The 143,361-nt window shown below is 41.7% G+C and overlaps 4 protein-coding genes across 5 annotated transcripts; 1 reads left to right on the forward strand and 3 right to left on the reverse strand.

Annotated features, from left to right (window-relative positions):
* Positions 1-20,902: 20,902 nt before the first annotated feature.
* Positions 20,903-39,302, reverse strand: LOC121538213 (TBC1 domain family member 25-like). Of its 2 annotated transcripts, XM_041846033.2 has the most exons (7): positions 39,131-39,302; positions 34,619-34,728; positions 32,075-32,229; positions 30,240-30,364; positions 29,880-30,071; positions 29,084-29,359; positions 20,903-23,509 (listed from the first exon to the last, which is right to left on the reverse strand). In XM_041846033.2, exons 1-7 carry the CDS (start codon positions 39,194-39,196, stop codon positions 21,755-21,757), a joined length of 2,679 nt encoding a protein of 892 aa, XP_041701967.1. In that variant the 5' UTR covers positions 39,197-39,302; the 3' UTR covers positions 20,903-21,754. The 2 variants fall into 2 exon arrangements, with proteins under 2 accessions (XP_041701967.1, XP_041701968.1); XM_041846034.1 differs by lacking the exon at positions 34,619-34,728.
* A 10,608-nt stretch (positions 39,303-49,910) lies between these two features.
* LOC121538212 (5'-nucleotidase domain-containing protein 2) lies at positions 49,911-75,503 on the reverse strand. The gene is given in 15 exon segments (XM_041846031.2): positions 49,911-51,410; positions 51,563-51,627; positions 51,967-52,107; positions 52,307-52,393; positions 58,099-58,180; positions 58,331-58,432; positions 59,577-59,679; positions 60,385-60,445; positions 72,831-72,959; positions 73,702-73,764; positions 73,766-73,796; positions 73,917-73,972; positions 74,109-74,183; positions 74,299-74,483; positions 75,018-75,503. Coding segments are annotated over 15 exon segments (1,794 nt in total). The 5' UTR covers positions 75,370-75,503; the 3' UTR covers positions 49,911-51,148.
* A 2,290-nt stretch (positions 75,504-77,793) lies between these two features.
* On the reverse strand, positions 77,794-85,097 carry LOC121538211 (coiled-coil domain-containing protein 22). The gene is made up of 15 exons (XM_041846030.2): positions 84,725-85,097; positions 84,053-84,230; positions 83,220-83,352; positions 82,916-83,022; positions 82,331-82,415; positions 81,941-82,110; positions 81,611-81,823; positions 81,280-81,471; positions 80,900-81,136; positions 80,716-80,817; positions 80,491-80,598; positions 80,260-80,355; positions 80,072-80,131; positions 79,853-79,927; positions 77,794-79,702 (listed from the first exon to the last, which is right to left on the reverse strand). Exons 1-15 carry the CDS (start codon positions 84,772-84,774, stop codon positions 79,589-79,591), a joined length of 1,920 nt encoding a protein of 639 aa, XP_041701964.1. The 5' UTR covers positions 84,775-85,097; the 3' UTR covers positions 77,794-79,588.
* Positions 85,098-97,862: 12,765 nt separating this feature from the next.
* On the forward strand, positions 97,863-121,245 carry LOC121538210 (sodium-coupled neutral amino acid transporter 3). Its single transcript, XM_041846028.2, has 16 exons — positions 97,863-98,060; positions 102,414-102,552; positions 103,800-103,875; positions 104,001-104,116; positions 104,999-105,072; positions 105,404-105,496; positions 106,049-106,130; positions 114,996-115,078; positions 115,322-115,380; positions 116,624-116,752; positions 117,089-117,168; positions 117,343-117,443; positions 117,643-117,767; positions 118,680-118,824; positions 119,229-119,332; positions 119,577-121,245. The coding sequence occupies exons 2-16, from the start codon at positions 102,494-102,496 to the stop codon at positions 119,679-119,681; spliced, it is 1,431 nt and encodes a 476-aa protein (XP_041701962.1). The 5' UTR covers positions 97,863-98,060; positions 102,414-102,493; the 3' UTR covers positions 119,682-121,245.
* The last annotated feature ends 22,116 nt before the right edge of the window (positions 121,246-143,361 follow it).

A 143,361-nucleotide genomic window follows, 5' to 3' on the forward strand; every position in this document is an offset into this window, starting at 1 on the left:
CTGACTCTCCAAATATGGTCAAACAAAATCGTAATGGAATGGAGAAAAGCGTCTGCTAAATGGCATATTATTTAATATATATTACTTAATTTTGTTGAGGCCACATCTGTCTAAACTCTGGTCCCTGTCCGTTTAGAGTTGAAGATGTCTGTCGTACCTTTCTTGAGACCAAATCATACAGTGTGTGAAATAGGGGGGAGGGTGGAAGGGGTTTCCAAAAGCAGGAATACAGTAATGGCAAAGTAAAAAACAAACAATAATGAATAATAGTAGATATATCCACAACTCAATAGGGAAATCAACAAAGCGTGATAAGGTAATTCAAAATCAAAGGTAAATGGAGAGGCGGGGTAGGTCTCCTCTCATCGCTTCAACTCTGATCAAAGTCCGCTTCAGCACGAGTTGTCTAGTTACCTCAACGGTGTCGGGAACACTGCGCACTGCCAACTCCAGTAGTACCTAAACACATAGATATATCTCTGAACCCACTGAAGGGCCATACACCTTGAGGCTCTTTGTTAAGGGTTGAAGATGTCTGTAGTACCTTTCTAGAGACCAAATCATACAGTGTGTGAAAGAGGGGGAGTGTTACCTCGGCTACAGTTTCTGTGCAAGGAGGAGGGGGTTTCCAAAGCTCTGGTTGAAGAAGAGTTCACTGATGGTGTCCTAATTGGTGGTGTTATTATTGGTGTTATAAAAATGAACTGATTCAAGAACTGAAAAAATATTAGTTGTGTTAACATTTCAAACAGTATTATAAAGATGAACTGATTCAAAGGAACGAGTGGCACTGAAGATATAGCGTCCAATCCCTCGTCCCAGTCACAGGGTGAGCGTGGAGCACTTAGGGCAATTGTAGAACTGCCATAACCCTCTGTAGAATGTCAACTCCCAGGCTGCATCTGAGGACCCCTTCCGACCAATAAAACCTGCGGCGCCAGTGGTTGGAGGAGCTGATGTGGGGGTGGTTGGAGGAGCTGAGGTGGTGGTTGGAGGAGCTGAGGTGGTGGTGGTTGGAGGAGCTGAGGTGGTGGTTGGAGGAGCTGAGGTTGGGGTGGTGGTTGGAGGAGCTGAGGTGGTGGTTGGAGGAGGTTGGGGTGGTGGTTGGAGGAGCTGAGGTGGTGGTTGGGAGGAGCTGAGGTTGGGGTGGTGGTTGGAGGAGCTGAGGTGGTGGTTGGAGGAGCTGAGGTTGGGGTGGTGGTTGGAGGAGCTGAGGTGGTGGTTGGGAGGAGCTGAGGTTGGGGTGGTGGTTGGAGGAGCTGAGGTGGTGGCTTGAGAGGTGATGGTTGTTAAAGCAGGTGCGAACAAATCCCTTACTGCTGTCAGATTGGCCCTCTGCATTGCCAGGGAACCCGAGACGAACAACTGCAGAGGTGACTGCCGTTGTTCAGTCCTCAGCCCATGGTGGTTCCACTGACTGGCAAACACAGCAAGATCTCTGTTCACCCGTTGCAGGAACACAAAGTGCAGTGCCCACAAGTGCACCTCATTCTTGATGTCTTTTTATTATTATTATGTCGATGATCTGTTCCGTCTCCAAGAAGGTGAACAGGTCATGGTAAACGTTGGCATGCCAGACGTGACATCTGAGATGTCCCACCACAGCCGCTCTATCCTCTGGTTGTCCTCCTTCCCCTGAGGGAACTTCCTCTCTTACCACCCCTGAATTGCTCCATGAAGGCACAGATATGGTCGTTTTCACCCTCCCCGGTCACATCTCACCCGAGCTGGTACTCCGTAGCTGGTGATGGCTGCTTCGAATGACTCCATGACTGTGGCACTCCTGTTGTTGTCGGAGGCCTTCAAAAACACCAAAGGTCTGCTGTAGCCATCCACAGCACCATGGATAACAACCTTCCACCTAAAAAACAAGATACATTTGTTTTACAACAGGTTGCAACAACAACTTTTTTATCCCCCTCTTATAGTGACACCATTCTGTTTTTTATTACTGATAACATTATTACAGTTACAGTGCCTTGATATGAGGTAGTCATTCAAAAATCATGTTAAACACTGTTATTGCAAACAGTGTGAGTCCATGCAACTTATTATGTGACTTGTTAAGCAAATATTTACTCCCTAATTAATATTTGGCTTGCCATAACATAGAGATTGAATACTTATTGACTCAAGACATTTCAGCTTTTCATTTTTAATTAATTTGTTAAAAAAAATCTGAAAACATAATTCCACTTTGACATTATGGGGTATTGTGTGTAGGCCAGTGACAATTTAATCCATTTTAAATTCAGGTTGTAACAAAACAAAATGTGGAAAAAGTCAAGAGGTGTGAATATTTTCTGAAGCTACTGTATACCCGGGAATAGGGCCACAATTCTTTCATGACCATATAAACCATTCGTTTTTTACGATGTTAAGATTGTAAAAATGTATAGTGTTCAGGAGGCCTAAGAGTATGCACTTACCGGATCAGCTTGATGTGCCACAAATAATTTGGGCCTGCAACTCTGTTCTGTCTCCGGTGTAGAGGCTGCTGCATGGCTCTCCTCACAACTCCCTGGGGGTTGACACGGATCAGACTTTGTCTGACCCTCTCCAGCTGGACTCGAACACCGTCGCCTCTTAAGCATGCCCTTACAGACTCTGCACCAAGTTCTTCATTCTGCCCTATCATTTGATCCTCTCATCCAGTTGAGCATCTGACAACAGTGAGTAGGACCTGAAGAGCTGAAAATGACTACATACAAAAAGACAAATCAGGAATGTGATGAAATCTTGAGAGGATGTACAGTCGTGGTCAAAAGTTTTGAGAACGACACAAATACTAATTTTCACAATGTCTGCTGCCTCAGTTTTGATGATGGCAATTTGCATATACTCCAGAATGTCATGAAGAGTGATCAGATGAATTGCATTTGCCATGAAAATGAACTTAATCCCCCCAAAACATTTCCACTGCATTTCAGCCCTGCCACAAAAGGACCAGCTGCCATCATGTCAGTGATTCTCTCGTTAACACAGGTGAGAGTGTTGACGAGGACAAGGCTGGAGATCCCTCTGTCATGCTGATTGAGTTAGAATAACAGACTGGAAGCTTTAAAGGGAGGGTGGTGCTTGAAATCATTGTTCTTCCTCTGTTAACCATGGTTACCTGCAAGGAAACACGTGCCATCATCATTGCTTTGCACAAAAAGGGCTTCACAGGCAAGGATATTGCTGCTAGTAAGATTGCACCTAAATCAACCATTTATCGGATCATCAAGAACTTCAAGGAGAGAGGTTCAATTGTTGTGAAGAAGGCGTCAGGGTGCCCAAGAAAGTCCAGCAAGCGCCAGGACCGTCTCCTAAAGTTGATTCAGCTGCGGGATCGGGGCACCACCAGTGCAGAGCTTGCTCAGGAATGGCAGCAGGCAGGTGTGAGTGCATCTGCATGCACAGTGAGGCAAATATTTTTGCAGGATGGCCTGGTGTCAAGAAGGGCAGCAAATAAGCCATCAGGGACAGACTGATATTCTGCAAAAGGTACAGGGATTGGACTGCTGAGGACTGGAGTAAAGTCATTTACTCTGATGAATCCCCTTTCTGATTGTTTGGGGCATCCGGGAAACACCTTGTCTGGAGAAGACAAGGTGAGCGCTACCATCAGTCCTGTGTCATGCCAACAGTAAAGCATCCTGAGACCATTCATGTGTGGGGTTGCTTCTCAGCCAAGGGAGTGGGCTCACTCACATATTTTCCTAAGAACACAGACATTAATAAAGAATGGTACCAACACATCCTCAGAGAGGATTACACATTTCTCACCTTTGTAATAGCAGGCTGTCTGTGATTTGAACCCAGGACCTCTTGCACCCAAAGCAATACGCATACCCTAGACCATGTGTCAAATTCATTCCACGGAGGGCGAGTGTCTGTTGGTTTTCGCTCCACCGTTGTACTTGATTGATTAAGGTCACTAATTAGTAAGGAACTCCCACACCTGGTTGTCTCGGTCTTAATTGAAAGGAAAAACCAAAAACCCACAGACACTCGGCCCTCCATGGAATGAGTTTGACACCCCTGCCCTTTTGATCTGAAAATATAGGTTAAAACTACTGTTAGCTTTGCGAGTGATTCAGTCAAAAGCAGCTCGGTAAATTGATGTACAGGTTTTTTCTTAGACTGCTCCAGTATAAAAGGCGCGTCCGGGATTTGAACCCAGGACGTCTCACACCCTAAGTGAGAATCATATCCCTAAACCAATGAGCCCATTTCGGCTTTTTATCTGAAAATAATTGTTAAAACTACTGTTGACTGTATGTGTTTCAGGGATTTGATATACCATTTTTTTTGTAAGACTGCTCCTGTATAAAGGGCTCTGCATTGGATTTGAACCCGTTACCTCTCACACCAAACGCAAGAATCATACCCTTAGACCAATGACTCATATGCAGTAGCGGTGCGGAGGTAAAATCACTGGGGAAGCCAAGCCCCCATCCCCCCACAGAAAGTTACCGCAAGTCGCAAAGAAAACAGGAGCTACCTCCACTATTCCAGCACCATTTCAACTTCAACATCATCAAATCATCTGTGCTTAGTCTAATACAGTGACAACTAAAAGATACCAAAAACAATTTATTCCAATCAACGTAAGCTAAATATGATGTGGCTGTCCATGGTTCAGATTTTTGTGTGCGTGTGTGTGTTTGTGTGTGCGCATTCGTGCAAGCAGAAAAACATGTTGACTCACTCTACTTGTAGAGAAACACCAATGCCATCCTCCTCTCTTTCATGTTGACAAAACGGTCTATTACTCTGTCATACAGTACAGGCTTTTAATTTTTGTTGTCTTAGGCCACCTGGCTGAAATGCTTGCTCGCTAGCCTGACTTCCATTCAGGGCAACGTTAGCTAGTTAACATTAGCCTTCTCAGTGGTGAACCGTCATTAAGGGGCCCCACCTGTTTAGCTACAAATATAAATATATCTATATACTGTACCTGTCAAAAGTTTGGACACACCTACTCATTCAAGGGTTTTTATTTATTTTTACTATTTTCTACATTGTAGAATAATAGTGAAGACATCAAAACTATGAACTAACACATATGGAATCAAGTAGTAACCAAAAAAGTGTTAAACAAATCAAAACATGTTTTATATTTGAGATTCTTCAAATAGCCATCCTTTGCCTTGATGACAGCTTTGCAAACTCTTGGCATTCTCTAAACCTGCTGGCACATAATAACAGCAGAATTGGCAGAAAATACCCTAACATTCGTTTTTTATGTTCATCCAAGTTTTTCTTGCTCAGAGATGTCAAGATCCTCTGTCCAACTTTCATCACTCAAACTCTCGTGTCGGATTTATCTATAGTTATGCACATGCGCAAAGAGGATTTATTTACAATTATGAACCTGGTTCGAGCCCTGAATGATGATTGGCTGAAAGCTTTGGTGTATCAGACCATATACCACGGGTATGACAAACATTACTTTTTACTGTTGTAATTACGTTGGTAACTAGTTCATAATAGCAATAAGGCACCCACAGCGTTTGCCGTATATGGCCAATATACCACAGCTAACGGCTGTATCCAGGCACGCTTAAGAACAGCCCTTAGCCGTGGTATATTGGCCATATACCATACCCCCTTATGCAAATGTTCTGGCGAGTTTAATAAGGGCAAATTATCTTTTCTCTTGCCACATATTCAAATTCCTGTATTACTTCATGTCATAGCTTGCAATAATTATTATTTTGAGGAAACCTGAATTTTGCTTCTAGATGGTGGGTGCTGTTGAGTCGCTGAAGGTAACCCGAAGTGGACTTGTGATGTTTGGTTGTGTTTCTTCAGATCAAAGTGATCAGGCGCTCCGTGTGACGCAACTTGGTGAAAGACCTGTATCTTGCTTTGCGCTTAGGTACAGGGCACCATTGAAGGGAGTGATTTATGGGGTAGCGTTAAGTGTGGAGGTGGAGAATTTAAATTGACGATTCCTGGTGTTTGTGACGCTCAACGTTTGGTGCAACGCAGATCCGGTGGGGAGCGTGGTGAAACAGAGATGACACAGTCTGTTCTTTTGAGCTTTGATTCAGTCTTTACCTGACAAAGTAATGTTAGGATCAGTGGCGACCCGTCATTCAGGGCAGGTGGGGCAGAGCCTGTTGCTGCCTGTTTTGGATGTGATTTTGGCATTAATACGTGTCACATATCAGTTTGAACACAATGTAAAAATATATATATGTAATTGAGTGAATAAAGCCGCGTACAAACATGGTCTCTTTTTTGCTTTCTTGAGTAAGGCAGCTCCAAAATTCAGTGCTTTCTGTGGTGGTGGGGCAGCCAGCGGAAAATACGGAGCGTAGGGGTTGGTAATGTCAAATCAAATCAAATCAAATCAAATGTTATTGGTCACATGCGCCGAATACAACAGGTGCAGACATTGCAGTGAAATGCTTACTTACAGCCCTTAACCAACAGTGCATTTATTTTAAACAAAAAAAGTAAGAATAAAACAACAACAAAAAAAGTGTTGAGAAAAAAAGAGCAGAAGTAAAATAAAGTGACAGTAGGGAGGCTATATATACAGTAAAATAAAGTGACAGTAGGGAGGCTATATATACAGGGGGTACCGTTGCAGAGTCAATGTGCGGGGGCACCGGCTAGTTGAGGTAGTTGAGGTAATATGTACATGTGGGTAGAGTTAAAGTGACTATGCATAAATACTTAACAGAGTAGCAGCAGCGTAAAAAGGATGGGGTGGGGGGGCAGTGCAAATAGTCCGGGTAGCCATGATTAGCTGTTCAGGAGTCTTATGGCTTGGGGGTAGAAGCTGTTGAGAAGTCTTTTGGACCTAGACTTGGCACTCCGGTACCGCTTGCCGTGCGGTAGCAGAGAGAACAGTCTATGACTAGGGTGGCTGGAGTCTTTGACAATTTTGAGGGCCTTCCTCTGACACCGCCTGGTATAGAGGTCCTGGATGGCAGGGAGCTTTGCCCCAGTGATGTACTGGGCCGTACGTTCTCTAGTAATGTTCTCTAGTTGCGCCGTGATTGGCTCAGTGTCCTGTCACTCATGGGGACACTACGTCACCGCAAAATCTACGGGGAGAGCTCGAAAATTCAAGCCCCTTGGGTGCTGCCATAGAGTTACATTAGAAATGCCCATCCAAGAAGGCTCAAGGTCATTGGCCACAGATAAAATGACATCAAATCATGTTATATCTACAGTAGCTTTGAATGGTCAACATCATACTTTCAAAATCTTAGCTAGCAAGCTAGCAGTCATCATCATGAATCAAGTCGACAATCTACTGGCAAATCCTTTTCAATCGTTGTCATATGAAGAAAAATTATAAAGAGAAATTATAGATAAAACGTATCGGTGCTCATCGGCCATTGGACATAAACATTACACAACAAGTTGGAAATCGCAAATTCAACAATGAGTGGTTTGGAAGGAATCAGTGGCTAAATGCAAGCATTGCAAAGCCTGCTATTCAGTGGAGTGGATGTGTGATCCAAGTCTGGGTTTAAGGGTCTCTTTTCCAAGCTTAAAAGGATAAACATTCAACATTGGACATGCTGTCAATCCAGCATGACTTCTGCCGCGTTCAAAACAACTGGAAACTCGGAACAGGGAAATTTCAGACTTCAGTGAGTTCAAGACAACTGGGAACTGATTAAATATGATTGGGAAAATACGTTTTGAATGGTCATCCAACTTGGAATTCCAAGTCGGGAACTCGGGCCTCTTTCTAGAGCTCCGACCTGAAGATCACTAACGTTATGAATCAAACTTGTTTTTTTCAGAGTTCCCAGTTGTCTTGATAGCACCATAAATCCAGAGAATGCCAGACTTTGATGACAAAGTTTGATGACTAAATTTGCCCACGAATGACCACCGCACCACCTTCCTGTTCAAGTGAGCACAGCATAACAAAGTGTATTGTATGCTGCTACATAAATTATGTAATATGCCAGGGAAATGTATACTGTAGCTAAGAAAGTAATACTAAGTGTATGTTGTGTAGTAAGCTGTTAGTAGCCCATATGTTTCACCCTAAAAATGTGGTCCCTTATATGGCCCCTTTATTTATCCTACGGTTCTGACTTGGTGTACAGGGAGAATACTGTAAGAACGGCCCATGTTCTGAATTCTGTCGCTGTACATTTCAAAAGTGCTGAACAAATATTTATATTGACTACGTCTGTCCTAGCTCGCACATTAATGCCTTAATTGAAATTACAGATTGCCTCTTATCCGCTTGTCGTCCCCTTATGCCATAGTTTGTACATCTAATTGTCAGTAGAAACCACATTTGTTCAAGCAAGTCAGCCATATCAGCTATGTTTTAGTAAATTAGGCTGAATGAACTGTTTCGCTGCCAGACAAGGTTCCGCTGATAGCCATGTGTAGTAAGGTGTTGAGATGCTTTTGGGACTCTGCTGTTGGGACAGCTTTATGTAGGCCCTAACAGTTTGTGGGCACCGTTTGTCACCGTTATAGTCCAATTAATGTATTGTTTAGTGATGTGTTGTGTTGTGTAGTGGCTTTGCTGGCATGCATCTAAAAATATGTTGGGGAGTTTGCCCCACCAAGATTTACATGCTAAAATCGGCACTGATTAGGATATATGAGTTATGCTGTTAGAGCTTTTGTGTCGAATACACTACGGTGTTATAGGCGTCACGTTTATGGGCATGTCGCAGCAGTGTGATGTGGGAAGTGTGTAGGAGGACATGGAACAGAGGAATGTGTCGTTTCATTGTGTGTGTAAGAGTGCCCATGTTGCTGGGGATCGGAGGTGTCCGGTGCGAGAGAGGCAGGTTGAGGTGGCCAGGGTCAGAGTAGTGCAGAAGATTTTGTATGCTGAGGCAGTGAAGAAAGTAGAGGAGGGATTCTAAGAGGATTCCTGTGAATAGTAGATCTGTGCCAGAACAGAGGGATAAGCCAATGAGTGTTATATGTTTCAGTACGGTTGGCTTCTTGGCGTTCATAGCAATGGTTATCACACGTAAGCCACAGAAAATAGATGTTGTGGCGGCAGCTGCAGAGAAGTACTTAGGAGTTCGAGATTTCAAATCAAATCAAATCAAATTGTATTGGTCACATGCGCCGAATACAACAGGTGCAGACATTACAGTGAAATGCTTACTTACAGCCCTTAACCAACAGTGCATTTATTTTAAACAAAAAAAGTAAAAATAAAACAACAACAAAAAAAGTGTTGAGAAAAAAAAGAGCAGAAGTAAAATAAAGTGACAGTAGGGAGGCTATATATACAGGGGGGGTACCGTTGCAGAGTCAATGTGCGGGGGCACCGGCTAGTTGAGGTAGTTGAGGTAATATGTACATGTGGGTAGAGTTAAAGTGACTATGCATAAATACTTAACAGAGTAGCAGCAGCGTAAAAAGGATGGGGTGGGGGGGCAGTGCAAATAGTCCGGGTAGCCATGATTAGCTGTTCAGGAGTCTTATGGCTTGGGGGTAGAAGCTGTTGAGAAGTCTTTTGGACCTAGACTTGGCACTCCGGTACCGCTTGCCGTGTGGTAGCAGAGAGAACAGTCTATGACTAGGGTGGCTGGAGTCTTTGACAATTTTGAGGGCCTTCCTCTGACACCGCCTGGTATAGAGGTCCTGGATGGCAGGAAACTTTGCCCCAGTGATGTACTGGGCCGTACGCACTACCCTCTGTAGTGCCTTGCGGTCGGAGGCCAAGCAGTTGCCATACCAGGCGGTGATGCAACCAGTCAGGATGCTCTCGATGGTGCAGCTGTAGAATTTTTGAGGATCTGAGGACCCATGCCAAATCTTTTTAGTCTCCTGAGGGGGAATAGGCTTTGTCGTGCCCTCTTCACGACTGTCTTGGTGTGTTTGGACCATGATAGTTCGTTGGTGATGTGGACACCAAGGAACTTGAAGCTCTCAACCTGTTCCACTACAGCCCCGTCGATGAGAATGGGGCGTGCTCAGTCCTCTTTTTTTTCCTGTAGTCCACAATCATCTCCTTTGTCTTGGTCACGTTGAGGGAGAGGTTGTTGTCCTGGCACCACACGGCCAGATCTCTGACCTCCTCCCCTAGGCTGTCTCATCGTTGTCGGTGATCAGGCCTACCACTGTTGTGTCGTCGGCAAACTTAATGATGGTGTTGGAGTCGTGCCTGGCCATGCAGTCATGGGTGAACAGAGAGTACAGGAGGGGACTGAGCACGCACCCCTGAGGGGCCCCCGTGTTGAGGATCAGTGTGGCAGATGTGTTGTTACCTACCCTTACCACCTGGGGGCGGCCCGTCAGGAAGTCCAGGATCCAGTTGCAGAGGGAGGTGTTTAGTCCCAGGATCCTTAGCTTAGTGATGAGCTTAGAGGGGACTATGGTGTTGAATGCTGAGCTGTAGTCAATGAATAGCATTCTCACGTAGGTGTTCCTCTTGTCCAGGTGGGATAGGGCAGTGTGGAGTGCGATAGAGATTGCATCATCTGTGGATCTGTTGGGGCGGTATGCAAATTGGAGTGGGTCTAGGGTTTCTGGGATAATGCTGTTGATGTGAGCCATGACCAGCCTTTCAAAGCACTTCATGGCTACAGACGTCAGTGCTACGGGTCGGTAGTCATTTAGGCAGGTTATCTTAGAGTCCTTGGGCACGGGGACTATGGTGGTCTGCTTGAAACATGTTGGTATAACAGACTCAGTCAGGGACATGTTGAAAATGTCAGTGAAGACACTTGCCAGTTGGTCAGCACATGCTCGGAGTACACGTCCTGGTAATCCGTCTGGCCCTGCGGCCTTGTGAATGTTGACCTGCTTAAAAGTCTTACTCACATCGGCTACGGAGAGCGTGATCACATAGTCATCCGGAACAGCTGGTGCTCTCATGCATGCTTCAGTGTTGCTTGCCTCGGGCGAGCATAGAAGTGGTTTAGCTCGTCTGCTAGGCTTGTGTCACTGGGCAGCTCGCGGCTGTGCTTCCCTTTGTAGTCTGTAATAGTTTTCAAGCCCTGCCACATCCGGCGAGCATCAGAGCCAGTGTAGTATGATTCAATCTTAGACCTGTATTGACTCTTTGCCTGTTTGATGGTTCGTCGGAGGTCATAGCGGGATTTCTTATAAGCGTCCGGGTTAGAGTCCCGTTCCTTGAAAGCGGCAGCTCTACCCTTTAGCTCAGTGCGGATGTTTCCTGTAATCCATGGCTTCTGGTTGGGGTATGTACGTACGGTCACTGTGGGGACGACATCATCGATGCACTTATTGATGAAGCCAGTGACTGATGTGGTGTACTCCTCAATGCTGTCTGAAGAATCCCGGAACATGTTCCAGTCTGTGCTAGCAAAACAGTCCTGTAGCTTAGCATCTGCGTCATCTGACCACTTTTTTATTAACCGAGTCACTGGTGCTTCCTGCTTTAGTTTTTGCTTATAAGCAGGAATCAGGAGGATATAGTTATGGTGAGATTTGCCAAATGGAGGGCGAGGGAGAGCTTTGTATGCGTCTCTGTGTGTGGAGTAAAGGTGGTCTAGAGTTTTTTTCCCTCTGGTTGCACATTTAACATGCTGGTAGAAATTAGGTAGAACGGATTTAAGTTTCCCTGCATTAAAGTCCCCGGATTTGACTTCAGAAGAGTTACAGGGTGTGTTGAGTGGAAGTGTCCCGTCCTCTCAGGTCGTTGGCCTGGGGTAGGATCAGATAGGGTTAAAGTAGTGGAATAAGGTGGTGGGTTTTAATGAGTGTAGGGTTAGTTGGTAGGGTAATTAAAACTATATTCCCCATTTCCCATGTTGTATCACAAAGTGTAATGGATTTATACTATAGTTCAGCTGGGGGCGGTAATGCAACATATTGGATGCCAACCGCAGTTAAACTCCACCGAAGAAGAAGATTAAGTGAAACCATTCAATTCTATGTGAAGACTCAATAGGCATTTGAAGCCAATGAAGTCTGGTTTTAGCTTGCTAAAATGGCATCTCATGGAGACATAACATGCTCAGTTTGGGGCCGATTCAGACTGGAGTTATGCACTGGTAAATGGAACTTAATTCCCTTTTTATGCACTTTTCTCTCTATGCGTGTTCTGAGCTTGAACTTAGGCATGAGGTAACATGTTTCAGCCAGCTATTCTTTCGGGGTGGAGATCACATAAATCGAGAAGTGTGGCAGAAGTGTGTCTACAGATCCGCTGTATTCTGACCTTGACTTAATTCCCTAATAAGTCCACCACCTTTACGAGCGATTAAACGATGAATAAGGTCGAGCAACCTGTCGGTTCCAAGTGGAACAACATCTACTTTATGTTTTCAATAGAAATTTCAATAGAAATTACACCATTCTCCATGCACTGTAATTTACAAATTGATAAGAGCTATTGATAAGAGCTAAGGAAATGAGTCAGCCGTTTGGATAAGGGGATTGTAAATATAAATGACACTTGATTTAGATCTATTATACCTTATGATCGCTGGAGACAAATGTGAAACCAGTCATATGGCAGCAAATTGAAGCATATCAACATATCAACTTTTGTCACGGATTCTGCCGAGGCTGCCCGTCCTCCTTGCTCGGGCAGGTTTCGGCGTTCGTCGTCACCGGAGTACTAGCTGCTGCCGATATATGTTCTATGTTTCTATGTTCTACCTGTTGTGTCAGATTGTTTCACACCTGTTGCCCATCTTGTGATTACTCCGCCCCTATTTAACCCTGTGGCTCCCATTGTGTTCTGTGCGTGTTTGTTGCTTGTACTCGTATGTCATTGGTGAGCGGATTTATTCCTCCCTGCGTGGAGGCTTCTTGTTTCTTTACAAGCTTTAGTAAAGTTACGTTTTTCCCTTGAGTTCTGTGTCCTGCGCCTGACTTCAGTCTACCGCATACACCGACATCGTGACAACTTTCCCACAGTGACGTTTATGAAATGTTGTGCCATTTGGATTAGATAAAAGTTAAATTAAAAAAATAATAAACTAAGGAAGAATTTTTCAATTCTCTCATTGGGCGCACAGACAAGACAAATTGTAGGCTATTACATGGGACACAACATTACTGTAACTTCTAGATAAATACATTAGCTACAGTTGAAGTCGGAAGTTTAAATACACCTTGACCAAATACATTTAAACTCTGTTTTTCACAATTCCTGATATTTAATCCTAGTAAAAATTCCCTGTCTTAGGTCAGTTAGGATCACCACTTTATTTTAAGAATGTGAAATGTCAGAATAATAGTAGAGAGAATGATTTATTTCAGCTTTTATTTCTATCATCACATTCCCAGTGGGTCAGAAGTTTACATACACTCAATTAGTATTTGGTAGCATTGCCTTTAAATTGTTTAACTTGGGTCAAACGTTTTGGGTAGCCTTCCACAAGCTTCCCACAATAAGTTGGGTGAATTTTGGCCCATTCCTCCTGACAGAGCTGGTGTAACTGAGTCAGGTTTGTAGGCCTCCTTGCTCGCACACGCTTTTTCAGTTCTGCCCACACATTTTCTATAGGATTGAGGTCAGGGCTTTGTGATGGCCACTCCAATACCTTAACTTTATTGTCCTTAAGCCATTATGCCACAACTTTGGAAGTATGCTTGGGGTCATTGTCCATTTGGAAGACCCATTTGCGACCAAGCTTTAACTTCCTGACTGATGTCTTGAGATGTTGCTTCAATATATCCACATAATTTTCATTCCTCATGATGCCATCTATTTTGTGAAGTGCACCAGTCCCTCCTGCAGCAAAGCACCCCCACAGCATGATGCTGCCACCCCCGTGCTTCACGGTTGGGATGGTGTTCTTCGGCTTTCAAGCGACCCCCTTTTTCCTCCAAACATAACGATGATCATTATGGCCAAACAGTTCTATTTTTGTTTCATCAGACCAGAGGACATTTCTCCAAAAAGTACAATCTTTGTCCCCATGTGCAGTTGCAAACCGTAGTCTGGCTTTTTTATGGCGGTTTTGGAGCAGTGGCTTCTTTCTTGCTGAGCGGCCTTTCAGGTTATGTCAATATAGGACTCGTTTTACTGTGGATATAGATACTTTTGTACCTGTTTCCTCCAGCATCTTCACAGGGTCCTTTGCTGTTGTTCTGGGATTGATTTGCACTTTTCGCACCAAAGTACGTTCATCTCTAGGAGACAGAACGCGTCTCCTTCCTGAGCGGTATGACGGCTGCGTGGTCCCATGGTGTTTATACTTGCGTACTATTGTTTGTACAGATGAACGTGGTACCTTCAGGTGTTTGGAAATTGCTCCCAAGGATGAACCAGACTTGTGGAGGTCTACAATTTTTTTTCTGAGGTCTTGGCTGATTTCTTTGGATTTTCCCATGATGTCAAGCAAAGAGGCACTGAGTTTGAAGGTAGGCCTTGAAATACATCCACAGGTACACCTCCAATTGACTCAAATGATGCCAATTAACCTATCAGAAGCTTCTAAAGCCATGACATCATTGTCTGGAATTTTCCAAGCTGTTTAAAGCCACAGTCAACTTAGTGTATGTTAACTTCTGACCCACTGGAATTGTGATACAGTGAATTATAAGTGAAATAATCTGTCTGTAAACAATTGTTGGAAAAATTACTTGTGTCATGCACAAAGTAGATGTCCTAACCGACTTGCCAAAACTATAGTTTGTTAAAAATAAATTTGTGGAGTGGGTGAAAAACGAGTTTTAATGACTCCAACCTAAGTGTATGTAAACTTCCGACTTCAACTGTATATTATTGCAAGTACAATATTTAATGTATTTATTTTCGAAATTTGGATCACATGTAGTCATATCTAATAGATTGTAAGGATGTAAGGATGAAGACATATTTAAGCTCTAAATAATCATCCACCCAAAAGTCAACATGCATTGATAATAGCCAATGATAGAGGGCGACATCAACCATTTATGAGCATGTAGTGCCTTTTGCTTCCAAAAAAATTGAAGAAGGTTGTCTCCCACAATGCTTTGGTTCCGACTTCAGGTTTCAGTTGGTGAGGAGCAAATGCAGAAATTTCCAGTTGACTGCAGTCGAAAATTCATGACCTTTAATCACATGGTTGTTGTAAAGGTTATGCAGTCGACATGCAAGTCGGACAATTTGTATACCCATAATGCAACACACTTTGAAAGGTGGTGACCAAAGTTGGCCAATGTCTTGACAAAAGTGATCCGCTTGAACGCACCCATTTGGGCTTGTTCGACATTGCAGGTGATTGCTGACTGACTGATCTACAAAAACTATTGCATCATAACTACTCATTATTATTTGTAGATCAGTCAGCCATAATATACCCATGACACATTAAGGTGTGATTTCTCGAACACGGCCATTTACTCCTTAAACCTGCTTGGTCTGAAGTCTCGCGATGTTGCACCTCTGGGTTTAGAAACTCTGTGGTATGAGTTTGAGCTTGTCCAGGAACTGACGTTGCAGGCTAGATCAGTGCTGCCCCCTCTCAGTGAGGATCACAAATTGAGGGCCGACAGTGGTACTGCAGGCTGCGGATATAATCAAAATTATCCTGATATCTTCTTTCTGTGTGCGATTATAAAATAATCGGTTTAAGGCCATACATCTAGTGTAATAGAAGCAAGTATTGGTACCACGATTGTCTTGGTTTTATTTACATGAATAAGACTGCTAAATAGTTAGTTAAGTAGTTAACCAATAGCTACCCGGACTATCAGCGTTGACCCTTTTTGCACTAACTCTTTTAACACATCACATGCGCTGCTGTTACTGTTTATTGTCTATCCCTACCTATATGTACACATCTACCTCAATTACCTCGTACCCCTGCACATCGACTCAGTATTGCCAATACTGAGTCGATGTGCAGGGGTACGAGGTAATTGATTGATTATTGGTACACCGTTTATATAGCCAAGTTATCGTTACTCATTGTGTATTTATTCCTCGTGTTATTATTTTTCTCTTTTTTTCTCTGCATTGTTGGGAAAGGCCCGTAAGTACGCATTTCACTGTAAGTCTACACCTGTTGTGTACGAAGCATATGACAAATACAATTTAATTTGAATATTGACAACGAAGATTCCAACTTTCCCATTCACTCCTTTCTGAAAACAACAGGCTGCACTCCCGCGGTTGGCCTTGAACTTCTTGGCTTCAATGAGAGGGGCAGTCGTTCTCCCCTGCTTCTTGGTAGCGAACAGTGTATCACAGTCTTTGGCGATATGATTGGTTTTCGCTACCAGAAATGTCCTCGAATGACCGTTGTCAGGGGAGGCTCCTCGTGCTGTTCTCACTCTAGCGGTTATGTCACCCCTTGCACAGTGCGCACGCGAGAACCTTCTAGTCACGATTAAATTGTTATCAACAATACCTTTAAAGTCAATTGGTAAAAAATATGTATACTTAGCTCTGAATCTTTATGGTACTTCCTTTCTTTGTCATATTTGTATTGGGTGGTCTTCAATTTTTGTTGAAGTGCAACTATTCTCCTGCAAAATGACCCATCAAACTGTCCAATATTTAACGAATAAGTCCTTTTAGCCTGGAAACTATGTTATGTCCACAACTTATCCCCCCACAAAACACTTCTGTGGAACAACAATGATATTGTTATTAAAAATAAGTCTTAATTATTCCCTAAATTTTGGGAATAAGGGAATATACTATTTTAGAAAGTTCTTAGAAACAGAACTTCCCAATACATAAATAATTAAATTCTAAATGCAAAGAAATACCTTTAGGACTTTCTCAATTAATTAAATCTCACTTGTGTTTTGGAGAACACCTTAAGATTTCATTAATAAGACCTATGTATTTACTATGAAATTATTCAAATGAAAAGAAAGCTACTGAATTAATTTTGAACTTCTTTATACAGTACTATCTGGTAAATTCTTCATACACAAACACAAATATTTGAAATCTGTGCCTAAATGCAATGTTTTTCTACTTGAACTTGAATATTTATAAAAATATCTAAATGACAAACAATATATTCTTACATTATAATTTTTTTAAACAAATGTAATCCTTTAAAATTAGTATCTGCAAATGGAATAAAAAACTTGTGCGTAGTGAGGTTTCTTTTATTTATTTAATTTGTATAGATTCAAAAATATATTTATATTGTTTGTTTTTCATTGTATTTTCCACTGATAAAAAAATAAATTCTACTTCTAGTCACGTCCCTGTACATGGATGGAAAATCAATGATAGAAGCACACCTCTGCCGATAAAATGTGCATATCATTTGGAGCGAATATTAGATAATTCACTTGAAAATCAATATACAAGTGGATGAAAATCTAGCTATTGTCTTCATATAGTGGAAGGAAATATAGGTCTATGGTTCTGGAAACATTTGTCTGACCCTTTCTCTCTGTTAGTATGTGTGATCTAGTGCAAGCTTGTTCCAAGTAGAACCGTTTTGGGGGTTAATTATGCATTAGTCAGTCATAATGACTGTTTACTGTTTTGTGCATCTATCAAGTAAGAAATAAACAAGTAAAATATTGAGTTTATTTATTGTACAAATATGCATATTACTAGCATTCAGTCCAGCAAGTTTATTCAAGGGGTAAATGTTTAAACAGGTTTTATAACACTATCATACAAAAACAAAGAATCATAATTATCATATCACTCAAAATCACAAGGACACCAAATAACTATTGATCCTTGTTAAAGGCCTGGTCCAGTTAAAATCTTTCTACAACCTCAGACGAAATTAACATTACCAAAGTGTTAGAAATATGGTCAATGCTGTCAGGAAAAATATGACTTACAAATGCAGGAGTTCAGCACATTGTAATAGATATTGCTCTCAGAAGGGAGAATCAAACACTTGATAATGTAATTGCTTTGCAATTTCTCTCATCATAAAAGAAGATGCTTTCTCCCACATAGGACTAATGCAGATGGGCATCATGATTATGTTTTCTGGTTAGTTAAAATATTCAGTTCGGGCATACTTATTATAATACATGACACCATCTACACCTGGTATATTAATAAGATATAAAATCCAAATGACAGACAATACAGTCACTTAAGTGTTTATGAAAATGTGTCCATGTCTTCTTTCAACATGTGATCATTCACAATAGGCATGGGGGTATTATGAGATTATGATCTATTTCAAAATGTGTCCAGCATGCCTGCAACAAGTCCACTCTGATATTGGATTTCACACAGAAATTACTAATAGACATTATAAACTGGGTAGTTTGGGTCCTGGATGCTGGTTGGCTGAAACAGCATTTCAGCCGTGTGTACATCAGACAATATACCACGGTATGATGGAAAAATACTTGTTTACTGTTCTATTTATGTTGGTAACCAGTTTATAATAGCAATAAGGCACCTCAGGGGTTTGTGGTATATGGTCAATATACCACACCTCCTCTGGCCTTATTGCTTAAATATACTTGGACACCATCTCAACCCATTTTCTGGCCTGTCTTTCACGTGTCTTCTCTACACCTACAGCTAGATGTAAAACTTCACATGATGAAGGCATTTTGTGCTGGGTATTGGCATTTAAACTGGATTTCAACCCCCATTCTCATTGCCCTTGTCTGATACATAGCACTTACAGTACCTGGTAAAATAAGGGTTAAAGTACTCCTACAAAATGTCTCAAAAGGACCCTGTGGTTTTGTTAGGTCCCACAAAGGCATACATTTGCCTTGTGATAACCAACCTTAATGGCTATGCACAAGCTGTTCAATATGAAGATAATTTAGCCTTTTTGATGGAGTAAATAAAGATGAGCATCAAGCTCACACAAAAACAAACATAAATCAATGCTATCAGTACACAATAACTTTTGGAGATAGAGGCACTTTCACCAAATGTCCATTGCTACTGCACCTGATACCAGGGTAATATTCAGTAGGCAAACGTTGCGGAACATTGCAGATAGAATTGTAATGAAAAGATTTGACGTGACTCAAGACTTTGAAAGAGATCGAAATATACAGTACCAGTCAACAGTTTGGACACACCTACTCATTCAAGGGTTTTTCTTTATTTTTACTATTTTCTACATTGTAGAATAATAGTGAAGACATCAAAACTATGAAATAACACATATGGAATCATGTAGTAACCAAAAAAACGGTTAAACCCTTTGCCTTGATGACAGCTTTGCACTCTTGGCATTCTCTCAACCAGCTTCATCTGGAATGCTTTTCCAACAGTCTTGAAGGAGTTCCCACATATGCTGAGCACTTGTTGGCTGCTTTTCCTTCACTCTGCGGTCCAACTCATCCCAAACCATCTCAATTGGGTTCAGGTCGGGTGATTGTGGAGGCCAGGTCATCTGATGCAGCACTCCATCACTCTCCTTCTTGGTAAAATAGCCCTTACACAGTCTGGAAGTGTGTTGGGTCATTGTCCTGTTGAAAAACAAATGATAGTCCCACAAAGCGCAAACCAGATGGGATGGCGTATCGCTGCAGAATGCTGTGGTAGCCATGCTGGTTAAGTGCGCCTTGAATTCTAAATAAATCACTGACAGTGTCACCAGCAAAGCACCCCCACACCATCACACCTCCTCCTCCATGCTTCACGGTGGGAACCACACATGCAGAGATAATCCGTTCACATACTCTGCATCTCACAAAGACATGGCGGTTGGAACCAAAACTCTCAAATTTGGACTCATCAGACCAAAGGACAGATTTCCACCGGTCTAATGTCCATTGCTCGTGTTTCTTGGCCCAAGCAAGTCTCTTCTTCTTATTAGTGTCCTTTAGTAGTGGTTTCTTTGCAGCAATTAGACCATGAAGTCCTGATTCAAACAGTCTCTTCTGAACAGTTGATGTTGAGATGTGTCTGTTACTTGAAATCTGTGAAGCATTTATTTGGGCTGCAATTTCTGAGGCTGGTAACTCTAATGAACTAATCCTCTGCAGCAGAGGTAACTCTGAGTCTTCCTTTCGTGTGGCGGTCCTCATGAGAGCCAGTTTCATCATAGCGCTTGGTTTTTGCGACTGCAGTTGAAGAAACTTTCAAAGTTCTTGACATTTTCCGTATTGACTGACCTTCATGTCTTAAAGTAATGGACTGTCGTTTCTCTTTGCTTATTTGAGCTGTTCTTGCCATAATATGGACTTGGTTTTTTACCAAATAGGGCTATCTTCTGTATACCACCCCTGGTTGAGAGAATGCCAAGAGCGTGCAAAGCTGTCATCAAGGCAAAGGGTGGCTATACTTTTTTGGTTACTACATGATTCCATATGTGTTATTTCATAGTTTTGATGTCTTCACTATTATTCTACAATGTAGAAAATAGTAAAAAATAATGAAAAACCCTGGAATGAGTAGGTGTGTCCAAACTTTTGACTGGTACTGTATATATATATTTTTTAAATCTATTCCTGAAGTGTACTTTTTGGAAATCAGGATTTTCCATGAAACCAACGTTATTCTACATGTTAGAGGCATTTTTGTTCTACATAATATATTTATATCTGGACGTTCCACAATGTTGTGCCCTGCTGAAAGCGGCCGATATCATTCACAGCTAAATGTTTCGCTTCAGAGTACAGCTTGACCAATCAATCTAATAACTGACAGGAAATTTTAAAAATCTAGACTTACTATAACATAATACTTATTATTCATGTTTACACATATTTATAACCATTCTCCTACAGCCATGATAAATCCTACTCTAATGAAATATTTTAGCACCATATAGTAGCCATCTGCGCATTGTGCAATGTAACCGTCGCCTACGATCACAGCGCCATACATGATCAGGACAAATGCATCATTTGTGCAATGTGATATATTAAACAGTTTGATCGACTGAATGATCAATTGATTCATTAAACCCCTGAATAGCAAAACATACCCCTTAATATACCGTTCAGTTCATAGCAGTTATGTGCGATATAAAGCAAACAAAGTCAATTAAGAGAGCAAATGCAGAAACTAGCCATGAAACTACAGTACTGAAACCCAATAACTTTTCTTTGCCGTTCAGATTCCTATACAGCACACCATACTTCATAGTTTATTTGGAAAGAACTTCATCTCACCTTGATACTTAAAATGTGACCTTGCAACACAAAATAATATACAGTACTGAAATTATTTTGATAGAAAAGGTAAAGATAACCGAGGTGATCAACACAATGCAATTATAAATATGCAATTATGACTCATGAATATAACATTTACAAAACTCAGTTGTTATGTCCTCATAATCACTATGATGGGATGTGTGCGGTCAAATACAGGCATATTTTACATATTCTCAAGAAGAGGGCATTTAAGGGAATCACAAGACTCATTCATATACATGTTGTTCATATTTTTCTATAGTTCCAATGGCCAGTGCCCACCGCTCCCTCCAACTGTAGCCAAGTCAGGGAATAAAGGGGCAGGGCTTCAACCAGTAACCACACACACTGCCGTTAGCGCAGTCAAGACTAGCAACGTGGCAGTGTTGGTTCTTAGCAGTGTGATCACACAACTACAGCGCTTTGGTCAAGAAGACACAGTTGTGGCTTATCCAATATAAGGTTCTGTGGGCAACACGCGATAAACGTGTCCAGCCCTGGGCCCTAATATGAAGTTAAAAAGGTGTTTGAAACATTTTATTATCCCTGTAACTAAAAGAGAAGGCAAAAATAGAACATTGTGAAACAGTGAAAACTTGATGGAAGCGTGCATAGCAAGGCAAGAGTAAGCATGAGGATTTGTTGATTAGAGGAAATGGAGAGAAGAGCAATATTGACAGCATACACAGGGAAAACTATCAGTAGTAACCTTCCAGTCAAGTCTGGTATGGGTGGAGAACTAAATGAGATGAGCAACGATAATGGGACAAACAGCTAGAGTAGGCCACCATTAGTCATTGTAGTGTGTTGGGGATATAGTGACAGAAGTCAAGAAGGAGAGAGGGAGAGGTGAAGAAGGGGAAGGTATGGTGTCAGCCAGGTTATAGGTGGAGTTTGGGGAGGATGGTTGTGGGGATGACAAAGGGGTAAAAAGAGGCCTGGTGGCCGAGGGGGGCGGGGAGTGCAGAGCAGCAGTGACTGTGGTGGGCGAATCAGAGCTGACCTCGTCCCCTTCCTCCGAATCCCATACCTCACTCTGCAGGTAGTCCGCAAACAAGGCCTTGGCGCGCTGCAGCACCCTGCCCAGATTGTGTCTACGAACAAGGCGGTCAAAGTGCATAGCCAGCTCGTTGTAATCAAAGCTGTTCTTTATAATGTGGTCTCGATGCTCCAGCAGGATCGACAGGCACAGGAACAACATGAAAGGATTTCCTTTGCCAAACTCTTGAGGAGGTGGCAGGGAACAAGGTTTGATGGTGGTATTCTCTGGTTTGGTTGAATTTGGAGTGTGGGGCGCGGTGCTGGAGGCTCTGCTGCAAGGAGATTGGAGGTTACTAGAAAAGGACTTGTTCACCGTTCCGACGGGCAGCGAAGGAAGAGCTCTCCCGAAGGACAAAATAGGCGAGGAGAGCAACGCTCGAGACAACAGCGGAGAGGAAACCAAGGACCTCCCTGTGGGGGTAGCGGGTGAGTTGGCTCCGGTTCCATTCGGCACCGAGGCAAAGGAAGCAAACCCTCTTGTGGCTTTCTCTGGCGACTCAACCCTTCCGTTGGGTAAAATGGGAGAGGTGAACTTTGGTGACGGGGTGTCTGGGGAGGCACCTCTCCAACTCGAGGGGGAGGGAGTGGACCCTGGAGACAGAGAGGAACCATTCTTCCAGCTTGGCAGGCCAGGGGGAAACGAGGAGGCCGGAGAGGCTATTTGTCCATTTGGGGAGCTCCTCTCCTCTGTATCTGGGTTGGAGGACTTGTCAACGTCCGTTATAAGATGCGCTCTCTCCCCTGGGTGCGAGGAGGCTTCCATCTCAACAGGACCCTCTGGTGGGGCTCTCTCCTCGAAATCTAAGCTGTCCTTGTTCCGTGCACTGTAGTATTTGAACTCATCAAAACTGGTCTGCTTCTCGAAGGAAGGAACAGGCACATTGTTGTGCGCCTGCTCCTTTCCTACGTAAGGCATGTCAAAGTTCCCCTCACCCTCTCTTCTGGCTCCTCTGTCCTCCCTCTTTCCTTCCTCCATTTTGATCCTTCTCCCCCCATCTGCCTCCTCTCTTGAGGGCCTCAACATGTGTCGTCTCCGCTGCTTCTCTTTCTGCTCCCCTTCTTCACCAGCATCCCCTGTAATGGCGGGCCTCTTTTCAACACCACTCTCACATGTCACTATGGTCTGGTCTGTTTCTAGCGGCGGCCCAAGAAGCTCCACTTCTGTTTCAGGAGGGTCAGGGGGCAGGGAGCTCCAGGTGACCTCCAGCATCCTCAGGGCATCGTCGAAGGCAAACTCCCGTTTGAGTTCCAAGAGCAGCCAGCGGTAACAGAAGAACAGGTCATCAGCTCCGCGGGACACCAAATAACAGTAGAACTCGGGGTCGGAGTACTGCAGTAGCAGCTTCAGATGCTGGAACTTGACGGACATGAATTGGCCATCCGGGCAGAAGTTGCCCTCTAGGCGTTTCATGATGCCACAGAAACAGATGAATGCATGTGCCTCATTGTCCATGACGGCAAGTATCGGAGAAGCAATATCACTCATGCCTTGGCAGTACGACACCTACGAAACAAAGAGTTCAGAATAAATTAAACACAGCAAAAATATACAGGGCACCAGACTAACATTTCTCCCTGGTGCCACTAACGTTTTCAGTTGGTGGCACCAGCCCATGATTTCGGCGTCACGCAATAGAAAAAATGTGTAATCATTCACAGTCCTTTATTAAGAGGTGTAATAGACTACTGAGATGATATTCAAGAAACAAGTCGTTTCATCTAAACATGTGCATGCAGGAATGCATGATTCAAGATATTTTGATGTGCAACCTAATCCAGTGATTGTCAAATCTTGGGTTGACAATTAGGCTATTGTTGTTCTATTTTACTGTTAAAATAGGGCTTCAGAATTGTATTTTGTTCAATAGAGATACATTTGCCTACATCTTTATATGCATTAATATCATAGGCTAATTTATTTGGGGCTAATTCACCACCTGAGTAAGTGGAAACTCAAAACACATTAGCTACAGTGAGGGAAAAAAGTATTTGATCCCCTGCTGATTTTGTACATTTGCCCACTGACAAATAAATTATCAGTCTATAATTTTAATGGTAGGTTTATTTGAACGTGAGAGACCGAATAACAACAACAAAATCCAGAGAAACGCATGTCAAAAATGTTATAAATTGATTTGCATTTTAATGAGGGAAATAAGTATTTGACCCCCTCTCAATCAGAAAGATTTCTGGCTCCCAGGTATCTTTTATACAGGTAATGAGCTGAGATTAGGAGTACACTCTTAAAGGGAGTGCTCCTAATCTCAGTTTGTTACCTGTATAAAAGACACCTGTCCACAGAAGCAATCAATCAATCAGATTCCAAACTCTCCACCATGGCCAAGACCAAAGAGCTCTCCAAGATGTCAGGGACAAGATTGTAGACCTACACAAGGCTGGAATGGGCTACAAGACCATCGCCAAGCAGCTTGGTGAGAAGGTGACAACAGTTGGTGCGATTATTCGCAATTGGAAGAAACACAAAAGAACTGTCAATCTCCCTCGGCCTGGGGCTCCATGCAAGATCTCACCTCGTGGAGTTGCAATGATCATGAAAACGGTGAGGAATCAGCCCAGAACTACACGGGAGGATCTTGTTAATGATCTCAAGGCAGCTGGGACCATAGTCACCAAGAAAACAATTGGTAACACACTACGCCGTGAAGGACTGAAATCCTGCAGCGCCCGCAAGGTCCCCCTGCTCAAGAAAGCACATATACAGGGCCATCTGAAGTTTGCCAATGAACATCTGAATGATTCAGAGGAGAACTGGGTGAAAGTGTTGTGGTCAGATGAGACCAAAATCACGCTCTTTGGCATCAACTCAACTCGCCGTGTTTGGAAGAGGAGGAATGCTGCCTATGACCCCAAGAACACCATCCCCACCGTCAAACATGGAGGTGGAAACATTATGCTTTGGGGGTGTTTTTCTGCTAAGGGGACAGGACAACTTCACCGCATCAAAGGGACGATGGACGGGGCCATGTACCGTCAAATCTTGGGTGAGAACCTCCTTCCCTCAGCCAGGGTATTGAAAATGGGTATTCCAGCATGACAATGACCCAAAACACACGGCCAAGGCAGCAAAGGAGTGGCTCAAGAAGAAGCACATTAAGGTCCTGGAGTGGCCTAGCCAGTCTCCAGACCTTAATCCCATAGGAAATCTGTGGAGGGAGCTGAAGGTTCGAGTTGCCAAACGTCAGCCTCGAAACCTTAATGACTTGGAGAAGATCTGCAAAGAGGAGTGGGACAAAATCCCTCCTGAGATGTGTGCAAACCGGGTGGCCAACTACAAGAAACGTCTGACCTCTGTGATTGCCAACAAGGGTTTTGCCACCAAGTACTAAGTCATGTTTTGCAGAGGGGTCAAATACTTATTTCCCTCATTAAAATGCAAATCAATTTATAACATTTTTGACATGCGTTTCTCTGGATGTTTTTGTTGTTATTCTGTCTCTCACTGTTCAAATAAACCTACCATTAATATTATAGACTGATCATGTCTTTATCAGTGGGAAAACGTACAAAATCAGCAGGGGATCAAATACTTTTTTCCCCTCACTGTAGATCACTAACTCTAAACATAATACCCACTGCTGGTAGCCATGTATTAAGGGATTACTTGGGATGGGGGTCACTTTTATTTTCTTGCTTTGGGGAGGATTTTTTTTATGGGCACAGGGGAGGGTAGTGCATTTTTCCCCCGGTTTCCATTTGCCGTTTTTACTATATAATTTCTTCCATCCTAGCCAAATTTCCTCATCTGCTTTGCCTCCCCTCAAGGTGCTTTGGTACTTTCCTTATGCACTACACTTTTCGGCATGCTAATTATACCACAGTCTACCAGTCGATCGTTATTTGTCATTTAACTTTTAAAATGCATGGCATTTTACAGTGGGGAAAAAAAGTATTTAGTCAGCCACCAATTGTGCAAGTTCTCCCACTTAAAAAGATGAGAGAGGCCTATAATTTTCATCATAGGTACACGTCAACTATGACAGACAAAATGAGGAAACAAAACCCAGAAAATCACATTGTAGGATTTTTAATGAATTTATTTGCAAATTATGGTGGAAAATAAGTATTTGGTCAATAACAAAAGTTTCTCAATACTTTGTTATATACCCTTTGTTGGCAATGACACAGGTCAAACGTTTTCTGTAAGTCTTCACAAGGTTTTCACACACTGTTGCTGGTATTTTGGCCCATTCCTCCATGCAGATCTCCTCTAGAGCAGTGATGTTTTGGGGCTGTCGCTGGGCATCGCAGTGCTAGCTGTGCCACTAGAGATCCTGGTTCGAATCCAGGCTCTGTCGTAGCCGGCCGCGATCGGGAGACCCATGGGGCGGCGCACAATTGGCCCAGCGTCGTCCAGGGTAGGGGAGGGAATGGCTGGCAGGGATGTAGCTCAGTTGGTAGAACATGGCGTTTGCAACGCCAGGGTTGTGGGTTTGATTCCCACAGGGGGCCAGTATGAAAAAAAATAACAAATTATGCACTCACTAACTGTAAGTCGCTCTGGATAAGAGCGTCTGCTAAATGACTAAAATGTAAATGTAATGCCCTTGCTGATGGAAGGAGGTTTTCACTCAAAATCTCACGATACATGGCCCCATTCATTATTTTCTTTACACGGATCAGCCGTCCTGGTACCTTTGCAGAAAAACAGCCCCAAAGCATGATGTTTCCACCCCCATGCTTCATAGTAGGTATGGTGTTCTTTGGATGCAACTCAGCATTCTTTGTCCTCCAAACACAACGAGTTGAGTTTTTACCAAAAAGTTCTATTTTGGTTTCATCTGACCATATGACATTCTCCCAATCCTCTTCTGGATCATCCAAATGCACTCTAGCAAACTTCAGACGGGCCTGGACATGTACTGGCTTAAGCAGGGGGACACGTCTGGCACTGCAGGATTTGAGTCCCTGGCGGCGTAGTGTGTTACTGATGGTAGGCTTTGTTACTTTGGTCCAAGCTCTCTGCAGGTCATTCACTAGGTCCCCCTGTGTGGTTCTGGGATTTTTGCTCACCGTTCTTGTGATCATTTTGACCCCACGGGGTGAGATCTTGCGTGGAGCCCCAGATCGAGAGAGATTATCAGTGGTCTTGTATGTCTTCCATTTCCTAATAATTGCTCCCACAGTTGATTTCTTCAAACCAAGCTGCTTACCTATTGCAGATTCAGTCTTCCCAGCCTGGTGCAGGTCTACAATTTTGTTTCTGGTGTCCTTTGACAGCTCTTTGGTCTTGGCCATAGTGGAGTTTGGAGTGTGACTGTTTGAGGTTGTGGGCAGGTGTCTTTTATACTGATAACAAGTTCAAACAGATGCCATTAATACAGGTAACGAGTGGAGGACAGAGGAGCCTCTTAAAGAAGAAGTTACAGGTCTGTGAGAGCCAGAAATACTTATTTTCCACCATAATTTGCAAATAAATTCATTAAAAATCCTACAATGTGATTTTCCTGGAGAAAAAAAATCTCAATTTGTCTGTCATAGTTGACGTGTACCTATGAAGAAAATTACAGGCCTCTCTCATCTTTTTAAGTGGGAGAACTTGCACAATTGGTGGCTGACTAAATACTTTTTTCCCCCACTGTATATGCAGCATAAACACAACCAGTCAATGTTTTCATCTGATTAGAAAAGTCTCCTGTAGGCTACTTGCGCACGTTCGTCCACGCTAATATAATTCCAGCATCCAAACAGTGCAATGTGCACCGGCCATTTGATGAATGGAAAAAGACGTTACAAAACATCAAAAGGTTTAATGACATTAGGAGATTGTCAAGCTAAGCCTTCGATACAAGATAGGGAGGGATGCATTTACTCTTTTTCGAGAATGACAGTATTTGATTGTGGTGTTGAAAATGCAAACCATGATGTTGAAGTGCCATATTCTTTACTTATTGGTTGTGCGGTGCAGTGGCACAGAAACCGGTTGGTGGAAGATTTGTTGAATATATTTTATATCATAAACGTAGCATGTAAATGTTGAAAATCTGATGCCCTCCTAGCTGATCATTGTCTGCAGCCGGCTCTGACCGTAGTGTAATGAAACGGGCAGGGAGAGTGAGCTCGTCCGTGGTGGTCGGCGAACCCTCAACCTTCTGGCCCATAACCCTGCATGGCATCGACTGTGCCACAAAAGCATGCTGAATCCCCCCCTTGAACGATCCCTAATCTAATAGTAAATTCAATGTCCTAAAAAAAACTTCACAATGAGGCCTGCAATGGCTGATGCGCTTTTAGCTCGCTACGTATCTCAAAGTCATTTCAAATATCTTGGTTGTAAAATAGATATTGTACCTACAGAAAGCTGATAATCTCCTCTCTTCAACAGTGACAATAGTAATTGAAATGGTATAGCCTACAATCAGAACAAATGTTTTTCTCCCAGAGTATGGGGGAGAGGGAGTGCGTGGCTCGCTAATCACAGCAGAAGGCCCCAGCGAAACAGGCACAGGGCAGAGACTTTCATTACAGGAATCATGAGGATAATGCACATTACTGTTTGACCAAATCATGGTTTTAGTAGCTTAAAAAAATAGGATGTTTGGAGTGAGGTGAGCATGTAGAATGTGCAGATCGCATCAATGCGACCAATTAAAAATATAACTCGCACAGCCAAGTCAAAGGGTCACAAGATGCGACTAAATGGTCGCAGTCTGGAGCCCTGACATATGATCTCCAACAACTGGGCTTACATATCACTGCAGGCAGACTGAGTTTACTAATCATAACTCAATAGCAAATAAACAGAATCTAAGATGCCAAACAGGGGAGAGGGGAGAAAGGAGGGGAGAGGAGATGAGATGAGATGAGGAGGGAAGAGGAGAGGAGATGAGGAGGGAAGAGATGAGATGAGGAGTGAAGAGATGAGATGAGGAGGGAAGAGGAGAGGAGAGGAGAGGAGAGGAGATGAGGAGGGAAGAGGAGAGGAGAGGAGGGGAGAGGAGAGTAGAGAAGAGGAGTTGAGCATATCCTTCGTTCACTGCATTTATAATACCACACCCTTTAGCATGTCTGCATGTCAAGGAAATTAAAAAGAATGCAAACAAAATATAGATCCCCACACCTGTGGATGTGTAATGGCAAAGGTGGTAAGCAGGTCGGTGAGAGCAGTGAGGTGGGGGCTGTCCTCTGAGCCGGCGTAATAGGGATGGGCCCGGTCGGTCCTCAGGACGTCCTTCAGTACGTTGCCCCTGATGAACTCCAGGTCCTCTGGACTGGCCCTTGCTGACCACTCCCCCTTCAGCTGGTCATACTCCCTAGTCTTGCTCTTCATGTAGTCCATTCTCTCCTGACCGGTCAGCCCATCGGGGTACACGTTCAGGAGGTATCGCCAGACAACCTGGGCACAGAGGAAAGGGTTTTTGACATACAGGATATAGCTAAAATCTCTGCGTTCATATAACACAGAAATATATAAATATAGCTCTCCTACCTCCAAATGGCATTTCTTTGTGCTATTTTTTCTTGTTCCACATTGAATGACCTACATAGATAGTCTGTTTACACTCCAAAATACAACAAGGATACACCCAAATGCTCTATTCCCACATCTAATCCACATTTTAGGAAATTATTAACATCCAAAGAGCATAAGTAAACACTTCCCGTCAATGTTTTGGAGAACATATGCCCTTCTCAATCGCAACTCAAATGTTGCATAAATCTCCCATTGACATCAATGCAAGGTTTAGGGGAAAGTCTAAGTTACACACACTCAAGTTAGGATTCGGCCCTATGTGATTTGATCTGATATTTCAGCAATTTCAAATTAGATTTGTGAAACTGTCTGGTATTGAGGGTTAAAAAAGCTGTCCGGTAGCAGACTTGCTGTTGGAATCGCTCAGTGAATGTCCAATTACCTTGCGTAGAGAGGGCTCCACCCCACCATGATAGATGCGCAGCCTCAGTTCCTCTGGCCGGGACAGCTGGCCCTGGCCATTGAGGTAACTGTGGAACTCGGCATCACTCAGAGGGGGCTTGAAAGGCTTCACCTCCTCCCCGTACGACCAGCTCAAGGCCTGCTGTACTCTGGACAGCGTTCGACCCATCATCTGAACAGAGACAGACAGCGAGAGTTTAAACCCCAGGTGGGTCATTGGAAGCAACACTAACCTAGTGAACATATTTAGCATTAGCAGAAGGACCTGACTCAAGGCAGCACTGACTGGATGGTAAAAAATATGGCTGACAGTGTGAAGAGCGAGAGTGTCGTCAGTAACCTGGGACAGCAGGGACTGGGTGAAGGGAAGGGCGGCAGCCGCCAAGGACCTCCTATCCCCAGGAAGCTGGTCAGAACCAATCACATCTTTGGGGCTTATTATGTCCCATTCTTCCATAACGGGACCTTAAGGGAATAAGAAAGTGGGAAAACGAGGTGATCGATCAATGAATGTATGAAGGAGAGGCCCACAAATATATTACAAAAAAAGTTAAAAATGGGGAAGAGATGCTTGGTACAAACTACACTGAACAATTTCAAAGATTTTACTGTGTTACCGTTCATATATAAATCAGTCAATTGAAATAAGTTCATTAGGCCCTAATCTATGGATTTCACGACTGGGAATACAGATATGCATCTGTTGGTCACAGATCACTTTAAAAAAACGTAGGTGCGTGGATCAGAAAAAGTCAGCAGCGCGACATCTCCTTCGCATAGAGTTGATCAGGTTGTTGATTGTGGCCTGTGGAATGTTGTCCGACTCCTCTTCAATGGCTGTAAGAAGTTGCTGGATATTGGTGGGAATTGGAACACACTATTGTACACGTCGATCCAGAGCATCCCAAACATGCTCAATGGGTGGTGACGTTTATTTATTTCATTTTCAGCTTCTGGGAATTGTGTACAGTTCCTTGCGACATGGGGCCATGCATTATCATGCTGAAACACGAGGTGATGGCGGTGGATGAATGTCACGAAAATAGGCCTCAGGATCTCGTCACGGTATCTCTGTGCATTACAATTGCCAACGATAAAATGCAATTGTGTTCGTTGTCTGTAGCTTATGCCATTGCATACCATAACCCCACCACCACGGGGCACTCTGTTCACATCAGCAAACCACTCACCCACACGACATCGTCCTCACCAGGGTCTTGCGCTGACTGCAGTTCGGTGTTTTAACCGGAATCAGTGGGCAAATGCTCGATGGCCACTGGCTTGCTGGAGAAGTATGCTCTTCACGGATGAATCCCGGTTTCAACTGTACCAGGCAGATGGCAGGCAGACGGATGAGCTTCCCTGAGATGAGCTTCCCCGAGACAGTTTCTGACAGTTTGTGCAGAACTTCTTCGGTTGTGCAAACCCACAGTTTCATTAGCTGTCCGGGTGGCTGGTTTCAGACAATCCCGCAGGTGAAGAAGCCGGATGTGGAGGTCCTGGGCTGGTGTGGTTACACGTGGTCTACGGTTGTGAGGCCGGTTGGACGTACTGCCAAATTCTCTAAAACGACATTGGAGGTGGCTTATTGACATTCAATGTTCTGGCAACAGTTCTGGTGGACATTCCTGCGGTCAGCATGCTAATTGCACGCTCCCTCAAAACTTGAGACATCTGTAGCGTTGTGTGAGAAAACTGCAGATTTTAGAGTGGCCTTTAATTGTCCCCAGCACAAGGTGCACCTGTGTAATGATCATGCTGTTTAATCAGTTTCTTGATATTCCACACCTGTCAACTGGATGGATTATCTTGGCAAAGGACAAATGCTCACTAATAGGGATGTAAACACATTTGTGCCCAAAATTTGAGAGAAATAAGCTTTTTGTGTGTATGGAACATTTCTGAAATCTTTTATTTCAGCTGATGAAACGTGGGACCAACACTTCACATGTTGCGTTTATATTTTTGTTCAGTATAATTTAACACATATCCCCCCAAAATATACAGATCAATAAGGCTAATACTGAATCACACACACAAACCAAATCAACGACTGTACCAGTTCTTAAAGTGGTGACCCAAAGGAACACAAACAGAGACTGACATAAACAGAGATTGGCTTTCACTAAATGACCTAAATGGATATACAAGTGAACGTTTGACAAGTCTGCTTACTGTCTTCGGAGAGATGAATGTCCATCTTGAGCTGTAGATAAGGTTTAGCAGCACTGACAAAAGCAGCATCTAAATCCCAGTCAGAAAGGAGAGAGAGATACACTTCCACACCTCCACGGTCCCGGGAGAGGTAACTTATCCCAAAGTTGCGTTTGCTAATTAGGAAACAAGAAAAAAAAATATGATTTAAAAAAAGCTGATATCTATTCTAGAAAGCATGGCAATCCAAGGCATTCCTTATACAGTGCATTTGGAAAATATTCAGACCCCTTGACTTTTTCCCCATTTTGTTACATTACAGCCTTATTCTAAAATAGATTAAATAAAAATGTGTCCTCAATCTACACACAATACCCCATAATCACAAAACAAAAACAGCTTTAAATAAATAAAAACACTGAAATATCACATTTACATAAGTATTCAGACCCTTTCCTCAGTACTTTGTTGAAGGACCTTTGGCAGCGATTACAGCCTTGAGTCTTCTTGGGTATGACGCTACAAGCTTGGCACACCTGTATTTGGGGAGTTTCTCCCATTCTTCTCTGCAGATCCTCTCAAACTCTGTCAGGTTGGATGGGGAGCGTTGCTGCACAGCTATTTTCAGGTCTCTCCAGAGATGTTCGATCGGGTTCAAGTCGTTGTCCTGTTGGAAGGTGAACCTTCGCCCCAGTCTGAGGTCCTGAGCACTCTGGAGCAGATTTTCATCAAGGATCTCTGTACTTTGCTCTGTTCATCTTTCCCTTGATCCTGACTAGTCTCCCAGTCCCTGCCGCTGAAAAACATCCCCACAGCATGATGCTGCCACCACCATGCTTCACCGTAGGGATGGCGCCAGGTTTCCTCCAGACGTGACACTTGGCATTCTGGCCAAAGAGTTCATTAGACCAGAGAATCTTGTTCTGAGTCCTTTAGTTACCCTTTGGCAAACTCCAAGCGGGCTGTCATGTGCCTTTTACTGAGGAGTGGCTTCCGTCTGGCCACTCTACTATAAAGGCCTGATTGGTGGAGTGCTGCAGAGATGGTTATCCTTCTGGAAGGTTCTCCCATCTCCACAGAGGAACACTGGAGCGCTGTCAGAGTGACCATCGGGTTCTTGGTCACCTCCCTTACCAAGGCCAGGTGGCTAGCTCTTGGAAGAGTCTTGGTGGTTCCAAACTTCTTCCATTTTACGAATAATGGAGGCCACAGGTGGTTTACCACAGGTGGACTCCAATCAAGTTGTAGAAACATCAAGGATGATCAATGGAAACAGGATGCACCTGAGCTCAATTTCGAGGGTCTGAATACTTATGTAAATAAGGCATCCGTTTTTGTTTTTTTTATACATTTTCACAAACAAAACAACTTTTCGCTTTGTCATTATGGGCTAAAAATTAATTTAATCCATTTTAGAATAAGTCTGTAACGTAACAAAATGTGGAAAAAGGGAAGGGGTCTAAATACTTTCCAAATGCACTGTATGTCCCACTCCATCATTTCTTTAAACTTTACTGTAGGCAAAGCTCTCTCTCAAAACAATACTTTCTAATATCGTCTGCAGAATGGCGAAGGTGCATAAAGACGCTGAATTCAGATATGCTTTCATTGTTTTAGCATTATCCATGAAGTTTTTTTTAACTACGGCACGCAACATGGTTCAATGCGCCAATAAATCAGCACAATCTACTATTGCGGCTTTTCAAATTGCCGGCGTCTTGGAGCTAAAATTGGGATCATGTATACTGTGCTAATGCTAGGGCTGGCATAATTACCGTATAACCAAAGGTTATGGATGAAGACCGTAAAATAACACTTTTACCAACAAAAAAAACAGCCCGGCATTTGCGCGGTTGAGTCCATTTCTGCGATTACATGGTCTCTTAACACCTTGCTTGCTGAAACAAGCAAGGTGTTGAACAAGCAATGAATAGAATGGGCTTGTAAGCTCTAACCCTGGCAATTTGACTGGTAAACTCATGGGTACACTCGCAATGGCTGCCTGGTATTGTGATGCCATAATTTCCATGGTAATGTAGAATGTTCATTCAAATAAGGAATTAGAATACTGTAAGTTAATAGGACCTCTAATATTCAAATGATGTTAACTGATGTGGCTCATGCAATGGTATGTCTTTTTTGTAATATCAGTTGAGTTGAATCAACAAATCACAGCACATATTGATGGTTTTTACTTCCTGCTTTTACTTCCTGCCTTGTTCCTATGGGTACACTCGCAATGGCCGCCAGTCCACCCATTATGCCATCATTGACTTGAATGGTGACGCTAACTCTATTTCTATGGCAGCACATGCAGTCCGGAGCGGAGGAAAGGAGAAAATGTGCGTCAAAAAAAAAAATTAATGTGGCTGGCCAATTACAGTCATCCAAAATTCCAACACAAAAAAAAGAGTAACTGAGAGCAATGTACAATAGGGCAAACTTAGAAAACAAGGCATTTGTCATAAGTGCATGGGGCCTGCCACTTTTATGCACCTCCGCTATTCTGCTTTCCATGTCAATCAACAACACTGTAGACGTTATGATGTTGATGATGCTTCTCACCCATTTAACTCGAAAGCTCGGATGAGGATGTGCTGTAGCACCTCTAGTGACGTTATCTGAGGATCCACAGCAAACGAGCGGAACTCCACTGGCAGCATCCCCTCACACTTCTGAGGAAGGTGAGAAACAATCATGTAATTGTAACCATTCATTGAGGTACATTGTAGGCCTATTTTATAACATACAGTCGTGGTCAAAAGTTTTGAGAATGACACAAATACTAATTTTCACAAAGTCTGCTGCCTCAGTTTTGATGATGGCAATTTGCATATACTCCAGAATGTCATGAAGAGTGATCAGATGAATTGCAAAGTCCCTCTTTGCCATGAAAATGAACTTAATCCCAAAAAAACATTTCCACTTCATATCAGCCCTGCCACAAAAGGACCAGCTGCCATGTCAGTGATTCTCTCATTAACACAGGTGAGTGTTGACGAGGACAAGGCTGGAGATCACTCTGTCATGCTGATTGAGTTAGAATAACAGACTGGAAGCTTTAAAAAGGAGGGTGGTGCTTGAAATCATTGTTCTTCCTCTGTTAACCATGGTTACCTGCAAGGAAACACGTGCCGTCATCATTGCTTTGCACAAAAAGGGCTTCACAGGCAAGGATATTGCTGCTAGTAAGATTGCACTTAAATCAACCATTTATTGGATCATCAAGAACTTCAAGGAGAGAGGTTCAATTGTTGTGAAGAAGGCATCACGGCGCCCAAGAAAGTCCAGCAAGCGCCAGGATCGTCTTCTAAAGTTGATTCAGCTGCGGGATCGGGGCACCACCAGTGCAGAGCTTGCTCAGGAATGGCAGCAGGCAGGTGTGAGTGCATCTGCATGCACAGTGAGGCGAAGACTTTGAGGATGGCCTGGTGTCAAGACAGGCAGCAAAGAAGCCACTTCTCTCCAGGAAAAACATCAGAGACAGACTGATATTCTGCAAAAGGTACAGGGATTGGACTTCTGAGGACTGGGGTAAAGGCATTTTCTCTGATGAATCCCCTTTCCAATTGTTTGGCGCATCCGGGAAATACCTTGTCCGGAGAAGACAAGGTGAGTGCTACCATCAGTCCTGTGTCATGCCAACAGTAAAGCATCCTGAGACCATTCATGTGTGGAGTTGCTCCTCAGCCAAGGGAGTGGGCTCACTCACATTTCTTCATTCGGAAAGTATTCAGACCCCTTGACTTTTTCCACTTTGTTACGTTACAGCCTTATTCTAAAATTGATTAAATTATTTTTTCCCCCTCAATCTACACACAACACCCCATAATGACGAAGTGAAAACAGTTTTTTAGCAAATGTATAAAAATTAAAAAAACAGAAATACCTTATTTACATAAGTATTCAGACCCTTTGCTATGAGACTCGAAATTGAGCTCAGGTGCATCCTGTTTCCATTGATCATCCTTGAGATGTTTCTACAACTTGATTGGAGTCCACCTGTGGTAAGCCACCTGTGGCCTCCAACATTAATGGAAGAAGTTTGGAACCACCAAGACTCTTCCTAGAGCTGGCCACGCGGCCAAACTGAGCAATCAGGGGAGAAGGGCCTTGTTGGTCACTGACAGTGCTCCAGTTCCTCTGTGGAGATGGGAGAACCTTCGAGAAGGACAACCATCTCTGCAGCACTCCACCAATCAGGCCTTTATGGTAGAGTGGACAGACGGAAGCAACTCCTCAGTAAAAAGGCACATGACAGCCCGCATGGAATTTGCCAAAAGGCACCTAAAGGACTCTCAGACCATGAGAAACAAGATTCTCTGGTCTGAGGAAACCAAGATTGAACTCTTTAGCCTGAATGCCAAGCGTCACGTCTGGAGGAAACCTGGCACCATCCCTACGGTGAAGCGTGGTGGCAGCATCATGCTGTGGGGATGTTTTTCAGCGGCAGGGACTGGGAAACTAGTCAGGATCGAGGGAAAGATGAACGGAATAAAGTACAGAGAGATGAAAACCTGCTCCAGAGCACTCAGGACCTCAGACTGGGGCGAAGGTTCACCTTCCAACAGGACAACGACCATAAGCACACAGCCAAGACAATGCAGGAGTGGCTTCAGGACAAGTCTGTGAATGTCCTTGAGTGGCCCATGCAGAGCCCGGACTTGAATCCAATCGAACATCACTGGAGAGACCAGAAAATAGCTGTGCAGCGACGCTCCCCATCCAACCTGACAGAGCTTGAGAGGATATGCAGAGAAGAATGGGAGAAACTACCCAAATACAGGTGTGCCAAGCTTGTAGCATCATATCCAAGAAGACTCCAGGCTGTAATCGCTGCTAAAGATGCTTCAAAGTACTGCGTAAAGGGTCTGAATACTTATGTAAATGTAATATTTCCGTAAAATAAATATATATATATATATGCAAAAATTTATAAAAACCTGTTTTTGCTTTGTCATTATGGGGTATTGTGTGTAGATTGATGAGGAAAAAAATATATTTAATCAATTTTAGAATAAGGCTGTAACGTAACAAAATGTGGAAAAAGTGAAGGGGTCTGAATACTTTCCGAATGCACTGTTTTCACCTGTATTTACCCACCAAAGATTAAACGCTAATTAGCTGCTAATGTGGCTATCATAAAGAACTACAAATGCCATGATCTGGACGAGACTGCCGAATCGAGACAAAGGTAAGAATCTCTCGATTAACTATCTAATGTTAGCTAAACGTAGTAATGAATAAATTGGCTACATTTCTTTAAATTGACAATTTTGTGAACTGTCTTGTGCAAGTTTTAAATTTAGACAATACCTGTTAGCAAAGGTGTCAGCTAGAGATGATGTGCAGGAGCTTGCAGGGATTTTTAGTTTTGCATGATGTCTACTTTGATGCTAATTAGCATTTGAATCTGAGACTAAATAAAGCCAAGCATACTGATAAAAGTCACCTTGTCCGAGAGACACCAGGATAAGCCTACACGAAACACAGCTCTTATTTTAAGTGTTTCTAAAATCTCCTATGGGAAATGGATAGTGGGAAATGATTGGAACCATTTCCTTGTTTGACTGCTAGGTTTCATGACACCGCCACTGTGGGGCTCTATATCGTGGAGTTTAGTTTAGTCAGCTATCTGTCACCAGGGGAGTGTTCATTGCAACTTGCATTGGAAACAGTTTACCGTTTAAGAACCAAACAGAAGCAAACAGAGCAAACGAAAAGGTGAGGGAGTCCGGGACCTACCTGAATTGGTCTAATAATAGTAACTCTCGTTTTCGTTGCAAAACGGTTTCAGTTTGGAGTAAATCGGCTTGCATTTTGCAACAAGACAAAACGTTTTGCAACTGAAACCGAATAATGAATAAACCCTCTAAAGCCCTCAAACTCAACTCTGGACCTCGAAGCCAGTTCCAGTCCTCGTTTTCATTGTCCCCCTCTAATCAGGGTTCTGATTTAGACCTGGCACACCAAGTGGGTGCAATTAATTATCAGGGAGAACAGAAAATCAGCAGGCTCCGGACCTCGTAGGGTAAGAGTTGAGTACTCCTGCTCTAAAGAATACACCCCTGGGTTGTAATCATTATGCCGAATCTGTTGCAAAACCTATCTGAATGTGTCCAATAGAAACTCTCGTTTGCATTTGGTAAATGGTTTGTTGCAAAACTTTCGCAACTGGCGAAACTTTTTGAAACAGAATCAGCGTAATGAATACACCCCTGGAGTGGTGATGTTTACTAAATGACTCACTTGTACTAAAAACCATCTAGCTAACTTCATATCACCCAGCCACGTCACTGTGGGGTTCTGTCTGTGAATCGCTGAATTCATTATTTGGAATAACACAATTAACCTACTAGCTAACTGTCAAGACTTGTTAAGATCAGTTGACTTACAATCTTGCTTTCTATGCTTTTCCGAGTGCATGATCACAACGCATCACATCAGCAGGTAAACCCATTGTCAATCCCCGAATCTCCCTAATCTGTTAGCTAGATTTATTTTTCTTAAATCAATTATTGACTTTTTGTAGTCAGAAGATCCAAGAGGGTTGGTTACGGTAGAATAATGCCGCGTTCAAAACAACTTGGAAATCTGACATTTTCAAATTCCGATTTCAGCGTGTTTTTTTACCCCTGGGAACTCGGGGAAAAAACGAGCTCCACAGGAATGGTCATACAATTATGAATTCCAAGTCAGAAACGTGTGCATCGTTCTTGACCTCCGACTTTCGACCTGAAGATCACTGACGTCAAGATTTGACCCCCCTCCTCCTTGTCTTGAAAACACCATACTGTACACTTTTCTCATTAGATGTTAGCAACAGCAGGCTCAATGCTAAAAACAAAAAACAAAGCACTGGTCTGGACTGGGCAGATGAAGTGAATTAGCAGTTCCAACATCAAGAAGGCACGCTACAAGCTACAGCAAATGTCATGTGAAATGGCTCAAATACGTCGGCCACAGTGATGACAATAGCTAGCTAGCTATCTATCTGGAAATGTGATACCTGTCAAAATACGCCAGGGTAGCCCAGCTAGCTAGCCGCTGCTATTCCATCATTCACATCTTCCTCACCTTGACTTTGACACGCACTACGCCCCTCTCCTCCTCAGTTGCCATGTTTAGGAGTTCACTGGACATAAGACCGTTGTATTCACTTTATATTTTTCTTATATTATAGCCATTTGTAAAACGAGAAGAGACCGATTGCGGCGACTCATTTTCTCCGTCGCCGCTTTGTCCAGACCTGTAAATCTGCAAGAATAAGATAAATCTATTTCCTGTTTGACTGGAATGAGCTATCAAAATAAAAGCGCTTCTCAAACATTTGCAGGACTTCACTGAAGCTCATTTACCAATTTATCAATGCTTATTTCCGTTATGTTTTGAATAACAAGAAACAGAAAACAGATATAATGTACAGATTTACTAAACCATTTGTCAAAAAATACCTTTCTTGGTAACAAATGAGGACTTTTAATATTGCAAAAAATGATTGAAGTTTCAGCATTTACGAATGGAAATCAGGATATGACGCTTATATACATTACATCATTTAGTGATGCTTCTGAATCTTTTTTTGTTTTGCATGCAGAGGAATGCTATAATCACCAGTATTTTACATCGGTATGACAATTAGCTGGAATCTACAAATTATATGGTCACGGTTAGTGTGACATGGTTGCAATCAATTCCATTTTAAATTAGGAGATTGGAAAACAATAATTGAAAACAGCAATTTCTTTTTAATGAGGGTTTTCCAATTCTTGAATTCACCTTGCATACATACTTCACCCCTTCCTTAGAGAGTGCTGTGTGTTCTATCCATAAACTTTTACGAAAGCGCTGAGTCACTACAACACAACACCTTTTGTTAAAAGAGTCATGCTTGATTTATGGTGGCATTTGGGCATGGTATTTTGGAAAAAATAGATGTTCCAGATGTTTTATTTTATTTAAATTTATTTTTGGTACATCTTCCCATTCTACATCAACTAAATTGAACAAAAATACACTACATGGCCAAAAGTGCTTGTCGAACATCTCATTCCAAAATCATGGGCATTAATATGGAGTTGGTCCCCCCTTTGCTGCTATAACAGCCTCCACTCTTCTGGGAAGGCTTTCCACTAGATGTTGGAACATTGCTGCTGGGACTTGCTTCCATTCAGCCACAAGAGCATTAGTGAGGTCGGGTACTGATGTTAGACAATTAGGCCTGGCTCGCAGTCGGCGTTCCAATTCATCACAATGGTGTTCGATGGGGTTGAGGTCAGGGCTCTGTGCAGGCCAGTCAACTTCTTCCACAACGACCTTGTCAAACCATTTCTGTATGGACCTCGCTTTGTGCACGGGGCATTGTCATGCTGAAACAGGAAAGGGCCTTCCCCAAACTGTTGCCACAAAGTTGTAAGCACTGAATCGTCTAGAATGTCACTGTATGCTGTAGCGTTAAGATTTCCCTTCACTGGAACTAAGGGGCCTAGCCCGAACCATGAAAAACAGCCCCAGACCATTATTCCTCCTCCACCAAACTTTACAGTTGGCACTATGCATTGGGGCAGGTAGCCTTCTCCTAGCATCCGCCAAACCCATATTAGTCCGTCAGACTGCCAGATGGTGAAGCGTGATTAATCACTCCAGAGAACGCGTTTCCACTGCTCCAGAGTCCAATGGCGGTGAGCTTTACATCACTACAGCCAACGCTTGGCATTGCGCATGGTGATCTTAGTCTTGTGTGTGACTGCTCGGCCATGGAAACCCATTTCATGAAGCTCCCGACTAACAGTTATTGTGCTGAAGTTACTTCCAGAGGCAGTTTGGAACTCGGTAGTGAGTGTTGCAACCGAGGACAGACTATTTTAATGCGCTACGCGCTTCAGCACTCGGCAGTCCCGTTCTGTGAGCTTGTGTGGCCTACCACTTCGCGGTTGAGCCGTTGTTGCTCCTAGACGTTTCCACTTCACAATAACAGCCCTTACAGTTGACCAGGGCAGCTCTAGCAGGGCAGAAATTTGACGAACAGACTTGTTGGAAAGGTGGCATTCTATGACGGTGCCACGTTGAAAGTCACTGAGCTCTTCAGTACGGCCATTCGAATACTAATGTTTGTCTATGGAGATTGCATGGCTGTGCATTCGATTTTATACACCTGTCAGCAACGGTGTGGCTGAAATAGCCGAATCCACTAATTTGAAGGGATGTCCACAAGTGTATAAACGTAACATGTAAAGTGTTGGTCCCATGTTTCATGAGCTGAAATAAAAGATCATACACACAAAAAGCTTTTTCCTCTCAAATTTTGTGCACAAATTTGTTTACATCCCTGTTAGTGTGCATCTCTCCTTTGCCAAGATAATCCATCCACCTGACAGTTGTGACATATCAAGAAGCTGATTAAATGGCATGATCATTACACAAGTGCACTTTGTGCTGGGGACAATAAAAGGCCACTCTAAAATGTGAAGTTTTGTCACACAACACAATGCCACAGATGTCTCAAGTTGAGGGAGCGTACAATTGGCATGCTGACTGCATCAATGTCCACCAGAGCTGTTGCCAGAGAATTTAATGTTCATTTCGCTACCATAAGCTGCCTCCAACATCGTTTTAGAGAATTTGGCAGTACGTCCAACCGGCCTCACAACCGCAGACCACGTGTATGGTGTTGTGTGGGCAAGTGGTTTGCTGATGTCAACGTTGTAAACAGAGTGCCCCATAGTGGCGGTTGGGTTATGGTATGGGCAGGCATAAGCTACGGACAAAGAACACAATTGCATTTTATCTATGTCAATTTGAATGCACAGAGATACCGTGACGAGATCCTGAGGCCCATTGTCGTGCCATTCATCTGCCACCATCACCTCATGTTTCAGCATGATAATGGACTGCCTGCCCCATGTTGCAAGGATCTGTACACAATTCCTGGAAGCTGAAAATGTCCCCTTTTTTACATGGCCTGCGTACTCACCAGACATGTCACCCATTAAGTATGTTTGGGATGCTCTGGATTGACGTGTACGACAGCGTGTTCCAGTTCCCCCCAATATTCAGCAACTTCGCACAGCCATTGAAAAGGAGTAGGACAACATTCTGCAGGCCACAATCAACAGCCTTATCAACTCTATGCGAAGGAGATGTGTTGCTCTGCATGAGGCAAATGGTGGTTACACCAGATACTGACTGTTTTTCTGATCCATGCCCCTACGTTTTTTTAAAGGTATCTGTGACCAACAGATGCATATCTGAATTCCCAGCCATGTGAAATCCATATATTAGGGCCTAATGAATTTATTTCAATTGACTGTTTTCTGTATATGAACTGTAACTCAGTAAAATATTTGAAATTGTTGCATGTTGAGTTTATATTTTTGTTCAGTATAATATGGCAGTTTAATGACTTTAAATACTTTTTACCATTATGATAACATTGTGCCACGAGTAGGCGTAGTAACATCAATGATGGTAACACCTGTCATGTTGTATAATGATAGGAGACAGGCGCAGGAATACATAATAGGGGTTTTATTTTACTCCAGCCAACACAAGGTACGTCATGAAAAAACGACGGGAACGAAGTCCAAAACAAACACATATTTATAACAAAGGGATGAATCCCAAACAAAAAAGCGAGGCGTAAACCTCTAAATAATACACGGGACGAGACCCGTAATAACAAGTGCCCAATCCCACGGTATGTAATCCAAAGTACTCACGAGACGTACTCACGAGACCAACGGACATGGGACAATTATCGACAAGGACAATGGGGAACAGAGGGCACATAAATTATTTACACATATCAGGGGGAATGGGAACCAGGTGTGCGTAATGAGACAAGACAGTCAAGATGGTGGTAATGATCTAGTGGTAATGATCTAGTTCAGTGACACCAAGAAGGCCGGTGACGTAGACCTCCGGAGCTGGTGAACGGAATGAGCAGCAGTACTGGGGGGATCCGTGAAAACACCAATGCCAAATTTGAGATACTTGAGGATTTTCATTAAATGGAAGCCACAGATCAAATGCTCAATATAAAACTATAAAACCAGTTATTATGCTGTTAGTATATATTAATTAACGTACGACTTGATACACATTTGGATGTTTTATCATTTTTGTTAGTCATACTTCACGATTCTTCTTTTTAGTCACTTCGCGAAGCAGACTCGACAGACCGGGCTTTGGCAAGTCAATGGGAGACATCCTTCGTCCTTAGTTGTTCATTTTCGCGAATTCTAAAGGCAAAACATAGGCTGTTAGCTGGCTAGCAACTAGCAGCCCATATGAAGTCTAAATAGGCTGTATTAGTCCATGGACCAGCAGGCCAAATTTCACATATTTGTCCACTTTGGGGTGGCAAAGTCTAATAATATGATTTTCATTAAGGTCCATGTCTGTGAGTTATATTTTGGTATGATAGCCACGTGTCGGAGTTGGATAAATGTGGTTATCACTGTATTATATGTTATGACTCCTATGTGGTTAGTTGGGCTAACAGGATTGAGGGTATGAAATGTAATTTTGTATTATCAGGGAACAATCTTCTCCAACTATGGCAATTTGATATGTTATTAACTTCATAATACAACACATTAAGGTTTGAAACAATAGGAACGGTAATGACCTCTCTATTTGCCCACCTTGGGGGGGGTTAAAGGTCATACATGTATGCATTTTGGGGTATATAGAGCCAGAATGGACAGTATTGGGATGTGCTCTATTATCACATGGTACCCTAGATGATAACTACTCCAAAGTTCATACAGAACAAGGAAACCTGCCACCATACATTGCACCCTATATGAAATCCCATAGGAATGTGTTACGTTGAGCAAAGAGGTACAGGTAAGCCATTTTTGCAAAATGCCTTCATAATGAGTACACCAAACTTTACATAAAGCTAGGAAAAGTCTAAACGATGATGCCTAGCTATTGCTGATTCAACCAACATATTTTCCCAAATGCCCGCCAGCCTGTTCCATTGGTATTAAAATGATTGGTCTGACATTGCCACAACTCTTTCAGTAATTGGTGGAATATGCCCAATTATCATTTTAAAATGTAGATCAAATTAGCCAGGTTTGCAAAATAAAAATATAATTGTTGTAATACAGTATATTAGCAAAATTGTTCAAAACATTTGGGAAAAATACTATAAATATAACCGTTTTTGGTCAGTATTTTCATCCCTAATTTCTATATTTTATATTCAAACAATTAAAAATGTATCTATAATATCCCTAAAGGGATCTTTCACTGGCTTGTAGTGATTATAATGACATACAATATTTCCATACTGCTAAATATAAAATCTATGTCTTGAATCCTGTCAGATACACTGCATTCCAACATAACATTCTAACAAACTGCCTAATGATGGCATCAACTTACATAGGCGGATGAAGTATTAAAGCCTTAGGTTTACAGCCTTTATAGATTATGTCTAGTTACACTATTTATGGAAAAATTGTATATTGTAGTAGGCCTATAGGGCCTACTGAAATATGTGTTGGTTAGTGGCTGCTGAGGGTTGTCGTTGTCGAGGCCATATGCAAAGGTCCAATTGCTAAAAGGCTCGATTTCTTCTAATCAGAAATTGCAGTTTCTATAAAATTTGATTAAATAACATATTCAATAACTTGTAAGGTTAGAGAGCATAAAGTTGGATGAATGGGTGCCTCTAGGGCAATTCAAAAGGCTGATTGAGGACCTTTTTACTGAAGAATGTGTTTTTTCTATGATTGTGTTTTGCTTTTCATGTATTGATGTGAATATTGATGTGTATGGTGTATATTGATGTGTTTGATGTGTATGGCTCCTCTGTGAAAGAGACCTCCCACTGGGCAAAAACTGTATAGTTGAATCACCGTTGTTTCCACATCATTTCAACCCCAAAGATCTATGTGATGATGACGTTGAATCAACGTGGAAAACTAATTGGATTTGCAAAAAGTAATCAACGCAAGGGCATGTTGTCTTTTTTCACCCAACTTTTAACCTAAATCCAATGACACAGTGAATGTTTATTTTATTTCACGTTGAACAATTCATGTTACTTGACAATTCAACCATATGTAAATCCCAAACTAGACGTTGAACTGACATTGGTGCCCAGTGGGCATGGTCTCAGCATGACTCCATGTTAAAATAAAGGTTAAATAAAATAATTTAAAGATCATGGTCAGAATAGATTTATAATCACAAATGTTCCTTTTTAGAGATCATTTGGGTTTACCTAAATATTTGTGTTAACTTGCTGGGACAACTCAACAAGACAGAGCATACCTTTCATCTTAGCATGCTGAGTATTACTATACAACAGACTATTACAGGTGGCAACTATAAAACCAGATTAGGATCTCAAATTTCCCTAAAACAAATATGTAGTTTTGCTATTTGTAACATTCTTGTTTCATTAGATATGATGGCAAAAATGTACCAAATTCCATGGTTTTTCAGATGATCCACCCAAATTAATGTTCCATTGTTGTTTGATAGTCATTTTCAATGAGCATGTGAACATTCCAACTTTTCTCAACATCCTTTAAATCAACCTGCGAACATCATATTGCATAGACTCACATACAACAAGATATATAAAGGTGTGTAAAAGATAGAAAGCTACTTTTTTGGAGAGACTATCAGGGGCTTGTGGGGAAAAATGTAATACCATCAAACCTTTGCCACCCCAAAGATACATTTTTCCGCTGGCTCATGGACTATATTGCTTATGTCATAAAGTAGGAGTAGTGATGGACATTCCCGAGGCTTTTCGGTGAGCTGGATCTTTTGGCTCTCTTCAGCTAAAAGAGACGTTCATTTTGCTCCTAAACGGCTCTTCTTTCAGTAGTGCTTAAACATTTATGGGGAAAGAAACATGAAAAATAGCACATTTCTGATGTAAAGCCTAGAAAGTTGCCTACCATTATCTCAGATCGTAAAATGTGAGCTCAAATCAAAAAAAATTTACTGACTAAATTACATTGCTTGCAAAATAAATTTAAAAAAAAAATTATTTCACATTGCAGAAATCAGCATGGACCAGAATGAGGCTCTCACCTCACTACCTATTGTTCCTGCAGTGACGAATTATCAATTCACAGGCTAATGTTTTTATAATTTATCTACAGATAATCGGTGTATGGAGCTCAAAAAGCAGTGGTAGCACTACGCAAATCCGGAAGCCAAATTAACGTCTCTTGTGCGATTAGGTTCCCAACTCTCACCAAAAAATATAGGCTTAGTGGGACTATCATTTGTTTTTCAACAGGACAATGACCCAACACACCTCAAGGCTGTGTAAGGGCTATTTGACCAAGAAGGAGAGTGATGGAGTGCTGCATCAGATGACCCGGCCTCCACAATCCCCCGACCTCAACCCAATTGAGATGGCTTGGGATGAGTTGGACCGCAGAGTGAAGGAAAAACAGCCAACAAGTGCTCAGCATGTGGGAACTCCTTCAAGACTGTTGGAAAAGCATTCCAGGTGAAGCTAGTTGAGAGAATGCCAAGAGTGTGCAAAGCTGTCATCAAGGCAAAGGGTGGCTACTTTGAAGAATCTCAAATATTAAATACATTTTGATTTGTTTAACACTTTTTTGGTTACTACATGTGTAATTTCATAGTTTTGATGTCTACACTATTATTCTACAATGTAGAAAATAGTAAAAATAAAGCAAAACCCTTGAATGAGTAGGTGTCCAAACTTTTGACTGGTACTATATATTTATCTTTTGTCTATCTGTGTTTCAAAATGTTCCTTAAATTCGCAAAAGGCTGTATGAATCTCACCGGAGAAAGCATCCAAGCGAGCGAAACAGCTCCACTCTGTCTCTGTATGTGTAGGCCACATATCTAATGCGGTCTGGTCCAAAAGAGTACGAGATTGTTGCCGCCCGTAGCATTGAATGCAAGGGAAGCCTGTGAGCATTTGGCCTCCCTTGATAAAAAAAACTGATTTACGTACAGAATAATTCGAAATGCTCTGAGACCAGGTTGCTTGGACAGGCCACCAAAATCGGGGACATCTCATCCTAGCCTAGTGGCACCGCTTTTAGTGTTTAGGCTGCATTACATTTTTTTTTATTCTCCCCAATTAGCCCTCAGAAAGAAAAAAGCAACTATGACATTTAATTGATGCTGATATTTCAATAATCAAATGCTCTATCTATTCAGCACAATCATCCTCAAAGAAATTAGGATACAATGTGGTGTTTTTGGTCTGACTAACAGTAACGTCATACTATACAATTACATTCTGCATGTTATGTAATATACTAATGAATCATTAAGTGATCTTGCAAGGCATTGATTCAGCTTTGATCTAGACATTTATAATAAACAAACATTCTGAGAAGTGTCAGAGCGTTGCTCCGGTGCTCTCTGGCAGCACTACACCCCTGGATAGCTATCTTGCTAACTACATAGCTTCACTTAGCCTACCAGTACACGGCTGGCTTCCGTGATTATTATTAGCACTGTCCACGGCAGCATGCTGGCACTAATCATTAGTGAGAAAGAGTGGAAAATACTCCCAATCCCTTGCTGAATGAAAATCGCAAACAATTCCCGTTTCATTCACAAACTCAGGGCTAGATTACATCTGTATCGCCAAAGTTCAACACTATAGCATGATTGAAATTTAAAGGCAATGTTCCTGTGTTCGTGGAGGCTGCATTCACAGTAAACACTGCATATGTCGGCTCAATCGGAAATTCACTTTACGTTTCAAGCGCGCTATAGCTTCAGCGAGATGGATTGAATCGAGCCCACAGGCGTTTTCAAATCTGCGCATCATCAGCCGTCTCCAGTTGCGATTTTAGCACGTAAATCTTAGTGGGGCAAACACTTATTCAATTTTTTTAGATGCATGCCAGCAAAGCCACTATACGACACTAAACAATACATTATTTGCACTATAACGGTGACAAACAGTGCCCACAAACTGTTAGGGCCTACACAAAGCTGTCCCAACACCTTACCACCGCTACACCTGGCTATCAGCGGAGTCTTGTCTGGCAGCGAAACAGATCATTCAGCCTCATTTACTGCCTTAAAAAAAAAACATAGCCGATATGGCTGACTTTCTTAAACAAGTGTGGTTTCTACTGACAATTGAGATGTACAAACTATGGCACAAGGGGACGACGAGCGGATAAGAGTTAATCCGTGATTTCGATTAAGACATTAATGAGCGAGCTAGGACGGACGTAGTCAATATAACTATTTGTTCAGCACTTTTGAAATGTACAGCGACAGAATTCAGAATACGGGCCGTTCTTACAGTATTCTCCATGTACACCAAGTCAGAATCGTAGGATAAATAAAGAGGGCATAAGGAGACAATTAAAGTTCTTACAATATTCGATGATTACATTTATCTAAAACAGGCTATAGGCTACATGTGCATCACCAAGTCAGAACAGTAGGCGAAGTTATTAGGGTGAGGCACATGGGCTACTAACAGCTTACTACACAACATACACTTAGTATTACTTTCTTAGCTATAGTATACATATCTCCCTGGCATATTACATCATTTATGAAGCAGCATACAACAATTTTTTTGGAATCACCTTTTTGTGCTGTGTTCACTTGAACAGGAAGGTGGCGCGGCGGTCCTTCTCCGGCAAATTTTGTCATCAAAGTCTGGCATTCTCTGGATTTATGGCGCTTTCAAGACAAATGGGAACTCTGAAAAATACAAGGTCGAATCATGATGACGTCAGGATCTTCAGGTCGGAGCTCTAGAAAGAGGCCCAAGTTCCCGACTTGCAATTCTGAGTTGGATGACCGTTCAAAATGTATTTTCCCAGTCGGAGCTTGTTTTTTTCAGAGTTCCCAGTTGTCTTAAACACACTGAAGTCAGATTTCCCAGTTCCGAGTTTCCAGTTGTTTTGAGCGCAGCAGAAGTCATGCTGGATTGACAGCATGGCCAGTGTTGAATGATTATCGTTTTAAGCTTGGAAAAGACACCCTTAAACCCAGACACCCACTCCACTGAATATCAGGCTAGTGATTGCTTTGCAATGCTTGCAGTTAGCCACTGATTCCTTCCAAACCACTCATTGTTGAATTTCCAACTTGTTGTGTAATGTTTATGTCCAATGGCCGATGAGCACCGATACGTTTTATCTATAATTTCTCTTTATTATGAAAAAGCATTTGCCGTAGATTGTCAATTTTTTTGTGTGTCATTTAGCAGATGCTGTTATCCAGAGTGACTTACAGTTAGTGAGTGCATACATTTTTCATACTGGCCCCCAGTGGGAATCGAACCCACAACCCTGGCATTGCAAGCGCCATGCTCTACCAACTGAGCTACAGGAGGCCCATTCATGATAGATGATGATGACTGCTAGCTAAGATTTTGAAAGTATGATGTTGACATTATCAGTCCAATCAAAGCTACTGTAGATATAACGTGATTTGACGTCATTTTATCTGTGGCCAATGACCTTGAGCTTTCTTTTTATTTTTTTTTTTTTTTTTTTTACATTTTAGTCATTTAGCAGACGCTTTTATCCAGAGCGACTTACAGTTAGTGAGTTCATACATTTTGGATGGACACTTCTAATATAACTATGGCAGCACCCAAGGGGCTTCAATGTTCGAGCTCTACCCTTAGATTTGGTGGTGACATAGTGTCCCCATGAGTGACAGAACACTGAGCCAATCACGGTGCAACTAGAGAACATTACCCAATCACGGCGCAACTAGAGAACATTACCAACCCCTACGCTCTGTATTTTCCGCTCACCACAGAAAGCACTGAGCTAGGCTGAAACACCTGCATTTTGTAGCTGCCTTACTCAAGAAAACAAAAAAGAGACCATGTTTGTATGCGGCTCTATTAACTCAATGATAATTTTTTTATTTTTTTACATTGTTTCAAAACTGATACGTGACACGTTTTAATGTCAAAATAACATGCAAAACAGGCAACAAAAAACACAGGCTCTGCCCCACCTACCCTGAATGACGGGTCGCCACTGGCTGTCCCACAGAGACCAATGGACTGACAGCCAGGAGCCAATATATAAACCATTGTCAGCTAAATTACACTTTTATTTTGTATCACTCAACTCTCATTTATGAGTCTCGTTTATGATAGGGAGATACCCTATTTGTATTGTTGATGTGTTTCTGCAGTCATGGTTGGATAAGTACTTATAACTCATATTTATTACCTGGAAGTGACACAAATGGCTAATTAAGCTTACATCTATACATTTCAAGCTATATTAAGCAAGAAAATAAAATGTCATATTTTATTTGGGACTTAAAAGTTTGGCAGTATAAAGGACTTGCATTAGCCTATGTTTTATTATTGATAAACAAAAACATGTATGATGTGTAACTATGTCATTTTAAAGTGTTAATTCATGGTTGCAAAAATGCCACCCTGATTCAAGAATTACCCAAAATATATTTCTAGCGACTGCACCAACTTAGCTTGCCCTGAACCTCTGGCAACAATCATCATCATACTGCAATGTGAATGGTCATACTCACATACAGTAACAGCCAAGACTATACGCCAATTCATTTAAGATCCATTACTCATAACTCAAACTGATGAGGTCATAAGATCTGTCATTACATGACATCAGTCTGTTACAGTGAAGTTAAATTAAGTACATGGTTAAAATGAGAAGAGAGAAAAAAGAGTAATCAAGTAACAGATATCCAAACCATGTACCAACAGTTAATGTTAAAATTGTTTTTGATTACAAGTTGCAACCTCAACTTAAACTAACCTAAAAAGTAACAAAAGGCTTAACCCATCAAATGTCCTTGCCAACCAAGTGATATTGAGTAACTTGAATAGCCAGATATTTTCCTGTAGGCTGGTTCAGAGGGGTTGGGTTAAATACAGAAGACACATTTCAGTTGAATGCATTCAGTTGTGCATCTGACTAGCTATCCCTCTTTCCCTTCCTTTTCACTTTCCCTACTGGCATCCAACAACCCAGCAGGTGGCACTCATGATCTGTGCACCATTCCCCAACTCTCCTTCCTCTCAGCATAGCCTCAGTTCCTGCCTCTTTATATTCAGTTTGAGGTTTGGGAGACCTCGGAGCGGCCCTCTCAGCGGATGTGAGCCATCTCCTCCAGAAAGGGAGTCTTCATGCAACCAGTGCAAAGCTGGTCCATCCACAGGGGCGCCTCGTGCTGCAGGGGGGTGCGACGAGGGTAGAAGGTGTAGGAGAGGTCGTATTTGAGCAGACAGCTGATGGACGCCATGTAGAGGTCAGAGAAGCGACACAGGCGACGGGAGAAGAAGGTGGGGTTGTGGCAGGTGCGGAAAATGCTGCCAAAGTGAGGGTTGAACAGGTTCTTGGTCACAGCTCTGTGAGGGGGAAAATGGAAGAGGGTAGAAGGAAGTTCATAGGTCTGTACGAAGCGTGTCAAGTCAAAATGACACTGAATCCTTAAGGTCTGACTAGCTGTCCGACGGTCTTGATAAATTAAGTATAATTGATCTACTATAACTACACTCACCGAAGCTCTTCTCTCTCCTTCAACCAATCCTGTAGAACTTCCTTTGACTCTGAATCTCGATGTATCTGCACAGGTTCAATAAAAAATGTTTTACTTGAATACTTTCATCTCAACATTCAAGAAGTACATGGTGTCAAGTGTCTCCTTTCTTAATTGCATGGCTGATGGTTAGCAAAATCATAATATTAGCTTGTTGTAGTCATGTTTTTTGTGTGGGTACAATTGATTGGGAATACATCCCATAAAGGCAATATTCTTCAAATAAATCTCTCTCATTCAGTGTCCATCCAAAGTCTCTACACAATCCCAGCTCCCTCATGGTAAATGCAACATATGTAGCTCAACCTATTGCTTTGACCTCACAGTTTGCTGAGTTCTATGTTGTAAAACACCCTATAGTGTACCTGCATGCGTTCCAGCAGACCGGTGAGTGCCTGCAGCCAGGTGAGGCTCTGGGCATACTGCTCCGTGTTCACCACCCTGGTCTCCACCTCCAGCTCTGGTACTATGGCCCCCGTCCGCCAGCCGTGACGCAGCATCAGGTCCTGCAGGAGAGCATGAGTAGTCAGCGCAGTTCAACGACTAGCCACAGCATTCCACAAGTTATTACATTGTAAGCACAACATTGCGAGGCACAGTCCTTAAAACAAATGAATGTGTGCATTTCCTGTGTTCTGAAATCACATTCACACTGCCTGTATCAGTAACCAAAAGTTCAGACTAACTAAATATAGTATGACTCACTGCCAAGTCACTGTACAGATGATCTCCAAAGTAGAGCACCTTGGATCCCCTCCATCCTGTGAGCCTGAGAAAGTCAAACAAGTTGCCCTACAACAAGGAGACAGGAAAGATGATTAAAGGTCCAATGCAGCCGTTTTGATCTCCATATCAAATCATTTCTGGGTAACAATTAAGTAGCTTACTGTGATTGTTTTAAATTAAAATGGTCAAAAAGAAACAAAACTAGCTTTTTAGCAAAGAGCAATTTCTCAAGCAAGAATTTAGATAGGAATGTCTGGGAGTGGTCAGAGTGGGGTTGGGAAAATGGAAGAAAAAACACGTATTGGCAGAGAGGTTTGGAACTCTTTCTTATTGGTCTATAAACTAATTTATCGCCCACCCGGCAAGCCAAAACTCCATCCCACCAAAAACAGGCTGAAATTTCAGGCGGTCTTTTCAAACAGCTCTTACACTAAAGGGCATTATCATCATTTTCACAATTTCATAGTATTATTCCAACCTCATAGTGTAGACATATACAGTGGGGAAAAAAAGTATTTAGTCAGCCACCAATTGTGCAAGTTCTCCCACTTAAAAAGATGAGAGAGGCCTGTAATTTTCATCATAGGTACACGTCAACTATGACAGACAAATTGAGATATTTTTTTCTCCAGAAAATCACATTGTAGGATTTTTAATGACTTTATTTGCAAATTATGGTGGAAAATAAGTATTTGGTCCCCTACAAACAAGCAAGATTTCTGGCTCTCACAGACCTGTAACTTCTTCTTTAAGAGGCTCCTCTGTCCTCCACTCGTTACCTGTATTAATGGCACCTGTTTGAACTTGTTATCAGTATAAAAGACACCTGTCCACAACCTCAAACAGTCACACTCCAAACTCCACTATGGCCAAGACCAAAGAGCTGTCAAAGGACACCAGAAACAAAATTGTAGACCTGCACCAGGCTGGGAAGACTGAATCTGCAATAGGTAAGCAGCTTGGTTTGAAGAAATCAACTGTGGGAGCAATTATTAGGAAATGGAAGACATACAAGACCACTGATAATCTCCCTCGATCTGGGGCTCCACGCAAGATCTCACCCCGTGGGGTCAAAATGATCACAAGAGCAGTGAGCAAAAATCCCAGAACCACACGGGGGGACCTAGTGAATGACCTGCAGAGAGCTGGGACCAAAGTAACAAAGCCTACCATCAGTAACACACTACGCCGCCAGGGACTCAAATCCTGCAGTGCCAGACGTGTCCCCCTGCTTAAGCCAGTACATGTCCAGGCCCGTCTGAAGTTTGCTAGAGTGCATTTGGATGATCCAGAAGAGGATTGGGAGAATGTCATATGGTCAGATGAAACCAAAATATAACTTTTTGGTAAAAACTCAACTTGTCGTGTTTGGAGGACAAAGAATGCTGAGTTGCATCCAAAGAACACCATACCTACTGTGAAGCATGGGGGTGGAAACATCATGCTTTGGGGCTGTTTTTCTGCAAAGGGACCAGGACGACTGATCCGTGTAAAGGAAAGCATGAATGGGGCCATGTATCGTGAAATTTTGAGTGAAAACCTCCTTCCATCAGCAAGGGCATTGAAGATGAAACGTGACTGGGTCTTTCAGCATGACAATGATCCCAAACACACCGCCCGGGCAACGAAGGAGTGGCTTCGTAAGAAGCATTTCAAGGTCCTGGAGTGGCCTAGCCAGTCTCCAGATCTCAACCCCATAGAAAATCTTTGGAGGGAGTTGAAAGTCCGTGTTGCCCAGCGACAGCTCCAAAACATCACTGCTCTAGAGGAGATCTGCATGGAGGAATGGGCCAAAATACCAGCAACAGTGTGTGAAAACCTTGTGAAGACTTACAGAAAACGTTTGACCTGTGTCATTGCCAACAAAGGGTATATAACAAAGTATTGAGAAACTTTTGTTATTGACCAAATACTTATTTTCCACCATCATTTGTAAATAAATTCATAAGAAATCCTACAATGTGATTTTCTGGGAAAAAAATTCTCATTTTGTCTGTCATAGTTGACGTGTACCTATGATGAAAATTACAGGCCTCTCTCCTCTTTTTAAGTGGGAGAACTTGCACAATTGGTGGCTGACTAAATACTTTTTTCCCCCACTGTACACTGAGTGTGCAAAACATTAAAGGACACCTGCTCTATCGATGACAGACTGACCAGGTGAATCCAGCTGAAAGCTATGATCCCTTATTGATGTCACTTGTTAAATCAACTTTATCAGTGTAGATGAAGGGGAGGAGACAGGTTAAAGAAGGATTTTTTAGCCTTGAGACCATAGAGACATGGATTGTGTATGTGTGCCATTCAGAGGGTGAATGGGCAAGACAAAATATTTAAGTGCCTTTGAACGGGGTATGGTAGATGGTGCCAGGCGCACTGGTTTGTGCTGTGTTATTCATGCTTAACAGTTACCTGTGTGTATCAAGAATGGTCCACCACCCAAAGGACATCCAGCCAACTTCACACAACTGTGGGAAGCATTAGTCAACATGTGCCAGCATCCCTGTGGAACGCTTTCGACACCTTGTAGAGTCCATGCCCCAACGAATTGAGGCTGTTCTGAGGGCAAAAGGGTGGATGGGGGTGGAACTCAATATTAGGAAGGTGTCCTTTATGTTTTGTACACTCAGTGTATATGAAACACACATTTTCGACTGCACTGGGCCTTTAAGTTTTAATGCTTGAAGTAAAAACTGAGGAAATAAGGCAAAAAAAGGACTGTGGATTGGCAGAACTATAACATGACTAATTACAATTCATATAAATATGTGGTCAAGGACGTGGTCTTCCACCAAATTCTGCTGAGGCCTTAGCAGCAGACAACTATTGGCCTTGACTATGGGTCCATCTGCCAATGATGTTGGCAGTGCTCTTAGGGTGAGAGGAAAAGTACTGCATGGTTAGCATGTCCTACTGTGGCAATTAGGGTTGCAAAGCTACCAGTAATTTACCAAAGTTAACAGAATTAACAGGTAATCTATGTCAATCTATGGTAACTTTAATAATTTATACTTGAATAAAAATGTATTAATATATAGTATAAATTTTTTATATTTGTGTCCATATTGTCCATGCGTTTCTAGCGAATAGACTATATGGTTCAACAGAAAAAAAGCTTAATTCATGGGGAAAAAAACATCTAAATCAGCAATGGCATTATTTTCAATGAACTCTGCAACTCTTTCAACTATTGACTTTTTTTCCCCAACTGCCACCAGTTTGGTGCAAAAACATTTACAACAAAGACATAGTAAAATAAATGTGTGTAAAAAAATATAAAAGGATATTTAATGCTGAAACCCTCATATTAAAACACCAGTGGTATTCACTAAGTTGATGGTTTATATTTAGGATAATGTTTTACAGCTTTGTCATTCAAATGTTTAGTTTAAAATCATCTTATTTGATTATTTTATATTTACATGTGACAAGGCCACACAGAGGGCCAGAGATAATAGGAAGTACCCAAAAATGCCACACTAGATATCATCTGATACAATAAAATAAAAACTTAAGTCACCAAAATTCTGGTAGTTTACAGGTAAACTTCGTAATTTTCCAGTAATATACCCTCCATTTGCAACCCTAAAGGCAATACTTGTCACAGCATCAAAATATAAACCACTTTTCACCAAACCTGATCTATTTTCAGCTACAACAGGGAACTAACTTCAAGGACAAGACTAACATCTTTGCGTAGGATTCAAAGGCCATCTTTGTAAGACCAGCCTAACTCAGACTAGGGACATTTGATTCAGGTTGACTAAATAGTAACTTGTGACGTGTGGAACTTTAGTTCAATAGGCTTACAACACCAAGGTTGTGGGTTCGATTCCCATGGGGGACCAGTACGCAAAAGTATGTAAATGTATGCACTCACTACTGTAAGTTGCGATGGATAAGAGCATCAGCTAAATGACTAAAATGTAAAAATGTAATGATAGTCAAATCATGTGTCATTCACTTCCCACAGTAAAAGGAACAAATGCGACTGACATTGTGAATCTCACAAATTACCACAATCTGGAACGCAAGCAGTCAATGCTGGTAAGTCCTGCAACTGAGTTAGTCACTTTGCAACATAATAGACAAGTTCATAATTTACAAGCTGGCAAAGAACTTTGGCCCACACGCTAACGTATCATTTTAGTTATATATACACACAGTGCATTCGGAAAATATTCAGACTCCATTACTTTTTCCACATTTTGTTATGTTACAGCCTTATTCTAAAATTGATTAAATAGTTTTTTTCCCCTCATCAATCTACACACAATACCCCATAATGGCAAAACGAAAACAGGTTTTTAGAAATGTTTGCAAATGTATATAAAATAAAACACAGAAATACCTTATTTACATAAGATTTCAGACTCTTTGCTATGAGACTCGAAATTGAGCTCAGGTGCATCCCTGTTTCCATTGATCATCCTTGACATGTTTCTACAACTTGATTGGAGTCCACCTGTGGTAAATTCAATTGATTGGACATGATTTGGAAAGGCACACACCTGTCTATATAAGGTCCCACATTTGACAGTGCATGTCAGAGCAAAAACCAAGCCATGAGGTCGAAGGAATTGTCCGTAAAGTGCCGAAACAGGATTGTGTCGAGGCACAGATCTGGGGAAGGGTACCAAAAACTTTCTGCAGCATTGAAGGTCCCCAGGAATACAGTGGCCTCCATCATTCTTAAATGGAAGAAGTTTGGAACCACCAAGACTCTTCCTAGAGCTGGCCGCCCGGCCAAACTGAGCAATCGGGGGAGAAGGGCCTTAGTCAGGGAGGTGACCAAGAACCCGATGGTCACTCCGACAGAGCTCCAGAGTTCCTCTGTGGAGATTGGAGAACCTTCCAGAAGGACAACCATCTCTGCAGCACTCCACCAATAAGGCCTTTATGGCCAGATGGAAGCCACTCCTCAGTAAAAAGCACATGACAGCCCGCTTGGAGTTTGCCAAAAGGCATCTAAAGACACTCAGACCATGAGAAACAAGATTCTCTGGTCTGATGAAACCAAGATTGAACTCTTTGGCCTGAATGCCAAGCGTCACGTCTGGAGGAAACCTGGCACCATCCCTACGGTGAAGCATGGTGGCAGCATCATGCTGTGGGGATGTTTTTCAGCGGCAGGGACTGGGAGACTAGTCAGGATCGAGGGAAAGATGAACGGAGCAAAGTACAGAGAGATCCTTGATGAAAACCTGCTCCAGAGCACTCAGGACCTCAGACTTGGGCGAAGGTTCACCTTCCAACAGGACAACGACCCTAAGCACACAGCCAAGACAACGCAGGAGTGGCTTCGGGACAAATCTCTGAATGTCCTTGAGTGGCCCAGCCAGAGCCCGGACTTGAACCCGATCTAACATCTCAGGAGGGACCTGGAAATAGCTGTGCAGCGACGCTCCCCATCCAACCTGACCGAGCTTGAGAGGATCTGCAGAGAAGAATGGGAGAAACTCTCCAAATACAGGTGTGCCAAGCTTGTAGCATCATTCCCGATAAGACTCTATGCTGTAATTGCTGCCAAAGGTGCTTCAACAAAGTACTGAGTAAAGGGTCTGAATACTTATGTAAATGTCATATTTCGGGGGGGTTCTTTATAAATGTGTTATTATGGGGTATTGTGTGTAGACTGTGGGAAAAAATCGATTTAATTCATTTTAGAATAAGGCTGTAACGTAACAAAATGTGGAAAAAGTCAAGGGGTCTGAATACTTTCTGAATGCACTGTATACAGTAATACTTCTGGGTAATGTCTCCGCTCCTACCTGTTTGTAGATCTGGCCCTTATCCAAGCTCTTGATCTTGTCCCACTGAAGGTCCCCGTTGCCATCCAAACGTCTGAAAGGTCTGCAAGTAGCACATTTTATCAGGTCACACAATGACCTGAACAGTATGTAGAGTGCTCTTGTTTTCTGTACATTTGTGTGAAGAACAAGGATGTAGAATTTCGACACTTCTTGGTTGGGAGTATAAAGATATGCCGAATATCAGACTTACTTGCCACAGTTATTGAAGAAGTGTGGTTTATCAGCTTGAACAATGACAAGGTCAAAGAAGTCCCTCCAGTCCTTTCCTACCATGTATTTCATCCCTTTGTCTCTAAATAATGAGGAAAACAGCTGGTTAGTCAACAACCACGAAATGTACAGCTACTGTTGAGAGCTGAAAGTGCCCACAGACGGCATGTCCATAAGGCCCGTTTTTTTACAAATAAAAGCAAAGCTTCCCCTAAAGTCAATTGAATTGCCAAAATTATATAACCTAATTAAGCTACTCCTTTGTATACAAATAAATAAAACCATTCAAAATAGGCTACTATACCAGAAAGCATGATTTGGCCACAGAGAATCATTAGATTATTATTTTATTTTTTAATAGATGATTGTCAAGTTGCAACTGTCAGTGAAAGGTAGAGAGCCCCAGCCAGGCACATCGCAGTATTTCAAAATACAATCGTGAGAAAACGATTGGCTATATTGCTGTAAAGAGAAGACAAAAATCCTCTAATCTATCTTTTAGTTATCAAAATTCTCAACTTAATTGAGCAACCAGTATAGCCTATTTTATTGGCACCAGCGGAGAGTATGCATATTCACTCTTTACCATTGTTGGATCAGTGCCACATGAAAGTTTGTTTTTGGACAATTTCCTCCTCCAGGTTAGATGGACATCATATTGTATTTGTGTCTCCCCTTCTCATAGGCCTATTATATGGATCAGGCAACGTTGTTTTTATTGATCTGCTTGTCAGTGTCAGCAGAGTAGGTTACCCTGTAATTTGTTGTATTTAAACATATTCTGCTAATGTCTCCAGTCATATAAAGTGTAGTAGAATTGCATGAAATGTGTTCATAAAAAAGGCCAAATTCTTCCCGTGCAAAGAAAGGATAAGATATGTATCTGCTATAGCCTACAGCCTAGGTCTGCTCTACGCCACAACGCGCTCAGCCATGCATTGAACAGTATTTTTTGCAAACAGAGATTGAGTTATATTATTAGCCTAAATTATGACTATCCAATCTACTCGTCACATTACAAATAGTAGGCTATCTTACATAAGTCTGCAAATGCGATGATCCATTAAATGCTTTATTATAAAGGTGCATTTTTATGGTGAACATTAGCTTCCCCAAACAACTTGAAACTCACGCCGCCGCCTATGCCAGAAACCAAATCAGTAACCTGTATGTGTATCTCTGATTTATTTAACTGTCAGTTTGATTTGGTTGATGGTGACACTCACACAAAGCTAAATGGGCTGTTGGTTATAAGGAAGAGCTTCTTGCCATGGCTGGCCAGACGGTGCAGAACTGCGTATGTCTCATGTCCTCTGAGAATATATTTCTCTGTGGGAGGAAAATGAGAACAGAGGGTCAATTCAGACTGGAATATCCCCTTCCCCTGAGTATTTCGCAAGTATGTAAATATTCCACTTCCGTCAGAACATGTTGTCCCTTGGAGGAAACTGGCAGCTTTGTCCATTGGGAAACAGGCATGTATCATTTAAGGCATTTCAAGTAATTGTGCGACTGTGGGACAGCAGAGTATAAAGAGACATATTATAATGTCCTGAAATGTTCCTGATAAACCTTAACTCTGTAAACACATCTTTAAACAAAACTTAATTAAGATTATAAATTGTCAAGTGTACTGTCATTTTTATATACACTTAAAAGTATGTTAATATTTTTGCACTTTAAAGTATGTTAGCAACATTTTATCAATTATCTTGACTTCCCCTTGGCCATGGTTTTGGAAGAAAGTGATTTAAAATACTTGATGAAAATGTGTACTGCTTTATTATCTTATCATAACCCCAAAACTATTATCTGCAGGGCAGTTAAATTGCTCTACTGTTTAGGTTTTCAAATAGAGAATATGAACAGTGAATCAAGACAACACTGCTTTTTATATAGGGGATATTCACAATGTTCAGTTTTTAAAAACCTGCAAACTGGGCGTGGGTGAGATGGGGAGCATCCCATACAAACATATTTGGGATTGAATATCTAGAAGCGAAGATGAAAAGAACCCACAATTGTATATCTCACCCAAGTCTTGCATTATCCACTTGTACATGTAGCCTTTGATATGCACCATTCCAATGGCATCCTGAGGAAAATAAAAGAGTGTGGATAAACTCAACTTTCATTGAGAATGTTTGTCTACAGTTGTCTTGCTCAAGGTCTAAAGACATTTCTGACTTGACTTCTGAACACTTTTGAGGGCTTACTACTCCCATCTAAAAAGGACATTTAACCAGCCACATTTTTTTCCAACATGGTTCTCCTCTCTTGGTAGAGATCCATTGAATGTTTCCGGAGTGTGCTGTAAAGATCTAGCATCCCTATAACTGGGAAGTAGACAGTATCGAGTCAACTGCTGCTGCGCTCAGGACTGATTTCTGAGATTTCATGTCTACAACTTCATCGGCAAGCTGTAAAACTATCGTAAATAAAGCACAAGCTACATGCTGTTTATCAGTGCCCAAAACCACTAGCTAGCTAAGTTCCATCTGTGTTTGTCAATGAAGCTAGCTAGTAGCTAGCAGGCACAATGAGCAGCAGGCCACGTTAGCTAAATCAGCTTATCAAGTCACTGGTGAGTGGCAAAGAGCTTCGGTGCTGTTTTGTTTTGAACTTTCTCACGATCTATTACCGGAGTGAGAGTCTGTCTGGCAGTGTTTCATAGCAAATCATGTTACAAAACAGGTCGCGGTGGGACACATGGGGGCCATACTTGCGAACATTAGAAAAGTGCATCAGTCAATTAAAATCGTTGACGTCGTTGCACGTGATTAAATGCTGTTCCCATTACAGTCCCTTGCAAAAGTATTCATCCCCCTTGGCTTTTTCCCTATTTTGTTGCATTACAACCTGTAATTTAAATTGATTTTTATTTGGATTTCATGTAATGGACATACACAAAATAGTCCAAATTAGTGAAGTGAAAAAAATAACTTGTTTCAAAAAAAATCTAAAAAATATGTATATGTATTCACTCCCTTTGCTATGAAGCCCCTAAATAAGATCTGGTGCAACCAATTACCTTCAGAAGTCACATAATTAGTTAAATAAAGTCCACCTGTGTGCAATCTAAGTGTCACATGATCTTAGCAATATATATATATATATATATATATATATATATATATATATATATATATATATATATATATATATATATATATATATATATACACACACACACACAGTGGGGAGAACAAGTATTTGATACACTGCCGATTTTGCAGGTTTTCCTACTTACAAAGCATGTAGAGGTCTGTAATTTTTATCATAGGTACACTTCAACTGTGAGAGACGGAATCTAAAAGAAAAATCCAGAAAATCACATGGTATGATTTTTAAGTAATTAATTTGCATTTTATTGCATGACATAGGTATTTGATACATCAGAAAAGCAGAACTTAATATTTGGTACAGAAACCTTTGTTTGCAATTACAGAGATCATACATTTCCTGTAGGTCTTGACCAGGTTTGCACATACTGCAGCAGGGATTTTGGCCCACTCCTCCATACAGACCTTCTCCAGATCCTTCAGGTTTTGGGGGCTGTCGCTAGGGCAATACAGACTTTCAGCTCCCCTCCAAATATTTTCTATTGGGTTCAGGTCTGGAGACTGGCTAGGCCACTCCAGGACCTTGAGATGCTTCTTACGGAGCCACTCCTTAGTTGCCCTGGCTGTGTGTTTCGGTCGTTGTCATGCTGGAAGACCCAGCCACGACCCATCTTCAATGCTCTTATTGAGGGAAGGAGGTTGTTGGCCAAGATCTCGCGATACATGGCCCCATCCATCCTCCCCCTCAATACGGTGCAGTCGTCCTGTCCCCCTTTGCAGAAAAGCATCCCCAAAGAATGATGTTTCCACCTCCATGCTTCACGGTTGGGATGGTGTTCTTGGGGTTGTACTCATCCTTCTTCTTCCTCCAAACACGGCGAGTGGAGTTTAGACCAAAAAGCTCTATTTTTGTCTCATCAGACCACATGACCTTCTCCCATTCCTCCTCTGGATCATCCAGATGGTCATTGGCAAACTTCAGACGGGCCTGGACTTGCGCTGGCTTGAGCAGGGGGACCTTGCGTGTGCTGCAGGATTTCAATCCATGACAGCGTAGTGTGTTACTAATGGTTTTCTTTGAGACTGTGGTCCCAGCTCTCTTCAGGTCATTGACCAGGTCCTGCCGTGTAGTTCTGGGCTGATCCCTCACCTTCCTCATGATCATTGATGCCCCACGAGGTGAGATCTTGCATGGAGCCCCAGACCGAGGGTGATTGACCGTCATCTTGAACTTCTTCCATTTTCTAATAATTGCGCCAACAGTTGTTGCCTTCTCACCAAGCTACTTGCCTATTGTCCTGTAGCCCATCCCAGCCTTGTGCAGGTCTACAATTTTATCCCTGATGTCCTTACACAGCTCTCTGGTCTTGGCCATTGTGGAGAGGTTGGAGTCTGTTTGATTGAGTGTGTGGACAGGTGTCTTTTATACAGGTAACGAGTTCAAACAGGTGCAGTTAATACAGGTAATGAGTGGAGAACAGGAGGGCTTCTTAAAGAAAAACGTACAGGTCTGTGAGACGGAATTCTTACTGGTTGGTAGGTGATCAAATACTTATGTCATGCAATAAAATGCAAATTAATTACTTAAAAATCATACAATGTGATTTTCTGGATTTTTGTTTTAGATTCTGTCTCTCACAGTTGAAGTGTACCTATGATCAAAATTACAGACCTCTACATGCTTTGTAAGTAGGAAAACCTGCAAAATTGGCAGTGTATCAAATACTTGTTCTCCCCACTGTGTGTATATACAGTGAGGGAAAAAAGTATTTGATCCCCTGCTGATTTTGTACGTTTTCCCACTGACAAATAAATGATCAGTCTATAATTTTAATGGTAGGTTTATTTGAACAGTGAGAGACAGAATAACAAAACAAAAATCCAGAAAAACGCATGTCAAAAAATGTTATCAATTGATTTGCATTTTAATGAGGGAAATAAGTATTTGACCCCTCTCAATCAGAAAGATTTCTGGCTCCCAGGTGTCTTATATACAGGTAACGAGCTGAGATTAGGAGCACACTCTTAAAGGGAGTGCTCCTAATCTCAGTTTGTTACCTGTATAAAAGACACCTGCCCACTGAAGCAATCAATCAATCAGATTCCAAACTCTCCACCATGGCCAAGACCAAAGAGCTCTCCAAGGATGTCAGGGACAAGATTGTAGACCTACACAAGGATGGAATGGGCTACAAGACCAACGCCAAGCAGCTTGGTGAGAAGGTGACAACAGTTGATGCGATTATTCGTAAATGGAAGAAACACAAATGACCTGTCAATCTCCCTTGGCCTGGGGCTCCATGCAAGATCTCACCTCGTGGAGTTGCAATGATCATGAGAACGGTGAGGAATCAGCCCAGAACTACACGGGAGGATCTTGTCAATGATCTCAAGGCAGCTGGGACCATAGTCACCAAGAAAACTATTGGTAACACACTACGCCGTGAAGGACTGAAATATTGCAGCGCCCGCAAGGTCCCCCTGCTCAAGAAAGCACATATACAGGGCCGTCTGAAGTTTGCCAATGAACATCTGAATGATTCAGAGGAGAACTGGGTGAAAGTGTTGTGTCAGATGAGACCAAAATGGAGCTCTTTGGCATCAACTCAACTCGCCGTGTTTGGAGGAGGAGGAATGCTGCCTATGACCCCAAGAACACTATCTCCACCGTCAAACATGGAGGTGGAAACATTATGCTTTGGGGGTGTTTTTCTGCTAAGGGGACAGGACAACTTCACCGCATCAAAGGGACGATGTACGGGGCCATGTACCGTCAAATCTTGGGTGAGAACCTCCTTCCGTCAGCCAGGGCATTGAAAATGGGTCGTGGATAGGTATTCCAGCATTGAAATGACCCAAAACACACGGCCAAGGCAACAAAGGAGTGGCTCAAGAAGAAGCACATTAAGGTCCTGGAGTGGCCTACCCAGTCTCCAAACCTTAATCCCATAGAAAATCTGTGGAGGGAGCTGAAGGTTCGAGTTGCCAAACATCAGCCTCGAAACCTTAATGACTTGGAGAAGATCTGCAAAGAGGAGTGGGACAAAATCCCTCCTGAGATGTGTGCATACCTGGTGGCCAACTACAAGAAACGTCTGACCTCTGTGATTGCCAACAAGGGTTTTGCTACCAAGTACTAAGTCATGTTTTGCAGAGGGGTCAAATACTTATTTCCCTCATTAAAATGCAAATCAATTTATAACATTTTTGACATGCGTTTTTCTGGATTTTTTTGTTGTTATTCTGTCTCTCACTGTTCAAATAAACCTACCATTAAAATTATAGACTGATCATGTCTTTGTTAGTGGGCAAACGTGCAAAATCAGCAGGGGATCAAATACTTTTTTCCCCTCACTGTGTGTATATATATATATATATACAGTGGGGAAAAAAAGTATTTAGTCAGCCACCAATTGTGCAAGTTCTCCCACTTAAAAAGATGAGAGAGGCCTGTAATTTTCATCATAGGTACACGTCAACTATGACAGACAAATTAGAAAAAAAATCCAGAAAATCACACTGTAGGATTTTTGATGAATTTATTTGCAAATTATGGTGGAAAATAAGTATTTGGTCACCTACAAACAAGCAAGATTTCTGTCTCTCACAGACCTGTAACTTCTTCTTTAAGAGGCTCCTCTGTCCTCCACTCGTTACCTGTATTAATAGCACCTGTTTGAACTTGTTATCAGTATAAAAGACACCTGTCCACAACCTCAAACAGTCACACTCCAAACTCCACTATGGCCAAGACCAAAGAGCTGTCAAAGGACACCAAAAACAAAATTGTAGACCTGCACCAGGCTGGGAAGACTGAATCTGCAATAGGTGAGCAGCTTGGTTTGAAGAAATCAACTGTGGGGAGCAATTATTAGGAAATGGAAGACATACAAGTCCACTGATAATCTCCCTCGATCTGGGGCTCCACGCAAGATCTCACCCCGTGGGGTCAAAATTATCACAAGAACGGTGAGCAAAAATCCCAGAACCACACAGGGGGACCTAGTGAATGACCTGCAGAGAGCTGGGACCAAAGTAACAAAGCCTACCATCAGTAACACACTACGCCGCCAGGGACTCAAATCCTGCAGTTCCAGACGTGTCCCCTGCTTAAGCCAGTACATGTCCAGGCCCGTCTGAAGTTTGCTAGAGTGCATTTGGATGATCCAGAAGAGGATTGGGAGAATGTCATATGGTCAGATGAAACCAAAATAGAACTTTTTGGTAAAAACTCAACTCGTCGTGTTTGGAGGACAAAGAATGCTGAGTTGCATCCAAAGAACACCATACCTACTGTGAAGCATGGGGGTGTAAACACCATGCTTTGGGGCTGTTTTTTCTGCAAAGGGACCAGGACGACTGATCCGTGTAAAGGAAAGAATGAATGGGGCCATGTATCGTGAGATTTTGAGTGAAAACCTCCTTCCATCAGCAAGGGCATTGAAGATGAAACGTGGCTGGGTCTTTCAGCATGACAATGATCCCAAACACACTGCCCGGGCAACGAAGGAGTGGCTTCGTAGAAGCATTTCAAGGTCCTGGAGTGGCCTAGCCAGTCTCCAGAGCTCAACCCCATAGAAAATCTTTGAGGGAGTTGAAAGTCCGTGTTGCCCAGTGACAGCCCCAAAACATCACTGCTCTAGAGGAGATCTGCATGGAGGAATGGGCCAAAATAGTGTGTGAAAACCTTGTGAAGACTTACAGAAAAGCGTTTGACCTGTTTCATTGCCAACAAAGGTTATATAACAAAGTATTGAGAAACTTTTGTTATTGACCAAATACTTATTTTCCACCATAATTTGCAAATAAATTCATAAAAAATCCTACAATGTGATTTTCTGGAATTTTTTTTCTCATTTTGTCTGTCATAGTTGACGTGTACCTATGATAAAAATTAAAGGCCTCTCTCATCTTTTTAAGTGGGAGAACTTGCACAATTGGTGGCTGACTAAATACTTTTTTTCCCCACTGTATATATATACATACACATACACACACACACAGTGAGGGAAAAAAGTATTTGGTCCCCTGCTGATTTTGTACGTTTGCCCACTGACAAAGACATGATCAGTCTATAATTTTAATGGTAGGTTTATTTGAACAGTGAGAGACAGAATAACAACAAAAACATCCAGAAAAACGCATGTCAAAAATTTTATAAATTGATTTGCATTTTAATTAGGGAAATAAGTATTTGACCCCTCTGCAAAACATGACTTAGTACTTGGTAGCAAAACCCTTGTTGGCAATCACAGAGGTCAGACGTTTCTTGTAGTTGGCCACCAGGTATGCACACATCTCAGGAGGGATTTTGTCCCACTCCTCTTTGCAGATCTTCTCCAAGTCATTAAGGTTTCGAGGCTGATGTTTGGCAACTCGAACCTTCAGCTCCCTCCACAGATTTTCTATGGGATTAAGGTCTGGAGACTGGCTAGGCCACTCCAGGACCTTAATGTGCTTCTTCATGAGCCACTCCTTTGTTGCCTTGGCCATGTGTTTTGGGTCATTGTCATGCTGGAATACCCATCCACGACCCATTTTCAATGCCCTGGCTGAGGGAAGGAGGTTCTCACCCAAGATTTGACGGTACATGTCCCCGTCCATTGTCCCTTTGATGTGGTGAAGTTGTCCTGTCCCCTTAGCAGAAAAACAACCCCAAAGCATAATGTTTCCACCTCCATGTTTGACGGTGGGGATGGTGTTCTTGGGGTCATAGGCAGCATTCCTCCTCCTCCAAACACGGCAAGTTGAGTTGATGCCAAAGAGCTCGATTTTGGTCTCATCTGACCACAACACTTTCACCCAGTTCTCCTCTGAATCATTCAGATGTTCATTGGCAAACTTCAGATGGGCCTGTATATGTGCTTACTTGAGCAAGGGGACCTTGCGGGCGCTGCAGGATTTCAGTCCTTCATGGCGTAGTGTGTTACCAATAGTTTTCTTGGTGACTATGGTCCCAGCTGCCTTGAGATCATTGACAAGATCCTCCCGTGTAGTTCTGGGCTGATTCCTCACCGTTCTCATGATTATTGCAACTCCACGAGATGAGATCTTGCATGGAGCCCCAGGCCGAGGGAGATTAACAATTATTTTGTGTTTCTTCCACTTGCGAATAATCGCACCAACTGTTGTCACCTTCTCACCAAGCTGCTTGGCGATGGTCTTGTAGCCCATTCCAGCCTTGTGTAGGTCTACAATCTTGTCCCTGACATCCTTGGAGAGCTATTTGGTCTTGGCCATGGTGGAGAGTTTGGAATCGGATTGATTGATTGCTTCTGTGGACAGGTGTCTTTTATACAGGTAACAAACTGAGATTAGGAGCACTCCCTTTAAGAGTATGCTCCTAATCTCAGCTCGTTACCTGTATAAAAGACACCTGGGAGCCAGAAATCTTTCTGATTGAGAGGGGGTCAAATACTTATTTCCCTCATTAAAATGCAAATAAATTTATAACATTTTTGACATGCGTTTTTTTGGATTTTTTTGTTGTTATTCTGTCTCTCACTGTTCAAATAAACCTACCATTAAAATGATAGACTGATCATTTCTTTGTCAGTGGGCAAACGTACAAAATCATCAGGGGATAAAATATTTTTTCCCCATACCACAAACACACACACACACACACACACACTTCTGAAAGGCCCCAGAGTCTACAACACCACTAAGCAAGGGGCACCACCAAGCAAGCGGCACCATGAAGACCAAAGAGCTCTCCAAAAAGGTCAGGGACAAAGTTGCGGAGAAGTACAGATCAGGTTTGGGTTATAAAAAAATATCAGAAACTTTGAACATCCCACGGAGCACCATTAAATCCATTATTAAAAAATGGAAAGAATATGGCACCACAACAAACCTGTCCAGAGAGGGCCACCCACCAAAACTCACAGACCAGGCAAGGAGGGCATTAATCAGAGAGGCAACAAAGAGACCAAAGATAACCCTGAAGGAGCTGCAAAGCTCCACAGCGGAGATTGGAGTATCTGTCCATAGGAACACTTTAAGCCGTACACTCCACAGAGCTGGGCTTTATGGAAGAGTGGCCAGAAAAAAGCCATTGCTTAAAGAAAAAAATAAGCAAACACGTTTGGTGTTCGCCAAAAGCCATGTGGGAGACTCCCCAAACATATGGAAGAAGGTACTCTGGTCAGATGAGACTGTAATTGAGCTTTTTGGCCATCAAGGAAAACTCTATGTCTGGCGCAAATCTAACACCTGTCATCACCCCGAGAACACCGTCCCCACAGTGAAGCATAGTAGTGGCAGCATCATGCTGTGGGGATGTATTTCCATCGGCAGGGACTGGGAAACTGGCCAGAATTGAAGGAATGATGGATGGCGCTAAATACAGGAAAATTCTTGAGGGAAACCTGTTTCAGTCTTCCAGAGATTTGAGACTGGGACGGAGGTTCACCTTCCAGCAGGACAATGACCCTAAGCATACTGCTAAAGCAACACTCGAGTGATTTAACGCGAAACATTTAAATGTCTTGGGATGGCCTAGTCAAAGCCCAGACCTCAATCCAATTGAGAATCTGTGGTATGACTTAAAGATTGCTGTACACCAGCGGAACCCATCCAACTTGAAGGAGCTGGAGCAGTTTTGCCTTGAAGAATGGGCAAAAATCCCAGTGGCTAGATGTGCCAAGCTTATAGAGACATACCCTAAGAGACTTGCAGCTGTAATTGCTGCAAAAGGTGGCTCTACAAAGTATTGACTTTGGGGGGGTTGAATAGTTATGCACGCTCAAGTTCTGCTTTTTTGTCTTATTTCTTGTTTGTTACACAAAAAATTTTATTTTGCATCTTCAAAGGGGTAGGCATGTTGTGTAAATCAAATGATACAAACCCCCAAAAAATCCATTTTAATTACAGGTTGCAAGGCAACAAAATAGGAAAAATGCCAAGGGGGGTGAATACTTTCGCAAGCCACTGTACATAACCTGGCACATTTAGCCCTATGCTAACCTGAGCAGGTGGCAGTGATTATTTTCTTGTAACAAATTCTGCATCAGCCTATCAAAGATCTTAAACTTTATATCCATCAACCAATGGCATTTCTTAAAATAGGTCAACTTGGCCACCGGAGGGCTATTTTAAACCTCAAAATTCAAGGTTTACTTTTGTTCTGCTTGGTCCTTCTCAAGTGTAGAGTGCCAATATGCATGATGCATCGTTGATTAGACAAAATTCAAAAGGCACATTTTCGTATATATGACAAAATCCCACATTTCTGCTAGTCTGTTTCACTGTGGTTTTAGAGTCAAAGTGGTTGACTAAAACCACAGCGCACATTAACCGTGGGTTCGAGCCCCCCTCGCGTCAAGCATTTTTGTTAAGGAAAATACTGTTCACTGCTGGTCCTCGATGCTCGATTCAAATAACTGATGTGACAAAGTGGATGATTATAAAAATGCATATAAAACATTGTACATGCAAAGTGTAGCCTACACGTCTATGCAATTTGGTGGCCAAATTGACCTATTTTAAGAAATGCCATTGGTTGGTGGATATAAAGTCTAAGATCTTTGATAGGCTGATGCAGAAATTGATGATACAAATATTGTGGGGGCTGTTTTGGTAGACTTCAGTGTGGCTTTTTACATTATCGATCATAGTCTGCTGCTGGAAAAATGTGTTATGGCTTTACATCCCCTGCTATATTGTGGATAAAGAGTTACCTGTCTAACAGAACACAGAGGGTGTTCTTTAATGGAAGCCTCTCCAACATAATCCAGGTAGAATCAGGAATTCCCCAGGGCAGCTGTCTAGGCCCCTTACTTTTTTAAATCTTTACTAACAACATGCCACTGGCTTTGGGTAAAGCCAGTGTGTCTATGTATGCGGATGATAACACTATACACATCAGCCACTACAGTGACTGAAATGACTGCAACACTTAAAGAGCTGCAATTAGTTTCAGAATGGGTGGCATGGAATAAGTTATTCCTAAATATTTCAAAAACTAAAAGCATTGTATTTGGGACAATTGTATCATTGTATCATAAACCCTAAACCTCAACTAAATCTTGTAATAAATAAAGTGGGAATTGAGCAAGTTGAGGTGACTAAACTGCTTGGAGTAACCCTGGATTGTAAACTGTCATGGTCAAAACATATTGATACAACAGTAGCTAAGATGGGGAGAAGTCTGTCCATAATAAAGTGCTACTCTACCTTCTTAACAGCACTATCAACAAGGCAGGTCCTGCAGGCTCTAGTTTTGTTGCACCTGGACTACTGTTAAGTCGTGTGGTCAGGTGCCACAAAGAGGGACTTAGGAAAATTGCAATTGGCTCAGAACAGGGCAGCACGGCTGGCCCTTGGATGTACACAGAGAGCAAACATTAATAATATGCATGTCAATCTCTCCTGGCTCAAGTTGAGGAGAGATTGACTTCATCACTACTTGTATTTGTGAGAAGTATTGACATGTTGAAAGCACCGAGCTGTCTGTTTAAACAACTAGCACACAGCTCAGACACCCATGCATACCCCACAAGACATGCCAGAGGTCTCTTCACTTTCCCCGAGTCCAGAACAGACTATGGGAGGCGCACAGTACTACATAGAACCATGACTACATGGAACTCTATTCCACATCAGGTAACTGATGCAAAACATACAAATACACCTTATGGAGCAGCGGGGACTGTGAAGCAACACAAACATAGGCACAGACACATGCATACACATGGATTTTGTGTTGTAGATATGTGGTAGTAGAGTAGGGGCCTGAGGGCACACAGTGTGTTGTGAAATCTGTTATGAATGTATTGTAATGTTTTTAAAATTGTATAACTGCCTTAATTTTGCCAGACCCCAGGAAGAGTAGCTGCTGCCTTAAATATATTCATAATCATCATTCACAAGGTTTTGGCTGCATTTCTCAACACACTAACACAATAAATGTAATTCTACATTTCAAAGGGGAAAACAACTCATGTAAAATTCGAACCCTTGCCACAATCTGCGACCATTACGTGGAGCTAAGCACTCTACACAGAAAGCTATTTGACCAGTCAGTCAAACACACATGATCTAGTTGCTTTGATTATCAGAACGTACCATTAGACTTCTGTTAAGGACGCTTTCATAGGTAAGTGCAATTGTGTCTATGATTTTAATTGACTAATGCGAATTTTGAGAGTTCAACTTAAACTTTTTATAATGTTCGCAAGTATGGCCCCATGATGATCACAAATGGCTTTTGATTTTTGGAATGTTGACAAGTGTCAGTTGGGATGCAAGTGCGCATCGTCTCAATTCTCATTTTGCCCAAAACAGTGGAAGACTCGAGTGATCACTATCAAACACATCAGCAAGAGGCCACTCGATAAAGGGCTTATGGGCCAAGTATTGTCTTATCGTCGCTGTCTGATGAAAACGTCACCTCCAAAACAGAAACTTTTCAGGAAATTTGAAAAATTTGAAAACTCTGAAGCTATTTTGAATAAATGTTCTTCTTCCTAGAGTCATGAAATGTTCAGCATACATTGAGGAGTAAATGCTTTGAATAAATGTAAAAATAAAGGCTAAAATTTTATCAGACAGCGACGATATGTAAACAAGTCTGAGGCACTGAGTAATGTGGGCAGGTCTGTCTTACTGCCTGTTGGTTCTGCCACACAGTTGAATAGAGCGCAATCAGAGCAGCTTTTTCTCCATGCATGACAATTCTCCCTAGGTTTTACCATCCCGTGTTAGTCGACATGATCGACATCAAAATACAACCCTCAAAATATCCAATGAATCTAGGAATGTAACAGCTTCCCTAAATCTCTGTTTTGGAAAATAGTGACTATGACCAAATTAATGCTATTTACACTTTTTTTGTACTTTTTTACACTAGAGTCAATGTTTATGACTAATATCAATGCAACATATGCAATTTTCAACCAGATAAGTTGGTTTTTGAGTTCAGCTGCCATTTAAACTGAATGAGAAGATCAAATGGGGAACTTTTCACTATGTCTTGAAAGCATTTGAACAGAGCCCAACACATTGGTAACTTGGCAGGCACACCGACATATATTTGTCTTTCTTTAGCTCTGCCCAACCTTTTCCATTTAGACACACTAAGCATTAGTAAGTGGCTCCATTTGAAGGGGAGGGAGAGGAGGAATTAATGAGCTTTTGGCACACTGGACTGACCGACACAGCATGAAAAACAAAGTTTACCCACATTCCCAACTGCCATGCACACTGACATTGCCTTTGGTGCAACTACTCAGGAGTCAGGGTGCAGCAATGCACTAAGTTAGCCTTTTTAGTTTAAAGCCTTCTATTTTCAGAACCAGCTATTTGCCCATATTTTTTAAATTGGTCCCACTTTGAATGTCTGAATTAAAATAAAGTATTATCTTTGGATTCAAGTGCGTCAGAATGTGGGTATGTTTTGTTGCTGAATGCACTCACCGAAACGTCTTTGTAGAGATGACTAGGGTCATATTCAATGTCATTGGAGTTGAAGTAGTCATTGGCAGCTGCCAGGAGAGTCATCTCTGGGATGGAGAAAACATCCATGAACTGCTTCATCATTGGACCCTGTAAGATAACGTTAGCCCAACGGGATAGAAGCGGAGCATCAGAAATAAAAAGAAACATATCTGATTATTACAAATGATTTTGTCTATAACAGATCTTATTACAGATAATCCGACATAAATACCATCTTATTCCAAACCAAGTTATACATATTCATACACACCAGTCAGTTTATAGATTTTTATTCCCGTAGTACAGTATGAGAACACCAACCATTTGGTTAGTAGGCTATTTAATAAAGTGGGCAAATAAACTCAACTTCTCCCAAAGCACTGAGAAAACAGAGCAATAAAGGAGTGGGAACATGTATATTTCTACAGTAGCTGGCCTAAAGTCTCCATAGGATTCTTTGTGATTCAAATAAAGAATGTGGTGTAGAGCAGGTCACGGACTTGGTAAAAGTGTATAAATATTCTGTTTTAGTGCCCTTACCATGTTCGTAGTTGGTATCCCTATATGTCTAAGGGCTATCTTACCCATTGCATCCCATTCTTTCTGTCTTTGTGCTCGTGTCTTATAGTTACTGGCATTGCAACTAGAATTAATTGCAATTGTGAACTATTTGACTTTAAAGCGCATCGTTTTTGCATGTGCTTATTATGCACTATTTGCTTGCTTTTCAACATTTAGGCTTATAGGTCAAATATGTTTATGCACAATCTCCGATCCTTGTTTTTTATCTAGCTCATCTGTTCAGGAAGTTACAGGCGAGTGTTGTCGAAGAAAGTGGTGAAGTAGGGACCTTTCCATAGAAGCCACTGACTTCCTGAAGAGGGACATGGTGAGTTCCACCATAGAGCTCCAAAAACCTCCTCATCTGGAACAGGCTTCAGACCCCTGTGGAAATTAACATCTCTCTCACTATGGTCTCTTGACTACAGTATTTAATCCATGACATAGCATTGTTGTTAGAAAAAAACTTTAGTTTTACATATATTCACCCAGCAATTATCTCACCTGTATACAGTCCCCAGCTGGATGTAATGGAAAGCATCTATTTTCATCAACAGTCCCTGCATGAAAAACAATTTTATTACCTCAACTACCATTTCACTCTAGTAAAAAAAATATAAATATTCCAGCTATTTTCTAACTTTTCCTGTTGAATGTTTATACTATAAGCTTTCATACACCAATGAAAGCACTTACCTTCTGAATGTCATAGTGGAGACCACGTGTAGCGAAGTTGGGAATATAGTCATACTTGCAAATGCCCTCTGGATACTGTTAGGGGAGTTAAAAGTAACAATTTAACTAATTCAATCAAACAAACAATGTGCATCATGAACATTTGTATGAGGATTTGAGGCAAACAGCGTCGCATTTCCAGCAAACAAACCTTGTAGTGTTTGACAAGGAAGTCTCGAGCTGTATTGTAGATCATTGTATCAAGAGTGTTGGAGTACAGAGCGAGCGTATAGTCATAATCAAAGCCATAGATGTCCACTTCGTCCAAGTCAACCTCATTGTTGGCATAGATGGTGGAGGGGTTCAGTAAGTTACATACACCTGGAGGAATCAGATCTGCAGAAAAGGAGGGGGGACTTTAAACAAAATACCTAATCTACCATGAGCAGTCTTCATGATTCGTCTTCAATGCATTGTGTGCGTAAACTGAAGTCTGGCCTGACAATTTTGGGCAGTAGGGGCCTTTAGTTAAAAATGGCAAGATATGTATTTCATTAGGTTATGAACATTTCACTCACAGTTGGAACATCAAATCGAAGTTTATTACAGACATAATAATTGGAATGGGAGGGGGGTGTTATTATAAAAGACTAGGTATATTAGTTTATTAGTCAACCTTATTCTAATCAAGGGGGGAATTTCATTACTAAAAATGACAAACGAGGTTGAAAAGTTTCCAGATTGTAGCAATAATACAAGTTGATATGGCAGCAGTCTAACGTTTGTCATCTGACAACCAACAATCGATCTGGTATGGATGGAAAAACTGTATTGACAAAAAGGGAAATAGGTTAGTGATTATACAGTTTCAGTTGGCAAAAAAACTAACATATTTTAGGCAAACTTTAACATGACATAAAAACATCTTACCGTGCACAAGCCGTTTCATTTCATTATATCTTGACCAAAGGTAAGTCTTGGAGTCAATCTTGGGTCCTGTGAATGCCCTTTCAGACAAGGTAGGCGACACCTCCTTCTGTTTGTTGCCCGCGACTTGTCTGTGATTTGCGGGTGATGGAGTTGGGATGGCTGTGGACCCAGCAGGCTGGATACCTAAATTTGATCGACAACTTTGTTCATTTTCGCAGCATTTTCCTAGTTGGGTGGTCGGACCTCTAGATGCCACGCTACCACAAGAAGCCACAGAAACTTTGCAAAGCGACGTTGACTTACTTGTCTGCCATAACGCATGGCTAAACGTTCTTATTTTTTGACAGGACATTACTACCTGGCATTTATCAGAGTATCTTTAGAACGCTATCTCATTCACACCATATGTAGTGGATAGCCTACAATAGCCAGTGATTCTGACGCACAAGAAAGATACATCGTATCTTCGACACTCCGCCTCTTCCTCTCTGGTATCAACCTCCTCATCGAATCACGCACCGTGAGACGACGACTGATTTGACGTTCAGCCTATGGTGGGAAAGAATGCAATCTTCCCAAAACGTGTTTCCATGCCCAGTTCAACCTACGCCTGCTACGTGACTGAACTAAGCCTCCAGCTGGCAGGAGCATCCCATGCAGCTTCTTGTGTCTTATTTCTTTTTCATGGATTCAATATTTATAAAACGTGGGAACCATAGTTTGATTAAATCTAGGTTTTATTCTAATAATCAAAATTTCAAAAAATTGTTTGTGGTGAAAAATCGGGGTTACATGTAATTTGCCCGCAATGGGATTCAACAAGTGGTTTCCCGCAGTAAGAAGTTACCCATCAACAGTCGTGGTCAAAAGTTTTGAGAATGACACAAATATTAATTTTCACAAAGTCTGCTCCCTCAGTTTTTATGATGGCAATTTGCATATACTCCAGAATGTTATGAAGAGTGATCAGATGAATTACAATTAATTGCAAAGTCCCTCTTTGCCATGAAAATGAACTTAATCCCCAAAAAACATTTCCACTGGATTTCAGCCCTGCCACAAAAGGACAGGCTGACATAATGTCAGTGATTCTGTCGTTAACACAGGCGAGAGTGTTGACGAGGACAAGGCTGGAGATCACTCTGTCATGCTTATTGAGTTAGAATAACAGACTGGAAGCTTTAAAAGGAGGGTGGTGCTTGAAATCATTGTTCTTCCTCTGTTAACCATGGTTACCTGCAAGGAAACATGTGCCATCATCATTGCTTTGCACAAAAAGGGCTTCACAGGCAAGGATATTGCTACTAGTAAGATTGCACCTAAATCAACCATTTATCGGATCATCAAGAACTTCAAGGAGAGAGGTTCAATTGTTGTGAAGAAGGCTTCAGGGCGCCCAAGAAAGTCCAGCAAGCGCCAGGACCGTCATCTAAAGTTGATTCAGCTGCGGGATCGGGGCACCACCAGTGCAGAGCTTGCTCAGGAATGGCAGCAGGCAGGTGTGAGTGCATCTGCACGCACAGTGAGGCGAATACTTTTGGAGGAAGGCCTGGTGTCAAGAAGGGCAGCGAGGAAGCCACTTCTCTCCAGGAAAAACATCAGGGACAGACTGATATTCTGCAAAAGGTACAGGGATTGGACTGCTGAGTACTGGGGTAAAGGCATTTTCTCTGATGAATCCCCTTTCCGATTGTTTGGGGCATCCGGAAAAAAGCTTGTCCAGAGAAGACAAGGTGAGCGCTACCATCAGTCCTGTGTCATGCCAACAGTAAAGCATCCTGAGACCATTCATGTGTGGGGTAGCTTCTCAGCCAAGGGAGTGGGCTCACTCACAATTTTGCCTAAGAACACAACCATGAATAAAGAATGGTACCAACAAATCCTCAGAGAGCAACTTCTCCCAACCATCCAAGAACAGTTTGGTGACGACCAATGCCTTTTCCAGCATGATGGAGCACCTTGCCATAGGGCAAAAGTGATAACTAAGTGGCTCGGGGAACAAAACATCAAAATGTTGGGTCCATGGCCAGGAAACTCCCCAGAGCTTAATCCCATTGAGAACTTGTGGTCGTTCCTCAAGAGGCAGGTGAACAAACAAAAACCCACAAATTCTGACAAACTCCAAGCATTGATTATGCAAGAATGGGCTGCCATCAGTCAGGATGTGGCCCAGAAGTTAATTGACAGCATGCCAGGGCAGATTGCAGAGGTCTTGAAAAAGAAGGGTCAACACTGCAAATACTGACTATTTGCATAAACTTAATGTAATTGTCAATAAAAGCCTTTGACACTTATGGAATGCTTGTAATTATACTTCAGTATACCATAGTAACATCTGACAAAAATATCTAAAAAGACTGAAGCAGCAAAGTTTGTGAAGACCAATACTTGTGTCATTCTCAACTTTTGAGATCAACCATGTCCAGCAATGTCATGTGTCAATTGTAACTGCATGACTACAGTTTGGAACACATCAATTTATATTAAAATATATTAATACATGCAATTCAATATTGAAAGTATATTATTGAAAATAACACAGCATGATGGGTCCAAGAGAGGTACATGTGTGGATATACTAATGATTGATAATGGATATTTGTACCTGATGCAAATGTCCCAAAAATAACTGTTTCAGAAGCCTTGTTTACACCTTGTGTTAACATGTGTTTTTTTGATCTGATCCAGGTTTGATGCAGCTACCCATCCACTGTCCACATTGTGACAAGATTAGCTGGTGTCTCCCTGCATGCACATTTGAGATATTCTTTCAAAATAATATGAATGTATTTATTTGAAGACAATTGCTGATGCCATAAGTCAATGGTGCTCAGTGTCAATGATATTAGAGGCCAGTATAATGATGATTTAGTTTGACCATCCAGATCTGTTAACACTTGACTGATATCTAGACACAATGGCTGCGCTTACACAGGCAGCATACTTTTTTCCCCCAATTGGTCTTTTGACCAATCAGATAAGCTCTTTTGCTAATAATTGGGAAAAATATCAGAACTGGACTGCCTGTGTGAACGCAGCCAATGCGTGCCTGACTACCTCCTGAGATCTGATCACAAAGAGATCACAATGTGTCTTTTAACCATCTACACCCATCAAAAAATATGGGCACAATTAGAATGTTGACAAGATCAGGACAAAGGGTGCATGTTAGTACCAGGTATAAACATGGCTAAAGAGCCAGTACAACAGGCATTCCCACAGGATCAGGAAAAAAGGCCAGAATACAAACGTGACACAAAGGACCTTTCAGCATTTCAACATTAATTAAACCTTAACGTGTGAAAGAAAACACAACATAGCACAGGACTTTCATTTAAATGTTAATTTTCTGCCAACTAACATTTTGTATTGTTTTTATACAAGTTTTGCATGAATCATTATTTCGATCAATGTAGTTTATTTGTTATCTAATCTAGACCATTTCAGGAGATCAATGCCCAAAAGGTGAGGCAACTTACCCTAAGCCAAATAATACTCAGCAAAAGAGAGACAAAAGCAGCATTTGATTACGGCTGAGAATGAACTAGAAAGGACAAACCTAGTAATCTCTATAGCGATTCCAGTTTGTAAGACAAAATATGGCATGGATTTCTTTCTGCACAAATCAACGGTATCTTAGGCCATACCTAACCATTGCATTGGTCTGTGGAACAGGAGGGGCAAAATGAAGAAATTCACCTTAACACATGGACCTACATTGCATTTCAAAGTAGTATCAAGTTTACTTGAAGTATTATACATAAAAAAGCTTAAAGCTGGTAATTTGTACAGCCACCATTACTCAGGGGGACTGTGATGGTGCATGTTACTTCTGAAACATTGTGCACTTTGAGAGTACATAAACCTGACATTTTCACAGGACACTAACCTCACCAGATTCACCAGATTCACTTACACTGACTCGGTTTACTAGTCTAGGACTGGATGACATTCAAACAAATGACCTCATGAGTTCTAAATCCACATTACATTAATTTCCAATGACTGGGTCTAAGAATGTAGGTAATGATTGATGTGCTCAAATTTATAGGGATGTAAATCAGTGCTTCTGTAATTGTACCAGATCAACAAGACATTCACTTGATTCGGTCTATCAGAACTACTGCAATTGAGATAATTTCTAATAGAAAGTCTGAGAGCATCATTGTTACAGAACTTATTTTTTGATTGGGTGGAATCAATATGCAACCAGTGTATGGACACCAGGGATGCAAGGCAAGTATAATTCATCACTGTTTTATGCATCACAAATCTGTTCTATATCCAGCATGGTTTTTGGTCAGCCAAGGTTTGTGCAAAAAAAAGTATAAGTCATTTCAGTACAAAATTCAATCTCCCCTCCCCCATATGCTGTCGGTGCTCCCAGAAGGCAATGCAACAAGGTGACAGTGGACGAAGGACAGCGTTGAAAGTCTTGAGACGAGATGGAGTGTGGTTTCTTGGTTCCACACACAGGACAGGCAGTCTCGAGGGCATGCTATCTACCGGTCAGTTTGACCAGCAGACAAGTCAGGCGGCCACTACGGTGATTCATGCTGAGGAGGGTCACGTCAGGCCTCTCTGATCTTGGCAGCCAGAGCAGAGTTCTCCTGGCGAATATCTTTGTAGTCCTCCAGGATCTTCTCCAGGTTGCTTACTGTCTTTTTACCATTCTCTGTTTCAATCTATGGAGAGAAGGGAACTTAAAAAGTTTGCTCTACCAAGTCAGACCTATATCACTATGCCAAATAAAATGACAAACTAGGACTTTGACTCATGTTGTACAGTAGCAGTGCAAGTTAGTGGTTTGGAATAAAAGAAGACTCCATATATACCTGTTCCTCCAGGTCTCTGATCTCTCTCATGATTGTGCCAGTGTCCTCAATAGTTTGGATCAACTGAGTGCAGTTCTATACCAGGAAAGAGAATCAAGTCACACAACTAACCAATATAGTTATAGGGCCCTAAAATGACCACAGTGCACCAGACCCAAGGATATATGCATTGCTCTTCAGTTTCTAAGAGAAGGTTATATTCTGCCAACAAGCTCTTACCTCATGTAAGGCTGCCAGGTACTTGTAGGATTTGCGGACAGAGTCGTCTTTCTTCGCATCCTGCACAGTATGAGAAAAAGTATTGATTAGGCAACTGAAGAAAACTGTGGTATAGAACCATTGAAATAAAATTATCAGGGATTTCTTTGACCTCTAATTGCAAAAAGTTATCTTGCTAGGTGCTCTACCTTGAAGACCAGCTCATCAGTCACAGCGAACGTTCGGTCCAGTTTTCCAGTCAGACTGTTAATCTCTTTCTGCAGCTCCTTAGTGTCAGACAGAATCTACAGAGACAAAGAGGGGGGACACACAAATACCATACTTAAAATCACTCTACTCAGATTCAAATTCAGTTTTAATGACTGTTTTTAAGGAGATACTCAGGACTGTATTGATGAGAGGTGTCTCAGATGGTATACCTTTGTAATTTCTTCCTTCTGTTTCCTGATGTTGCCAACAATCTCCAGGATCCTCGCAGTGTAGGCTGAGCGGGAGATATCTTTGGGGAGATTCTCAAACTCTGTTATCTAAAGGAGAAGTCAGATTCCCCCAAAATGGTGTTTGACATAATGCTTGGACAGGAACCAAATGAATACACAGTGTGGAAGTAAATCATCCCAAATACATTTAATTAGTTCTAATACCAGTTGTTTATACAGTCCTTCCTTCTTCTTGGCCTCCTCCGCAGATTGACGGATTTTGTCGTGAAGCTCTTTGATTTCAGATAGCTTCCGAGAGGACTCCATCTAGAGAAAATAATGGAAGTTGAAATAAGAGTTTCTTTCTCTCACACACACACTGGGTGATATCTAATGAAACGAACGCTACCTCTCGGTTGCTGCAGAGCTCCTTGAGCCTGCGGTGCTCGTCGATAAGCGGAGTTCTGTGTTTCTCCCACTGGGCGGCCAGGTTGACCACTCGCTCGGCACTTCCCTCTACTAGGGCCCGCAGCTTAGCAAGGTTGTTCTCCCCGTCCGGCAGCAGGTTAATGGTCTGCTTCTTTACCCGCACAGAGTCCTCCTCCTCCATGTTGCTCAGCTCTTTCTGCTTCAGCTCATCTGACACCTGCACACAGACAAGAGATAAGTAAATGTCGCAGGGTGACTACATCTTACATGTCGTAGTTCATTCCACTGTGGTAACTCTGGTCCGAGGTCTACGCAAATACACAGAGTTTGTCTGTTTTGAATAAGAGAGGCTCCAATTACCTGATGTATGGACACAGTGAGCTGCCTCATGTCTCCGCCCACCTCCTCAAGACTGAGGGAGAGCTGCTGGAGCTGCTGCTGCAGGGAGGCCAGCTCCTCCTGCTGTTGGGCCTGCAGGTCCTCCTCCGACTGATGCGAGCTGGGGAGGGAGTTGGCCGCTGCTGCCATCTGCTTGGCAGCTTTCTCAGGCTCCTGACACACACAGACAGAGAGAGGCATGGACCAGTTAGAGAGAAACAAAGACTGGATTCAGACTGGAAATCAAAAGGGGGAACATTTGTAGATGTTGCTCAATGTCTTTGGGGTAGGCTTTGTTTAACCCATCATTCACCTCTGTGAAAGTGAATTTCTCGGTGTGGGTGAAGCGGGTGCCCTTGGCAAGGATGTCACCAATGAGGGCAGAGCCCCCGAAGGACTGCAGCAGCTCTGTGAGGTCAGAGCCCGACCTGTGGGCGCTGAGGGTGTCCGGGCGGGGTTGGGCCGCAGTGCGCAGCTGCTCTTCGATCCGCTTCTGTAGACGTGCACGCTTCCTGGAGCGATATTCCTGGGTGGACACGAGGAGAAAGGAGTTCACAGATGAAAACACTGCATTGAACACAGAAATATTATTATTGTGCTCAAATTCAAGTCAAAAACTTAAACTATCCCTTTAAGAGTGTACCTCGGGGGTGAGGCGGGAGAGGAGGCCTTGGCTGTTCCACTCATTCTCCCACTCCTGGGCAGCACTGAGTTCCCCTGCATGCTGCTCCAGCAGGGAGGCCGGCACTGAGGCATGCTGCGACAGCTGGGCAGTTACAGGGGGAAGGAAGTCCCTGTGGTAGTCATTTTCCTCTGGAGAGGGGGAGAAAAGAATGACGTGGTATACTGGTGTTGAACTGTCACCACATGCTCTCATTTCAGTGGCAAAGAAGATCTCGTACCAAGCCTAATGTAACACCTGCCTATGTATATAGGCTACTCATTCAGAATCCTACACAATTGGAAGAATTGGATTACAGAATGATATGCAATGACAGTAAGTTAAAAAGGGTCCTTGTATTCTGAGGCTTACCTTTCAATTGCCTTTTCCCAGGCACTTTGAGGCAGTGCGGTAAACTAAGGGGCTGAGAGTGGAAACTGTGGGACGGTCCTGGGTTCTAAAAAGAAACGTGAAGTGAGAACACATACAATGAGCACCATCATTCATTGGACAGTGACCATTTTTTTGTTATTTTGGTTCTGTACTCTAGCACTTTGAGTTTGAAAGGATACAATGACAATGAGGGTGAAGTGCAGACTGTCAGCTTTAATTTGAGGGTATTTTCATACATATGTGGTGCTCACTGTACAATAAGAGGGAACACTGTTGACACAAAGACACAGAGTTTCAAATAGGAAGTGTGTATAGATTCAAATTGGAAGTTTGTATAGTGCATCATTCTGGGGAATATTGACTTGAGTAAATATCATGAAGCCATGAAAAACAGGATAAACATGAAAGGGGGATTGCATTATTGCCTCACTATTTTCACTAAAACACAGCCTTGAAATCTAGCTTCCTTCATGATCTAGGAAACCAAAGTTATTTGTCAGTGTATATTAAATTTAGCTGGCCACGTCATTGATAATGCTTTGTGGCATAGCTAGCAGGATGTACCTGTGTTTTACAGAGGAGGGGTAGTCTGCAGGATGGAGAGAGCCAGGGCAAAGCCAGCTGAGCTTTAATCTGGGCAGCTATGGATTTCTGGAGGAGGGTCGATTTACCTGTTAGGGGGTACAATGTATGAGACAAAGAAATACTTATAGACAATTGTCATTTTTAGAAGTTCAGAAACATTCATTGTCTTTTTATTGATCGGAATTCAGCTCATAAAGCAAATAAATAGACCAATGTATAAGGGGAGAACTAAAGCTAAGGGATGAATGGTTCTCAGTACAATGGTGGGACATTGAGTCTGTACCTGCTGGTTGGTCCGAGGCCTCGGCACTTTCTCTGGGCAGCTTCTCCACCAGGAACATGAGCAGGGAGCGGATCTCTGGCTCATTGCTGTACAGAAAGGTCTGGTAGCCAATCTCTCCCTTGTAGCCAAGGTCCTGCAAATAAACGCATGTCAACCTGGTTATGGAGTCCGCTCATACACAGGTCATTGACCTTAGCGTAATGCCTCCCCCCTACCCTTTAGAACATGAGGGTCATTCCGGGTAAGAAATGGAACCAGAAATGTCTATGAGATTTTGTATAAAGACCATCCATGAACATGTGCAACGATGTAGCCTACCTCACAAAATGATCACACCAAATATATTCACACTTGGCAGATTCTAAATCTTGTAATTAAACTGTTACATCTCAGGAGATCACTCAACTGAAGTTATGCAAGCAATTGGGCTATTCAATACAGCGAGGAAATAAAAAACTGTTCAAAACAATACTCAAAGAGATAGAATGGCATTAGTCTATATGACATGAAATCACATTGTAGCAGGAGGTCAAATTGGTTGCTGAATGACTTCTATTCAGACATCAGTGGTCCAGACTGCATGCATGTAGTTGGGACCAAGAAAAACAGAGGTTGATATAATGACAGTAAATTCATTTTAGAATACAAAAAACCCTGGACTGAGTGTCATGCAAAGGGGGTATAGGTCATATGGGTACATCAATAAGTCATGCATGGTTATCCATTTACAGCCAACAATATCTTAATCTTCATGTGATCAAAAGAAGGAGTGAGCCCCACTTCACAACAGGAGGGGGAGCACTATGACTATCCTTTTTCTTTTCCTCTCTCACCTGACAGGCCTGTGCCAGGCTCATGCCCACTCGGAAGCGGGCAGACATGCCGGGGGGTAAGGAGGGGGACAGGCCGCTCCCCAAGGCCGGGTCGATCACTTGCAGACATCTCACCACCGCCTCCACTATCAGCTCACTGGTGAAGTGCTTCACACTCTGCACATCCTTCCCCACATCCCTGTGCAAACAGACAGAGCATGAGGTGCAGGTGCACGGGGTTAACTTCTCACTAGTCATGTGATCAGCCGGTTACACACTTTCAAATTATATTCAAAGCTCTGTGGTGTAACTAACAAGCTAGATAGAAAGATATGGACAAATTCTGCTCATTACACTAGCTGACATATTTTAAGATTGGCAGAGTGAAAATCAAACAACCAGCTGTTAGAACAAAATAGCTATTTTTACACGTTTTAATTAATGTAGCCATGATTTGCGCTCACTTCAGCAAATGTTCACAAGGAAAATATTAGCTGATAACTTATTGGCTCTGATGAGTGATTGAATGTAGATCTGGGTGTCAGTAGCTATCAGATGAAAGCCAAGAGCTAGACAAACTCACTACAGTAGACACATAAGCTAGCAAACGTTAGCTAACTAACTAAATTGATAGCTAGCAACAACAGGTTATTGATAATGTTAGAAACTAACGTTAGCTAGCTAGATACTTACGTGCCGGTCTGTTTAAGCGAGTGAATTAAAATCTTATCAACTTCATCCATCACTGTAAGAAGATGAAGTGCCTTGTAATGCCTTTAGAAAGAAGCTTCTGTTGGCTAACTAGCAAGCAGTTTCACAGGCTTGTCCATTGGAAAAAGCTAGCTAGCTAGCTTGCCTGTGTTAGCTGGCGAACTAGCTAGCTAACGTTGTCACTCCACAGCGCATGAACAAGAGGCACTGGCTATTTCAAAATGTCTTGCAAATTGCTTTTCCTTTTATGAAAAATAGCTAGCTAACACATTCGTGTAATCTAAAATTGTGCATATCTAAACTAAAGGCAGTTTAGTATGGGAGGAGTACATGGTAGCAGTGTTTTATGGGATTCTGAGTTTCAACATTCTTCTGCAGCGTTATAAAAATAAAAATAAACTGGAGAGTTGGGCAAGTAAAACTCTGATTCCCAGCAAGCCCCCACTAGTCGCTTAGTGACCATTTATTACTGGTTTGGCACGTGCATTTATGAAATTGTATTATTTGAGACGTGTGCCTGTTTTCAAAGGGATGTTTGTTAATAGAACTTGTTAATCACACTTTAACTATTGTACAACTTATTTCGGACTTATTATTATTTGGAACTCAATTTTTTGTACACTGTTTAAAGGGGCAATCTGCATTTGCTACATCCATTTTTGGATTTATAAATTAATGATATGTATCCATTAATACTTGAAGAATATAACTTATAGCCTCATGAACTTAGTTCAACTGTCAAAACCCATCAAACCCAAAATATAAGCTTGTTTTACTCTAATCTTTTAAAACAAAGTAAATGTAAACAAACACTATACAGCCTCAAAACATGGTTAAAACTACAATTTTGATATCATGGTCAGTCCTTGCATCCATAGCTATATCTATGAATTTGAGAGTGGTTACATTTCTCCAGACCCATCCCTCAGCCTTTTACCGAAACAGGGGTTTGGTTGATATTGTTTCAGCTGCTGATTGCCCCTTTAAGGTAGAAACATAATTCAAACTTTAAAATGTGTAGACTGGTCAGGACCAGTGTGCTTGTATACTTTTTTTGGATAACATTTATACTTTTTGTCCTTCATCCACTTTAATGGGATTTCTTCAACATTCTAAAGCTCCCATTATTGAAAACTCCCATGACTTCCAACATTCTATTGACTGTAAACAATGTAACTTTTGACGCAAATCAGCTACTTTGACCACTTTCCCAACAACTTATGAAATCTTGGTCTACTTCCCTGCTTTTCAAATCTGAAATCAGAACAGTATACCAACCAAACGATGCAGCTGTTTTAGTAACCACATCAAATGGGGGCGTCAGGTAACATGGCGGTTAGGAGTGTTGGGCTAGTAACTGAAAGGTTGCTGGGTCGAATCCCTGAGCAAGGCAAATTTCCGTAATTACTCCATGGTCGCCATCAATAATGGCTGATCCCCTGGCTGTGACCCCACTCTCAGTGGGAGTGGGATATGCAAAATACACATTTCCATTTCACACCTCACACTTGTACAGGTTAACCATTTGTACATACAGTGAAACAGGACTTTATAAGCACCCTCTAATTATATTTATTATAACGACATTTTATCTCAACTTTTACAAACAACTGAACTTTCTCAACAACTTACATAAAAACTTACCTACCCATTCACTATTACACTTTACTGCTACAAGTACTTCTGGGCTACTTACTACTACACCAGTCAAAATGTTTTAACACTAACAAACTTCTAAACTTCTTCAACTAGATGCAACCTCATATTTCTCTCCCCAAATAATAGCCTAAAACCTTTCTAATCTACTAATCTGAGCAGTTATTTGTGATGAAATATAGGATCTAACAGCCCCACACTCCAAAGTAATAAGGTTGATAAGTAGTCTATCAAAGTAATCAGACAAGCTATTTTAATATATTACTGCTTCACTTAAAGGGGGCAATCTGTGATTGCCACATCAATTTTTGGACATTTCAATTGGTGATATATACCCATTGATTCTTGAAGAATATAACTTATTAGTGCAGAGTGGTTAGTGATTTTTGAGGTCGGTTCTGTTTTCGGTTTCGGTAATAAATAAATAAATAAACAAATATTAAATGCATTACGAAATATGACCTTGAAATGATTTTAGAGATTTTTAATTGAAATTCCAAAGGCAAATATTCAGAACATTCAATTGCCAAAACATTGAAAACATTCCATTATCTAACAACACAGAATAAAACAATGAATAAGAGCCCCATGATGGTAGTGACTGTCCATTACTGCATACTTATTAACCATAATTTATTCACATGACCTTACTTTAATCAAATATTTTAGTTGTGTATATTACTTTTTTTTATTTGATGACTTTATTATTTCATTTCCTAAAGTCATCATCTCATCTCTACTCAGGCAGAAGCTACCAGCCAGACAACCATGTAACGTTATCGCTGTTTCTCTCAATTGAGTCATCCTATTTAGCTAGGCCAGTGGCTAGTTAGTAGATGCCTATGCTGCAGAGCCGTCTGACAAAATCAGTTTAGTAGTTCTTCAAAGTAGATACAGTTGAAGACAGAAGCTTACATACACCTTAGCCAAATACATTTAAACTCAGTTTTTCACAATTCCTGACATTTAATCCTAGTAAAAATTCCCTGTCTTAGGTCAGTTAGGATCACCACTTTATTTTAAGAATGTGAAATGTCAGAATAATAGTAGAGAGAATGATTTATTTCAGCTTTTATTTCTTTCATCACATTCCCAGTGGGTCAGAAGTTTACATGCACTCAATTAGTATTTGGTAGCATTGCCTTTAAATTGTTTAACTTGTTTAATTTTGGCCCATTCCTCCTGACAGAGCTGGTGTAACTGAGTCAGGTTTGTAGGCCTCCTTGCTCGCACACGCTTTTTCAGTTCTGCCCACAAATGTTCTATAGGATTGAGGTCAGGGCTTTGTGATGGCCACTCCAATACCTTGACTTTGTTGTCCTTAAGCCATTTTGCCACAACTTTGGAAGTATGCTTGGGGTCATTGTCCGTTTGGAAGACCCATTTGCGACCAAGCTTTAACTTCCTGACTGATATTTCGAGATGTTGCTTCAATATATCCACATAATTTTCCTTCCTCATGATTCCATCTATTTTGTGAAGTGCACCAGTCCCTTCTGCAGCAAAGCACCCCCACAGCATGATGCTGCCACCCCCGTGCTTCACGGTTGGGATGGTGTTCTTCGGCTTGCAAGCCACCCCCTTTTCCCTCCAAACATAACGATGGTCATTATGGCCAAACAGTTCTATTTTTGTTTCATCAGACCAGAGGACATTTCTCCAAAAAGTATGATCTTTGTCCCCCATGTGCAGTTGCAAACCGTAGTCTGGCTTTTTTATGGTTTTGGAGCAGTGGCTTCTTCCTTGCTGAAGAAGCTTCTAAAGCCATGACATCATTTTCTGGAATTTTCCAAGCTGTTTAAAGGCACAGTCAACTTAGTGTATGTAAACTTCTGACCCACTGGAATTGTGATACAGTGAATTATAAGTGAAATAATCTGTCTGTAAACAATTGTTGGAAAAATTACTTGTGTCATGCACAAAGTAGATGTCGTAACCGACTTGCCAAAACTATAGTTTGTTAACAAGAAATTGGTGGAGTGGTTGAAAAACAAGTTTTAATGACTCCAACCTAAGTGCATGTAAACTTCTGACTTCAACTGTAAGGCATACTTTCAAGATTGCTTATTACCAACTACTATTCAGTGTTTAGCAGTCACATGTACCGGGTTGCAGGTGTGATTGCAGGGTACAGTGAAAATCTTATGCTTCGAGCTACAACATGCTAAATAAAATAATATAAATGGAAATAAAAACAATAGAAATGGAAATAGCACTACAGTGAGGAAAAAAAGTATTTAGTCAGCCACCAATTGTGCAAGTTCTCCCACTTAAAAAGATGAGAGAGGCCTGTAATTTTCATCATAGGTACACGTCAACTATGACAGACAAATTGAGGAAAAAAAATCCAGAAAATCACATTGTAGGATTTTTAATGAAATTATTTGCAAATGATGGTGGAAAATAAGTATTTGGTCACCTACAAACAAGCAAGATTTCTGGCTCTCACAGACCTGTAACTTCTTCTTTAAGAGGCTCCTCTGTCCTCCACTCATTACCTGTATTAATGGCACCTGTTTGAACTTGTTATCAGTATAAAAGACACCTGTCCACAACCTCAAACAGTCACACTCCAAACTCCACTATGGCCAAGACCAAAGAGCTGTCAAAGGACACCAGAAACAAAATTGTAGACCTGCACCAGGCTGGTAAGACTGAATCTGCAATAGGTAAGCAGCTTGGTTTGAAGAAATCAACTGTGGGAGCAATTATTAGGAAATGGAAGACATACAAGACCACTGATAATCTCCCTCGATCTGGGGCTCCACGCAAGTTCTCACCCCATGGGGTCAAAATGATCACAAGAACGGTGAGTAAAAATCCCAGAACCACACGGGGGGACCTAGTGAATGACCTGCAGAGAGCTGGGACCAAAGTAACAAAGCCTACCATCAGTAACACACTACGCCGCCAGGGACTCAAATCCTGCAGTGCCAGACGTGTCCCCCTGCTTAAGCCAGTGCATGTCCAGGCCCGTCTGAAGTTTGCTAGAGTGCATTTGGATGATCCAGAAGAGGATTGGGAGAATGTCATATGGTCAGATGAAACCAAAATATAATTTTTTGGTAAAAACTCAACTTGTCGTGTTTGGAGGACAAAGAATGCTGAGTTGCACCATACCTACTGTGAAGCGTGGCGGTGGAAACATCATGCTTTGGGGCTGTTTTTCTGCAAAGGGACCAGGACGACTGATCCGTGTAAAGGAAAGAATGAATGGGGCCATGTATCGTGAGATTTTGAGTGAAAACCTCCTTCCATCAGCAAGGGCATTGAAGGTGAAACGTGGCTGGGTCTTTCAGCATGACAATGTTCCCAAACACACCGCCCGGGCAACGAAGGAGTGGCTTCGTAAGAAGCATTTCAAGGTCCTGGAGTGGCCTAGCCAGTCTCCAGATCTCAACCCCATAGAAAATCTTTGGAGGGAGTTGAAAGTCCGTGTTGCCCAGCGACAGCCCCAAAACATCACTGCTCTAGAGGAGATCTGCATGGAGGAATGGGCCAAAATACCAGCAACAGTGTGTGAAAACCTTGTGAAGACTTAGAGAAAACGTTTGACCTGTGTCATTGCCAACAAAGGGTATATAACAAAGTATTGAGAAACTTTTGTTATTGACCAAATACTTATTTTCCACCATAATTTGCAAATAAATTCATTAAAAATCCTACTATGTGATTTTCTGGAATTTTATTTCTCATTTTGTCTGTCATAGTTGACGTGTACCTATGATGAAAATTACAGGCCTCTCTCATCTTTTCAAGTGGGAGAACTTGCACAATTGGTGGCTGACTAAATACTTTTTCCCCCCACTGTATATAAATAATAACAACTGTGGTAGTGATGAAAAAATAAATGTCCATTGAGGTGGAGACAGACTACTACAACTATCAATCGGATAGAGCTTTCTCTTGTTGTTGTGTTGTGTACATTTTTCTCTCATGCTGTCTTATGTGGTCTGTGTCAAAGAGTCTCTCCGCCCTAACAATGGGAGACCACAAAGCGGCACAGCGGGCTGTCTAGCTCCCACCTATTTTTTATTTGGATTGGTGGATACATTTCATTATTGTAATCTTTTTTGAATATTCGATGAGGGTTGTTGACGTCAACCGCATGTATTCAATGGAGAGAGATGCTATGCTACTAGCCTCATTCCATGAATATGCATAGCTATCTCGAGACAAGTCCGATATAAAGTGTTTTTTCTCAAAGTTGCCGGGATGTCACGTGTCCTACTTATATCAGTAAACTCGTAACAACTTAAACGTTTCCATTAGATCAAATAAACCTTACGTAGCAAATAAGCCATACATAATATGTAGTGTATACACCCCTTTATTGTACAGAAAAGGGGGGTCAGAGGGTGTTTTATGTGCTGTGCTCTTCTGTGCCATATACTGTACTTTCCCTTCTTTTCAGGCACATTTGTTTCCTTCACTCACATATAGAAGCTCAGACTTGGTATCATATACAGTACCAGTCAAAAGTTTGGACAAACCTACTCATTCCAGGGTTTGTCTTTATTTTTACTATTTTCTACATTGTAGAATAATAGTGAAGACATCAAAATGATGAAATAACACATATGGAATCATGTAGTAACCCAAAAAGTGTTAAACAAATCAAAATATATTTTATATTTGAGATTCTTCAAATAGCCACTCTTTGCCTTGATGACAGCTTTGCACACTCTTGGCATTCTCTCAACCAGCTTCACCTGGAATGCTTTTCCAACAGTCTTGAAGGAGTTCCCACATATGCTGAGCACCTGTTGGATATTTTTCCTTCACTCTGCGGTCCGACTCATCCCAAACCATTTCTATTGGGTTGAAGTCGGGGGATTGTGGAGGCCAGGTCATCTGATGCAGCACTCCATCACTCTCCTTCTTGGTAAAATAGCCCTTACACAGCCTGGAGGTGTGTTGGGTCATTGTCCTGTTGAAAAACAAATGATAGCCCCACTAAGCCCAAACCAGATGCGATGGCGTATCACTGCAGAATGCTGTGGTAGCCATGCTGGTTAAGTGTGCCTTGAATTCTAAATAAATCACAGACAGTGTCACCAATAAAGCACCCCCACACCATAACACCTCCTCCTCCATGTTTTACGGTGGGAAATACACATGCGGAGATCATCCGTTCAACCACACCGTGTCTCACAAAGCCACAGCGGTTGGAACCAAAACCTCAAATTTGGACTCCAGACCAAAGGACACATTTCCACCGGTCTAATGTCCATTTCTCGTGTTTCTTGGCCAAGCAAGTATTTTCTTCATATTGCTGTCCTTTAGTAGTGGTTTCTTTGCAGCAATTCGAACATGAAGGCATGATTCACACAGTCTCCTCTGAACAGTTGTTGTTGAGATGTGTCTGTTACTTGAACACTGTGAAGCATTTATTTGGGCTGCAAATTCTGAGGCTGGTAACTCTAATGAACTTATCCTCTGCAGCAGAGGTAACTCTGGGTCTTCCACTCCTGTGGCAGTCCTCATGAGAGCCAGTTTCATCATAGCGCTTGATGGTTTTTGCAACTGCACTTGAAGAAACAAAGTTCAAAGGACTGTTGTTTCTCTTTGCTTATTTGAGCTGTTCTTGCCATAATATGGACTTGGACTTTTACCAAGTAGGGCTATCTTCTGTATACCGCCCCTACCTTGTCACAACACAACTGATTGGCTCAAACGCATTAAGAAGGAAATAAATTCCACAATTCAACTTTTAAGAAGGCACACCTGTTAATTGAAATGTATTCCAGGTGACTATATCATGAAGCTGGTTGAGAGAATGGCAAGAATGTGCAAAGCTGTCGTCAAGGCAAAGGGTGGCTATTTGAAGAATCTCAAATACAAAATATATTTAGATTTGTTTAACACTTTTTTGGTTACTACATGATTCCATATGTGTTATTTCATAGTTTTGATGTCTTCACTATTATTCTACAATGTAAACATTTTTAAAAATAAAGAAAAACCCTTGAATGAGTAGGTGTATCCAAATTTTTACTGGTAGTGTAAATAGTTTAATACTAGTTACAGAGGGAAGTTGCCACCATTGCAATTGGATGAATCAAAATAATGATATGATTTCTCTCTAGAGAAATGGCGCGTTGAGCTCACAAAATCAAGAACTAAATGGAATTCAAGTAATTGAACTGACGTTGGTCAATTAGTTGTTTAATAACCGCAACAACAACAACAAAAATCAGTTAATCGCTCAGCACTATAACTTATAAATGCCTCATGAGCTTATTTCAACTGTCGAACCCCATCACAATACAAATCCTAAGCTTTTTTTGTACTCCATTGTTTGTAAACAATACAATTGCTCCAGGGGTGCCATACTACTATGGCTGACCCTGTAAAACAACACATTTCACTGCACCTATCTGGTGTATGTGACAATAAAACATATATATTTTTAAAAACGTCAACAAACACTGTATGTACAGTTGAAGTCGGAAGTTTACAAACACTTAGGTTGGAGTCATTAAAACTAGTTTTTCAACCACTCCACAAATTTCTTGTTAACAAACTATAGTTTTGGCAAGTCGGTTAGGACATCTACTTTGTGCATGACACAAGTAATTTTTCCAACAATTGTTTACAGACAGATTATTTCACTTATAATTCACTGTATCACAATTCCAGTGGGTCAGAAGTTTACATACACTAAGTTGACTGTGCCTTTAAACAGCTTGGAAAATTACAGAAAATGATGTCCTGGATTTAGAAGCATCTGATAGGCTAATTGACATCATTTGAGTCATTAGAGGTGTACCTGTGGATGTATTTCAAGGCCTACCTTCAAACTCAGTGCCACTTTGCTTGACATCATGGGAAAATCAAAAGAAATCAGCCAAGACCTCAGAATTTTTTTTGTAGAACTCCACAAGTCTGGTTCATCCTTGGGAGCAAACGCCTGAAGGTACCACGTTCATCTGTACAAACAATAGTACGCAAGTATAAACACCATGGGACTACGCAGCCATACCACTCAGGAAGGAGACGTGTTCTGTCTCCTTGAGATGAACGTACTTTGGTGCGGAAAGTGCAAATCAATCCCAGAACAACAGCAAAGGACCTTGTGAAGATGCTGCAGGAAACAGATACAAAAGTATTTACATCCACAGTAAAACGAGTCCTATATCGACATAACCTGAAAGGCCACTCAGCAAGGAAGAAGCCACTGCTCCAAAACCATAAAAAAGCCAGACTACGGTTTGCAACTGCACATGGGGGACAAAGATCATACTTTTTGGAGAAATGTCCTCTGGTCTGATGAAACAAAAATAGAACTGTTTGGCCATAATGACCATCGTTATGTTTGGAGGGAAAAGGGGGTGGCTTGCAAGCCGAAGAACACCATCCCAACCGTGAAGCACGGGGGTGGCAGCATCATGCTGTGGGGGTGCTTTGCTGCAGGAGGGACTGGTGCACTTCACAAAATAGATGGAATCATGAGGAAGGAAAATTATGTGGATATATTGAAGCAACATCTCGAAATATCAGTCAGGAAGTTAAAGCTTGGTCGCAAATGGGTCTTCCAAATGGACAATGACCCCAAGCATAAATCCAAAGTTGTGGCAAAATGGCTTAAGGACAACAAAGCCAAGGTATTGGAGTGACCATCACAAAGCCCTGACCTCAATCCTATAGAAAATGTGTGGGCAGAACTGAAAAAGCGTGTGCGAGCAAGGAGGCCTTCAAAACTGACTCAGTTACACCAGCTCTGTCAGGAGGAAGGGCCAAAATTCACCCAACTTATTGTGGGAAGCTTTTGGAAGGGTACCCGAAACGTTTGACCCAAGTTAAACAATTTAAAGGCAATGCTAACAAATACTAATTGAGTGCATGTAAACTTCTGACCCACTGGGAATGTGATGAAAGAAATAAAAGCTGAAATAAATAATTCTCTCTACTATTATTCTGACATTTCACATTCTTAAAATAAAGTGGTGATCCTAACTGACCTAAGACAGGGCATTTTTACTAGGATTAAATGTCAGGAATTGTGAAAAACTGAGATTAAATGTATTTGGCTAAGGTGTATGTAAACTTCCGACTTCAACTGTATATATGGTAAAAACTATTTTAATCTCATGGCTGCCCACTGAGCACAGATGTCAGTTCAACGTCTAGTTTTGATTTACATTTGGTTGAGTTGTCAACTAACTGTGAATTCAACGTCAAATCAACAGCAAATGTCACCATGTCATTGGATTTAGGTTAAAAGTGTGGTTTAAAAAAAAATGCTAAATGCCCTTACGTTGATGACTTTTTGCAAATCCAATCAGTTTTCCACATTGATTCAACATCATCACATAGATTTTTTGGGTTGATGTGGAAACAACATTGATGGAACCAGTTTTTGCACAGTGGGTGGTCATTCCTTGCATCCGTAGCGTTGTCTATGAATTTGAGAGTGGTTACATTTCAACAGCCCCATCCCTCAGCTGTTTACCAAATCAGTTGTGGGGTGCCGCTTTGTTGTTGTTTGAACTGCAGATTGCATCTTTAACTAAAACGTTTTAAACTTCTTCAACTACCACAAAAATGCTTTTAAAGAGCAAGTCACACAATTTTTTTATAAAGAAAATTACCTTCTAGTTATATTTATACCCATATGATAAATATTAATGGACTTTTCTTGACATTATTGTCAACATTATTAGAATCCCTCTTTCAAAAAGTCTCCATAGTTATAAGATTAGAAAATGATTTTGCTTCTAGTAGCAAAATAGAATGCATATAGTTTCATCATTGGTCAAGCCATAGAGATCCAATAATTCCTAATTCTATGGGTCAAGCAGACTAAAAGTTTGCCTAATTTTAGGCTTACATCTAACCTAGTATCTACAATATGATCTATACTGCATGCGTAAAGGGCAATAACTGGGAAACACTTGAGGAGTGTCTCCGGATGGCCCTAAATGGCAGTGTAATTGTACATTGCCCACACCCTATATGCCTATAGATACAACTATTTTCATACCAATAATGTGTTGAGGACTAGGCCTACGTGATCATTTGAGGTCTTTATGAAATGATGTGTAACCATAGCATTGCAGCCCGATTCTCAACATAAACTTATAGACCTCTCACTAAAATGATTTGAAAAAACAATATAAAACAATATAATTTAACTATATTACTATACAGTGGGGAAAAAAAGTATTTAGTCAGCCACCAATTGTGCAAGTTCTCCCACTTAAAAAGATGAGAGAGGCCTGTAATTTTCATCATAGGTACACGTCAACTATGACAGACAAATTGAGAAAAGAAATTCCAGAAAATCACATTGTAGGATTTTTTATGAATTTATTAGCAAATTATGGTGGAAAATAAGTATTTGGTCACCTACAAACAAGCAAGATTTCTGGCTCTCACAGACCTGTAACATCTTCTTTAAGAGGCTCCTCTGTCCTCCACTCGTTACCTGTATTAATGGCACCTGTTTGAACTTGTTATCAGTATAAAAGACACCTGTCCACAACCTCAAACAGTCACACTCCAAACTCCACTATGGCCAAGACCAAAGAGCTGTCAAAGGACACCAGAAACAAAATTGTAGACCTGCACCAGGCTGGGAAGACCGAATCTGCAATAGGTAAGCAGCTTGGTTTGAAGAAATCAACTGTGGGAGCAATTATTAGGAAATGGAAGACATTCAAGACCACTGATAATCTCCCTCGATCTGGGGCTCCACGCAAGATCTCACCCCGTGGGGTCAAAATGATCAAAAGAACGGTGAGCAAAAATCCCAGAACCACACGGGGGGACCTAGTGAATGACCTGCAGAGAGCTGGGACCAAAGTAACAAAGCCTACCATCAGTAACACACTACGCCGCCAGGGACTCAAATCCTGCCGTGCCAGACGTGTCCCCCTGCTTAAGCCAGTACATGTCCAGGCCCGTCTGAAGTTTGCTAGAGTGCATTTGGATGATCCAGAAGAGCATTGGGAGAATGTCATATGGTCAGATGAAACCAAAATATAACTTTTTGGTAAAAACTCAACTCGTCATGTTTGGAGGACAAAGAATGCTGAGTTGCATCCAAAGAACACCATACCTACTGTGAAGCATGGGGGTGGAAACATCATGCTTTGGGACCAGGACGACTGATCCGTGTAAAGGAAAGAATGAATGGGGCCATGTATCGTGAGATTTTGAGTGAAAACCTCCTTCCATCAGCAAGGGCATTGAAGATGAAACGTGGCTGGGTCTTTCAGCATGACAATGATCCCAAACACACCGCCCGGGCAACGAAGGAGTGTCTTCGTAAGAAGCATTTCAAGGTCCTGGAGTGTCCTAGCCAGTCTCCAGATCTCAACCCCATAGAAAATCTTTGGAGGGAGTTGAAAGTCCGTGTTGCCCAGCGACAGCCCCAAAACATCACTGCTCTAGAGGAGATCTGCATGGAGGAATGGGCCAAAATACCAGCAATAGTGTGTGAAAACCTTGTGAAGACTTACAGAAAACGTTTGACCTGTGTCATTGCCAACAAAGGGTATACAAAGAGAAACTTTTGTTATTGACCAAATACTTATTTTCCACCATAATTTGCAAATAAATTCATAAAAAATCCTACAATGTGATTTTCTGGAGAAAAAAAATCTCATTTTGTCTGTCATAGTTGACGTGTACCTATGATGAAAATTACAGGCCTCTCTCATCTTTTTAAGTGGGAGAACTTGCATAATTGGTGGCTGACTAAATCATTTTTTCCCCCATGTATGTCTGGGGGATCAAGGTCATTTATAGAGTTATAAACAGTTTTTTCCTATAAAATCTCAGATGTTATATTATGGTAGGCCGTGTCTGTCAAGCCTTGTGTTATGTGTCCTACATGCTATAATTGTATATACATTTTTTAATGTAGAGATCTCTAGTGACAAACACATAATTGCAAAAGTCAATATCCCTGATCAAACCACATATCAGAATCATAATGACAACCATGGGAGAGTACTTATCCTTTCTGCCATCTGGTTTTTGGACTTGCAGTTTTGTCCTAACGACCTTATTTGAGTTTAAAACGTTTGACTGCTTTTGGCCGTTTTGAGTTTAGCTTCATAGTCATTCTATGAAGTTACTCTCATAGTGGTGCCTTGTGGTTTACCTTTCCCTTCCAGTGTATTTCTCATGGGGGCCTGAACTCATTCCACTGAGCCAGACTCTTATGCAACCTGAGGTTGATCACTTCACCGTATTTATTTCCAATATTGCAATTTTTTGGAGGAGGGGGGCATGTGAGAATATCGTTTTCTGATAAGACAAGTCAATGGGGCTAGTCAGTGTATTTGAGTTTGCCTCTTCCAAACGTGATGGAATCCCAATGGAGCAATTCACCATAGTTGTTGTGAGAATATGCCCCTGCCTGCCTGTTTTTGACAGCAGAGATAGGAGTGGCCATGTGTGACATCACAAGAAACTTGAGACCATCATTTTGAACAGCCCTCCCTTTTAGTGCCTTTTCCTCTACATGTGCTCCCACCCTAACACTCTCCCTTTCCCCTAAGCAGATACTCTCTGTTCTTCTTGTCTCTAAACTCAGGCCAATTACAACTGGGCAAAACAACACCTTGGTCAAGAAAACATATATTTTTCTCAGGACACACTTCACTATCTCTCTGTCTTCTTTGAAACTATACATTCTCTGCATTAGAAGGTAAGAGGACCTTTCTTCTGCTCTATGTATTGCCGTGCCACGTGTGGGTCATATGAAGTACTTTACAAGAAGGGTTAAATACCATGAGAATTCCACTGATCCACATCAGTAAGGTTTGTTGTGAGGTAGCGTTTGTGGAACTTGTCATTATCGGTTGAACTACTTGATTTTCTTGACTTCCACAACATATTGAAGTATTAAGTCTTTTTTTCCTTATTCATGATTGGGAATGTTTTCCTGAGCAGTTTCATGTGTGGATTTTTGACCATTTTTCGTTGTCAGCTTTTGCAGCTTTCAAAAGCCCTTTTATTTCTACCAATATGGATTGAGTAGGTGGGTGTCAAATGACCTGTTGGAAGACTGGTCTGAATATACCCATTTGGAAAGGTTACAGACAGACACAGTGTGATAAGTTGAGTGAGCTCATGAGAGTAACGACACCAACTGACAGTGAATTTAGTGGCCACTGTCTCTTTCTTTGTGTGACTGACACTGTATTCAGGAAATTGCTCAGAACAGCAGTTTACTGTTTTGTAATGTGAATCATACAACCCAACACAACAGTATCTTGGATCATGATCTAATTCTTTGTCTGTAAATGCAAACCCCCGTTGACCGAAATGTCACAGTATGTTTTTAACTATGGATCTATAATAAACTATATTGTTATAATGGAGATAGTTTCTACTGGACACTAGTGTCTAATGGAGTGTCTTCGAATACAGTTGTTTGAGCACTAAACCCCCTTTTCCCCTTTGTCTATTAATACAATAATCAGTTGATCCTACTGTACCATTGGATACCTTAATTTATAGCTGTTCCTCAAATAGAATTTACCCAATCTCATACATTGTTTATTTACCCAATCAATTTGCTTATCCACTAACCTCAATGTCAACAGTGTACAACTACACCTAACTCCAGGACTATTGCTAAAGCATAACAACCTCTCAATCGGACAATGTAAAGAAAGAAATAATGTGGAAGTTATTACACAATATGTAATGTATACACCCCTTTATTGCACAGAAAAAGTGTGTCAGAGAGTGTTTTATGTGATGTGCTCTGCTGCCATATACTTTCCCTTTTTTTCAGGCACATTTGTTTCCTTCACTCACTCAGAAACTCAGCCTTGGTATCATATAAATAGTTTAATACTAGATACAGTAACAGAGGGAAGTTGCCACCATCGCAATTGGATGAATCAAAATGGACACAGAGATATCTAGATAGATTCACATTCACACAAGACATAGTCAACATATGAAAATGTCCCATCTTTCCAAACTAGCATCAGATGGTGGTACATATTTGTGGGTCCTCTGTTGGCCGAATGCAGGATTCAACAGGCTTTTCTCAGCCAAAACTTACAGGACATTTTCTTCCCATTACAAATTAGGCTATGTGTTTTCTGATAGGTCAGTCAATAATACATCAGATAAGAAACCTAGCTAGTTTTCCTTTTTAGCGAAATCTTAAAACATATATTTTATCGGAAATTATAGATGGTTTCCATACCACTCTAATTTTAGACCATTGCATTTTTTACCTGAGATCACACATTTGATTTACACTATCGGACATCTTTCTTCACTCAGAGAGGATTTCCTGGCCGTATTGGTTGCCGACCACTATGGCTTCCTAAAACATCCAACATAAACATCAGAATAAGACTAAATTTCAACGAAAGAGCCTTGCGATATAGATAATGCGTTCAAAAATAGATGGCGTGTGTGTGTGTGTGCTTGCGAGTCTAGGTGTGTGTGCATGTGTGTGAATGGATCATCAGTGCATGTATGTGTGTGTTTGCTTGTAGTGGTGGTGGTTGTGTGTTGATTTCAACAGAGACATTTTGTGTTGGTGCGAAGTGAGAACAGAGCATAAAGGCATATTCTGGAGTTTGATTCCCAAAATGCAATGCAAGTATGGGCTTGCCCGATAGTTCACGTTCAATCACAACAACGTGGCTGTCATAAAAAAAAGCATTTGGGTAATGTAAAAAACGTATTTCCAGGGGCTGTTAATGTATTGGAATAAATATAGGGAATAAGGAGAGAATTAGCAAGGAGAAAAATCCCACACGGAACGTAGCAATGTAGAAATGTGAAAAGGAAGAGAGACAGAGAAAGGAATGTTGGTGAAATGGGTGTAGGAACAGCAGACTGACACCTACTCTAGTCTGCAGGAACCAATGGGAGCTGAACACTACCAGAATCTATGTTTGGGAGTTATTTCTTTCCACTGAACTGGTGTGATTTCACATGTGGCTTTTCTAAATGCTGGTGTCCTGTCCAATAAGCTTTAGGCTCTCCAAATAGATTCAACTTTTGTCTTAATCCTATCTTGTAAGATCTGGCCTTTGGTCAGTATCTCGTCAGTATCAAGTATTCCCGTCAGCTTTTCACTCTGTAGTCTTAGGCAGTGGCAAATGAGGACATGGAAAGAAAACTGATTCCTTGAATTATGGTTTGGCATCTTTGTCGTAAGAACAAATGAGAGGCACACTACCATAAATCACACTGGCTTTCAAACAGAGCTGCTCTATGATATTTTAATGTAATATAGGTAACATTTATCACTTTAGGTTTGGCTAAAGTGGTATTATTGATATAGAAACTAGAGTTGGCCCATAGGGTAGAATTGAGGTACAATTTACCCATATCAAAGTACTGTACACTTAGTATGGGTCATCATCAGAAGTCACATTCTGACGAATCATCCAATGTCTTTGGGTATGTAGGGTGCCCGCTACCTGAATCACATTTGAAAAGCGTGTGATGCATCATGTGATGTCAGAGTGAGTCGACCCATTATCAAAATCGTGTTTGACATTATGGGTTACAAGGCTGAGATCTCCAGCAACTGGTGGCGAGTTGCAGCTGGTAAAAACCTGGACTGGCTCCAAACTGCAGCTTTGGAGCCAGTGAGCCACGTATCCATCTCAGGGGTTAGGAAAAATTCTGGCGTGCATATAAATGTGAATTCCAACATCCCACATCACTTGTGTTATAAAACACATCTCTCTAGAGGGTCATTGGGTTCAGCAGTGCAACACAGTTTGTAAGAAGCAGTCATGTTTTCTATGGTAAAGGTCAAACAGAAAAGCTTACTTTCAAAAGCACTATGATGTATGGCGGCTTTTATCCAAGATATTTAGGTTTTACTTTCCTGCCATAATGAAATATACAGAAATGTTGTGTGGGTGTAGCAAATAACATTAGTTATGATTTAAGCATAGGCATACATTTTGAAAGTTGAGTTTTCTTTGGCTAGTCAGACCATATGTTTCTGAATGAAAATACTTTTGTCTGTAATACAGCACACTGAGAACAAAAGTAGCCTAGCTATAAGACAATAAAATACAACATTACCTTGGCTGTGGGCCAACACAATTCACTAGGCTTGATAAAGGGCCACGTGCCTTATCTTCTTGTATAATTCTTGTGTCAATGTATCAGAAGCCGTTATGTAAGCAGCCTCATATGACACTATTTGTTCAGCAAATTGTGATATTTATTGTTTGCCAATTTTGTCTGTACTGACATCAAATCACAGCTGGCACCTCAGTTGGCATAGGGCTGGTATGTTTTGTCTCAATGAATAACATTGAAGTCCCGCCAACCAGTGTCTTACCCTATAGTAGCACTGCAGTGGAGATGGACAAGAGTGAAATCCAAAACCAACAATACCAGGGATTCCTTGAAAAAGAGACGAATGGCACTTACCTGGATAAATAAAATATAGATAAATAACAGTGCGCCACAAAGTCTGTGTTCACAACAAAATCTGTGATGACAACACAGTGCTTCCAGGTATTGGTAATGGATGCTGTTATTAAGTTTATTAGCATCTTCTATTGGAAGGAATTCAAAAGTAGTCAGAAGTCTCATTACTGGCATTGCAACCTGAGCTGTCAAATGGTCAAATGAAATGACACGTGCAAGGAGAGAGTGGTGCTATAGATTCCTCTGGTGGGAAGCAGACATGTGGTCCCACAGTGACAGTAGACACCTTGACAACTCCCACAGTTACCCTAGAGCAGGGCTCTCCAACCCTTTTCCTGGAGAGCTACCCTAATCTTGCGCACCTGATTCTAATAATTAACTGGTTGATAAGCTGAATCAGGATATTTACAACTGGGGTTGGAGTGAAAACATACAGGAGGGTAGCTCTCCAGGAACAGGGGTTGGAGAGCCCTGCCCTAGAGTCTAGGCTTTGCGACGTGCAAATTCCCCAAACCGTTTTCATTGTATGTCAAACCTGACTGTACAGTTTTTCGTCTATCATCTTGAATGACATGCAAACGATAACTTGCTAATTTATCTAAGGTCAATCTTCTTCTCTTTGTTTCAGATTGGAACTCTAGCCTCCTCTAGTTTTCCAGTAAAGAACCATCAGTCACACCCAGCCGTCTTTGTATCAGCCAAAACAATATGGAACTCCAAAAGCTATCAAATGGCCACCACCATGGCTTTGTCCCTTTGGAAGATGAGTATGTGTCCTCTTTGACTGCACATATTGCTAACTGGCATGCATGATAATATAGTTCCCCCAGTTGTGTGCATGATAGTATTTTTATTTTAAAAAGGCCACCAAGATTCCACAAATTCGTGTATTTGTGTTTATTTTCTGACAAAGAAGACTATTACCAGTTTATTTGGTACACCACCCCATTCATGAAAATGGTTCGCTCCTTCAGATAGTGAGTCACGTGGCCATGGCGTGCTATATAAAGCAGGCAGACATGCATCGAGGCATTCAGTTACCGTTCGATTGAACGTTAGAATGGGCAAAACGAGTGACCTAAGTGACACTGAGCATGGTATGATTGTCGGTGCCAGGCGCGCCGGTTCCAGTATCTCAGAAACAGCCGGCCTCCTGGGCTTTTCACGCATGACAGTGTCTAGGGTTTGAATGGTGCGACAAACAAAAAACATCCAGTCAGCAGCAGTCCTGTGGACAAAAACAGCTTGTTGATGAGAGGTCGGGGGAGAATCGTGCAAGCTAACAGGCGGGCCACAAACAGGCAAATAACAATGCAGTACAACAGTGGTGTGCAGAACGGCATATCGGAATGCTCAACTCATCGGTCCTTGTCACGGATGGGGTATTGCAGCAGACGACCACACCGGGTTCCACTCCTATCAGCTAAAAACAAGAAGAAGCAGCTCCAGTGGGCACGCGATCACCAACACTGGACAAGTGGGGAGTGGAAAAACATTGCCTGGTCTGATGAATCCCAGTTCCTGTTGCATCATGCTGATGGCAGAGTCAGGATTTGGCGTAAGCAGCATGAGTCCATGGCCCCATCCTGTCTGGTGTCAACGGTACAGGCTGGTGGTGGTGGTGTAATGGTGTGGGGAATGTTTTCCTGGCACACGTTAGGTCTCTTGATACCAATTGATCAATGTTTCCATGCCCCAAAGAATTCAGGCTGTTCTGGAGACAAAGGGGCTCCAACCCGGTACTAGATAAACTGGCCACTGAGTGTATATTTTATATACCTGGAAAAAGACCTGTGAAAACTAGCTTTTTGTAAATAATAGTTTTTACATTTTAACGTTTTTACATTGATGCATTTGAAACATTTAAATTGATACAGTACTCCTTAATGAACAGCATTTTCAAGCACCCAATGGATTATAATGATGCTTTGCTTGGCTGATGTTGGACATTGATGAACATGAGTGTTGTTTAACCTCATTGTTTTCTATTTCCTTGGTTTGATTGACATAATAGCATCCCACAGGCGGAAGAAGAAGAGGAGATGTTACCACATAAGAGTGATGGGACCAAGAAGCCCCAGTTTACAGATGTGAGTATGAAGAACTATGGCAACAGCTTTGGAGCCAGCAGTCATCGTTTTTATGCTGATATGTCATGAAATGCCATTATGAGGAGTTATAACAACTGACATTCATGTCTTTGTATCCTTGGCAGTTTGAGGGGAAAACCTCTTTCGGAATGTCCGTCTTTAACCTCAGTAACGCCATCATGGGGAGTGGAATTCTGGGATTGTCGTACGCCATGTCAAACACAGGCATCATTCTCTTTATGTGAGTACAGCAGCACACTCACGTGTGCTGTGTCCCTATGTGATTCCCTGAAGTGACAACAGTCAACCCACTGGGCAAAGACGTCAATTCAACAATTATTCCACGTTGGTTCAACGTAATTTTGTTGAATTGACGTGTAAACAATGTTGATTCAACCAGTGTGTGCCCAGTGGGAAATGAGTACACACACACCCACCAAGTTAAATATTAACTTGGCAGGTCAAGATTTGGGGGGAAGGGTTATTTGTCTCGTGTTTCTTTTTTGTCAAAAGGTCACAGATGCAGCTACTCCCAATATGGTTTGATACACACTATTACTGCATAACGCATTGCAACAATGTTACCAAAACAGTACAGTGAAAAGCTGAAAAATATTATATGAAAAATAGTAACTCTAATATTTGACATTTATGGTTATTGAATGGTTAAAAGAACAGTGGAGAAGAGTGGTGTGTGTTGGTGTGTCCATATGTAATTTTAATGGTGAGATTTGAGACACATGCGACTCCTAAATCAAATTTCAGGAGTTAAATATAGCGAAGAGTTGGCAGATGAATCATAGCTTGCATGTGGGCACACCAAATATATGCCTCCCCAGCATGCTTTGCAACCCAGCTCACATTCGTGTCAGGGCCAGTCAAGAGTCATAAAAAAAAAATATGCTTATGAATAAATAATTTGAGCATTGTCCGAATCAAGTTACTATCACAGGAGGCCAGTTTCTTCTTCCAGTGTTTACTTCGTAGTAAACTGTTTGATTAATCTGTGAAGAGGTGGGCTGCCCATGGGATTCATTATTTTAACATTGTCTGAAACCACATGAAATCAATTATGTTGTTTACCTTTACCTAAATGTCTAAGTCAGTTGTTTGTGCTCCCCAGAATCCTGTTGACATGTATCGCCTGTCTGTCCAGCTACTCGGTTCACCTTCTGCTTAAGAGTGCTGGAGTTGTGGGTGAGTATGTGTCACTAAGGACCAGCCCTTGGAATCAAATTAGTAGCTGAATCACAGAGTTTATCATAACAAGATGAGAAAAGTAAACTTTGTGTGAACAAACTTTCCCTTCACATCTGGACCATTGAAAAACCAGTCGTTTTACCCCTTCACAGAAATACCTCGCTTTTTTATAGACAAACCTATAGTAGGGATCCACTATATGAACCAAGCTGTCTGTAAATTAGTAGTTGTAAGTTGCTTTAGATAAAAGTGTACTCTAATGACATGACAGATAGATCCTGTCCCATTTCTACTCTTTCACAGACTAATGCCTATTTTCTCTGTTCAGGTATTCGTGCGTATGAACAGCTGGGATTCCGTGCTTTTGGACACCCAGGAAAAATAGCAGCGGGAGTCATTATAACCTTTCACAACATCGGCGGTAAGTGGCTAGGGGGGCCATGGACTCATGCTGCTTACGCCATCAGCATGACACAACAGGAACCGGGATTCGTTGGACCAGGCAATGGTTTTCCACTCCTCAATTGTCCAGTTTTGGTGATTGGGTGCCCACTAGAACTGCTTCTTCTTGTTTTAGCTGATAGGAGAGGAACCCGGTATGGTCATCCAGTGGTGGAAAAAGTACCCAATTGTCATACTTGAGTCAAAGTAAAGATACCTAAATAGAAAATGTCTGTAGGAGCGAACCATTTTCGTGTACCTAATAAACTGGCCACTGAGTGTATATCCATGTACAGTACTTCCACTAACACATAGTATCTGTTTTGAAAATAACCACATTGGCACATACAAATGCACTCATGGCTTCCCAGCACTCATGGATTTCATGACTCATAAAAGTTTTAGTGGTTCAGGAGAGAACGTTTTCCTCCAATGTTTGTGTTTTAAATACAGGTAAAATGGGCTTTGTGTGTCTGTGTTTTCTTTTGATAATAGAAGTCAACAACTCTGAAATATGTTTAATCCCCTCCAGCAATGTCCAGTTACCTCTTCATTGTGAAGTATGAGTTGCCTCTGGTCATTCAAGCCTTCATGGGCTTGTCATCGAACACTGGGTAAGTGGAGCAGCACCTTTCTTTTTTTGTTTAAAAATAATATTTATTTAAGTTTCACATTTTACAATCATAAATAATTAACATAAATACAAATAAACTTTCACATCAATACATTTGAGTTCATAATTACATAACATGATTAACAGGTTTAATAGTATCCATGGAAGTTTTTTGGAGTCTTATTTCTTATTTTTTAGTTCTGTTTTGATTTGTAAAAAAAATTAATATATATAGTGTTTGAACAAAAAAAGTTGTTTTATAGACTTATAGGCATCTTGTCTTCCAAATTGTGCTTTTCACAATGCATATTATCGTCAACAATATTTGTTTAGTAATGTAAATGCATATTATTGTCCACCATACTTCTTTAGTAATGTCATCTATGTGAATATCGAAGACAGACTTGGGATTTATACATAGGTCTACATCATAATTCTCATCAGATTCCATATTTCTTTAGTTTTGTAGTATTTCACTAGGAGGCGTTTTAATTTCTCTTCATCATGACAAAACAACTCCACTTTACTACAGCATGCACTGGTAAACATCGTACTGAAATCAATAAGGCTTAGTATCTCTGACATTTTCTGACAGTTCTGGACAGAGTAGATTTTTTTATACATTATTTTGTACCTGCATGGGTCAGGTTGCGGTATGTACTGAAGCCCGTTCCTGCCACCCACATTTTAAAAATCTGACTTCGAGTTATGAGATAGTAAGTCATAACTATGAGATACTAAGTCATAATAACGTGATACAAAGTCATAATTATGAGATAGTAAGTCATATTTATGAGATAGTAAGTCATTATTATGAGATACTTAATGGCATATTATATTATTATTAGTAGATAGTATGTTTGGATCATGGACATTGAATAGTCCTGTAGGTCGACTGGAGGGTCATCTGGGATTCAAACATTAACAAAGCATTGTTCCCGCCACTTTATTTGGTAAACAGCTGAGGAATGAGGCAGGTGAAATGTAACTACTCTCAAATACATAGATGCAAGGACTCTCTCATATGGATTTTGATCTCATGGACTGACCATCCATGAGATCAAAACAATGTTTTGAAGCTATACAGCATTTGTTTACAATTACATTGTCTACAAACAATGAAGTAAAACAAGCTTATATTTTGGATTCTGAAGGAGTAAGACTGTTGCTCATGAGGCATTTCTAAGTTACATTCTTCAAGAATCAGTGGCTATATATAAGTCCAAAAATGGATGTACCAGTCCCAGATTGCCCCTGTAATGGATTGAATTGAATTAATTAAATCTGATGTCAACCAGATGTCATCAAACAGGTACCAACTCACATCAAAAAAGCTCTCCAATACATAATATAGAACAATATCACCACCATCTCTCTCTCTCTCTCTCTCTCTCTCTCTCTCTCTCTCTCTCTCTCTCTCTCTCTCTCTCTCTCTCTCTCTCTCTCTCTCTCTCTCTCTCTCTCTCTCTCTCACACACACACACACACACACACGTGATTCATGTGATACAAATTGCCTAAACGTATCTCATAATAATGACTTACTAACTAATTATTATGACTTACTATCTGATAACTTACTATCTCATAATGACTTAGTAACTCATAATTATGACTTAGTATCTAATTATTATGACTTTGTATCTCATAATTATGTCTTAATATCTAATTATTATGAGTTACTATCTCATAATTATGACTTACTATCTCATAATAACGACTTACTACCTCATAATTATGACTTAGTATCTCATTATTATGACTTTGTATCTCATAATTATGTCTTAATATCTCATTATTATGAATTACTATCTCATAATTATAACTTGCTATCTCATAACTCGTAGTCAGATGTTCTTGTTTAGGTGGTGGAAACAGGCTTCCATATACAGTCGTGGTCAATGTTTTTGAGGATGACACAAGTATTGGTCTTCACAAAGTTCGCTGCTTCAGTGTTATGAGATATTTTTGTCAGATGTTACTATGGTTTACTGAAGTATAATTACAAGCATTCCATAAGTGTCAAAGGCTTTTATTGACAATTACACTAAGTTTATGCAAAGAGTCAATATTTGCAGTGTTGACCCTTCTTTTTCAAGACTTCTGAAATCTGCCCTGGCATGCTGTCAATTAACTTCTGGGCCACATCCTGACTGATGGCAGCCCATTCTTGCATAATCAATGCTTGGAGTTTGTCAGAATTTGTGGGTTTTTGTTTGTCCACCCGCCTCTTGAGGATCGACCACAAGTTCTCAATGGGATTAAGGTCTGGGGAGTTTCCTGGCCATGGACCCAAAATGTCGATGTTTTGTTCCCCGAGCCACTTAGTTATCACTTTTGCCTCCATCATGCTGGAAAAGGCATTGGTCGTCACCAAACTGTTCTTGGATGGTTGGGAGAAGTTGCTCTCGGAGGATGTGTTGGTACCATTCTTTATTCATGGCTGTGTTCTTAGGCAAAATTGTGAGTGAGCCCACTCCCTTGGCTGAGAAGCAACCCCACACATGAATGGTCTCAGGATGCTTTACTGTTGGGATGACACAGGACTGTTGGTAGCACTCACCTTGTCTTCTCCGGACAAGGTGTTTTCCGGATGCCCCAAACAATCGGAAAGGGGATTCATCAGAGAAAATGACTTTACCCCAGTCCTCAGCAGTCCAATCCCTGTACCTTTTGCAGAATATCAGTCTGTCCCTGATGTTTGTCCTGGAGAGAAGTGGCTTCTTTGCTGCCCTTCTTGACACCAGGCCATCCTCCAAAAGTCTTCGCCTCACTGTGCGTGCAGATGCACTCATACCTGCCTGCTGCCATTCCTGAGCAAGCTCTGCACTGGTGGTGCCCCGATCCCGCAGCTGAATCAACTTTAGAAGACGGTCCTGGCGCTTGCTGGACTTTCTTGGGCGCCCTGACACCTTCTTCACAACAATTGAAACTCTCTCCTTGAAGTTCTTGATGATCCGATAAATTGTTGATTTAGGTGCAATCTTACTAGCAGCAATGTCCTTGCCTGTGAAGCCCTTTTTGAGCAAAGCAATGATGACTGCATGTGTTTCCTTGCAGGTAACCATGGTTAACAGAGGAAGAACAATGATTTCAAGCACCACCCTCCTTTTAAAGCTTCCAGTCTGTTATTCTAACTAAATCAGCATGACAGAGTGATCTCTAGCCTTGTCCTCGTCAACACTCTCACCTGTGTTAATGAGAGAATCACTGACATGATGGCAGCTGATCCTTTTGTGGCAGGGCTGAAATGCAATGGAAATGTTTTTTGGGATTAAGTTCATTTTCATGGCAAAGAGGGACTTTGCAATTAATTGCAATTCATCTGATCACTCTTCGTGACATTCTGGAGTATATGCAAATTGCCATCATCAAAACTGAGGCAGCAGACTTTGTGAAAATGTGTATTTGTGTCATTCTCACAACTTTTGACCACGACTGTACACTACCGTTCAAAAGTTACGGGTCACTTAGAAATGTCCTTGTTTTCGAAAGAAAATAAAAAAAATTGTAACATCAAATTGATCAGAAATACAGTGTAGACATTGGTAATGTTGTAAATGGCTATTGTAGCTGGAAACTGGCCTTCTTGAGACTAGTTGATTATCTGGAGTATCAGCAATTGTGGGTTCGATTACAGGCTCAAAATGTCCAGAAACAAATAACTTTATTCTGAAACTCGTCAGTCTATTCTTGTTCTGAGAAATGAAGGCTGTTCCAGGCGAGAAATTGCTTAAGAAACTGAAGATCTCGTACAACGCTGTGTACAGAACAGCGCAAACTGGCTCTAACCAGAATAGAAAGAGGAGTGGGAGGACCCGGTGCACAACTGAGCAAGAGGACAAATACATTAGTGTCTAGTTTGAGAAACAGACGCCTCACAGGTCCTCAACTGGCAGCTTCATTAAATAGTACCCGCAAAACACCAGTCTCAACGTCAACAGTGAAGAGGCGACACCGGGATGCTGACCTTCTAGGCAGAGTTGCAAAGAAAAAGTCATATCTCAGACTGCCCATCTTAATCTTTTCTTTTTATTGGACAGTCTGAGATATGGCTTTTTCTTTGCAACTCTGCCTAGAAGGTCAGCATCCTGGAGTCGCCTCTTCACTGTTGACGTTGAGACTGGTGTTTTGCGGGTACTATTTAATGAAGCTGCCAGTTGAGGACCTGTGAGGCGTCTGTTTCTCAAACTAGACACTAATGTATTTGTCCTCTTGCTCAGTTGTGCACCGGGGCCTCCCACTCCTCTTTCTATTCTCGTTAGAGCCAGTTTGCGCTGTTCTGGGACCACGCAGCCGTCATACCGCTCAGGAAGGAGACGCGTTCTGTCTCCTAGAGATGAATGTACTTTGGTGCGAAAAGTGCAAATCAATCCCAGAACAACAGCAAAGGACCTTGTGAAGATGCTGGAGGAAACAGGTACAAAAGTATATATACACAGTAAAACGAGTCCTATATTGACATAACCTGAAAGGCTGCTCATCAAGGAAGAAGCCACTGCTCCAAAACCGCCATAAAAAAGCAGGTAGCTTAGTGGTTAAGAACGTTGTGCCAGTAACCGAAAGGTCGCTGGTTCTAATCCCCGAGCCGACTAGGTAAAAAAAAAAAATCTGTCGATGTGCCCTTGAGCAAGGCACTTAACCCTAATTGCTCCTGTAAGTCGCTCTGGATAAGAGCGTTTGCTAAATGACTAAAATGTAAATGTAAATGTAATGAAAGTACTTTGGTGCGAAAATTACAAATAAATCCTAGAACAACAGCAAAGGACCTTGTGAAGATAATGGAGGAAACAGGTACAAAAGTTTCTATATCCACAGTAAAACGAGTCCTATATCGACATAACCTGAAAGGCCACTCAGCAAGGAAGAAGCCACTGTTCCAAAACCGCCATAAAAAAGCCAGACTACGGTTTGCAACTGCACATGGGGACAAAGATCTTACTTTTTGGAGAAATGTCCTCTGGTCTGATTATACAAAAATAGAACTGTTTGGCCATAATGACCATTGTTATGTTTGGAGGAAAAAGAGGTAGGCTTGCAAGCCGAAGAACACCCTCCCAACCGTGAAGCACGGGGGTGGCAGCATCATGCTGTGGGGGTGCTTTGCTGCAGGAGGGACTGGTGCACTTCACAAAATAGATGGCATCATGAGGAAGGAAAATTATGTGGATATATTGAAGCAACATCTCAAGACATCAGTCAGGAAGTTAAAGCTTGGTCGCAAATGGGTCTTCCAAATGGACAATGACCCCAAGCATACTTCCAAAGTTGTGGCAAAATGGCTTAAGGACAACAAAGTGAAGGTATTAGAGTGGCCATCACAAAGCCCTGACCTCAATCCTATAGAAAATATGTGGGCATTACTGAAAAAGCGTGTGCGAGCAAGGAGGCCTACAAACCTGACTCAGTTATACCAGCTCTGTCAGGAGGAATGGGCCAAAATTCACCCAACTTATTGTGGGAAGCTTGTGGAAGGCTACCCGAAACGTTTGACCCAAGTTAAACAATTTAAAGGCAATGCTACCAAATACTAATTGAGTGTATGTAAACTTCTGACCCACTGCGAATGTGATGAAAGAAATAAAAGCTGAAATAAATAATTCTCTCTACTATTATTCTGACATTTCACATTCTTAAAATAAAGTGGTGATCCTAACTGACCTAAGACAGGGAATTTTTACTAGGATTAAATGTCAGGAATTGTGAAAAACTGAGTTTAAATGTATTTGTCTAAGGTGTATGTAAACTAACGACTTGAACTGTACTATAATTACTGAATATCTCATACATACAGCGCATTCGGAAAGTATTCAGACCCCTTCCCTTTTTCCACATTTTGTTACCTTACAGCCTTATTCTAAAATTGATTAAATTAAATGTTTTCCTTATCAATCTACACACAATACCCCATAATGACAAAGCAAAAACAGGTTTTTAGAAATGTTTGCAAATGTATAAAAATACATTTTAAAAAATACCTTATTTACATATGTCATAATTATTCAGACCCTTTGCTATGAGACTCGAAATTGAGCTCAGGTGCATCCTGTTTCCATCATCCTTGGGATGTTTCTACAACTTGATTGGAGTCCACCTGTGGTAAATTCAATTGATTGGACATGATTTGGAAAGACACACACCTGTCTATATAAGGTCCCACAGTTAACAGTGCATGTCAGAGTAAAAACTAAGCCATGAGGTCGAAGGAATTGTCCGTAGAGCTCCGAGACAGGATTTTGTCGAGGCACAGACCTGGGGAAGGGTACTAAAAAATGTCTGCAGCACTGAAGGTCCCCAAGAACACAGTGGCCTCCATCATTCTTAAATAGAAGAAGTTTGGAACCACCCAGACTCTTCCTAGAGCTGGCCACCCGGCCAAACTGAGCAATCGGGAGAGAAGGGCTTTGGTCGGGGAGGTGACCAGAGCTCCAGAGTTCATCTGTGGAGATGGGAGAACCTTCTAGAAGGACAACCATCTCTGCAACACTCCACCAATCAAGCCTTTATGGTGGAGTGGCCAGACGGAAGCCACTCCTCAGTAAAAGGCACATAACAGCCCGCTTTTTTAATACATTTGCAAACATTTCTAAAAACCTGTTTTTGCTTTGTCATTATAGGGTATTGTGTGTAGATTGATGAGGGAAAAAAAACTATTTAATCAATTTTAAAATAAGGCTTTAACAACAAAATGTGGAAAATTTCAAGGGGTCTGAATACTTCCAGAATGTACTACAAATGACCCTTAGTTTCATAAATGATTGCTTTTTCTTATTTGCATCAGATGCTGTGTATACATTTATCACTCTTATTTTCGTTCCTCTAAGGAAGCACTCCAATAACAAATAATCAACATCTGCAAAGTCTGTTATTCTAAATTATTTTAAATGTATTTACTTACCTTCTCCTGGGGACTTGGTTTCTCAGCCTGGTCTCATAGACTATATGTAACATAGTAAATGTAAAACTAAAACACTGAGATTAGTATGCTACTGTATGTTATGTTTGGTATGGTTACATAAGACAGAAGGTTATCAAAGGCAAAAACGAAAGTAGGGTTATTGGTAGGGGTGGACAGCTAACATTAGCCACAACAAATTGGATTTCATAACACATCATACAATTTGTAACATATTGTATGTATTGCAATTCGTAACATTTGTACGAATTGCAATTCGTAACATATCAAACGAATGGATGATGGACATCCCCAAATTAATACATACCATACGAAATGTAACATATTCTACTAATTGGAGGCACCCAGATTTACATGTACTATGTTACGTCTACCCCTGAGTCCAGGTTGGGTTTTCATCTTTCTTTTTAACTTGGTTTTGGATTGAGAAGTGTGAACGGTGTTTCACTCCACCTGCTTGAGTGGTGGGCGGAACTAGCTCTGGCAGGGAAGGGAGCAGAGGGGCGGGGGGGAGGGAATCGTAGTCATCTCTCTCTTTTCGGGGGTCGGGGAATTAATACTGAAATCTGACTCGCATCCTCAAATGACTCTTCTTCCTCACTCTCACTGCGGCTGAACCTGGAGGATTGGATACTCTCGTTGACACCTTCCTCGGAGATCTGGTCGCCTTCACTTTTGGATTCAGCTCCCTCGGCTTCTCTCTCATTCACTGGCACCTGTCTCTCAGCTGCGCTCGGACCTGTCGCGGGGGATGGAACTCACTGTCGGGGTCTGTCTCTGTCTCTCTCTCCTCGTCTGTCTCTTCCTCTAGGCTGGATTGGGGACCAACGCTTCACCTATGGGCATTCCTTGCCGTGATGGTCTAGCCCCTGGCAGATGTAACAATGAGGGGCCTGTCCAGGGTAGGAGATCTTCCCGTTGTACGGGCCCAGGGAGATTGAGTTACGGATTGTTATCGACTGCCCACTTGTTGTTTCGTGCACGGGCACTTTGTACTTGTGTACTCCATACCATATCCCAAACTTATCCACAGGTTTCACTGCAGGTTGTAAAACCGTGAAGTACCTGTTTAGAAACAGTTCGACGACGTGATCTGGAACTTTCAAAGACCATCTTGACGTCCAGGTCAATGGAGGACTCCACTGTCCAGTCTTTCCACTTTGCGGCTGTCTCTTGGGCTGACTGGACTTCTAGGAAGCGGCGTAATGAAGGTTTTTCCTTGAAGACAAGCTCGAAATCTCTCCTGTTCGGCAGTGCAATGAATAAGTAAACATTTGAGATCAAATGTTTCAAATGAGGCGACAGTACAGAATGGCACCTTTTATTTGAGGGTATTTTCATACATATCTGTTTTACTGTTTAGAAATGAAAGTACTTTATGTATCTAGTGTAATAAGTATTTGGACAATGTCACTTATAGGTGTATGGGTATTAAAGTAGTCAAAAGTTGAGTATTTGGTCCCAAATTCCTAGCACACAATGACTACATCAATCTTGTGACTACAGACTTGTGGGATGCATTTGCAGTTTATTTTGGTTGTGTTTCAGATTATGTTGTGCCCAATAGAAATGATTGATAAATAATGTATTGTGTCATTTTGGATTCACTTTTATTGTAAATAAGAATTTAATATGTTTCTGAACACTTCTACATTAATGTGGATGCTACCATGATGAAGGATAATCTTGAATGAATCCTGAATAATGATGAGTGAGAAAGTTACAGAAGCATAAATATTAAACCCCCCCAAAAAAATGCGAACCTCCCCTGTTATTGGTAATGGTGAGAGGTTAGTAAAAGCCTATCTATTTTTCCCTTCAATTACATAAATTGCCCCTAAACAGTATGTTTCCGACATAGTCTACATTGCATGCCTTAATGAAACTGGAAGTAACTAACTTTTGTGTCTGGCTATGTTTTTTGTTTTATTTGTTTATGTTTTAAACTAGAGAGTGGTTCCTGAATGGGAATTACCTCATCATCATCGTCAGTGTGTGCATCATCCTCCCACTTGCCCTGATGAGACAACTGGGTATGTGACTTATCTCATCATGACCTTTCCTAATGGCCGCTAATGACCTCACTGTCTGTCAATCATTCAATCAGCACCTCTTGATTCATATATTCATAAAACAAAACATTTGGATGACTATCTGTTTAGGACCTATTTTAGGTCAGGAGCAGACGTGTTCTGGAAACCAAACGTTGTCAGCTGGGCTGTGGGATGGTTTTTGTTGTTTTTGTTGTAGTAACAATCCTTGGTTGCATCTTGCAGGGTATTTGGGTTATACCAGTGGCTTCTCCCTCACCTGCATGGTCTTCTTCCTTTCCTCGGTGAGTGACATCTGACGACAGATGTCTATATTGTATTATTATATTACACTATATATTACACCAACAATCATACATTTCAATGTTATATACTAATACTGCATATGCTTTTCACCATTTTGGGAATTTTCACAATTTTGGGAAATTAAATTCCTCCTAATGATTTTCTATTGTCTGTTTTTAGTGATTATTTACCCTTGCTAATGTACTAGATGTGTTAATAGTTTTTGTGTTCACAGCTTATCATAGGACATGACTAAAGACTAAAGACTGTGATTCTAATGTGCACTCGACAATTTATGAGGAGATATGTATATCTTGTGCCACTCCACCTCACATGACATTTCATGTGAGCTCCTGTTTCCTAGACTCACTGCCAGCCAGGCCTTGTTGGTGAAATTTGATAACAACATGGATACAGGTGTAGGATCTTAATTTGAGCCAGTTTGCTACTGCAGGAAAATACTGCAGCAACAGGAAATGTGAATTATTATGTGGATTATAATGAATTAACATTTTTGTAAGGGTTGATACATTTTTCGTAAGGGAAAATCTAGCCTGGAATGTCAAAGTAGAAATTACAAATGTCAGAAGTCTTTTTAAACCTCAAATACACTACACATTTTACATTTCCTGCATTGCTTATTAAGATCCTACATCTGTACGTTAACCTTCTGAAATAGGTAATTATCTGATTATGTTGACATACAAGGGAAAAAGGGGGGCAACATTATAAATGAACCATATTCGGCCCAATAATTATTTATATATAGTAAAATGTAAAATCTATAGCTCAACAATTTTATACTATTCAATGTTGTTGAATACTTGAGCACAATCCTAGATTACACTATTGTGCATGTTGTTGCAGTTCTGGGCATTAACAAGTTACTTTTTTAAATGCCTTGCTGCAGAAAGGTACATTATTAATGTAACAAATTCTATCATTGAACTTGATCAATTAGCAAAAGCATAAGGAGGAATGAGGCTTGGGACAGGAATTCACAAATTAACCAAAGATACAGTATGTCATCATGGTTGTCAGCGATAGAGGGTCAATCTGTTTCCGCTAACTCTGCTACCTCTGACATCTCACTTTCTTTCTTTCTTTCTTTCTTTCTTTCTTTCTTTCTTTCTTTCTTTCTTTCTTTCTTTCTTTCTTTCTTTCTTTCTTTCTTTCTTTCTTTCTTTCTTTCTTTCTTTCTTTCTTTCTTTCTTTCTTTCTTTCTTTCTTTCTTTCTCAAAGGTCATATACAAGAAGTTCAACATCCCCTGCCCACTGGTGCCATATGGTAGAAATCACACAACAATCATCAACACCACCATGGAAGAGGAGGGACAGTGCGAAGGCAAAATGTTCACCATCAACCAGGAGGTTAGGAAATGGAGCGTTTACGGCACAGCTACACAAATATCAGTTCAAATATATATTTTTGTGTTTATTCCACATCAGCTCTGGTCTTAGGTTCTTACTGTGCTACAACCACATAAGGTTAGGAGCTATTTACAGTTGGAGCACAGGTCATTCAATATTCGAATGACTCTGTCCATCCATGCACATATCATGTTACTGCCGGGACAACTGGTTGTCCATGTGTATTGAGGCGGAGCAGAACCAGTGTGGCACAATTGTCCACACAGTCTTGTGAGTTTCCTCAATCAATCCTCATACGACGCCTCTAATTTTAGTTACGCTTTATATGGTTTCCAGACGGCATATACCATCCCCATCTTGGCGTTCGCCTTTGTTTGTCACCCCGAGGTGCTTCCCATCTACACTGAACTGAAAAAGTAAGTTGATAAAACCATATGAATTCCCAATTAGCTCCCTTCACGAACACCATAGCATGTTGACATGACAACCTTTATCTTTCTTAACTGATAATAAATGTAACATCTTTACTGTCATCCCTGTACCTCATTAATTGATTAAAAAAATAAAAAACACATTATTTTCCACCAAAGTGCCACCAAGAGGCGTATGCAGGGTATTGCGAATGTGTCCATCATGGGCATGTTCGTTATGTACCTCCTCACCGCCGTTTTTGGGTACCTCACCTTCTACGGTAAGACCAGGGCTTCAAGAGGGCTTTAGTTGTATACACTCTACAGAAAAAAAGAATGATTTTTGCATTTCAAATTATACTCAATTTGTGTGTGTGTGTGTGTGTGTGTGCATGCATGTTTGTGTGTGCGTGCGTGTGTGTATGCGTGTTTGTGTGCGTGCGTGTGTGTATGCGTGCTTGCGTATATATGTTTATGTAGTGAACACAGAATCTGAGCTCCTGCACACCTACAGCAAAGTGGACCCTCTGGACACACTGATCCTGTGTGTGCGTGTGGCCGTACTGGTGGCAGTCACCCTTACTGTCCCTGTGGTTCTCTTCCCTGTAAGAGCCTCCTCTCATTAGCTTTAATTACATATTTGAATTACTGTATTTCTAAGGACGCTTCAAATGGTTTGCATTTCAAACATTATTTGCATTTTAAAACCGACATAACCTAGATATTCCCACGTGGGGCCAGTATGAAAAATGTATGCACTCACTAACTGTAAGTCGCTCTGGATAAGAGCATCTGCTAAATGACTAAAATAAAAAATAAAAAGTTAAATATACAGGCAACTGCCATAATAAAGGAAACACCAACATAAAGTGTCTTAATAGGGTGTTGGGCCACTACGAGCCAGAACAGCTTCAATGCACCTTGGCATAGATTCAACAACTGTCTGGAACTCTAATGCAGGGATGCAACACTATTCTTCCATGATAAATTCCATCATTTGGTGTTTTGTTGATGGTGGTGGAAAACACTGTCTCAGGCGCCGCTCCAGAATCTCCCATAACTATTCAATTGGGTTGAGATCTGGTGACACGCGCACACATACACACACACACACACACACACTCCCTATGCTCCTTTGAGACCCCTCTTTCAAAGTCACTGAGAACTCTTATTTTAGCCATGGTAGCCAACATAATGGGCAACTAGGCATTTTTGAACATGACCCTAAGCATGATAATTAAGCATTAATTGCTTAATTAACTCAGGAACCACACCTGTGTGAAAGCACCTGCTTTCAATATAAATTGTTTCCTTTATTTTGGCAGTTAGTTGAATATCCATTTCACTCTAAATGTTAACTTACTGTGTCACACAGAATAGCTGACGCTGGGTTGTACATTCTATAACCTCTGTTCATTTAGATTGATTGACTTTAAATACCTCATAACTTGACAGCCATGTTTCAAGTTTCACCATAGACACTCCTCTGAGTCCTCTCTGTTGTGTATGGTTTCCAGATTCGCAGAGCCATTCTCCAGCTCCTGTTCCCAGCAAAACCCTTCCACTGGGCACGCCACATCACCATCGCCCTGTGTCTCCTCTGTGTGGTCAATGTGCTCGTCATCCTTGTGCCCAACATCCGAGACATCTTTGGCATCATTGGTGAGATTTATATGTTCATGAGTATAGGCTACTACAGTTCATCCAGCCTCAGAGGCTCATTCTCTCCATACTCACAAATCAATCAGACACACTGTACCATGTTTCATCATCATCATCATCATCATCATCATCCTTATTAACACTATAGGAAGAAAGACCTTCATATTGACATTCATTTTACATTACAAATGCCTCATACATGGTCCTCTGTAGCTCAATTGGTAGAGCATGGCGCTTGTAACGCCAGGGTAGTGGGTTCAATCCCCGGGACCACCCGTACGTAAAAATGTATGCACACATGACTGTAAGTCGCTATGGATAAAAGTGTCTGCTAAATGGCATATTATTATTATTATTACGGTACTTACCAGTGGAACACCTCATTGTCTCCTTTGTCTGTCCAGGGGCCACCACTGCACCTAGTCTGATCTTCATCCTCCCAGGATTATTCTACATCCGCATTGTTCCCACTGAACAAGAACCAATGAAGTCAAGACCAAAGATCACGGTAGGTCTTCACATCATTCATACATTTTACTGCCATTGTCTAGACACGTTTGTTAAAACTCTCCACACAATCCTCAGGTTTTGGCACCATATAGAATGACCCCTTTGCTACAGTTTGGAGTGGGTGGGTGGTATCACAATGGGTGCTAGTAAAAACATCCTAAACCCGGGTTTGGGTGGAGATTTCTAACAACATTAATGACTTAAAGGCGAATTCCAACAACTCTTTCTCTGGCTGGTTTCAGGCTGCCTGTTTCACAGCCATGGGCTTCATCTTCATGTCTATGAGCCTGACGTTCATCATTATCGACTGGACGACCGGAGAGAAACGAGCTGGAGGTGGCCATTAGAGCACATCCATTGACGATAGGGGTCCATACGCCACACAGCAGCACGCCCTGTCGCCGTGCCACTTCTCAATCCCGTCTGGATTGTGAGAAGGATCAAACACAGTCGAAAGGCTGGACCCTTTTTACCTTTTACCATACCTCCACGATGGTAAGACCATTTCCCCACCATTTCAAATCAAATGGACATGCTACACTTCCATGGAGGCGAGTCTTTGAGGAACCCAGTGATGTCACTATCTTTGTGGTAGGAGTTCGAGGAAGTGTCAGAGGAGCTGACGAGGGTACCTGTGAAAACCCATAAACCACTACTTGCTGCCTGTGTCAAAAGCCATTAAAAAAGTGACAGAGATAGAAGAGGGGAGGGGTTAATTTTCTCTATGCAAGGGGACTTGACCTCTTGAACAGTCAGGCTTCCCTCACTACCCAACTGCCAAACAATTCACCCCATGTTAGTTTCTCGATCAAATATCGGCTGTGGTTTAATTGACCAGTTTTAAGGAGAAGAGAAGAAAATTGATTTAATTTTATGACATTACACTATCTGTGAACCCCTAGATTTGGTTGTTGAACGTAATTTCAGCAACATTTGTTGAGGTAATTGACCAAGTTGAGAGACTGGTAGTGCCAGTTTTTCTCCGAAGCTGCAGACCATTTATAAACCAAATGAGCCAAGAATGATAAATCAAACACTTTTCTGTATGGTTGACCTATTTATATTTTATCACGTTGCTTCATGCCAAATAATGTGTTTACTCAAATGTTCCAGTTATCATGGAGCAACCAGTCTTTTCTGTATCTCTATTAGAATGAGAGAGATATAGTTCATACTTTTTGCTATCTCATCAGCTATCTAAATTCATTATTCTGCAGAATCAGTCTCTTCAAGATATTGCAAGTTTGGCTTTTAAATCTATTGGACAGTATGTCTTCAATTCGGTATCCATCTAGTCTTCACCACAATATTCTGAACAATGAAATGACACATTTCAAATCACATCATGAGCGTAGTGAACAAAACAACTGTGAAGTGAACCCAAAATACTTTGTACAGTATAGTTATCATACGTTCTCCTTTTGTGAAAATGTTTTATGCTGGTGCTATGCAAATAGGGAATCCGCAATAATGTCTCTGTATATTTGACATCCAACAAAGCAATGAGGCAATAATGAAGAAGCGAGTGCCATACTGAATGATGACATTCAGCTGTGTCTTATTTGACATGTATAGTCTGTGCAGATTTTCGGTCATGTAATGCAGCATGTGCTGAGTCCCTGCTTATAATGATTTGTATAATGGAGACTGAGGTAATACTATTGAATAAGGTCAAAAATTGACATACAATCAATAGATAATGTGGAGCAAGAGGATCTCAGAGCCCATTTGGGTGGCTGAATGTTCGTTTAGGAAGGACACGGCTGAGTGTCTTGGCGATTTCGTTACAAAAAGGTGATAGCTTTTTGTAATGGCACCAGCCTACTGTCTGTTGCTAAGCACATTTTGTGTTTGACATGGCACCATTGTCAATTATATTATATTTTCAATAAAGTCTAATGGTTGTCAGTATTTATTGAGACGTCTTTACTGTGATCCGCATGCTCTGTGTTTTTTGCTTTTCACAACATTCACAAATGATTGACAAATTAAATTGTAATTCTCCTTCAGCATGCAGACAATAATAATTAAAGCGGCACTCCAACCACAATCAAGCTTTTTCAGGTTAGATTATTGGTTATAGACATGTTGATCGGTTTTGGTCGCAAGATTAACTGGTCAGTCAAACAACATTATTTTTGGCCTTTAATACCAAACTTTTAGAACTAGGCTGAAAAGGAAGTGGGGAACATAATGAAATCAATGCTCAATGAAATCGATTCCTCATAAAGAACATGGGTGGCATCATTCACACTAGATAAGTAGGCAATATCTTTGGTTTGACTTGCCATGACATATACCAATTTAATAAATATTCATAATATGACTACTTCTCACAAACCAGTCCCATATTCAGAATTTCCTCAGGAAGTGTAGACAAAATCAGGAAGGCTGGAGCTCCTCTATGGTTTCACATTTATTGGCAATGCAATTAACTATGAAGTACAGAGAATAAGCCAGGCAGCCAACCAGGATAAATAGTGTACAGACACTTACTACAGCCTCCATTAACCAGGGAACCACTACAGGTTAGAATATTTTTTTTTTGAGAGCACCATCAGTACATGCTTATAAGACAGACCTTAATTACCCGACAATCATTGATCTAACAAAACAAAGGCTGACCAACAGCACTCATGCTGCCCACACAACAATGTTCAGAGCGGTTCCGGATTCAGAGAGAGAACAACCTCTTTCCTGATGTGCTGCTCTTACATCACATAGCATAAAACAGAACAAGGAAGTCCTCGCTATAGATATATGTCTCCGCTTCTCCCTCTCAAGCATTCAGAAGTTTTAGGGGCCTCATAAGCTGTATCTGAATTTAACCCAGTGAGTCCCACTGTAACGCCAGTGCGTTTTGGACTTAAAAACCCTTTTAAACATTGTGTGTTTGAGCTACAGACTTCATTGTACCATTGGATTAGTCTATTTCCTCTGCATCCGTAGATACCATTAGTCTGTGTGATTAACGGGGGCTGAGCTAGAGCGGTGTTCGTGAGACAAGGGGCGGATCCCGAAGGGGCCGGGGGTCCAGTGTAGGCGGAATGAATACACCCCTGATCACACGCAAACACAGTTCACTTTCATAGCAGCCACATACAAACAGCATGATCACTTTGATAGTTGTAGCTATAAGTCCTTCTCGCATCTAAGCGCTCTCCTCTCACCTTTTCCCTTCACTTGTGGACTTCAATGTACAACACATCAGCTGTCTGTGACATGGCGAAAAATATTTTCCAAACCAAACCCTTATATCATAACCGCTAACCTCTACACACAGCCTACATCATTGTCACCATTATTAGCTAACGTTATTGTCAACATAGCTACTAGAACTAACGTTTTAGCAAACCCGCTACAATCATGCAGTACAGTGTACAGTCAGCAAGCAGTTTTAGTAGTTACACCGGTGGGCCCAGTGGCAATAAATTAATAAAACCAAAAGCTTACCTTGACTTGGAAGAGTTCCAGTGTTGGATAGCTGTAGCCAGCTAGCTAACATAGCATCCCTCTCTGTTTGAGACGGTTGTTTGAGTAGGCTAAACTAGCTAGCTGTATTTGCTAGCTTAGTGAAAGTCAAAGTCAAAGAAAATACAATGAAATATAGCTAGCTCTCTCTCTTGCTTCTCCTTCATTAAAAAAAAATATATTTCTTCAAAAGTGTTCAACTATTGTCTTTCTCCCACATTTTATGCACTGCAGTGCTAGCTAGCTGTAGCTTATGCTTTCAGTACTAGATTAATTATCTGATCCTTTGATTGGGTGAACAACATATCAGTTCATGCTGCAAAAGTGCTGATAGGTTGGAGGACGTCCTCTGAAAGTTGTCATAATCACTGTGTAAGTCTATGGAAGATGGTGAGAACCATGAGCCTCCTAGGTTTGATATTGAAGTCAGTGTACCCAGAGGAGGATGGAAACTATCTGTCCTCGGGCTACACCATGGTGCTACCCTAGAGAGTGCTGTTGAGTGTGTTTTAATCAATATTTGGTGGCTTGTGAATATATTTAGTATAGTTTTATCTAAAAATATCACTTTTTAATGTTTCACAATTTTATTTTTATGAAATTCACTGAGGAGGATGGTCCTCCCCTTCCTCCTCTAAGGAGCCTCCACTGCTGGGGCCTGGTATTTTTACAAAAACGTCTGTAGAGTCTGAATGGTTTGAGCTACAAACTATTAAACGCTATCTATGAGAAGCTGAGACTCTCACAAACATGTTTTGCTTCATGACTCTCACAAGCTACACAAGAGTCATTAGAAGGTAAGGGGTTCATCTACATAGAAGATCATATGAAATCCCAGGACATAGTGTCTATAATACTGTAATAAGCACACATAGTTGCTGTCACAAACTCCAAACTCCACACAGTTGTCACTGACTAGTTGGATATTAATTTCCCAGTGAGAAAACAAAAGCTGTACTTACGGCATTCATATAAATTCATTTTTATCAGGTTTTTGCTTTGGCGGATCTTATTTGTTTTGTTGACATTTGTCATTAAAATTCATGAATGCAACTGTTTATGTCAAATTGTATTGTGTAGTAATTGTAGCCCTGGTTGTCCTGATAATAAAATGGTTAAACACTTCATTGTGAGGCTAAATATAAGGGCTGGATATGCAGATAAATGAATGTCAGATCAATTAAAAGGATTGGATAGGTACAGTTGAAGTCGGAAGTTTACATACACTTAGGTTGGAGTCATTAAAACTCGTTTTTCAACCACTCCACACATTTCTTGTTAACAAACTATAGTTTTGGCAAGTCGGTTAGGACATCTACATTGTGCATGACACAAGTAATTTTTCCAACAATTGTTTACAGACAGATTATTTCACTTATAATTCACTGTATCACAATTCCAGTGGGTCAGAAGTTAACATACACTAAGTTGACTGTGCCTTTAAACAGTTTGGAAAATTATAGAAAATGATGTCATGGCTTTAGAAGCTTCTGATAGGCTAATTGACATCATTTGAGTCAATTGGACGTGTACCTGTAGATGTATTTCAAGGCCTACCTTCAAACTCAGTGCCTCTTTGCTTGACATCATGGGAAAATCCAAAGAAATCAGCCAAGACCTCAGAAAAACAATTGTAGACCTCCACAAGTCTGGTTCATTCTTGGGAGCAATTTCCAAACACCTGAAGGTACCACGTTCATCTTTACAAACAATAGTACACAAGTATAAACACCATGGGACCACGCAGCCGTCATACCGCTCAGGAAGGAGACGTGTTCTGTCTCCTAGAGATGAACGTACTTTGGTGCGAAAGTGAAAATCAATCCCAGAACAACAGCAAAGGACCTTGTGAAGATGCTGGACGAAACAGGTTCAAAAGTATCTATATCCACAGTAAAACGAGTCCTATATCGACATAACCTGAAAGGCCGCTCAGCAAGGAAGAAGCCACTGCTCCAAAAACGCCATAAAAAAGCCAGACTACGGTTTGCAACTGCACATGGGGACAAAGATCGTACTTTTTGGAGAAATGTCCTCTGGTCTGATGAAACAAAAATATAACTGTTTGGCCATAATGACCATCGTTATGTTTGGAGGAAAAAGGCGGTGGCTTGCAAGCCGAAGAACACCATCCCAACCGTGAAGCACGGGGGTGGCAGCATCATGCTGTGGGAGTGCTTTGCTGCAGGAGGGACTGGTGCACCTCACAAAATAGATGGCATCATGAGGAAGGAAAGTTATGTGGATATATTGAAGCAACATCTCAAGACATCAGTCAGGAAGTTAAAGCTTGGTCGCAAATGGGTCTTCCAAATGGACAATGACCCCAAGCATACTTCCAAAGTTGTGGCAAAATGGCTTAAGGACAACAAAGTCAAGGTATTGGAGTGGCCATCACAAAGCCCTGGCCTCAATCCTATAGAACATTTGTGGGCAGAACAGAAAAGGTGTGTGCGAGCAAGGAGGCCTACAAACCTGACTCAGTTATACCAGCTCTGTCAGGAGGAATGGGCCAAAATTCACCCAACTTATTGTGGGAAGCTTGTGGAAGGCTACCCGAAACGTTTGACCCAAGTTAAACAATTTAAAGGCAATGCTACCAAATACTAATTGAGTGTATGTAAACTTCTGACCCACTGGGAATGTGATGAAAGAAATAAAAACTGAAATAAATAATTCTCTCTACTATTATTCTGACATTTCACATTCTTAAAATAAAGTGGTGATCCTAACTGACCTAAAACAGGGAATTTTTACTAGGATTAAATGTCAGGAATTGTGAAAAACTGAGTTTAAATGTATTGGGCTAAGGTGTATGTAAACTTCCGACTTTAACTATACATGTACAGTGTCCCTCTCATATGCTACCATTCAAGTCTACTTATCCTGAGTGCACCTTCAGTGTCCAGGGCCAAACACAGAATCCATTTCTACAACTTTTTTCTAAAGTATTTTCCCCAAACAAAAGCAATGTTTGAGTGACAATCTTACAATCTGCAGAACATATTACACTGGTCACCCCTGTAGTTTGAAATCAATCATGGAAGATGTTATGCCATAGGACTGTCAGGTGGGCCTTAATTTTGCCAGTGAACAGGAGGCCAAGACGTTCTGAGTCACTGTGGAGGACAAGATCAACCAGAGGGCCAATCATCAAGGTCAGTTAGTTTAAAGCCTAACTAATTCTATATCTAATATCTGCACCTTCAATGAATGCTGTTGTCCATGCAGACAGAAGAGGACCACCGCAATTACCTCCACAAAATAGAGAGTTCTACAAATTAAGTTATAATCAACATACACGTCCTCATCAACATCACCAACAACTACATTTCACCATCTCAACATAAAATGAGTAAAAACGTATAGGCAAAAAAACAGTTTTTTTTTTATTGTTTTTTAAATCTGTGAACTGAAATAGGTTGCTATTGCATACGCTTTCCATAAGACCTTTTTTGTGTGCCATCAGCCCCTGCAATGCATCCTGGGAGCCTAGTCATTGTGGACATTCAGAACCCTGACATCCTAGCATCCCGCTAACGCTGCCCAGCCTTGCCCTGCCTGTATAACCATTCAGAGGGAAAAGTAGCAAAAGAAGAGCAAGAAGAAGATAGTTAAACCGACCAAGGTGGCTATAGGATCCACCAGTGGATTTAAGTCAGTAACCTAAAATCCTCCCACTTGATGGCCAACAGATTTTCTCGTGGAGTTTTCATTCAATAGGGTTTTAAGTACATTTCTCTTAAGCCATCCCTTTAAATATGGTGCACCTTTAATTCTAATTTTGTCAGCAGACTCAAAATAATACATCGAAAGAATGGGTTCAGAATATAGGGATCAATGAAATAAAGACATATATGCATATTCGTCTCCGTTTCAGCACCAATTGGTAGATTAAAAAATACTTTGATCTTGTAGAACCCATGGTAATGTTGGAAGATTGGTGTACATAGAATTATAATAGGGAGAATAGTCTACCCTAGTCTATTGTCTGCACATACCTGCCCTAACCATTATGTTCAAACTGTTACGGCTTGGTCTGCGCTACGCTCCATGACGATTTAATTAGCCTACATGTCTTTTTTTAAACATTTATATTATCAACTGTTACTAATGATCCTCAGCAAAAACCACACGGCAGTGACAGCATTTACAGAGGAAGCAAATTAAGGTTAACGAAACAATGTAATTAAATGGAATGATAATGTAGGCTATACCAAATAAAGGGAACTAACAGAAAAATACAGTACATCATTCATCAATGATCAACAAATTAAAGATGGAAAACGAATGGAGTTGAGGCAGTTTGGAAAAGTCAGAATGGCTTGAGTGGAGGGCCCATCAATCGTACAGTACAGCCAGGGAGAAAGTCAGTCTGTCAGACAAGCCAGGAGCTGTTTAATCAGGGCCCATCGCTTTGTCCGACGTTCCCAGTTAATCCATAGTAGCCGCTCTTCTGTAGGCAGCTGATCCTCCATTGCCGACAGTGTTGCACCCACCTGGGAGCTGCTTTGCCTGCAGTAAAGTTCCAGAAAATCAACCACACATCAGCAGTGGTCAGGAACAGTCCCTCTGCCAATCAGACACCGCAGTCTCCACCTTCTAACCAGCAGGTGAAACAAAAAAGCTGGAACTGCTGCTGCTGCATTATTTAAATGCAAACATTAGCCATCCAGCTAGCTAGCTAGCCAAGGCAAACTGATTTAACATCAAAGTGCTGTAACTATGACATTGAATCAAACAGAGATTTATCAACAAATACAAGTTTCTACAATTTTTTACAAAAAAATACCTTAGAAATTATTAAATATTTACAAAATGTACAGGAGCTCTCTGCCTAGGCAACCTCACGGCACCATGGCAACCACAAAACCGGATATGTTGATATGCTTCAGTGAGGCCATATGACTGGTTTCACATTTGTCTCCAGCGATTATAAGGAAAAATAGATCTAAAACAAGTGTCATTTATATTTACAATTCCCTTATCCAAACAGATTACTCATTTACCTAGCTCTTTTTCAATAGCTCTTCTCAAGTTATAAATTACAGTGCATGGAGAATGGTGTTATTTCTATCAGAAAAAATAAAGTAGATGCTTTTTCCATTTGGAACCGGTAGGTTCGCTAGACCTTATTCATGGTTTGCACGTAAACGTGGTGGAATTATTAGGGAATTAAGTCAAGGTCAGAATCCGGCGTATCTGTAGACACATCTCTGCCATACCTTCATTTATTCGATCTGCATCCCAAACTAGTAGCTAGTGAATAGCATGATATTCTCATGCTTAAGTTCAAGGATAGAATACACGTTGAGAGAAAAGGGCATAAAAAGGGAATTACGTTCCATTTACACACGCTTAACTTGGGTCGGAATCGGCCACCTAAAGCATAAATTGAATCATAGCTGAGAGGTTGTCTATATTAGGGCTGGGCAATATATCATAAATACCGGTATACACACCGGTATGGATTTTTACAATACTGTCTATAAAGGTATTTTAATACAGTGATAAATAAATGAAAAGTTCAACAAGTTGTACAACCTCACTGTCAGTTTTGTCCTAGTTTGGTTGAGAATAAAACCATCAGAATGGAGAAAGCCTATTAAAATCACTTAGAATTAATTTCCTGCCATTCTAGGGTCATGCACTACTCATAAAACATATTAAGAACTTCTATTATTCAGAAACTGAATAATAAATAATGTCAAATACCGCCATACCTTCAGAAATGTATATGATATTTTGGCTATATCGCCCAGCCTTAGACTATAGCCATCAATGCCTGCTTTCTCTTGAAAACAAGAAGTAAAGTTAATCAACATTAACTCATAGGTCACTCCAATTGCAACTGAAAGTTATGTACACATTTATTCTACAGAAATACGTTATGTCTTACAATAATATATTGGAGCCATGAACATGTGTTGCTAACTGCCAATTATCTGATTGTAGACCCACAACCTGGACCCTGACCTGAAGAACTTGTTATCCAGCTCTGGGATCAGTGAAGACCAGCTGACCAACGCAGAGACCTCCAGACTAATCCATGTTTTCGAACAGTCTTCGGGGATATGATGAAGATTTTTTAGTAAACTATTGGATAATCAAAGTTAAATCACAGACGTGACGAACATATAGTGAGGATTCTCTGTTGCTAGGCAATAACTTGAATGGTTCCTTTCACTGGGCTTGGGAGTGTGTGTGAAGTGGGAATCTGACCTAGGGTCGAATTGCTCACTCTTACCTAAATCCATGGCTGTTCTACCTTATCAGAGAATGAAACCAGACTGTGGCTCTCCTTAGGCATATCCCTGGAACGAGCCAGGGTTGAACAGAGTTCAGGCTAAAACCCTTTGTCTCTCCTTGGCTATCTTCTTGATTGATTACAGCATGATGGGGTGGGGTTTGTTTATGTTTGAAAGATTAAGTATGGACCTGTCATGTCCAACAATCAATCTTCAGGTCAAGCCAGGGTGAGCCGGGGTTGAACAGAGTTTAAAACTGAACATGATTGTTTTTGCATGACAAGGGTGTGATTGATTGTAACAATATTATTTCTAAACTGAATGACAGTCCAATTTAGCCCTATCATAGAGTAAGGAAGTGGGCGGAGTGGTAGAGAGCGGGAAACTGAAGATAATGGTAGGAGAACCTAAGAGGGAGGGGCTTTGAGCTAGGATGTGTGTGAATGGGACTATATAGACTGTCACGTTAGTTTATAGACGGGACGGACCAAGGCGCAGCGTGATATGCATACATGTTTATTTGACTTATAAACACAACGACAAAACAAGAAGTCCAAGGTACACAAACAACATACCTCACACGGAACAAGATCCCACAACCCACTAGTGCCAATAGGCTGCCTAAGTATGGTCCCCAATCAGAGACAACGAGCGACAGCTGCCTCTGATTGGGAACCACACCGGCCAACATAGATCTAGACATACTAGAATATACAACATAGACAATCACAACATAGAAAATCACACCCTGACTCAACAAATAAGAGTCCCCAGAGTCAGGGCGTGACAGTACCCCCAAAAGGTGCGGACTCCGACCGCACAACCTTTACTTAACAGGGTAGGGGCCGGGTGGGCATTCCGCCTCGGAGGCGGATTCGGCTCCGGGCGTGACCACCACCTATTCTCTGCCTCCCTGTTGCGCCTCTGGTCTGGTCTGGACCTCTGCGCGCTGCTTCCCCTCTCCTTCCTCCCACTATACTCCAAGCCCTGTCTGGACCCTGGTGTGGGAGACCCTGAACCTGGAGAGGGGCTGACGTCTGGGTCTGGACTGGAGCCGCTGACCGGAGCTGGATCAGGCACCGGTGGAGCGGACTGCTCTGGCTCCGGAGTAGAGCCGCTGACCGGATCTGGACTGGACCCCGGTGGAGCGGACTGCTCTGGCTCCGGAGTGGAGCAGCTGACCGGAGCTGAACTGGGCACCGGTGGAGCGGACTGCTCTGGCTCCGGAGTAGAGCAGCTGCGAGGAGCAGGCACGGGCCGTGCCGGACTGGACACACGCACCACTGGCTTGGTGCGAGGAGCAGGAACAGGCCAGGCCGGGCTGGCGACGCGCACCACTGACTTGGTGCGAGGGACAGGAACAGGCCGGACCGGGCTGGCGACGCACACCACTGGCTTGGTGCGAGGGGCAGGAACAGGCCGGGCCGGGCTGGCGAAGCGCACCACTAGCTTGGTGCGAGGGGCAGGAACGGGCCGGACTGGACTGGCGACACGCACCACTTGCTTCCTTCTGCTGCCTAACCAGCTCCTCTCGCCGTGCCTCTACACTTTCCTTCTCCCTTTTAGCCTCCTGTAACCTCGTCATCCACCCCGTGTGCCCCCCCCAAAAAAAATTATTGGGGTTTTCTCTCGGGTCTCCGTTGTCGGCACGGTTGGCGCCGTTTCACCTCTCCTGCCTGGGCATCTACCTTCGCCCATGGCCCTTTCCCCACAAATATCTCCTCCCATGACCACCATTTGCCCACCTGTGACATGGCTATTCGCTCTTCCTGGGCACGCTGCTTGGTCCTCGTTTGGTGGGATCTTCTGTCACGTTCGTTTATAGACGGGACGGACCAAGGCGCAGCGTGATATGCATACATGTTTATTTGACTTATAAACACAACGACAAAACAAGAAACGAAACGTGAAGTCCAAGGTACACAAACAACATACCTCACACGGAACAAGATCCCACAACCCACTAGTGCCAATAGGCTGCCTAAGTATGGTCCAGAAAACGTTTGACACAGGTCAAACGTTTTCTGTAAGTCTTCACAAGGTTTTAACACACTGTTGCTGGTATTTTGGCCCATTCCTCCATGCAGATCTCCTCTAGAGCAGTGATGTTTTGGGGCTGTCGCTGGGCAACACAGACTTTCAACTCCCTCCAAAGATTTTCTATGGGGTTGAGATCTGGAGACTGGCTAGGCCACTCCAGGACCTTGAAATGCTTCTTACGAAGCCACTCCTTCGTTGCCCGGGTGGTGTGTTTGGGATCATTGTCATGCTGAAAGACCCAGCCACGTTTCATCTTCAATGCCCTTGCTGATGGAAGGAGTTTTTCACTCAAAATCTCACGATACATGGCCCCATTCATGCTTTCCTTTACACGGATCAGTCGTCCTGGTCCCTTTGCGGAAAAACAGCCCCAAAGCATGATGTTTCCACCCCCATGCTTCACAGTAGGTATGGTGTTCTTTGGATGCAACTCAGCATTCTTTGTCCTCCAAACACGACGAGTTGAGTTTTTACCAAAAAGTTATATTTTGGTTTCATCTGACCATATGATATTCTCCCAATCCTCTTCTGGATCATCCAAATGCACTCTAGCAAACTTCAGACGGGCCTGGACATGTACTGGCTTAAGCAGGGGGACACGTCTGGCACTGCAGGATTTGAGTCCCTGGCGGCGTAGTGTGTTACTGATGGTAGGCTTTGTTACTTTGGTCCCAGCTCTCTGCAGGTCATTCACTAGGTCCCCCATGTGTGGTTCTGGGATTTTTGCTCACCGTTCTTGTGATCATTTTGACCCCACGGGGTGTGATCTTGCGTGGAGCCCCAGATCGAGGGAGATTATCAGTGGTCTTGTATGTCTTCCATTTCCTAATAATTGCTCCCACAGTTGATTTCTTCAAACCAAGCTGCTTACCTATTGCAGATTCAGTCTTCCCAGCCTGGTGCAGGTCTACCATTTTTTGTTTGTTTCTGGTGTCCTTTGACAGCTCTTTGGTCTTGGCCATAGTGGAGTTTGGAGTGTGACTGTTTGAGGTTGTGGACAGGTGTCTTTTATACTGATAACAAGTTCAAACAGGTGCCATTAATACAGGTAACGAGTGGAGGACAGAGGAGCCTCTTAAATAAGAAGTTACAGGTCTGTGAGAGCCAGAAATCTTGCTTGTTTGTAGGTGACCAAATACTTATTTTCCACCATAATTTGCAAATAAATTCATAAAAAATCCTACAATGTGATTTTCTGGATTTTTTTTCCTCAATTTGTCTCATAGTTGACGTGTACCTATGATGAAAATTACAGGCCTCTCTCATCTTTTTAAGTGGGAGAACTTGCACAATTGGTGGCTGACTAAATACTTTTTTCCCCCACTGTAACTATGTGAGAATTATGTTCATAGACTACAGCTCAGCATTCAACACCATAGTCCCCTCCAAGGTCATCACCAAGCTAGGGACCCTGGGACTGAACCCCTCCCTCTGGACTTCCGGATGGGTCGGCCCCAGGTGGTGAGGGTAGGCAACAACACCTCCGCCACGCTGACCCTCAACACAGGGGCCCCTCAGGGGTGTGTGCTTAGTCACCTCCTGTACTCCCTGTTCACCCAGGTCTGCTTGGCCACACATGACTCCAACACCATCATCAAGTTTGCTGACGACACGATGGTGGTAGGCCTGATCACCGATGGCGATGAGACAGCCTACAGGGAGGAGGTCAGAGACTTAGCAGTGTGGTGCCAGAACAACAACCTCTTACATTTACATTACATTTACGTCATTTAGCAGACGCTCTTATCCAGAGCGACTTACAAATTGGTGCATTCACCTTATAGCCGGTGGGATAACCACTTTACAAATTTTTTTTTTTTTTTTTTTGGGGGTGTGGTAAGGGGGGGTAGAAGGATTACTTTATCTTATCCCAGGTATTCCTTAAAGAGGTGGGGTTTCAAGTGTCTCCGGAAGGTGGTGAGTGACTCCGCTGTCCTAGCGTCGTGAGGGAGCTTGTTCCACCATTGGGGTGCCAGAGCAGCAAACAGTTTTGGCTGGGCTGAGCGGGAACTGTGCTTCCGCAGAGGTAGGGGGGCCAGCAGGCCAGATGTGGATGAACGCAATGCCCTCGTTTGGGTGTAGGGACTGATCAGAGCCTGAAGGTACGGAGGTGCCGTTCCCCTCACAGCTCCGTAGACAAGCACCATGGTCTTGTAGCAGAAGCGAGCTTCAACTGGAAGCCATTGGAGTGTGCGAAGGAGCGGGGTGACGTGAGAGAACTTGGGAAGGTTGAACACCAGACGGGCTGCGGCCTTCCTAATGAGTTGTAGGGGTTTAATGGCACAGGCAGGGAGCCCAGCCAACAGCGAGTTGCAGTAATCCAGACGGGAGATGACAAGTGCCTGGATTAGGACCTGTGCCGCTTCCTGTGTAAGGCAGGGTCGTACTCTCCGAATGTTGTAGAGCATGAACCTACAGGATCGGGTCACCGCCTTGATGTTAGCGGAGAACGACAGGGTGTTGTCCAGGGTCACGCCAAGGCTCTTCGCACTCTGGGAGGAGGACACAACGGAGTTGTCAACCGTGATGGCGAGATCATGGAACGGGCAGTCCTTCCCTGGGAGGAAGAGCAGCTCCGTCTTGCCGAGGTTCAGCTTGAGGTGGTGATCCGTCATCCACACTGATATGTCTGCCAGACATGCAGAGATGCGATTCGCCACCTGGTTATCAGAAGGGGGAAAGGAGAAGATTAGTTGTGTGTCATCTGCGTAGCAATGATAGGAGAGGCCATGTGAGGATATGACAGAGCCAAGTGACTTGGTATATAGCGAGAATAGGAGAGGGCCTAGAACTGAGCCCTGGGGGACACCAGTGGTGAGAGCACGTGGTGCGGAGACAGATTCTCGCCACGCCACTTGGTAGGAGCGACCGGTCAGGTAGGACGCAATCCAAGAATGAGCCGTGCCGGAGATGCCCAACTCGGAGAGGGTGGAGAGGAGGATCTGATGGTTCACAGTATCAAAGGCAGCAGACAGGTCTAGAAGGACAAGAGCAGAGGAGAGAGAGTTAGCTTTAGCAGTGCGGAGAGCCTCCGTGACACAGAGAAGAGCAGTCTCAGTTGAATGACCAGTCTTGAAAGCTGACTGGTTTGGATCAAGAAGGTCATTCTGAGAGAGATAGCAAGAGAGTTGGCTAGAGACGGCACGCTCAAGAGTTTTGGAGAGAAAAGAAAGAAGGGATACTGGTCTGTAGTTGTTGACATCAGAGGGATCGAGTGTTGGTTTTTTGAGAAGGGGTGCAACTCTCGCTCTCTTGAAGACGGAAGGGACATAGCCAGCGGTCAAGGATGAGTTGATGAGCGAGGTGAGGTAAGGGAGTAGGTCACCGGAGATGGTCTGGAGAAGAGAGGAGGGGATAGGGTCAAGCGGGCAGGTTGTTGTGCGGCCTGCTGTCACAAGTCGCAAGATTTCATCTGGAGAGAGAGGGGAGAAAGAAGTCAAAGCATAGGGTAGGGCAGTGTGAGCAGGACCAGCAGTGTCATTTGACTTAACAAACGAGGATCGGATGTCGTCAACCTTCTTTTCAAAATGGTTGACGAAGTCATCCACAGAGAGGAAGGAGGGGGGGAGGGGGAGGAGGATTCAGCAGGGAGGAGAAGGTGGCAAAGAGCTTCCTAGGGTTAGAGGCAGATGCTTGGAATTTAGAGTGGTAGAAAGTGGCTTTAGCAGCAGAAACAGATGAAGAAAATGTAGAGAGGTGGGAGTGAAAAGATGCCAGGTCCGCAGGGAGTCTAGTTTTCCTCCATTTCCGCTCGGCTGCCCGGAGCCCTGTTCTGTGAGCTCGCAATGAGTCGTCAAGCCACGGAGCAGGAGGGGAGGACCAAGCCGGCCGGGAGGATAGGGGACATAGAGAGTCAAAGGATGCAGAAAGGGAGGAGAGGAGTGTTGAGGAGGCAGAATCGGGAGATTGGAGGGAGAAGGATTGAGCAGAGGGAAGAGATGATAGGATGGAAGAGGAGAGAGTAGCGGGAGCGAGAGAGCGAAGGTTGCGACGGTGCATTACCATCTGAGTAGGGGCAGAGTGAGTAGTGTTGGAGGAGAGCGAGAGAGAAAAGGATACAAAGTAGTGGTCGGAGACATGGAGGGGAGTTGCAGTGAGATTAGTAGAAGAACAGCATCTAGTAAAGATGAGGTCAAGCGTATTGCCTGCCTTGTGAATAGGGGGGGACGGTGAGAGGGTGAGGTCAAAAGAGGAGAGGAGTGGAAAGAAGGAGGCAGAGAGAAATTAGTCAAAGGTAGACGTAGGGAGGTTGAAGTCACCCAGAACTGTGAGGGGTGAGCCATCCTCAAGAAAGGAACTTATCAAGGCGTCAAGCTCATTGATGAACTCTCCAAGGGAACTTGGAGGGCGATAAATGACAAGGATGTTAAGCTTGAATGGGCTAGTGACTGTGACAGCATGGAATTCAAATGAGGAGATAGACAGATGGGTCAGGGGAAAAAGAGAGAACGTCCACTTGGGAGAGATGAGGATTCCTGTGCCACCACCCCGCTGACCAGATGCTCTCGGGGTATGCGAGAACACATGGTCAGACGAGGAGAGAGCAGTAGGAGTAGCAGTATTTTCAGTGGTAATCCATGTTTCCGTCAGCGCCAAGAAGTCGAGGGACTGGAGGGTAGCATAGGCTGAGATGAACTCTGCCTTGTTGGCCGCAGAACGGCAGTTCCAGAGGCTGCCGGAGACCTGGAACTCCACGTGGGTCGTGCGTGCAGGGACCACCAGGTTAGAGAGGCAGCAGCCACGCGGTGTGAGGCGTTTGTATAGCCTGTGCGGAGCGGAGAGAACAGGGATAGACAGAGGCATAGTTGACAGGCTACAGAAAATGGCTACAATAATGCAAAGGAGATCGGAATGAAATGAACTAAACATCTGGTAAAGCGAGAGAGCGGGGCCTCCCTCACTTACATTTCACTGAAACACCCAAATATAACTCTCCCAACTTCCACCTCAGAAACTATAATTGTTGTAAACTACAGTGGTTCAATGTTTTCTAGGAATAGACTAACTAGAATATTCAGCTAGCTAACTTGGTACAGTATTCTTCTGTGAAAACCGTCCTGGGCACCTAGTCATATGACGCCACAGCCAACTAGCATGCCGGACTCCAACAACTCTTCCTCAACATCAGTAAGACCAAGGCGCTGATTGTGGACTATAGGAGAAAGAGCTGAACAATGGGCTACTAACAGCTTACTACACAACACACACTTAGTATTACTTTCTTAGCTACAGTATACATATCTCCCTGGCATATTACATCATTTATGCAGCAGCATACAATACATTTTTGGACTCACCTTGTTGTGCTGTGCTCACTTGAACAGGAAGGTTGCATGGCGGTCCTTCTTGGGCAAATTTTGTCATCAAAGTCTTTCATTCCCTGGATTTATGGTGCTTTCAAGAAAACTGGGAACTCTGAAAAAAACAAGGTCGAATCATGATGACGTATTTTCCCAGTTTGAGCTCATTTTTTCCCAACTTCCCAGTTGTCTTGAACTCACTGAAGTCAAGTTTTCGCAGTTCCGAGTTAACAGTTGTTTTGAGCGTGGCACAAATCATGCTTGACTTCATCATGTGGTCCTCTGTAGCTCAGCTGGTAGAGCACGGTGCTTGTAACGCCAAGGTAGTGGGTTCGATCCCCGGGACCACCCATACACAAAAATGTATGCACGCATGACTGTAAGTCGCTTTGGATAAAAGCGTCTGCTAAATGGCATATTATTATTATGCTTCATTGACAGCATGGCCAATGTTGAATGTTTATCATTTTAAACTTGGAAAAGAGACCCTTAATCCCAGATATGGGACCACACAGCCACTCCACTGAATAGCAAGCTAGTGCTTGCTTTGCAATGCTTGCAGTTAGCCACTGTCACTGATTCCTTCCAAACCACCCATTGTTGAATTTGCGATTTCCAACTTGTTGTGTAATGTTTATGTCCAATGGCCGATGAGCACCGATACATTTTTTCTATAATTTCTCTTCATTATTTCTCTTTATATGACAATAATTTAAAAGGATTTGCCAGTAGATTGTCGACTTGATTCATGATGATGACTGCTAGCTAAGATTTTGAAAGTATGATGTTGACATGATCAGTCCAATCAAAGCTACTGTAGATATAACGTGATTTGACGTCATTTTATCTGTGGCCAATGACCTTGAGCCATCTTGGATGGGCACTTCTAATTTAACTCTATGGCAGCACCCAAGGGGCTTGAATTTTTTTGCTCTACCCTTAGACATGGCAGTGACATACTGTCCCCACGAGTGACAGAACACTGAGCTAATCATGGCGCAACTAGAGAACATTACCAACACCTACGCTCCGTATTTTCCGCTGGCTGCCCCACCACCACAGAAAGCGCTGAGCTAGGCTGAAACACCTGCATTTTGGAGCTGGCTTACTCAAGAAGCAAAAAAGAGACCATGTTCGTATGTGGCTTTATTAACTCAATGAATTGTTTTATTTTTTTTACGCTGTTTGCAAACTGATATGACACGTATTAATGGCAAAATAACATGCAAAACAGGCAAGCCCCCCCAAAAAATATATATTTGTTAATATTTTAGCGACCCCTGAATGACGGGTCGCCACTGCTTTATTATTATCTGTCCTGATAACTAGTCACTTTACCCTGCCTTCATGTACATATCTACCTAAAATACGGCAGGGATGTTGGTAGAGCATGTCGTTTGTAACGCCAGGGTTGTGGGTTTGATTCCCATGGGGGGCCAGTATAAAAAAAATATAATGTATGCACTCACTAACTGTAAGTTGCTCTGGATAAGAGCGTCTGCTAAATGACAAAAATGTTAATACTTTTTTCCCTCACTGTATTTAGGCTTGCCATAACAAAGGAGTTGAATATGTTTTGACTCAAGATATTTCAGCTTTTCATTTTTTATTAATTTGTAAACATTTCTAAAAACGTAATTCCACTTTGACATTATTGGGTATTGTGTGTAGGCCAGTGACACAAAATCTCTTAATTCATTTAAATTCAGGCTGAAACACAACAAAATGTGGAAAAAGTAAAGGGGTGTGAATACTTTCTGAAGGCACTGTAGCACAGTTTCAGCAGCTACGCTTGTCTTAAATGATGTGTTAAATATTTTAGATCACTGTGCTGCCATATTTATAGACCAATCCAAGGCCTTTCATACTGTCAAAGATTTCCTACTTATTCAAAGTTGCCTGCAATGGGCCTCAACCAGGCGTCTTGCAAGTGGTTTGGGAACTATCTGTCAGACAGGACACAATGTGTGCTTTCTGATGGTGTCAAGTCAAGTTACATTTACGTAATTTAGCAGACGCTCTTATCCAGAGCGACTTACAGTTAGTGAGTGCATACATTTTTCATACTGGCCCCCTGTGGGAAATGAACCCACAACCCTGGCGTTGCAAGCGCCATGCTCTACCAACTGAGCTACAGGGGACTAGTTACCTCGATATTACTAAAGGTGTCCCACAGAGGTCGATTTTAGGACCTGTCCTCTTTACTATTTATATAAATAATATTGGTCTATCTGCAAAAACCTGTAACATTCATCTGTATGCAGATGATACTGTTATGTACGCTATTGCCCCTACTGCTGACCAGGCGATGTTAGAGCTGCAATCTGATTTTGTTGCCTTGCAGAAAGCCCTTATTGATTTAAAATTGGTACTTTATGCATATTGTTTTCTAATTCTTGTAGTAATATTTCTGATGGTTTACACATTTATGCATTTGATGGGCCGCTCATCGAGCAGGTTCCCACATATAAATATCTGGGCTTTTGGATTGACTGAAAAATTATGTTTAAAAAACATATGGATGAGCTAGTTAAGAAGCTGCCATTTAAAATAGATCATGCCTCTCCCTAAACAGCAGGAAGCAGGTTGTACATGCAGTCATCCTGCCATCTCTTGATTATGGTGACACCATTTATCAGAATGCAGCAGCCACTACTCTAAAACCTTTGGATGCAGTGCACCACAGCATGCTTTGCTTTATCACAGGTAACAGGTTTAATACTCATCACTGCATCCTTTATCAGAAAGTCGACTGGACCTCTAAATTCCTGTAGATCCCTTAATTTCTCCCTTTTTGTTTACTAAGCTCTGCTGCACAAGCTTCCAACATATCTCACTTCTCTGTTAAAGTATAAAGATACGAGGCACCAAATCCGTTCACAGGGTTGATTAAATCTTGAGGTCCCTCGTGACTCTACCAACCTAAGTAAATCAGCCTTTAATTTTAATGCCCCCCATGTTTTGAATAATTTATTATCCTCATTACATCTGGAATCCCTGGTGCCAATGGGGCAGTTTAGAACGCTAACGAAGAATGAATTCACTGAGGTTTGTGAGTGTTTTGGTTGATTGTAATAATTTATTTGTGTTGTTGAAATGTAGTGTATCTTGTAGTTTATTTTTTTGCTGTTTTATTGAATTATCATGTTGATTTGTGAATTGTTTGTTCTCAGGGCAGCAATTGGGCTCCCCTGAATAAATACAAGTAAAAAAATGTTTTATAATAAATACAACTTTACTGTATATGAAAAGACAGTAAGCCCCCTCTGGTGGAGCAGATGTCTAATAACATTTAGTGTGTGTGTGCGTGCGCACAAGCGAGCACTTGTGTGTGCTGCTCTAATTTAAGAGAATGGAATGAGAATTAATTCAACCATTCCCCAATCTTGATTCCCTATTACATTTATCTGTACTGAAATATTACAAAAGGCTAAAACATATCATAATAATAAAATAATATTTATTACAAACAACCATATCAATTTAAACTAACAAACACATCTACTAGTACAAAGAAAAAACACAAATGTAGTCAACGTAGCACAATGACAAACACAGCAAAACAGCAAAACAAAGAACCGCTAAATATACAGTATTCCTTCTGAGAGGGGTTGACTTGTTCTAATGCTGGCTTCATGTGGGAAATGGGAAACTGGGAAGTGGGAAATTCGACATCATTGGGTGCGTTTGACATTGCAGGCGACTTTAAAGGCGAGGCGAGACTGAGTAATTTGCAAATCACCTTCCATCATAAATAACTACTCAAAATTATTTATAGATCAGTCAGTCGGTCACAATTTACCCACGATACATCACGGTTTTGATGCTCTCGAACGCGGCCATAGCTCCACATGGCGAAGTGACATTTTCAACAGAAATCACGGAAGCGGGGTACAGAAGAAACCTTTCTCCATTGAAAGCAGTGTAGCCAAGCCTGAATTCAAGCAATAACGAGTTACATTTTTTAAAATTATAACTGGATTATAGCTCCCGTCCAAATGTCGTGAATGATATATATATATTAATGTCATAGTCACCAGTCAACTCCATTACACTCAAAAGTAACTTCAACCAATGAATGCTAGCGATGGCTAGCTATTCTTCCAGTCTGTCTTAGTGTTAGCATGCTAATAGCACACCCACAAAAATGTAGCCTATATTTTTAAAGCTGCAATATGTAACTTTTTGGGTGACCCGACCAAATTCACATAGAAATGTGAGTTATAGATCTGTCATTCTCATTGAAAGCAAGTCTAAGAAGTGGTAAATCTGTTCTATGCGCGCTATTTCTATGCTTCCTGTTCTTAAGTTTAGCATATTTTACTTTCTGTTTCGTACACTAGCTTCAAACAGCTGAAAATACAATATTTGTGGTTATGGAAAATATATTTCACAGCAGTTAAGATGGTACAATGATTCTCTACACTATACTTGCTTGTTTTGTCACACAAACTGAAATTAGGCAAACTTTTAGAATTTTAGCAACCAGGAAATTGATTTCTGAATAGTCCATCTTTGAGGGGTATGCAGTAGGTTGATAATGACAACACCAAAGTATGTTGAATCGCTAAGCTAGCTAACATTGATAATAATAAAGTTAGCTAGCTTGCTAGTATTGACAACAAACAACTGGTAGCTACATTATACCTATTGATAAGGTTGTAATTCTCAAAACCGGATTTATTGTCATCTTTTGGTTGAAAAGGTAAAAGGTCAGTGGTGAAACGTCACAACTCGACAACAAAATGTTATCCGAGTTTCCCTGTAATTCCAATTTGGAGAGTCACTCAAGTGAAATTTCCCAGTGGGAACAAGGAGCTTCCGATATCTGATAGCGCGTGAACGCCGCATTAGCCACAGTGGACATTCCTGCTGGAGTCAACCATTGTGGTTTGCATATAAGCCAATCTGATTGGTTGACTGGTTATGTGCAGTAGGGAGTGGAAAATGACTCTTAATATTTCAAGTGAATATTCTAAAATCTGCTTAAAACAATATGCGCATTTTCCCACCAGAGATGTTTCCATCAAACATACTTTTTGCAGATAAAAGGCTGTGCGTGATAACGTAGTGCACATAAAAATTACTTTTGCTGTTAAATTCCCATGTACCGAATGCAAAATACAAGTTAAATGGGTTACCTTCGCATTTTCAACTCTACTGATGGTTATGTCACAAAAACTGTTGCGTTATATAGCAAATGTGCCCACTCTGGTCTTGGCACATGCACTCTAGCCAACAGCTCAGAAATACAGTGCGGGTAGGTTACCTACATTATGAGATTATTACGGATAAGAGCGATATTTGTATCGATCATGTTACCAGAATAAGACCCTCGATATTTATTGGAAACGATCATCAACCTCATCACTTTGCACATTCACCACCCTGTGTAGTTTATCATAACTTATTTAATCTGTAGCCTAATAAATTGCATGCCTTTCTGAGTCATAGTGGGAGGATCACAACATATCGTGTGACTCCAAGTTTACTTCGATATTATGGTTATTATATCAATAATTGCGCATAAAGGCGTTTCCACAGCCATTTCTCGCATAATACATTTTACCCGACACAAAGGAGGATGCAACCCTGTATGATGGTAAAGGGCTAAGGGCTTTGAAAGGTTACGCCCCTCACCCATAAGGTCAGCCATATGGATTTTCCGCCATTATGAATTTTGTGAAAACCACTTAAAACACTACTTCTCTAACACTGAATGACTGATCTGTTACGAAACTTGATATATAGCATTTATGGACCAAGGTCTCTCAATGCAAACATTTACAAGCTAGTATCTCAAATAACATGGCCACTATGGACCAATGAACATTCACATGGGCGTGATCTGGCAAATAAATGCATATACAGTCAGGTCCAAAATTATTGGCATCCTTGCCTTCGCAAAAGGCAGGAATCGTGGTCACAGGCAGGCAATGGTCATACACAGGTAGGTAAACAGGCAGGAGAATCAAAAACTAGGACTGAAGGCTATAACTGGTTCTCATAAACGAGCTAGGAAAAGGCTTAGTAGAGTCAAAACGAACAATACCTCACAAGGCGCAAACAGAATGAACTGAACTAAATAAGGAGCTAATGAGACCAGGTGAGTAACTAACACAGGTGAAATCAATGAACAAAAATGAAAGACAGGGCTATGTTTAAGAACACAGAGAAACAGGGCTACGTTCAAGAACACAAGGCTGACTAAGAAAATTAATACAGAACCTTACACTCACCTTGTGAGTCTAATGCCACTGAGCCTTTTTATTGAATGTTTTATGAGATTGGAGAACACATTAGGAGGGTCTTAGACCATTCCTCCATACATAATCTTTACAGATCCTTGATATTCTTCATCTGCATTTATGGACCGCCCTCTTCAATTCAAACCACGTTTTCAATGGGGTTCAAGTCCGGAGACTGAGATGGCCATTGAAAATCAATAGTTATATTAATTATTTTTATAGTCTTTTTTCCTAAGCTTTATCAAGGGTGCCAATAATTTGGGAGCTGACTAAATCAGTCAATTATTCGTATTGTAACAAACCTTAATACACATGTTCAAAACGCTGTTAATCTCAACATATTGAGTCTTGACAGCGTTTTGAGCACGTGTATTAAGTTTTGTTACAATATGAATTGTATGCAAGCACATTTAGATTGACCACATGGTGCAACTATAATGGGCACATATTTACAGTGCCTTTAGAAAGTATTCACACCACTTGACTTTTTCCACATTTTGTTGTGTTACAACCTGAATTTAAAATTGATTACATTTTTCTTTCACAGCCTACACACAATACCCCATAATGTCAAAGTGGAATTATGTTTTCCGAAATTTTTACAAATTCATTAAAAATGAAAAGCTGAAATGTCTTGAGTCAATAAGTATTCAACCCCTTTATTGTGGAAAGCCTAAATAAGTTCAGGAGTAAAGATTTGCTTAACAAGTCACATAATAC

Source organism: Coregonus clupeaformis, chromosome 24, assembly GCF_020615455.1.
Source record: "Coregonus clupeaformis isolate EN_2021a chromosome 24, ASM2061545v1, whole genome shotgun sequence".
In the NCBI taxonomy this organism is placed as follows: Eukaryota; Metazoa; Chordata; class Actinopteri; order Salmoniformes; family Salmonidae; genus Coregonus; species Coregonus clupeaformis.

What these genes read in the sequence shown, in the direction of transcription:
- LOC121538211 (XM_041846030.2), bottom strand. Translation starts at nt 84,774, where the DNA reads ATGGATGAAGTTGATAAGATTTTAATTCACTCGCTTAAACAGACCGGC. An exon ending in GGCCTCGGACCAACCAGCAG is followed by an intron (nt 83,023 to 83,219) that starts GTACAGACTCAA and finishes ACCCCCTAACAG; the next exon opens with GTAAATCGACCCTCCTCCAG. An exon ending in TGGGAAAAGGCAATTGAAAG is followed by an intron (nt 82,111 to 82,330) that starts GTAAGCCTCAGA and finishes CCCCCTCTCCAG; the next exon opens with AGGAAAATGACTACCACAGG.
- LOC121538210 (XM_041846028.2), top strand. Translation starts at nt 102,494, where the DNA reads ATGGAACTCCAAAAGCTATCAAATGGCCACCACCATGGCTTTGTCCCT. An exon ending in TTTGTCCCTTTGGAAGATGA is followed by an intron (nt 102,553 to 103,799) that starts GTATGTGTCCTC and finishes TTGACATAATAG; the next exon opens with CATCCCACAGGCGGAAGAAG. An exon ending in AGTCAAGACCAAAGATCACG is followed by an intron (nt 119,333 to 119,576) that starts GTAGGTCTTCAC and finishes GGCTGGTTTCAG; the next exon opens with GCTGCCTGTTTCACAGCCAT.
- LOC121538213 (XM_041846033.2), bottom strand. Translation starts at nt 39,196, where the DNA reads ATGTCCAGTGAACTCCTAAACATGGCAACTGAGGAGGAGAGGGGCGTA. An exon ending in CCCAGTCCCTGCTGTCCCAG is followed by an intron (nt 30,072 to 30,239) that starts GTTACTGACGAC and finishes GTCTCTGTTCAG; the next exon opens with ATGATGGGTCGAACGCTGTC. An exon ending in TTGCCATTACACATCCACAG is followed by an intron (nt 23,510 to 29,083) that starts GTGTGGGGATCT and finishes TTTGTTTCGTAG; the next exon opens with GTGTCGTACTGCCAAGGCAT.